Raw genomic sequence first — 115278 nt, 5'->3', positions numbered from 1 at the left:
TCACAATTAAGCACATTGTAAATATAAATCATTTTTGCCAAAACAGTTTCAGTCTGCTTTTGTACACTTATACCCTCAATGCAATTGTTTACAGAATGAAGGGGGATGTAGAGGAGATTCACCAGGATGTTGCCTGGGATGAAACATTTAAGTTATGAAGAGAGGTTGGATAGACTTGGATTGTTTTCGTTGGAGCAGAGAAGACTGAGGGGCGACCTGATCGAGGTGTACAAGATTATGAGGGGCATGGACAGGGTGGATAGGGAGCAGCTGTTCCCCTTAGTTGAAGGGTCAGTCATGAGGGGACATAAGTTCAAGATGAGAGGCAGGAGGTTTAGGGGGGATGTGAGGAAAAGCTTTTTTTCCCAGAGGGTGGTGACGGTCTGGAATGCGCTGCCTGGGAGGGTGGTGGAGGTGGGTTGCCTCACACCCTTTAAAAAGTACCTGGATAAGCACTTGGCACGTCATAACATTCAAGGCTATGGGCCAAGTGCTGGTAAATGGGTAGGTAGGTCAAGTGTTTCTCACGTGTCGGTGCAGACTCGATGGGCCGAAGGGCCTCTTCTGCACTGTGTGATTCTGTGGCAGTTATTACCAGTGGCACTGAAGACTGCATTCTGAAATCCTTCTCTCATTGAGCCATCAGGTGTGCCCATGCATGTCTGGCAGGGGAAAGCTGTTTCCTTCTCCAGACCTTCAGATAAGGTAGTGGATTGAGATGCTTCCTGCAGCATTTCTTGCCCATTAATGATTGTCCTTAAGGGAAGATAAAGGATCAAATTCAAAGATCAAATACAGTTTATCGGGTGTAGTTCAAGCACAAGTGCTGTGTTGAAGGCAGCCATCCACACGTGAGTGTTGCACAGTCAGTTAAGTGCATTTTCCACATTTCAAGGTGCCATGTATGCTCCAGGGAAGCATGCTTGTGGGGTTTCCCCAATATATCTGAAGCCTTTGTCTGCTAGGTGGTAGAGGCTGTGGACTCACCAAAATCCGAGGTGTTTGGCAGCAAAGCATGTTGCAGATGTCGCACATTCCTGAAACTGTACACTCAAGGTGTATTTGTGCACTACGTTGATGCCAAGGGTTACGATGTGTTACAGATGGGCAGATGTGTCGGATAATTTTCTCCCTTTTCTCACCTCTCAGCTGACCTTAACTATATGTATTTTTGAGGAGTGTTTTAACCCTTTTGAATGCTCTGACTTTAAGGAACAGACATAAACAGGTTTTCCTATAAGCTCAAATGAAAACAAAGGATAACTGTTTATTTTCACAACACCTGAAATATAAAACCCCAATCACCCACTTCCCAAACACATAGACACACACACACACACATATATATATGCAAGAAAAGATGGTTTCTAGAGATGTGACATGTACTTAGATTGCTAATGGAGTAACAAGAAACAGGTTACTTGTTTACAGTCATTTTGATGGTGGTTGAAAAAGTTCCAGGCCGAAAGATACTCTCCTGGTTCCTTGAAGTAATATGGAAGTTGGAAGTTTCTGGCTTTTCAATCAAAATTAGGGTCAAGCCCCTGTAGTGAAGAGATATAATCTTGCAAGTAATATCAATTAGTCCTTTTTCACTGCCTGAGATGACTTTTTGAGGCAGTGTTCTTTTATTTGGCTGGGTGATCACTCCCTCTGAGGTGCTGGTCCCAGAGTGCCTTGCTAGGCTCACTTGTAGGTTAATAAGGTATCAGCTTTCTCGCCAGCCTGTTTCAGCCATGTGATAACACTACTGACGCATTCCATTATTCACACAATGGTTTGAAGCCAATGTAATTGACACACAATTGGGAGATGATTGCTATCCCACCAACATTTCAGTTATGATCAGCTCACAGAATGACTTTATTTGAAATCCCATCTTCATGGGACCAGCAGGTTTAGCAGCCATTGTCTTTTTAAAGCTCTTTCATTGAAATGGTGAGGGGTAATCAATTAGCATCGAGGAAAGCCATTTGCATTTTACATAACTTCCCAGACTTATTGTTTCTGTCTGACCAGAAACCACAACAGAAGTCACCTGACTTTCTGGAGTCCATTTTGTCATAGAGCCATAGGGGTCTACAGCACAAAGAAAGGCCCTTCGGCCCATTGAGTCTGTGCCGGTCAAACAAGAACCTAACTATTCTAATCCCATTTTCCAGCACTAGGCCCATAGCCTTGTATGCCATGGCATCGCAAGTGCACATCCAAATACTACTTAAATGTTATAAGAGTTTCTGCCTCTGCCACCCTTTCAGGCAGTGAGTTCCAGATTCCCACCTGTGAGATTCTTCCTCACATCCCCTCCAAACCTCCTGCCCCTTACCTTAAATCTATGCCGCCTGGTAATTGATCCCTCCACTAAGGGGAAAAGTTTGTTACTGTCTACCCTATCTATGCCCCTCATAATTTTATACACCTCAGTCATGTCCCCCCTCAATCTCCTCTGCTCCAGGGAAAATAACCCCAGTCTATCCAATCTCTCCTCATAACTAAAGCTCTCCAGCCCAGCCAACATCCTGGTAAATCCCCTCTGCACTCTTTCTAGCGCAAGCACATCCTTCCTATAATGCAGACTCAGAACTGCACGCAATAATCTAGCTGTGGCCTGACCAACGTTTTATAGAGTTCCAGCATAACCTCCCTGCTCTTATATTCTATGCCTCGGCTAATGAAGGCAAGTATCCCATTTGCCTTCTTAACCACCTTAGCTACCTGTCCCGCTACCTTAAGGGACCGGTGGACATGCACACCAAGGTCCCTCTGATCCTTAGTTCTTCCCAGGGTCCTACCATTCAATGTATATTCCAGTGCCTTGTTTGTCCTGCCCAAGTGCATCACCTCACACTTATCCAGATTAAATTCCATTTGCCACTGATCAGCACATCTGACCAGCCCGTCTATATCCTCCTGTAATCTAAGGATATCCTCCTCACACCACCAATTTTTGTGTCATCCACAAACTTACTGATCAATCCTCCTACATTCAAGTCTAAATCGTTTATATATATCACAAACAGCAAGGGACCCAACACCGATCCCTGTGGAACCCCACTGGACACAGGCATCCAGTCACAAAAACACTCACCCTCCGCTTCCTGCCACTCAGCCAATTCTGGATCCAATTTGCCAAATTGCCTTGGATCCCATGGGCTCTTACCTTCGTTATCAGCCTCCCATGCAGGACCTTATCAAAAGCCTTGCTGAAGTCCAAGTAGACTACATCAAATGCATTGCCCTCATCTACACACCTGGTCACCTCTTTGAAAATTTCAATCAAATTGGTCAGACAAGACCTCCCCTTAACAAAACCATGCTGACTGTCCTTGATTAATCCCTGCCTCTCCAAGTGTAGATTAATTCTGTCCCTCAGAATTGCTTCCAATAGTTTCCCCACCACTGAGGTTAGACTGACTGGCCTGTAGTTCCCTGGTTTATCCCTTCCTCCCTTCTTGAATAATGGTGCCATGTTGGCTGTCCCCCAATCCTCTGGCACCTCTCCTGTGGCCAGGGAGGTATTGAAAATTATTGCCAGCACCCCTGCTATCTCCTCCCTTGCTTCACTCAACAGCCTGGGATACATTTCATCCGGGCCTGGAGGTTTATCTACTTTTAAGCCTACCGGGCCACTTAGAACCTCCTCCCTTTCTATGTTAGTTTCTTTAATTATATCACAGTCCTTCTGTCTGATTTCCAAGCCCACGTCGTCCCTCACACTTGTGAACACCGACACAAAGTATTCATTTAGAACCCTACCTACGTCTTCCGGCTCCACACACAAATTACCACTATGGCCCTTAATGGGCCCTACTCTTTCCCCAGTTATCCTTTTACTCTTAATGTACTTGTAAAATAACTTTTGATTTCCCTTTACTTTACCTGCCAATGTTTTTCATGCCCCATTTTTGCTCTCCTAATTTCCTTTTTAAGTTCCCCCCTACACATTCTATACTCCTCTAGAGCTTCTGCTGTTTTGAGTCCTCGGTATCTGCCAAAAGCCTCCCTTTTTCTCTTTATCCAATCCTGTATATTCTTTGACATCCAAGGTTCCCTGGATTTGTTGGTCCCATCCTTTGTCTTTACTGGAATATGTTGGCCCTATACTCTCCCTATTTCCTTCTTGAATGAGTCCCACTGCTCTGACGCATATTTACCTAAAAGTAGCTGTTCCCAGTACACTGTGGCCAAATCATATCTGATCTTATTAAAGTCGGCTTTCCCCCAATTTAGAACTCTGATTTCTGGCCCATCCTTGTCCTTTTCCATAACAACCTTGAATCTAACGGAGTTATGATCACTATCTTCAAAATGCTCCCCCACTGATACCTCTACCACTTGCCCGGCTTCATTCCCTAAAATTAAGTCCAGAACCGCCCCCTCTCTTGTAGGACCTTCTACGTACTGGCTTAAATAGCTCTCCTGGACGCATTTTAAGAATTCCACTCCCTCTAAACCTATCACACTATGACTAACCTAGTTAATGTTGGGGAAGTTGAAATCTCCCAATATTACTACCTTACTATTTTTACCCTTCTCTGAAATTTGCCTACATATCTGTAATTATGGGTGACTTTAATCTGCATATAGATTGGACAAATCAAATTAGTAACAGTACCGTAGAGGAGGAATTCCTGGAGTGCATACGGGATGGTTTTCTGGCCAATACGTTGATGAACTAACTAGAGAACGGGCCATCCTAGACTGGGTATTGTGTAATGAGTAAGTAATAATTGGCAATCAAGTTGGGTAAGGCCCCTTGGGGATGAGCGAAGATAATATGACAGAATTCTTCATCAAGAGTGATGTAGTTGGTTCTGAGACTAGGGTCCTGAATCTTAATAAAGGAAACTACGATGGTATGAGACGCGAGTTGGTTACGATGGATTGGGAAACGTTACTCAAAGGGATGACGGTGGATAGGCAATGGCAAACATTCAAAGAGCGAATGGGTGAACTGCAACAATTGTTTATTCCTGTCTGGCGCAAAAGTAAAATAGGAAAGGTGGCCAAACCATGGCTTACAAGGGAAATTAGAGATAGTATTAAATCCAAGGAAGAGGCATGCAAATTGGCCAGAAAAAACAACAGACCTGAGGATTGGGAGCACTTTAGAATTCAGCAAAGGAGGACCAAGGGATTAATTAAAAAGGGTAAAATCGAGTACGAGAGTAAGCTTGCGGGGAACATAAAAACTGACTGTAAAAGTTTCTATAGATATGTGAAGAGAAAAAGATTGGTGAAGGCAAAAGTAGGTCCCTGACAGTCTGAAACGGGAATTTATAATGGGGAACAAAGAAATGGCTGACCAACTAAATACATATTTTGGTTCTGTCTTCATAAAGGAGGACACAAATAACATTCCAGAAATGTTGGGGAACACAGGGTTTAGTGAGAGGGAGGAACTGAAAGAAATCAGTATTAGTAGGGAAATGGTGTTGGAGAAATTGATGGGATTGAAGGCCGATAAATCCCCAGGGCCTGGTAATCTACATCCCAGAGTACTTAAGGAAGTTGATGCATTGATGCTCATCTTCTGAGATTCTATAGGCTCTGGAACAGTTCTTACAGAATGGAGGGTAGCTAATGTAACCCCACTATTTAAAAAGGGAGGTAGAGAGAAAACGGAATTATAGACCAGTCAGCCTGACGTCGGTAGTGGGGTAAATTTTAGAATTCATTATAAAAGATTTAATAGCTGAGCACTTGGAAAACAGTGGCAGAATCGGACAGAGTCAGCATGGATTTACGAAAGGGAAATCATGCTTGACAAATCTACTGGAATTTTTCGAGAATGTAACTAGTAGAGTTGATGAGGGGGAGCCAGTGGATGTGGTTTATTTGGATTTTCAGAAGGCTTTCGACAAAGTCCCACGTAAGAGATTAGCATGTAAAATTAAAGTGCATGGGATTGGGGGTAGTGTATCGAGATGGATAGAAAACTGGTTGGCAGACAGGAAACAAAGAGTAGGAATAAACGGGTCTTTCTCCGAATGGCAGGCAGTGACTAGTGGGGTACCGCAGGGATCGGTGCTGGGACCCCAGCTATTCACAATATATATTAATGATTTAGATGACGGAACTAAATGTAATATCTCCAAATTTGTAGATGGCACAAAGCTGGGTGGGAGGGTGAGCTGTGAGGAGGGTGCAGAGATGCTTCAGTGTGATTTGGACAAGCTGAGTGAGTGGGCAAATGCATGGCAGATGCAGTATAATGTGGATAAATGAGAGGTTATCCACTTTGGTAGCAAAAACAGGAAGGCAGATTATTATCTGAATGGCTATAAATTGAGAAAGGGGAATGTGCAATGAGACCTGGGTGTCCTCGTACATCAGTCGCTGAAGGTAAGCATGCAGGTGCAGCAGGCGGTAAAGAAGGCAAATGGCATGTTGGCCTTCATAGCGAGAGGATTCGAGTACAGGAGCAGGAATGTCTTGCTGCAATTATACAGGGTCTTGGTGAGACCACACATGGAATATTGTGTGCAGTTTTGGTCTTCTTATCTGAGGGAGGATGTTCTTGCTATAGAGGGAGTGCAGCGAAGGTTTACCAGGCTGTTTCCTGGGATGGCGGGACTGACATATGAGGAGAGATTGAGTCGGTTAGGATTATATTCACTGGAGTTCAGAAGATTGAGGGGGGATCTCATAGAAACCTATAAAATTCTAACATAACTAGACAGGGTAGATGCAGGAAGGATGTTCCTGGTGGTAGGGGAGTTCAGAACCAGGGGTCACAGTCTGAGGATACGGGGTAGACCATTTAGGACTGAGATGAGGAGAAATTTCTTCACCCAGAGAGTGGTGAGCCTGTGGAATTCGCTACCACAGAAAGTAGTTGAGGCCAAAACATTGTATGTTTTCAAGAAGGAGTTAGATATAGCACTTGGGGCATAAGGGACCAAAGGATATGGGGAGAAAGCAGGAGCAGGCTATTGAGTTGGATGATCAGCCATGATCATAATGAATGGCGGAGCAGGCTAGAAGGGCCAAATGGCCTGCTCCTGCTCCTATTTTCTATGTTTCTTCTATTTCTCTCTGACTGTTTGGGGGCCTATAGTACACTCCCAGCAATGTGATTGCTCCTTTTTTGTTTTTCATTTCTACCCATAAGGCTTCATTTGAGGAACCTTCCAAGAGGTCATCCCTCCTTACTGCTGCAATTGATTCATTGATCAATATTGTGATACCCCCTCCTCTTTTACCCCCTTCCCTGTCTCGCCTGAAGACCCTATAATCCTGGAATATTGAGCTGCCAATCCTGCTCCTCCCTCAACCATGTCTCTGTGACAGGAATGACATCATACTTCCATGTGTTAATTTGTGCCCTCATCTCATGTGCCTTATTCGTCAGACTCCTTGCATTAAAATAAATACCATACAACCTTGCCAAACTCCCTTGTGCCTTAACTGGCCTATAATTTATATGCCTTCCATACTCATTTGCTCTCTCTTCTAATTTTGGCTGTGCATGTCCCCCTGCTGAACCTCCTCTCAGGATCCCATTCCCCTGCCAAGTTAGTTTAAACCCCTACCAACAGCACTAGCAAACCTCCCTGCAAGGATGTCGGTCCCATTCCGGTTCAGGTGCAACCCATCCGCCTTGTACAGGTCCCACTACCCCCAGAAACAGGTCCCAATGTCCCAGAAATCTAAAGCCCTCCCTCCTGCACCATCTCTCCAGCCACGCATTCATCTGGACTAACCTCCTATTTCTATACTCACTAGCACATGGCACCGGAAGTAATCCAGAGATTCCTACCTTTGAGGTCCTGTTTTTATTCCTAGCTCCCTAAATTCTGCTTGCAGGACCTCATCCCTCTTTCTACCTATGTTGTTGGTACCAATATGTACCGCGATCTCTGCCTGTTTGCCCCCCCCTTTAGAATGCCCTGCAGTCGTTCAGTGACATCCTTGACCCTGGCACCAGGTTTTCTCTTGGTTTTCTCTCTTGTTGGGGATGGACATTCCCCTGAGAATATGAGACTTCACGTTTAGGGTTTATTGTATGGAAGCTGCTCACTGGGGACTGGCTGACCTGATTTGCGACCTTTCAAGAGCCTAGGAGAAGGGACTCTGAATTAGCAAGCTTCTGTCTATGAACCTCTCCTGTAAAGAATGGGCCTGCTCCACAGCTGGTCTCCCATTACCACCTTCTTCCTCCTCGTATGTTATAAGCCTGGCTACTGTCCCATCTGGTTGTAGACCCCTCGGCTACACCATGTTATGTAGCAGGAAGCAGTTGGCGACTATTCTGGAGATCCTTGCAGGAGAATACTGTTCTATTGTATTGTGGGTTGGCATGTGGCTGTCGTGCCTTTTTGGCTCCGTTTGCAGTTGCCTAAAGGGAGTCATCTGCCACCTCCTTAAGGGATACCTCTTGTCCTGCAGAAGACAAACACAGACTTGTCTGTCTGAAAAAGCTGAGGCAGTTGTGAATTCCTCAGGATAAAAGTGTTGCGGCAGCTTCCAGGGTGCTGTGCACATACATGTCAGAACGCCTCGGCGTGGTCACACATATCTTGAGCATTCAAGGAGTGAGAGGATTTCCTGTTTATGAAGATGTCAGGTTGATGGCTCGGTGCCCATTTGGCGACACGGGTGTAGTCAATAGCCCTCTGCACTTCAGGGAACCCTGCTAATTCTGCAAACCCCTGGCCCTCTACATCTGAAGCTCTACATCTATCAAGAAATTAATGTGCTCCCCCATCCAAGCAAAGAAAGCATCTGTAACCGCCTTGATGTGCCTGTGTGCAATTGTGAGATGCCACAGAGATCTCCAGTTGACCCCTGGAAAGAGCCAGCAGCAGAAAAATCCAGAGCCACTGTATCCTTGAGTGCCACTGACAGGGATGCTGATCAGCAGGCCATGGTGCCAGATCTTGTTGTACATGTCGGTTACTAATTCCCAGGATAATCTGATCCTTCTTCTACATTGGTTCTCCATCACATCCAGATATGGCCTAGTTGGTAGACCCTTATCTTGGGTAACGCGTGGTTGTCCTCCTCCTGCCTGCTGCGCTGCCTCCAACTCCTGGCCTGGTGTCCCCTCCCTCCTGCCACACATTGCTCCTGTTCACCTGCCTCTATGGCACAACTATGCAAAGGTGCTATCCCTACTTTTCAGCTTGCCACCATACATACTCTTTCCCTTATCTGGCACACTCTCCTTCCTCTCACCTGGGTGTTTGAGTCATGAGGGGCAAAAACATCTATCCTGCCATGGTCAAAGGCCCCACCTTCCAACACCCTTGGATGTCAGCCACACACCTGCGTTTGAAGTTGTTGAACTTCTGTGGCACTTGAGCATTTTTAAAGCTCTCAAAAAAGACACCTGAGCTCTCCAAAGAAGTCTAGTAGGTTTAGACCCTTCCCTCAAATTCATAAATCCCGCAAATCATGTTTCACAAACCTTGGTGACAAAAGTTGCTTCTGAGTGAAGGCAACTGTATTTTGCTATGTGGTGCTGCCTTTGTGAAGCATGTATGTGCAAAAACACATTACCCCACCCCAGTGAAAATGATGGGTACCAGATATGGGGGAGGGGGAGGTGCAGCTTCTGAATTCAGGGCTCCATTTTGGCAAAGGCACAGAAAAACATTTGGGCCAGAGTTAGTGTTTCAAGGTGAATCACCTTCCATCAGAACTTTTGTTTCTCTTCTCCCAGAAACCAGAGTATTTCCAGCACTTTTTTAAAGCTAGGAATAGCTTCCTTGCTTTTGTATTCTGTACCTCTATTTATGAAGCCAAAGATCCTGCATGTAACAGCTTTATCAACTTCAAAGATTTCAGTACTTTAACCTCAGACCTTTGTGTTCTTGTACTCACTTTAAAATCATACCATTGACTTCTCCGCATCCTTCCATTCTAGTGTAGAAAATGTGACAGCCAATTTACATACAGCAATGCCTTTAGCAATGAGATAACCAGAAAATCTGCTTTAGCCACCGTGGCCAGGACAGCAGGAAGAACGAGACACGGTTGCCATTGTCTACTATATGAGCAGTTTTTCTTTGATCTATATTCTGCTTTGTCTGTAGAATTCAACATTATTTGGTTTTATATGCATTCTTGATGGATCTTGCAGATCCTAAACAGATCCTCTTCAAACATGACATTCATCAACTCTAATCATAGGTAGAGTTCATTTTAGATATTTTATCCTCATGAGAAATTTGAATATTCTGCGCTTAAAAGATGCTACTGAAGATTACCTTTCTGGAAACCACAAAATAGTATCAGGCTGGCTTTTTTTTTGGTACTATTTAACCAGATCTGCAGCATTCATCTTTCATTGTAGATTTGGAATTGCAGCCTTAAAATTGATGTACATTGCTTTTTAAATAACCATCCATCCTCACTCACCAGTCATTTGGATGTTTTATTTTATCTCAATGGGAAGACATATGATAAATTGTATAACGTAGTAAAACTATGAACAGGATATTTATGTTTACATGGGAAAATGTAATCACAAAACAACATTGTTAAATTCTACATGGCGTTCTTCATAAATCTAAACAAAACACCACAGCTGCTATTCCAGAGGAATATCTGTGCCCCTAGCCTAGCCATCTTTTCCAGTTCAGAGAGACATTGGAACAAATAAATACATTAATGAACCTATTTGCATTTGAGAAATTTAATGTAACGTTAACTTTATATTAGAATTTTAAACACAGCTTGAGGGAGGTTTGGATTTGGTGGTCTGGGTGTTGCCCGGGTGAGAAGTGCAACTGGGAAATAAGGATGAGGAGATTTGGACAAAGCAGGAATAGAGGGAGAGCAACAGGGCATTGGAAATTGGGGGAAAAGAGTTGCCCAAGGGAGACTGGGGAAAATGACTTGAGACGGTGATTGGTAATTGGTCAGGGGAATGGGGCTTGGGATTAAGAGCAAGGAGTCTGGATAATGAAGTTGGCACTGAGAGGCATAGCCACTAAAAAGATGTGCGATGCATGGGGACTTGATTGTGGGTAAATTGTATTAGATTGCTTCCACAAGGAGACAGGGACAGAATTCTCACTGCACTCAAGGAATTTACACACCCGTATTTTACATCACAAGCTCTGATCACCACTGTCTATGTTGGGCTCGCAGAGGAGGAGCAGTGCACAAGCTGCAGCCCCACATCCTCAGGGCAACAAACTCCACAAACAACTCTGGAGCTGCTGCCTCCAGTAGCTTGGTGTCCCAATTTGCAATAGCTTAACAATGGAATGAGGGATGCTGGTCGTGAGGGTTTATCTTTCTAAATTAATTTTAAATTAAAAAAATTGCATTTATACAGCTTTCATCACCCTTAGGATGACCCAAAACACTTTACATCAAATTTACTGCTTTCCGAAGTGTAATCATTGCTGTATTGTCAGAAATATGGCAGCTAATTTGCACAACACCCAACAAAATGATGAAATAGTTACCACAATCTGTTTTTTTTTAAATATAGTTTGATGATGACACTGAGAAGAAACTTCCAAAGTGCTGCACTGAAGTGTCAGCCTGGAATAATGTAAAATCTCTGCAGTGGGATTTTAACCCTCAACCTTCTGACCTCAGAAGCATTTGCTAATTCTTACCAAGTAATGCTGCATACCATGTGCTTGCCCAAGAAAAAACTGCATCATCGAAACCATATTGTGAAGGACAATTACTTGAAGAACTGCAAGGCAAGAATCCTGCAGAAATAGTGGGGTGGAAATCTAAGTGTACAACAGAACTCAGGACCTCATGTTAATAAAAGAGGAGCTGTGGTACTTGGCGCACTCCAGAGGTAGCACACCAAACACTGGGGTTCAAATTTGGGCCTAATGCAGCACAGGTTAAGTCCTAGAAGGTGGAAAGGGCAGGAAGGCCTTGTAGCCTGCAGCAGTGCTGAAGAGGTCAGGGTGGGGAAACTCTTTTGAGTTACCAACAGTCACAGATTGCAACTCTTTTTGAGTACAATCACAGTTCTTGGTTTCCGGGAGTGGGACATGAAGCCACAACCCTCTGATTCAAAGGCGAGGGTGCTAGTCAGGGTGGGGAAGATGCACTTTTCCTACTGCACTGTTAAGGACTGCCATTTAGGCTGCAATAAAACTGAAAAAGATAGTCAGAGCTAGTACAGAATATGCTTATAGTGCTTTACACATTTTTCAGAAAGTAGCTGACTGAATGCAGATTTCAAGCAGCCACTAGTAATGCCCAAAATAGTGAGGACCAATAGGGCAGTAGATATAGCATCAGCACAAATTAAATGCAAGACCTCAAGGCTAGAAATCGGTATACATTGTCACCAAGAAACTGGCAAAACAGATACCAATTTCTATGTGTCCAAGTAACGTCTGCTGAATGTGATCCACACCAAGTATCAGATGAAGCAGACTATATGAGTTTGACACCCTTGCCCCAAGAGCAGCAGCAGCTGCAGGGAACTCTTTTGCTACCTGAAAAGCAAATATCTGACTGCTACTCTATCTTCTGAAAGTAACAATTCTGAGCTATGCAACTGAATTACAGCACCTGAAACATTTGTGCATTTGAAGGAATGATCAAACTTGTACTTGAAAAAGGTGGTCCTACAATTAGGAAGCGTTAACTGAATTTAAGCCTTGAACAAGAGGGGTTATGTGCTAAAGTACTAAAATCCTTACTCACTTGTGGGGTCTGCTTAAATGAAGAGTTTCAAAAATAGCTTAAATAAAAGGGACCACCTTAGAATTAAATATCTACAGCACAGTTTCTTGCAGAGCATCTATGTTCAGACATTGGGGCTCCTAATCTGACATTTAGAAAGAGAAAAAATACAGCAAAGTGAGATCAGCTGCAGAGTTTAAGAGACTTAGAAAATATTGTGTGTCAGGACATGAATGGCTGTTTCCTTGTCCTACATTTGTAGAAGCAGCTACATACATACTCTTTTGCATTTCCCAGGGGAGTTTAAGCAATATATTTTAAGTAAAAAGGTCAAGTACAATTACATTTAATTTTTTAAAGCTCTATGTGAGGTCTGTTTTGGATGATATTAAATCACTGATTCAACTTTTCTCCAAGGACAATTAATTTTGGCCAATGTGACTTTCTGTAAGCATGGGGCATGCATTAGGAACCCTATAGATACCATATTGCCCTTAGGTTCTTTCTTTTTTTGCATTTAAATGATACTGAGTATTTGCTCCTTAATGTTAACGTTCTGAAAACTGTTTCTTCATAAGGTGTACTTCCTAATGCCACGAACCACTCGGTTGCTGTAACTAATGGAAGAAACGTTGAAGCACATGCGCAAGCTCTGGCAGTAGTTTTTTTTAAAAAAAAGGCATGCTCTATAATGGATACATAATTATAAATAAATAATTATACTCAGCTGAACCAGTCTTCCAATAAAATTATGTGCTGGATCTGAAGAATGAGGAATAGCAGATCTCCGGGAGCTTAGGGAATGCAATAAAAAATTGAGGCCTTAAACAATTATTGGTTAAGCAGTTTACCAAATGACATTGTTTTGATAATTAATTTAAATAAAATAAATGGCTAACACAAAGGGCAATCATTTGTGTGGTGACTGCCTAAATGTGAAAAACTGACAGCATGTGAAGCAGCTGACAAAAATTCATTTATACAACAGATCAGATTGTCTGCGTATTCATCCTTTCACTCAGAAAAAAATTACAGCTATTTTTATAGACCACGTGTGGTATACATTTCTTCAGCACTGGCACCTAAAATTAAATTCTCAATGAGAACTGAAAACTATTGTTCAGTCTTGCTGATCCCAAATGTCTAAAAAATTACCTAAAATGTCTAATTCTATAACCATTTACCATACTCTCAAATCCCAATGTTTAGATAATAGATTTTACATTTAAAATTGGCTTTTATGCCCTTACATTTTTTGGAATCGCCTCCATAAATTGCATCACACCATCAGTGCATGCAATATTAGGAAGTGTTTCTGGAAGTTATATAAAAACAGCTCATGGTTAACAGCATTCCCACCTTGAAGTCACCTCGTCAATATTCCCCTTTAGCAACTGGGGAAAGTATCTGTATATAACAGGCTGGGGAGTTATTATGTGGGTCATTTATTATTTTTGAACTTGGAGGAGCTTTTCATTTACATAAACATTTAGGTACCGTTAGATTTATAGGCATGTTACCACTAAAACACCTTAGGGCAGGTACATACCAGCAATTTTTGTTTTAACCAACTTGCAAAATACCTCTTATGAGGTGGAATAATTTGAAATCCTGCTCTTTATTTGATTCTACTGTCACTGATTGGTATTAGTACATTGGGTAAATTTAGATATCTGTTTTTCAAAAAGTAAACTCTAAAATCTTAAGTTTTCTTTACAAGATCAAGCAAGCTTCTACCAATGTTATAATGAAAGTTTTAGGTATACCACAATCGGCAGAGATCTTCCCAGAGCCAAATGAATCCTAGGAACCAAGAACAGATTGGTTCAACCATTAAAACTCTTTCACACGACAATGCCAAAAAACAGTTAAAATGCATCAATGTATTCCTCCTGTAACCAAAATGTACACCGGTTTTATAAAAATGTATTTTAAGTTTGAAATTATTATATTTAATCCAGTAAGACTTAAAAATTGAACAGATCCATGCTGAAGATCAAATTACGGAGCTCAACGTGTTCTGAATCTTATTAAAACAAAACGAACACATTAAATTAGTCAAGCTACAAGACAAAAGTGCATGACTTAAAGTATGCCTCGCAAGGGATTCACCGCTTAAGCAAAACACCATAATAAGCAGCTGATTGTATTTTCCTTATTCACATACTGAAATCTAGTATATTTCCAATACTGCTTCTGGATTTAAAAAATTTTTTAGCTATCTCCATGTAGAATATTTGCACGAGTGCCATGCAGAGAAACACCAATTTTGGTGTTCCTCAATTTAACTTCTCCCAAATAAGATGCCATCATCCACTTATTTCCTCAAAGATTTGCAAGGTTTCATATTAAATAAATAGAAACTAAAAACCAGTACAATGCTGTTGAATTTAGGAATATCTACTACAGGGCACTATATGTCAGATATAAATGCTATCAGTGTATTAACACAACAGTTTTAAGTACTGGCAGTTTATTGCCCATCATACAAAATGAACCAACATGGCAGTTGTGCCAATGATTAAAACTCTCAGAACATATGTACATAGTATACTTGCAAAAACATTATTTCAAACAAAAACAAATTCTGTATCAACTACATTGTACAGCATAAAGTTGGTCTTGGATTACAATGGTAAGTTGAACAGCCGGTTACCAAAGGCACTTCCTACAAACAGGAAATATCATCTGCAGGCTACAGGAATTTGAAGACGTGTTTATCCTAGCCATAGCATAATTCAATTTTTAAAAAAAGAAAAATGTTCAAAAGCAAAACAATTTATTCACTGTACAATTAGAGATTTACGTAATATTTCAGTCATCGTCAGTGGTATTGCCTTGCAACACTCCTTCTGCAATGCTTTTGTCATCTCTTTCTGTACTGAGACTTCTGTGGCTTGGTTTGCTCGAATGGTCCTTACCATCACTGTGACTTTGTTTGTGAGATCGCTCTTTGCTTCGACTGCGTTTGCGAGCTTTCTCTTTGCTATGGCTACGCTGCTTCTTTATCCGTTCACCATCATTCTCATCAGTCCTTTCTCTGCTAATACTTCTTTTGTTTGATTTTTCTTTATGTTCATTTCGGTGTTTAGATTTCTCTTTACTTTTGCTCCTACTACGTTTGCTGACACGACCCCTGCCAGGACTACTGCTTCTATGTCTTTTCTCTCTGCTCCTGCTTCGACTATGCCTTTTATCTTTTTTTGAATCCTTTTTATCATCTTTATGCCTCTTTTCATCTTTTTCTCTTCTTTCTTCCTTACGTTTTCTGTCTTCTGCCTTTGATTGGCTTCTTTTATCCCGGTCTCTAGGTCTCTCTGGTTCTTTCTCAATATTTCTTTCCCTATCTCGATCACTCACTCTTTCTTTGTCTTTCTCATAATCTTTTTCTCGCCTTCTACTTCTTTCATTTTCCTTCTCCCTCTCTTTATCTCTATCCTTTTTATCGCTCTTTTTATCTCTGCTTCGACTTCTGTGATGGTCTCTGCTTCTGCTTCGCCTGCGGTCCAGGCCTCTATCTGTGCTTCTAGATTTATGTCTATCCTTCTCACTTCGCTCTCTGTCTTTAATTTGCTCTCGTTCCCTTTTCTGTCGTTCTCTTTCTCTTTCTAATTCCTTGTCAAAACCAAAAGATCCATGGCCTTCTCTATGACGACTTCTGCTTCTAGATCGCCTAGGAGATTTGCGTGGAGTAAGGGATCTTCTTGGTGACCTGAAAGACAAGTCAATAAATTGCCATAAAATTCTAAATGCTTTAAAAATAGCATTTTAAATATATGTTGTGTCATTTAAATAATCCAAATGCATTACCTCGAATGTCTACGCTCTGAAAGGCGTTCTGGCTCTTCCATACTATCCTTCCCATCCTTTTTGGCAATTTTCCTTGGTCGAGTTTTGAGATACTGGTCCAAATTCTTTTGAACGGGAACTGGGATTCTTGGAAATAAGGTAGAGAACCATTCCAGTTTAGTAAGGAAAGAACGGATCATCTCTCCTATTGTCATGACACATCCCCCTCCAGCCTTTACATCTAGCTCCTGAAAAACACAATAAGAGCATACTATTGGTAAAACAGATTTTTCACCCTTCACATTTGTATCAGCATGTGAAATATTCACAAAACCCCAGCTTTTTGTTTAAAAACAATGTACTACCTTTGATGTAAACTACTCATTTTCACATGCAGTTCTACCTGCAAACCTTTCAAGCCTATCCCAAAATTAATGTTGATGCCTGTAATAAAATGGTTAAAAAATTAGACTGTTCCTATTGAAACTCTTTAATACCACTAACCACTTAGGCAAACTGTTTTGCATGTATCTGCAAAATAAACCATTTCTCCTAGGACTGACATAGAAAAACCCCCTCAATATTTGATCTAAAGCTGAATTTTAATCATCCTGCTTGGAAAAACCTCCCACAACCAATCTCTTCAAAACCAGAAAGGCTTTTTAAACAAATTACTTAGTGCACCAGCAACGCAAATTGATTAACATTTATGTAGCTACAAGGATTATAACTAAATTTGAAAACTGTCGACAAGCCGTTCAATTTTCTTCTTGTATGTTGTGATCCTCACTGTACTTAACATTAAAACAACTTTTTGAAGCAATAGCAAACCAACTGCCATGAAGCAGTGAGGTATTATCAATTAACATTCAATATAATATATTTTGAAACTGTATAGTCCACAATGACCGTTGTCTTTGGAAAAGGGTCATTACCGCATGATTGCCTCCTTGCCATGCCCTCTCACAGCTCAGGACATGTTAGTCAGCTATTGTCAGTTTCCACCTACAGTGCAAGCACACAGGAAAATCAGATTTTATTAGGCTAGAAAAACAAAAAAGACAGTCTAAACATAAAATAAGCGCTTGCACTCACACACATTAATCAATAGTGTTGCTCAGCTACATTTCCAAATTCACCTGCTGCCCAATGAAGATCTAAAGAAGAAAACAGGGCAATTAGCTTAAATGCTGGCAGTCTCAGAGCTTTATTAAACTCAGGCTCAAATCTAAAGTTTTGATGGAGACAAATATAATCACAGCCAGAAAGGCAGCTTCATGTGGTAACAGTGTACTTCAGAGTGCTACTTAAAGCGCATCCAGTACTACCAACTCACTGTGTATAGATGAAATGCAGAAAAAAAATCAAACTATAAATTTAAAAAATATATAGTATGAAAAATCATGTTCTTTTTAATGCATTACAAATATTTTTGCTGGCATGAATGGGTACAGTTTAAAAGGGTCTGTGGTAGGGATGGAAATATTAGTTAAATATAAAAGCTGAAGTCAATCAAAGTTATAAGGGTCAATTGAACTCAACATCCTTTATCACTACATTTATCTAGATCATGGAAATGCCATTTATATTCCAAAAATGGGCAGTACTCAGCACTTCATCACTACTAGAAGCTGGTCAACAGTCTCTATTATTTTTCTTCCTTTTCCCAAAAAAAATGATTTAACAACCGTATAAATTAACTGGATATATTATCAGCGTGGGTTTAATGTGCATTTATTTTAAAAAGTTTCCTCATGCAGCCGAAACTAAAATTATTACAAAAGCAACCAAATCAAGATTTTAAATTAATAACTTTAGGTAGCAGCAAAGAATAACTTTGAACATAAGTAGGAAAAGTTTTAGTTCAGATCTTAAGTAATCTATTTGCTATATGTTAAATATAGAAACTTGAGGCATGTAAATTCAAAGATCAAGTTTCTTTCAGATATTTCATGGAAAGACAGAGATTGCACCAGAACAAGATACCATGTTCCATTTATTGTTTCTGTTCATAATAGCGTCTTGCACTATTTTGTTTCTGTTACATAGCTTGCAGTTGTTAGGGATGGGAAATGAGTTGAATAAATCAAGATTTATTCATTGTTTCACATAGCCACCACTGACCTCTGATAATCACAGTCCAAAACTTTATATTATTAATATGCTTCTTCCAGGAGTTGAAACAAAATTGTAAACTTTTTCTTTAGAAAATGCAATTATGCTCAATATTAGATGCCAACATACCTCATGAAAACAGGATTGCCACTATTTCTTGGCATAATGGTAATCTGCACTCAATTTTTTGTAGCCTATCAAGTTAACAAATGAATTTGCATAAAATGTAGAGGCAGTATAAATCTTGGTGTGCAACATAAAATAGCACTTCCTTGTGCAGTGCAAATAATTTGAACTCACCAAGCTTAAGACTTACTCTGGCAAAAAGCTATCCAGTAAAACATTAAATGATGACGCATTCAGTCTCCAAACCAGACTCTGAATCTGCTTTACAATCAAAATTTTCTAAGTATCATAAGGTAAAATAAATATGACTGAATAGTTAAGTACAAATTGAAAGAAGTTAATAATCTGGTAGTTGTTGATGACAAAGGCAGCGTTTATAAAGATTTGAGTTACGCCCATTGCTCTTCACCATCTTTAGTAATAAACTGAATGAATGCATCATAGTATTACATAGGGTATATGGCACAGAAACAGACTATTTGGCCCACCCAGTCGATGCCAGTGTTTACACTCCTTCGATCCTCCTCCCATCTTTTCTCATCCAAATCAACCACTGTAACTATCTATTCCATTGTCCCTCATATGCACTCTATCAAAACCTTTCATAATTTTTAAAGACTTCTACTAGTCACGCCTCAGTCTTCTTTCTTCAAGAGAGAAGAGACCCAGTGTATTTCCTGATACGTACACCCGAACATTTTTGGTATCATTCTTTCTGGTAAATCTTCTCTGTACCCTTTCCATATATATCCTTTTATAATACGGCGACCAGAACTGCATGTAGTGCTCCTAGGTCTAACCAAGTTTCTTTACACGTTTAGAATAATATTCACTTCTTTTCAATTTTGATTGCGATGGCACAAGTTTGTGGGTGATACAACAATGCATATATGGGTCTTAAGGTGAAAATAATAGACAGCAGGAGGATCTTGATACAATGGGTAATGTGCCTGTTCCTGTCAATGTTAAAAGACATCTGACAAGTGCAGCAAGCATGTAGAAGGTCTGGGCCAGACTGCATCCAGGATAGTGTAAAAGCATCCAGGATAGTGTAAAAGCAAAATACTGCGGATGCTAGAAATCTGAAACAAAAACAAAAATAGCTGAAAAAACTCCACAGATGCTGTCAGACCTGCTGAGTTTTTCCAGCTATTTTTGTTTTTGTTCCAGGATAGTGTATCTAGTTTTGGTCCACTCACACAATAGGGACATTAAGACCTTGGGAAAACTTCAGGAAGATTCCTAGACTGATAACCAGTTTAATGGCAGTTGGTTTATGGCAGACCAAGGCAGCTGGTGCCTTTTACATTGAAATTTATGCTTTGCTAATGTCATTCAAATAAGGATGAACTATTTGAAGTAGATGAGGCTGGGTGGATTAGGGGGCATTAAATTTAAGTTACAAAAGCATACAATGATCTTAAAGAGGAGTCCTCACTCAGTTAAACAAAATACTTTTACTTGTGTTATGTTTTTCACAACCTCAGGACATCCCAATGTGCTTTACAGCTAATAGAGTACTTTTTGAAATGCAATCACTATTGTAAAGTAAGGAAGTGCAGGAGCCAAATTGCAGAGAGTGAAGCCCCACCAATTGCAATGAGATACATGAGCAGATAATGTGTTTTAGTGACACTGGCCAGGATAGAAGAGAACGCCCTGCTCTTCTTATGGTGTCACCTTAGAAAAACAGAGCTTCCATTTAATGCTTCATTCTAAAGGCAGGACATCCAATGGCAGCACTCTTTTAGTATAACATTGAAGTGTCAGCCTTGATTACGTGCTCAGATCTCTAGGGTAGGGCATGAACCCATAACCTTATGAATCAATGACAAGAATGCTACCGTTAAGAAAAGATTAGTCGCGCAGCAGTACTTTTCACTGTCAAACTGTGGTTAAGTTGCTGGCATCCGCAGACAGCCCATATGGTCTACTCCTGCTTCTTGTTCTTGTCTAAGTGCAGATTTGCTGTAGGCATGCTAAAGAGAGCTGGTTGAGCATCTAAGAGTGATAAACATTTCTACATACAAATTGCAGCTGCTTTACCAGTCACTGTGATGGCTTGGAACCAGCTTAATTTTTGAAGAGGAATTTCCCAGTTTCTCCCCAAATTGGTACATGGGTTTGTCTCTATGCAAGCAACTGTTGGGAGTGAAAAGAGCTAGAAGTGGCAATGTGCAAGTTACACTATGCCAGGGCAGGTTCAATGCCCTGCCCTTTTTTTGCATGTTATTAAGTATCTGTGTACCCAAAAAGGACCACATCTTGGATGGGACTGTATTTAGTGGTAACTGTACCCAGGTGGTTACGGTATAACATACACATCTGTAGTACAAAGAACTATATAACAGCACCTAAGATCTCCCTCTTATTCCTGTAAAAAAATTAAACTGGACAAGGGCACAACAGTGTCTAACATACATCAACAGAAGTTAGCAAATAAAGGGCGGGGAAAGGCTAAGGTTCATTGAACCTGCCCTGGCATGGTGTAACTTGCACAATGCCACCTCTAGCTCTTTTCACTCCCAGCAGTTGTTTGCACAGAGACAAACCCATATACCAATTGGAGAGAAACTGGTCAGTTACTTTGAATTCAAATTTGCAGGATTCCAGGATAGAAGATCAGTGGTTTGGGAGGTCCACTAATAACATGGTACTTGATTCTAAATGTGATTAGTCAATTCATCAAAAAATTCTTGAAGTCACAGCATCCAGAACAATATGAACAAAATACAATTAGGCTGTGCATAATTATCATGGCAACTAGAAAACAGATTTAAAATGTTGTTCATCACAGATAAATACAAATATTTACACCTAAAAATTAGTGAGATTCAATGCATAGAAGTAAGATTTGTCTTTCTAAAATTAATTTAAACACCAATTCTTACTCCACTATGCCCAAAAGACAATGAAAAGCACAATCTTTGCCAACATACCTCTTCATCGTCTAAAAAAGGTTCATACCAATCCCACAAATCAGCTGGGGGCTGTGTGTACCTTTAGAATAAAATAAATATTCAAGATGTTATGAATATACAGCACAAATAAATATCACTATTTGCATATTAAATCTTTTATATTGCAATTTCAATTTCTGCAGATCTGAGCTACACTGACCTCCTGACATAACTCTTCAATTTGTAGCCTCAGGTGGAACCATGTTATATCAGGTGCCAGGCAACACAACTGAACTAGCAAATTCATTGTGCATGCATGAGACTGTCAAATTCAGAATATCCATTTTTACCAGAGCAAGGCAGCGGGTGCCTATTTCCTTATGCAGATAATGGCAGGAGGGGGCATACATGGTTAGCTACATTTTTTCAATGTAAGTGCACCTTTAAGAACACTCTTCTCAAAATCACATTTCTTTTGACATATTAGTTTTCACACTGAATTAAAGCATATGCAAAGGTTCTGATCACCTTACATATCAAGTGCAAAGACTCTCCTGAAGTGTTCAAAGCTAAAAGTCAACTGAGTTAATCACGACATCAACAGCAATGGCTAGCCTAAGTGACAGTTCAGCTAAGAATCATTCAGAACCAATCTAGGAGACCCCTACTACCAAACTCAGTACTTTCAGATTGCAACATCTAGATCCCAGCTTCTGGTGAAACGTTACTTCACCAGTAAAGTCACAAGAAACTCCTTCACAACAGAAAATGATTCCTACATCACAAGCATTTTAAACGGAATCCTGTCTAGAGTGCCATTTAGCCAACTGTGTTTTTAAAGTACATTAGTAACTAGTACTGTATCACATTTAGCAGTATACGGACTGACATCTTAATACAAACATCTTTAAAATTCTGAAGTGAATTAATGTATTGTATCTATGCATAGTGAGTTGCTTGCAACTTGGGTAGAGTATCAGCATTTCTAGGCTGGGTTCTAATGGTTTGATTCTGTTCAGTGACCCCTTTCACCATTACCTGCCTCAGATGCCGCCAATTAATGGTAAATTATTTAAAATTAACTTCTTAATAGTTGACAAAAGTAATGTGAATGTAACCAGGCTTTACAATATCTGTATTTTAATGATTGCATATAAAAAAAGCTGACATACCGTATATACATGAAGCCTAAACCTCGGATGTACGGAGAGTCAGTATGTGTTATTAGGCCCATCACTTGTTTACGAGTTAACTTCAGGGTAAACAGCTTGTACAGTAGGCAAAAGGCAGTGGAAACAATGCCTCCCGTTCCAACACCCCGTACCTGAAATAAAAATTCGAAGAGAATTTTGTACAAGTGCTTACACAGGATTGTATTAGTCATTTTTTTCTAGAGAAAACATACATGGATCAGAAGCAAGGAGAGAGAGATTGACCTGATACCAAGACAGTATTTGAGTGGGCTAAGTGGCAATTAACAATTGTGCTCCACAAGTACCAAGCAATGACCACCTCCAATAAGATAGTCTTACCATTTTCATTTAACATTCAATGTCATTACTGCTGAATTCCCCCACCATCAACATTGTGCGGGTTATCACTCACCAGAAATTTAACTGGACCAGCACATAAATGCTGTGGCTACAAGAACAGAACAAAGGCTGGATACTCTACATTTATTGACTTATCTTCAGACTTCCCAAAGCCTCCTCACCACTTACAAGCACAAGTCAGGAGCGTAATAGAATATGTGCCACTTGCCTGATGAGTACAGATCCAGCAATATTCAAAAAGCTCAACAGCATCCAGGAAAAAGCAGTCCACTTGATTTGCACCCAAGCCACCGCCTTAAATACTAATTCAGTCCACCACTGACACACCATGGCAGTTGTGTGCCATCTACAAGAAGCGCTGCAGCAACTTAACAAGACTTCTTTGAAAGCACTTCCCAAACCCTATCACCTAGAAGGGCAAGGGCAGCAGGCGAATGGGAGTACGATCATCTCCAGGTCACCCATCATCCTGATTGAAAATATATCACCGCTCCTTCATTGTCGCTGGGTCAAAATCCTGGAACACCCCTTCCCCCCCGCTGTTCTACAGGAGTCCCTGCACTATACAGACAGTGATTCACAAAGGCAGTTCACCACTACATTCTCAATGGTGATTAGTGATGGGTAATAAATGCTGCTCTTGCCAGCAACGCCCACACCCCGTGAATGTATGAAATAAAATTCTCCTATTGTGCAAATGATCTGACGAAAGGTCATAGGCCTTAATGTTAACTGTTTCTCCCTCCAAAGATGCTGCCGTCCCTTAGTATTTTCAGCATTTTTTCTGTTTTATTCTAGGAAGTAATTCCTTCATGCAAGTTATCCTTTATTTATTTGATGCTCTTCAACTTACTTTATTTTTGCTACGAAGAACAGGATCTGACAAATCTGGGTATCTATTCTCTGCTAAAGGAATTGCTACTATGGGAGCTAGTATGAGCATTCCCACTGCCAATTTTGAGAGGCTTGGTTTTTCTCCCACTTTTCTATTCCTCCACACAGCAGTACAAGGGAAAAACCAAAGCCATGCCAAAAGGATCAGAAAATGTTCAAAGCTTCAGTCATTTTGGGAAAGGAAGTGGTTGGAAGAAGTCAATGAAATATTTTTACAGGTTCCAAACACATCGAAGTTGATTTTCTTGAATAGGACAATTGCGAGCTTTGGATGCAAATCAATGATTTCCTAGGTTACCTTTCTTGTGCATGCATTCTTTGCTTCACTTCACTCGTTTCGCCATTTATTTGCCCTAATGAATTCTCTACACTGAGTGGAATTGGAAGGAACTAGTCAAGTAAATAACTCTGCAAATTAACAGCAACTTGCCAGTTTATAACAAATACCTATGCTATGGACGAGAGAGGAGGATACTGCTAAAATTGTTGGTAACTTAAGCAGAGGACAACAAAATAAAGCAGATGCTTAAGTAATTGTGCCTCCTTACTTGCTAACTCCATCACCTAATATGCTGACAACACATTGTGCAGAGGTAAGTCGTTCCAAAGGGCAATTATGTGAAATCTGGGAGCACGATAAATGTCATAGATAGCAGTTTTAATACCTTGAAGAACAATAGATGAAAGGAACTTTACATGTAGGTAGGAGTAATATTACAGTTAGTCAGTCCAAGTCAAAGAAAAACAAATAAAATTTACGTCCATATACACAATAGCTTCATAAACCATACATTCATGAGAATCCATTATTTTTTTTAAAGAAGTTTGTTTTAAAAAAGAAAAATTTCACATCTGTAGACAACTAGAGGACACTGCTTTGAAGAAGGTAAGCTTTTCAGAGGGTATAAGAACCATTTAAATAAGATTGGACTGAGAAAGACAATTAGGAAACATCTAAACTAATTGAAAGAACTGTCCAATCTTATTAAACAAGAGGCCAGAGTACAATGGCAATGCCAAGATCTAATTTAGATCAAATTAAAGGAAAAAGGATAGTTTATACAAAGGAATCCATATAGTGCAGGGCGGGCTTGGGAGGGGTGAAACAGCAGACGTGTAATATTTTATCAGGGCGAACAGGCATAAACCCAATGCCAGCAGAACAAGTGCACCAATATATAGCGAGTGGCAGAGTCAAACTAAAATTGCATGCAAGAAAGGAACATGGCAGCTTTCTCATCATCAATAATACTGCGGATATAAATAAATTAGCTGAAATTCAGTTAAATAGCTGCAAAAAATTTGAAAAGGAGCAGTAATAACTTGGGCACATTTGGTCTCATGTTGATCCTTAATGGCTTTAAGGACAACAGGTTCAGCAAGATGAACTTGGGAATAAATTAGAAGTACTAAAGAGATGCAAGAAGAGAGAGACGCCAGTGTATTTGTGCACAATTCTTTGAAGGTAGTAGGACAGGTTAACAATGCAATTAATAAAGCATATGGTATCCTGGGCTTTTATAAATAGAGACATAAAGTACAAGAGCTAGATGGTTATGCTAAATATACATAAACACTAGTTTGGCCCTGGTGGAGTATTGTGCCCAGCTCTGGACAGCTCAGTTTGGGATACACATGAAGAATTTGGAGAATGTATAAAAGGGGTTTACTAGAATTGTTACTGTGATGAGGGATTAGCATTATGTGGACGGGAGAAGCTGGGGTTGTTCTCCTTAGAATAGTGAAGGCCGAGGGAAGATTTGATAGAGCTCTTTAAAATCATGAAGGGTTTAGATAAAAGTAGAGGAACAGTTTCCAGTAGCTGAAAGGTCAATAACCAGAGGGTGCAGATTTATGAATGGCAAAAGAACAAGCAACGAGTGATCAGGATTTGGAATGCATCATCTGTTAGGATAGTTTGATAAAGATTCAATAGTAGCCTTCAAAATGGAATTGCATAAATACTTGAAGGAGAAAGTATTGCAAGGACATGGGTTAAGAGTGGGGCAGTGGTACTAACTGGATTGTGTTTTGAAAAAGCCAGTGCAGGGTCAAGGGGCCAAATGGCCTCATTCTGTGCTGTGCTATTCTATGACTCTAAGGGATTTCAAGTACCCAACCTTTAAGCAGATTAAGGAAGGAAGGCAACCAAGGATAGAGAGAAGCAAGACAGAAATGTTTGTTGATACAATCAATGATTGGCTCCTCACTAATTCATTGCTGCACAACAGTGGCTTCACTTCAAAATTACTTTGTTAGCTGTAAAGAGATTTGGGGTGTCCTGCGGTCATAAGCACTATATAGATGTAAGTTTTTTAAACTCAGCAATACTCAGGAAATAATTTACTGGACTGGGTCCTTAGCAGTGACCCCAAGTGCAGCCATGTTTGGAATATGATATGTAGTTAAGGTACCAAATATGGCTGTTGATATAGTGTCTCCAGACAGGGTGATGTTCATGAGCCACAAATATCAGTGTAGAGAAGATATAATTGAGTTTTTATAATAATGAAATTAATAAAACCTATCTAGCTGAATAGGTTAGAGATGGATAAAATTGAACTAGGAGAGGCAATTGTAAAATATGTAAACAAAGAATTTGGTTAAATTCGGGAAAGCTTTTCTTTACATGTACTGTCATTGACCCTAGATTGCTGAAACTTGCTACAAGTTTGGAATTCTTCAATTCTAAGCATTCAGCTTTGGCTCAGTGGTAGCAGGCTCAACCTCCAAATCAGATGTTTGTAGTCAGAGACTTTCAGCACTTAACCTAGGATGACACTACAGGTAGTACTGCACTGTTGGAGATGCTGTCTTTGGAATAGAACATTAAAGCTGTAATATAAGGGTCTGGCATATACAGGGTTAATGTTAAACTGAGTACAGTACTGCCACACAGTGATGTAAGAAGTCACATGACCCTGACTCAGGGGTCAGCATGGTGTTAAGCAGAGACATTTATAGACCCAGTATGGAGACAGCTCCTAGTTTGTACCCTTTACTGTACATGTGTAAATAGTTCTAGTAGTCAATAAAGGCTTAGTCATCCTGTTGAAGACTAGAGGCTTCTTTAAGACATAGCATTCTGTAACCAATATCCTCTAGACATGGTGGAAACAATGGGATCAAAACTCAGACCTCACTAAAATGCTGAGACGAGCTGAAATGCTGGAAGCCTAAGCAAAGCCAACAAAGCTTTCTGACCTGAAAGAAGCTCCCAAAAGAATCAGAGGACACAGAAGAAACAAATCACCTGAAAATGCTCCAGGGAAAGGCCTGGAAGCTGAAGGCAGAATTTTTGCTGCAGAAGGCTCCAATGAATCTCCTTTGGATGTCCAGCTTCAGAGTGCAGAGCCAACAGAACCTGCAAGGGTGAGCTAAATATTTTTAAAATTCCAGGCTGCAACAAGTCCTGAAAACCCTTTAAATAATTCAGTGTCAGGCCGTTTGAAAGAAACCCGATCCCCAAGAACACATGGCCTCCGAGCACGTCAGGGGAAAAATAATTAAATACTTCAGGAACACCATGAGTGTCCAGCTTGGATAAAAGCAAGCAAAAGCTACAATTCGACCATCTCATTGCTTGAGAAAGTAAAACTGAACAAAATTCAGCAGGGAGCCAATCCAGGTAGCCATTTTTAAACAAGAAATTCCAAGAAGCGCATCATTGCCATTTTGTGGAGCCTGCCAAACTAACAAGTGAGGGAAATCCCTTTGTCTCTGAGTGAAGGGTGACGCCATCTTGAAATCCAGTAAAAGCTCCAGAGAAAGATTTACAAACTGAAGGCAGAGCAAGAAAGCGCTTGCCAACATAATTCTCCAATTAAAAAACCCCCTAAGTGGCCCAAACTTCTTGCTTTGCAGATTTCCTGCAGAGTTAAAAAGTTTGAAAAAAAAAGGAAGTGCAATGGGAGTCCACTGAAACCCGACAATCATAGGAAGCAGAGAGAAGAAAAAAATGGTTACTGCACAGCTATTCCTAAAAGGACATCTACATTTAAAGTTGTGACTGCAGAAAATATTAAATGACCATGGATCTACATTCTAACCTACCAGATCCGTTTGGACTCATCTCAGGGCCAAACTCAATGAAAAATTGGTGTCCTGAAGACGGGAATTTTTAAGTTATTAGACTGCATCAGGTCTAAGCACAAAATCTAAAGAAGTCCAGATTAATGCCCTTTTCACGCTCGCTTGGTGAACTTACTGATGAAGTAATCCTAATGCAGTGCTTGGATAAGTCCTCAACCAGCTACCATGAAATATTAAATGCCTTTGACAAATAATTTAATCTTCAAATGGAGGAGCGTGCAGAGCTGAAAATCAGGGATTAAAAACCCCCCCAGCAAAGCAACAAAAGGGGTAAATTCGATAGTCAATCAAACCATACAAGGGCGCCAGAGAGGCTGGGAACCTTCCAGAAATCCCAAAGGTGTACCATTTTGGAGATCCTGACATGTGTCCAGAACTGTACCAGCAGATAGCAGTGAATGACAAGGACCTTCACATGTTACGAGGATTTCTCAGGTCAGAATTTGTTCCTCTGGAAAGTTACAAAGTGAAACAAAAGGAATTTAATGCCACTCAGAGAACTGAAGAAACAGATGGCAGAAAAGACTCAGGAATGTTCTATATTCTGGGAGGAGGCCAAGAGGCGCAAGAATAAGACCGCAGCACTGAAGAAAATGGTTGCACATTTGGAAGGAACCTTGGAACAACATTACATTTCCTAAGAGATATACGAAGAAATGAAAGTCAAGAACATAGAATGGCAAGTGAAGGTAGAAGTTGTCACAAAAGAGCGTAAGGTGTTTCAAAAATAACTGGCAAAGAGTGCAATTATAGAATGCGAGCTTAAGGATAGCACAGAGGAATTATATACTCTGTGGAATTATACTCTGCCAAGGAAAAATTGTTCAGTGTAGAGAATCAACTTTCACACATGGAAGATGAGTTTAAGGAAAAATGAGAATTAATCAGAATACTGGAGTGTCACTCACAAAAGTAGAACACTTGAAAGAGGACTTGAAATGCTGAAATGATGAACTTGTACAGACAAATTCAACAAAGGTAGATCTTCAATTAAAACTTGAGGAACTTCAAGCATCAGATAACTCTAGCAAACCTCGCGAAAAATGCCTGGAACAGAAGAAGGATTTGCTGAAGAATCAGAACAGTTGCTTGAATGCAGAATTAATAACCAAAACTGATTAAACTGTTGAACTCCAATCCAACCCGAACAACATGATTGACGAGATGCGTAATATAGCAGAGCAAATCCAAACTTTGAAAGCAGGTAAGGAGAATTGGGAGAAACACATTGAGGATCTAGCGAATGAACTGAAAGAGTACAAACAGCAATCAGTGACCAAGAAAGAAACATTGTGAACTGAAGGCCCAGCTGAAGTTGTCAAACTGATACAAGAATTCCGCAGATAACTCAGACGAGATAACTCAACTTACCATAGCAGCTCCTGAGCCGAATGAAAAGATTCGTAAACTCGAAAAACAACTGGAAAAGAAGTAATCAAAAATTTGGCTAAAATTGTGAAACAGGTGGGAATGAAGGTTCCATTGTTGAAATATGAACATCCATACTCATCGAGACATCCCACACGCTGAAGGGAGAGAAAGAAGCGACAAGGAGACGAGCACAATGTCCGTCCACCCCGCAAGAAATGAGCTAGAGTCACAGCAACCACTGATCAACGCAATAGCCAAGCCGACCAAGCGCAGTTCAGCAAGAAGGAATGGAAGGAAAGAATGAAAGCATATCAGATGCCAGCTCAGCCTCCAAGCCAACAGGAAAAACCAGCAACGACAGAGCCTACCACTCCTCCGAGAGAACTGCGAATGAGATATGGAAGGGTTATAAGGGCTGCAGACTGCCTGAACTTTTAAATTCAAGGACTTGAAGGGAGAGATGGTGTAGTGCGAATGTAGTAATTGCGCTAACGTGGTAACAGTGCTAATGTACCAATAGTGATAATGCAGCAAGTGTAAATGTATGGGACTGATAACAATATAAAACATGAAATAAACTAGTATAACTCCAAATTATGTTTTAACAAATTTAACTGCAGTCCTTAAATGCACTGTTGCCTCCCAAATCTATGGTAATCTTTACTGGAACTCCACATCTGAATCCCTCTAATTAGGATTCCTCCCCGCCACAGTACCAAAGCAGCTCTTATCAAAGTTATAAATGGCAACTTACATGACTCTGACAATGGTAAACTATCCCTCCTTGTCCTTCTCTACCTGCCTGCAGCCTTTGACACAGCTGACCAGGCCACCCCCTCCCAATGCCTTCTAAATTAGCAGCCTGCTTGACTGACATGCATTACTGGATAAGCAGAAATTTCTTCCAACTAAATAATGGGAAGGCAAAATCATTGCCTTCATTCCCCTCCAGATTTTTTCATTCCCTGGCCACCAGCTCCATCCCTCTCCCTGGCAACTGCCCAAGACAAGCTTCCGGTCATACATTTGTGCCATCAAAGTCTATTTCCACCTCCCAACATTACCTGACGCCACCCCGCCTCAGCTCATCTGCTGTTGAAACCCTCATCCATGCTTTTGTTACCACTAGACTTGACTATCCCAATAAATCGGGCCAGCCTTCCTTGTTTAAACTTGTTATCCAAAACTCTGGTGCCCGTGTCCTAACTCACACCAAATCGCAATCAACCATCACCCCTGTGCTTAATAACCGACAGTGGCTGTGGAGAGAAACAGTTAACATTTCATCGGGTCACCTCAATCTGAAACGTTAATTCTGTTTCTCTCCACAGATGCTGCCTGACCTGCTGAGTATTCCCAGCATTTTTTGTTTTTACTTCAGATTTCCAGCAGCTACAATATTTTGCTTTTGTATTAGTAACCTACAGTGATTCCTGGCTAAGCAAAGTTTTGATTTTAAAACTCTCATCCTTGTTTACAAAACCTTTCATGGCCTCACTTCCTCCCTTTTTCTTTAATCTCTACAACCTCCAAGAAATCGGTGATCCTCCAAATCTAGCCTCTCGCACATCCCGGATTTTAAACTGCTCCATCATTGGATGCCTCTGGCTACCAAGGTTTTAAGCTCTGGAATCCCCTCCCTAAACCTCTCCACCCCTCTTTCCTACTTAAATATGCTTACTAAAACCTACCTCCGACCAAGCTTTTGGTCTTTTGCACTAATATTTCCTTAAGTGGTTCAAAGGTACATTTTGCTCAAATGTGAAGCGCATTGAAACTTTTTACATTAAAGGTGCCATTTAATTACAAATTGTTGTTGATGTTGCAGTAGGAATAAACTGTGAGCTTTCGTGGTAAGCTTTTCCTTATGGTAAATTTATTGGACATTGTCAAACATAATTATGCGTTCAACTACTCTTTTACATATGTACACACCACAAGCAAATTTCTAGTAGCACTGATGTTAATTAAAGCTGTGCCATCTTAGAAGGGTAGGGACATGCTATGTAAAATAGCACTTTATGTATATGTCCCTTTAAGGGTAGGCCGTATAATTGCCCTGCATTCCTAAAATGAAGTGGGTTCAACTAATGGTCAGTCACAAAAGGAGAACCCTAGGTGACTGACTGACAAGTCAATTAAGAAGGTACAGATATTTTAAAACTTCTGTTTGTGATCAGGAGGAGCTAACAAACACTATTTTTAAAATTGTTTTCCAGAAGAAAAAGAGTAGGTTGCAGATTACTAGAACTAGGGGACACAATTTAAAAATAAGGGGTCCCCCATTTAAGATGGAGATGAGAATTTTTTTTTCTCTAAGGTGGTCATGAATCTTTGGAACACTCTTCCCCGGACAGCAGCGGAGGCAGGAGCAATGAATATTTTTAAGACAGAGGTAAGTAGATTCTTGACTAACAAGCCAAAGGTTTTCGGGGGTAGACAGAATGTGAAGTCAGGGCCACAATCAGATCAGCCATGATCTTATTGAATGGCGGAGCAGGCTCAAGGGGCCAAATGGCCTACCCCTCCTCCTAATTCATATGTTTGTATGTAAAAGGAAGAGGTACAAATTTCAATATCATTTAAAAGTTAAACTTTCCTACATTCATATGTGGGTTGGAATTGTCCTATTATTTTGTTTTAACTTCTCCATGGTTGGCTGTAAATCTTGAAAGTGAAAATCAAGGGCAGGAGTCAAACACGCAGGAGGAATGATCAAATCAAGGGTGTTAAAATAAATCTGCTGCAGATAAGTGGCACAATAGTCAGAAGTGTGTTACACAAAATTGTTACTGAAATCTGTGACAATACAAGCTGAGCTTGACAACCTATCACCCCAGTAATTCAGTAAGGTTCATCAGATTTCTGTATTTTTTGACTCACTAGCAAGTTATTTACATTGCTGTACGTGAATCAAAAAAACCTTCACTTCAACAGCTTTCCCCTGGGCAACGAACACGGTCTGGCAAGGAAGGGCAGTAGAGGTAGTGTAACAAGGGATGGAGGGGAGAAACTTAAAACCAAAGCTCGAAGCAAGTGACATAATGTGACCATGCATAGGGAGAGACATACTGGGTGATAGAAAAGACATTCTGACATTCAGTCACAAGATCTCTGTTCTAGAAGTCAAAAATCAAACTGCAGCATCCTTGCGGCATGCATAAATTTCAAGAATTTTCATCTCATTCAGGTTGACAGGTTATGCTTAATATGAACCAGCTCAAAATGGTGAAACTTTGTAAAAGATCACTAGGAAGCATAAAAGACATTAGACGTATTTTAAAAACTGAGAGCTGGCAGCAACTAGATTAGGCCTGAAGTGCAATCACCTAGAAAGCATCACTAACATTGTACAATAAAAGGTGAGTTGGCACAAATCAATATACAATTAAGTCAGTGGACAGATAAGCATATAGACAAAGGAAAAATTCTGCAGGGATATTGGAAATCAGAAGTAAAAGCAGAGAATGCTAGAAATACTCAGCAATTCAGGCAGCATCTGTGTAGGGAGAGAAACAGAGGTAACACTTTAGATCAATGATGTTTTTTTAAAACTGTGAAATGCCCTGCCTCTGTACTTGCTTATTACATGTTACATCTCTAACATTTTCCAGTTCTAATGGAAGGTCATCAACCTGAAATGCTAACACTGTTTCTCTCCCCACAGATGTTGTCTGATGTGCTGAGTATTTCCAAACAGATAAACATTTATAGTTTTATGAGAGATTTAAAAAAAAATAAAGCACGTACTTCTACTTACCCCTCCGCACATGCCTGTCTGGCCTGCAGTCTTCCTGCTCCCCTTTTCCCATGGTTCAATATGAGTAACCTACAATTTAAAAAAGATACCATTAGAAAAAGATTTAGTAACTTCAGTATAGATTAAGATAACCCAACTTTGCAACCAACTCAATTAACTTTTTACGTTTGCTTGGATGCTCATTAGGCATCTGCAAGCAACTCTATTTCGTCTTTATTAGCTAGCAGCAGAATGAGACACAGCAGAATATAACTCAAGACAAATTACACTAAGTGCTGTAAAACTTGCCACGTTAAATTCAACATGTCAAATTCATTTAAAAATTCAGTTTAGGAGTACATTGGAGACATGCACAAAAACTTGTCCAAATATTCAAAGTCATAAATGTAATCACTGCATATTATGTTTTGATTCCTCTTTGCATGACCCTTCCATGTTTACTCAAATTAATTAGTCAAAGAACTAGGAGTATTTGAAGTTAACCCAAAAACCCCCAGAAAAACTCACCCCACCCCCAGCAAACTGCTGGAATGCTGTTTTTTCTAAAGTTTACACAATTTAGTCTATGGAGCAACTAAGATAAAATGTGGCTTATAATTTAAAGCATATACTGATAAAACTCGATACTGTTCGGATACCATGGGGTTATCACTTGCTCAGTAAAGTCTTTTTATAGCTGCAAAATTTAAACAGGTAATGGTTTCTTCCTCATTAGTGTTAAGATGTCAACTTAGCATTCCTTCACTACGTTTTTAACAGCTACATTTTAAAATGCTTAAAAAACGAACTCCCAGCAGCAGAAAGCAATATCTCTTTCTTTGACTTGGTGTCCACTTTTGATTAAGCCTCCATCTAATAGGTCTGCAATTATTTTTATAACTTAAGGCAAAATAAATGCAAGTCACCATTGCGTAAACGGCCAGTAGGCAGGGTAGAATGTTGAATCAGAGACACAAACAGAACAGCTATAACATTTGTTCTTGCTCTACTGGCATGAAAACCAAGCTGAGTAATTTTTCCCAGTTTAACCAGTTATTCCAGTATAACTAGTGGATTCTTGTGAACCAGGACAGTTTCTTAAAAATCAGTGGAGATTTCAAATACTGGTTTCTGATCAGCTGACCCAAGAAGTATGAGAATACAAAGCCAGCAGCATGTTTTGCCTGAAACTGGTAGTTCTGATTAGTTGTTATACTATCCATTGTCATGGCCTCCATTGCTTTCAATGGAGCTGCTTCCATGGCAAGGCTGACTATAAGAGGCTTGGAACACTTTCTTTCCTCAATTTTATTTCCAATTGAAATCCATTAAGATCAATCTGAAGTTCAAGTTATTTGATATTTTGCATCCAACAATAGACAAATTTGCTTCTATCCAGGAAGACATGCAATTGCATTAATAAGGCTGTGTTTCAAATGCTATGATGATCAAAATCAAGGTTAGATGGCCACTGAAATTATTTACATTAACATTACTACAAATAATTTAAGTTGCATTACACTATTAATTACAAATAGTAAAAATAACCAATAAATATATAAACAGCAAATAAGTTACATTTAAAGAGAAATGTATGTGTTCTAGAACTGTTTCTGAAATGCCACCTGCTTGGTCAGGATAAGAAAGGAAAATCATGTATAAGATGAATCTTATTTCTGCAGTGCTCAATCTACAAATAAAAAGGGGTAGTGATATTTTAAGCATATTCAAGAACAAATATCCAAGAGTAACCTAAAGGAGGGATTCAAGATGTAAGTCAACAAGCAGTAAAGTTGACAATTCATATCATCTGAACAACTCAATTATACTGCAAGTTTGTAATTAACTTTGAGAGATCTGCAACTTTTCAACAGAATCAGAACGGACACAGCATTGGAGACCATTTGCACCATAGTTTCTCTTTGGTGTGGCATAAATACATAGCAACAGAAGTAATCTAATCAGCCCCTTGAGACTGCTCTGCCAATCAACTAGATGATGATGACTGACCTGCACCTCAAATAATCTGCCCACGTATGCTCCATAACACCTGGCACTCCTAACCAACAAAAATCTATTAAAGTCTTGAAAATTCCAATTGTTCCTGCATCCACAGCCTTTTCGGGCAGAGAATTCCAAATTCCTACCACTGTTAAAAAGTAGTGCCTGATTTTGTTCCTTACCATTTAGAAAATACTCATTTTTCTTGGGTCCAAAGTGGATGACCTCACATTTTGCCACACTGAACTCCATTTGCCCTAGTTTTGCTCACTCATGATTTGTCTGAAGCGGTGTATAATGTTGCAAAGAATAGTAGTAAGCCTGAGTACTGGTAGTGTTTTAGCAACCAAAGGGTGATGGAAAAGTTGATGAAAAGGCAAAAAAGAGTAAACCAGCCAGGAAGAAAAAAACAGACCAAGTGTTTTCACAAATATATATAAAAAGATAGTATAACTAAAGTAAACGTTAGTCCCTTAGAGGCAGAGACAGGAGAAATTAACATGGGGAATGAGAAATGGCACAGACATTGAATAAATATTTTGTCTGTCTTCACAGTGCATGACACAAATTACATACCAGAAATGGAGGGTAACCAAGGGGTTAATAATAGTGAGGAGCTTAACATAACTAATATCAGTAGAGAAAAAGCATTGGAAAAACTTAAGAGACTAAAAACCTGACAAATCCTCTGGACCAAACGGCCTATATCATTGGGCTTTAAGAGGTAGCTACAGAGATAGTGGATGCATTGGTTATGATTTTTCTAAATTCTATAATGGCCTCAGCAGATTGGAAGTTAGCAAATGTAACTCCACTATTCAAGAAAGGAGGGAGAGAGAAAACAGGGAACTACAGATCAGTTAACTTGACATTAGTCATCTTATTAAGGAAGTCTTAAGAATGCACTTAGAAAATCAAAGTATGATCAAACAAAGTCAACATGGTTTTATGAAAGAGTAATAGTCTTTGAGAAATGTATTAATTTTTTGAGGACATAACTAACAGGATAGATAAGGGGAAACTAGTAGGTGTGGTATGCTTTGATTTCCAAAAGTTAACCGATAGGGTGTTGCACAAAAGGTTAACATGATAGAGGATTTGTTAATGGATAGGGAACAAAGAGCAGGGATAAACAAGTAACTTACTACTAGAGTGCTGCAAGGATTGGTGCTGGAGCCTTGCCTATTTACAATTTATATTAATGATTTGGATGAAGAGACAGAGAGCAATGAATTTAAGTTTGCTGATGATACTAAATTAGGTGGGAATGTAAGCCATGAGGAGGGCATAGGGGCCACAAAGAGATACAGACAGGTTAAGCGAGTATGTAAGAGAGTGGCAGATGGAGTATAATATGGGGAAGAATGAGTTATTCACTTGGTGATAAGAATAGAAAGAGTGCTTTTTAGAAGACGTAAAACTTTTAAATGTTGATGTTCAAGACTTGAGTGTGCTTGTACAAGGAACAAAGTTAACGTGCAAGTACAGTAAGCAATTAAGGCTGCAAATAGCATGTTGGCCTTGGTTACAAGGACATTGGAGTACAAGAATAAGGACGTCTTGCTACAATTGTATAGGACTTTGGTGTGACCACAACTTGAATATTGTGTGCAGTATTTAGTTTTTAGTCTTCGTATTCTAAGGACATATTTGGGTTGTAGGCAGTACAAGAAAGATTCACTAGATTGGCTCCTGGGATGAGAGGGTTGTTCTATGATGAGAGGTTGAGTAAGTTGGACCTATACTCTGAAGTTTAGAAGAATGAGAGGTGATCTCATTGAAACATTCTGAAAGGGCTTGACAGGGTAGTCACTGAGATGCTGTTTCCCCTGACTGATGAATCTAGGGCACAAGAGCACAAGGCTCAGGTTAAGGGCTCAATCATATAGAATTAAGATGAGGTGAAATATTTTCACCCAGAGAGTTATGAGTCTTTGGAATTGTCCACCCTAGAGGGCTGTGGATGCTTCATCGTTGAGTATATTCAAGACTGACACTCAGGGACTCAAGGATATGAGGAGTAGACAGGAAAGTGGAGTTGATGTAGAAGATCAGCCACAAACATCTTGAATGTTCAAGCAGGCTTGAGGGGTTGAATGCTCTACTATTGTTCTTATTTCTTACGTTAAGTGCTATTAGAATTTTAAACCAGAATGCAGGCTGCTCTTAACAGGTAGCCGATAAGCTTACCACGTTATCATATCCACCAATACCATTTACAGTAGTCTGTCTTTCTTCCATGGGATGTGGGTGTCACCAAGCCAGCATTTGCTGCCCATCCTCAATTGCTCTTGAACTGAATAGCTTGCTAGGCCATTTCCGAGGGCAATTAAGAGTCAACATTGCTGTGGTTCTGGAGTCACATGTAGACCAGGCAAGGCAAGGGTGATAGGTTTTCTTCCCTAAAGGACATTAGTGAATCAGATGAGATTTTACAATTGATGACAGTTTCATGGTCATTATTACTCAGACCAGCTTTTTATTACAGTGGTGGCACTGTGGTATTGTCACTGTACTGGTATTCCAGAGACCCAGGGTAATCCTCTGGGGACCCAGGTTCAAATCCCACCGTGACAGATGGTGAAATTTGAATTCAATAAAAAAAATCTGGAATTAAAAGTTTGATGATGACCATGAAACCATTGTCGATTGTCATAAATGCTGACCTAGCCAGTGACGCCCACATCCCATGAACAAATAAACAAAAATTTAAATTCCACCAGCTGCCATGGTGGGATTTGAACCCATGTCCTCAGAACATTCACCTGGGCCTCTGGATTACTAGCTCAGTGACATTATCATGATGCCACCATCTCCCCATTTCATCTCAATTATAAAGAGCAAACAAATAAGCAGGTATTTAAATAATCCCTTTGATGACCTAAGGACTTCACTGTGTGTGTGAAGCACTTTGTGAAGTACTCCTGAAGTACAGTCACCGTTACAAGAAATCTGGCAGCCAATTTATGGACAGCAAGGCACCACAACCAGTAATGAGATAAATGTTTTGGTGTTTAAATGTTGTCCAGGATGTCAGGAAAACTTTCTGCTCTTCTACAAATAGTGTTATATGATCTTCCGCATCCAGCTATGTGGTGGAACCGGATGCAATAGTAACTTTCAAAAGGGAGTTGGATAAATGCTTGAAAGAGAAGAAATATACAGGGCTCTAGGGGAAGGGCAGAGGAGTAGAACTAGTTGGGCAGCTCTTTCAAAGAGACATGATTCCATATGAAAAGCAAGTGTGGAAAAAAGTCAATTAAGTCTGATGCACCCACCTACACTTTTAACCAAGTCCTGAAATCAAATCCTACTGTTTCCAGTTACCCAGTAATTTACCCTACATAACTGGAACTGCCACTCTCTCACGAACATCTTGAGTTCGCAATTGAAGAGCCACAAGGAATCCATATTGAAGGCATGCTCTGGTATCCCAAGCTTCCCTCCAGTAGAAGTGGACACAAAGTAGTCCCTTACCTCAACAGCACTGTAGTACAAATCATACAATCATTGAGCAAAACAAGAATTTCAACCGGTTTAAGCACATTTTTGAAAATGCTCCAGATGCATGTGAAATTCAGATTTCCATGAATCACAAATTGAATTTCAGAAATCTGGAATGTTTAGTGGAAGGGAGATTTAGGCTCCATGCTGCCTGTGCTATGTTAAATCCACACTGCATGTTAGACAAAAAAAGCTCAATTATCACTTTTAATGCACAAAAATTCAGATTACTGAAAATATTTGGAAATATTGTATTAGAAAAAACATTGACTCAGACCAATTAAATATATTTTAAAAATGGAAATTTATGGGTAAATGAGCAGTCTTCTGATAAGACTAAAGCATTATTGGAGACATAAATTAATTTTAGTTGCAATAGCACAGGCATCAGTCTTTAATAAATAGCTCAATACAGTGCAAAATATCCTCAAACGTGAATCTACCACCTGAATTGTAACTAAATCACGTGGCCCACCTGCATTTAATGGAGCATTCTTATTCATTATGAACCTGCAGAGGAAGAAAAGATGTCCCTAGATACAACAGATCAACAAACAACTAAATCCTTCAGTATTACACGTAAATACTTATCTTATAATATATTATAATATGGTATCACTTCCAGTGTCAGCAACTCAATATAATTGGGCATCTGCTTACAGAATTCCCCATTTATATTCTGCAAAACAGATTCAGAATAAACACATGCAGTAGCATTTACAACTCTGCCATTCTGGCAGTGTAACATTCCTGATATCAGCACATGGTTGGTGCAGGACAGCGTTAAATATTTTTCCACTATATGGGAGGCCAGAATAAAATCGTAGCCCCAGAAAGCCCCTTGCCAGCCAGGTATTCCAGGTTGGTATTACCACTGTAAATAATGTCACCAAAACCAGGTCAGACATATCCGAGGATACTGAAGGAAGTAAGGGTGGAAATAGGGAAGACATTAGCCATTATCTTCCAATCCTTCATAGATACAGGGTGGTGTCGGAGGACTGGAGAATTGAAAATGTCACATATCCTTGTTCAAAAAAAGAGTGCAAGGATAAATCTAGTCAGCAATAGTCTAAGATAAAATTAACAGTCACTTGGGCAAATTTGGACTCAGGAAAGCCAGTATGAATTTGTTAAGGGCAAATTACACATAACTTCAACAGGATATCAACTGGTGGAATAAGTGGGCACTTAGCTGATGAAATTTAATTCAGAGAAGTGTGAAGTGATTCACCTTGGGAGGAAGAACAAGGAGAGGCAATATAAAATAAAGGGCTTAACTTTAAAGTGGTTGCAGGAGCCAAAGAGCCTGGAGGTACATGGGCACACACCTTTAAAGGTGACAGGGCAGGTTGTGAAAGTAGTTAAAAAGGCATATGGGACCCTGGGCTTCATAAGTAGAGGCATAAAGCACAAAAGAGATTATGGTGCACCTTTATAAAAACAAAACACTGGTTCGGCCTCAACTAGAGTAATGTGTCCAATTCTCAACACTAAAGATGGATGTGAAGACATTAGAGAGGATGCAGCAAAGATTTACAAGAATGGTTCTAGGGATGAGGGACCAGTTCTTAGGATAGGTTAGAGAAGCTGTGGTTGTTCTCCATACAGAAGGGAAGGTTAAGTGTAGATATGAAAGAGGTGTTCAAAATCATCAGAGGGTCTGGGCAAAGTAAACAGGAGAAACAGTTGCCATTAGCGGAAGGGTCGAGAACCAGCAGACACGGATTTAAGATGAATGGCAAAATAACCAAAGGCGACATGAGGAAAACCATTTTTTTTACATAGCAAATGGTTTGGGTCTGGTGTGCATGCCTGAGTGTGTGGTGGAGATAGATTTAATTTTGGCTTTGAAAAAGGTGTTGGATAATTATCTGAAGAGAAAAAAAAAGTTTACTATGATTCTATACATTGGCATGTAAACTAATTAAAATTACACCTCCCACCCGCAATGGCATTGTAGTATATCCATCAGTTAAGAAGAAAGGAAAGAGAATTTAATTAAAGCGCGTGCTCCTAACTCGCTCTAGCAGATTCATTATACATAGGAACTTATACTGAGAAAAGTTGACAGGAAGCGTCCAGGGCCATAATAGTATATTTATTTTTATTATGTTCATACCCTTAAGATTGACAGACTAAATAATAATTGTACCCAAAATATAAAGGAATTATTTTTTTGCAGATTCTGAATAATTTGTATATTTTCACCAGATTTCTCAAAAAAATATCATGATCTGGCAGGTAAATTTTCAACTCCCAAACGCTCTTCAGAATTTCAGCCGCCTTGGGAACAGGAAAGGCCTGGAAGAGAAACCCAGAACCACCCAGCTGACCTCGGTCACTCTAAAGAGGCTTTCCGAATAATTAGAAGCGTTCAAAACCAATACTTTTAAAATTATAGAACGTGTTGTCATTCCGGCCGCGAATGTGAAAAGCAACCACAAATAAAAAAAAAGATGTATTTTTTTCCGGATATTCTGCCCTTGCCCAAATGTCCCTACCTATCGCGACCGTATGGGAGAAACCAAACATGGCGCCGCCACTGGAGCCTAATGCTGCCAGCACAAACCAAACGGCTGTTACTTAAGGGGCCCGAGGCCTAAAAGAAACCCGAAGCGGCCTCTTACCTTGAAGTAGATCTCATCCACCACCTCGTGGTAGGTTTTCAGTTCATACAGTTGCACTTTGAAGTAGGGCGACGAGAGGATATTGGTGAGGATGAGCGGGTTGAGGTTCATGGTCTTTTCGTTACCCCACAGTGGCAGCACGTTGCCCTGTTTGATGGAGGAGGCCGGCTTGACACTTCCCCCCGCTTGCTGCTGTTGCTGGTGATTTCCAATGGCCGTTTTGTTAGCCATCTCGCTGCTGCTCACTCCCGCTCACAGGAGAATAGGTCTCCACATCAATGCGCGCTGGTCGGTGGAAAGAATGATCGTCCCTGTACAATCGTTGACAGTTTTTTAAACACACATAACCTACCAGCCGACTGGTCTAGTCACAGGATTTCAAATGTTTTTTTAATATGTAAAAAAAAACTATTTCCAAACACGCGCAAACACACTTACTGCTCACCAAATTAAAAAAAAACACAAAATGGCGCCCGCTGCCTCTTTCCGGTTAACGGAAGTGTGGCGTCAGTTGACAGACAGCTCCAGGGGCCAACTGAAAGTGCGGCAGGGAACGGCCGGCGGAGGACTAACCAATAGGAGAAGGGGAGAGGGGAGGTGCTCCGTCCGGGTTCAATACGTCATGTTGCTGAGGTGCCGGTTTGTGCTGAAAAGCTGCGGCGAATTAGGAGGAGGGGAAAGGAAAGGCCTTTCAAAAATGCCTCTTACTGACGGTCTGTGGTTTCTCCATGGTTACAGTTTTGGTTTTCGGCTAACGATTTTTTTTGCGCGTGTGTAGATTTTGTAACCGCGCTCCTCTCGTCCTTAAGCAAAAATGGTGTATGGACGTCGGAATATTTTTTAGTAATTCAGACGAAACACAAACAGGTTCGTCAGAATGTGATATAAGATTCTGTTCGTGTTCCCATTCGAAATACAAACATCTCCCCCCACCTCCCCTTCATTTGTATGTTTTTTTTTCCATCACTTTCTGGACTCATGCTAAATATTACAGATTTACCGTTAGTGTATCATGTCATTGCAGAGTCTGGCACATGAGGGGCAAGTGCTAGTTGAAGGGTTTGGTAGATGGCTTGTTTGGAAATGTCTGCGTTCCCTCTAATGCACCTCTGCACGTTTCTGATGAAGCCTCTTGATTTGTTCGGTGCCTTCCCGAAGAATGAGCCTTCTCCATTTTGCTCAGTCACAAGCCAGGGTCACTGGTGAGTTGGCGGGTATGTTTGACCTCTTCAGGGCTGCTTTAAGGACACCCCTAAAACGTGACTTGAGTTCCCAGTGGAGAAATTGTTCTGAGAGTCGTGCATTGGATTCATCAGCCATTTCAGAACCTTTCCAACCAGACTGGAAGCATGTCATCCTCGATCTTGAGGGACTGCCTAAGAAGAAAATACCTAGTCACTTTTAATGATTAAACTTTCTTCCATAAATAGCAAACTTGTTGATATAAATCTTGAGATTCAATTTTTTAAAAAGATATAATTTATAAACTAATTTTGTAGAATTGTCTTTAACCTGTTTTGGCTTTGTTACATGATTTTTCCATTAAATGATGTAGAATACATTTCTACTGCATTGTTTGGTATTTGTTTTCTGTTATGCAATATTATAAAGGCGACTAATTTATTGTCAGATTGTTTTAAATGCAAAACTAGTGCATCTCCTGTACCATCGTGTATGGTGTGTCAGTGGGTATCTTAAAGCTGTCTTTATGGGATATCAGTGCCACTGATTTACATCCAGAGACTTCAGCACACAGTCCAAGTTGACATTTCAGAGCTGACGCCAGTGCAGTCCTTCAGAGCCCTATATGTCCTTTTTAGGTGGGTATAAAAATCCCTTTGCACTATTCAATGAAGAGTGGAAATGTTCTGCCCAATAATTATTTCTCAACCAACATTACTAACGCAGATGATCTGATTATTGTTTACCATCACTCATGATGTTTGTGGGACCTCTCTATGTTTAAATTGATTATAACAGTGACTACACTTCAGAAGTACATCACTGGTTGTACATAAGAACATTACTGAGAGCAGGAGTAGGCAATTCAGCCCCTCGAGCCTGCCCCCCCATTCAATACAATAATGGCTGATCTCATTTCGGCCTCAACTCCAATTTCCCACCCTCTCCCCATAACCTTTCAACCCCTTACTAATTAAAAATCTGTCCGTCTATCTCCTTAAATTTATTTAGTCCCGGTATCCACTGCACCCTGAGGTAGTGAATTCCACAGATTCACGACCCTTTGAGAAAAGTAATTCCTCCTCATCTCTGATTTAAATCTACCACCCCTTAGCCTAAAACTATGGTCTCTCATTCTAGAATGCCCCAGAAGGGGAAACATCCGCTCCACGTCTACTTTGTTTATCCCCTTTAGCATCTTATATACCTCAATTAGATCTCCTCTCATCCTTCTAAACTCTAGCGAGTATAGGCCTAAACTGCTCAATCTCTCATAAGACAAGCCCTGCACCTCTGGAATCAATCTAGTGAACCGCCTCCAATGCAACTACATCCTTCCTCAAGTAAGAGGCCCAAAACTGTGCACAGTACTCCAGGTGAGGTCTCACCAACGCCTTGTACAGTTGCAACAACACTTCCCTATTTTTGTACTCCCTTTAGCAATAAATGCCAAAATTCCATTTGCCTTCTTTATTACCTGCTGTACCTGCATACTAGCTTTCAGCGATTCATACACGAGGACACCCAGACCCCTCTGCACTGAAGCATTCTAAAGTTTCTCTCTATTTAAATAAGAAGTTGCCTTTTTATTCTTCCAACCAAAATGGATAACCTCACACTTATCCACGTTAAACTTCATCTGCCAAATTTTGGCTCATTCACCTAACCTGTCCATATCCATTTGTAAATTTCTTATTTCTTCATTGCAACTTACTTTCCCACCTATTTTGGTGTCATCTGTAAATTTAGCTATAGTACCTTCTATCACTGAATCCAAGTCATTAATATAGATTGTAAATAGTTGGGGCCTAAGGACCCAACCCTGTGGCACCCCACTGGTTACAGCTTGCCATCTAGAAAAAGACCCATTTATCCCGACTCTCTGCTTTCTGTTGGTTAGCCAATCCTCTATCCAAGCTAATATATTACCCCTAACTTTGTGTGATCTTATCTTGTGTATTAATCTTTTGTGCGGCACCTTATCAAAGGCCTTCTGGAAGTCCAGATATACTATATCTACAGGATCCCCATTATCCACTTTGCTTGTCACATCTTCAAAAAAACTCTAGCAGATTAGTCAAACACAATTTACTCTTCATAAAACCATGCTGACTCTGATGGATTGCATTTTGACTTTCCAACTGCCCCATTATTATTTCCTTAATAATGGATTCCAACAATTTCCCAACGACAGACGTTAAACTAACTGGTCTATAGTTTCCTACTTTCTGCCCCCCCCCCTTTTGAATAAGGGCGTTACATTAGCATTTTTCCAATCCACTGGAACCTTTCCAGAACCCAGGGAATTTTGGAATATTATAGCCAGTGCATCCACTATCTCCACCGCCACTTCCTTTAAGACCTTGGGATGTAGGCCATCAGGTCCTGGGGACTTGTCACTCTTTAATCCCAAAATTTTGCTCAGTACTTTTTCTCCAATGATGGTGATTGTTCTAAGTTCCTCCTTCTCTATACCCTCTGCACTACCTGTCACTATTGGGGTGGTACTAGTGTCCTCCACCGTGAAAATTGAGGCAAAATATTGATTAAGCATTGCTGCCATTTCTGCGTTCCCCACTATTAACTCCCCAGTCTCATCCTCCAAGAGACTAACATTCACTTTAGCTACTCCCTTTCTGTATACTTGTAGAAGCTTTTGCTATCAGTTTTCGTATTTTGCGCTAGTTTTCTTACACAATTTACCTTTGCTCTTTTTATTATTTTTTTAGGAACTCTTTGTTCAAAAGTTTCCCAATCTTCCAGCCTGCCACTGACCTTTGCAATTTGGTATGCCTTAGTTTTTGCCTTTATGTTATCTTTAACTTCCTTGCTTAGCCATGGATGCTTTTCCCCCCTCTTACCATCTTTCTTCCTCTTTGGAATATATTTTGCTTGGGAGGAATTGAATATCTCCTTAAATATCTGTCAAATTTTGGCTCATTCACCTAACCTGTCCATATCCATTTGTAAATTTCTTATTTCTTCATTGCAATTTACTTTCCCACCTATTTTGATGTCATTTGCAAATTTAGCTATAGTACCTTCTATCACTGAATCCAAGTCATTAATATAGATTGTAAATAGCTCATCAACTGTCCTACTTTGTAGTCTTCCTGCCCAGTCCACTAGGGCCAAATTTGCCCTCATACCTATGTAGTTACCTTTGTTTAACTCCAGAACACTAGTGTGGGACTCAAGTTTCCTGCTCTCAAACTGAACTTGAAATTCTAGCATGCTATGATCACTCTTCCCCAGAGGATCCTTTACTATGAGATCATTAATTAATCCCATCTCATTACACAAAACCAGATCCAGAATAGCCTTCTCCCTGGTTGGTTCCACAACATATTGTTCCAAGAAACAATCTCTAATACGCTCTATGAAGTCTCCCTCGAGGCTACGCTTGCCAATTTGATTAGTCCAGTCTATATGCATATTAAAATCACCCATGATTATTGCTGTGCCTCTCTTACATGCTCCCAGTATTTCCTGGTTTATACTGTGCCCTACTACTGAACTAAAGCTTTTTGGGATGTCATGAAAATATAAATGCAAGCTTTTAAAAAATAATGGCTGCAATGTTTTCCTTCATTACAACAGTGACTACTTCAAAAGTACTTTATTGAGGGTGAAGCATTTGGGATGTTCTGAGCGCATGGAAGTACTGTGCAAGTTCTCTATTCTTAAATAGTATACTGTTCCTAGTAATTTAGAAGGACAGTGTTATGAAATTCATTGCTTTGTGAACCAGTGGCCTTAGTTTATTAATTTTGTATATACCAATGAATCACCTGTAGTCTTGCCCATGGTAAGTCAGGAAAAGTGAATGTCCTTAAATAGTTGGCTAGTGATACTGTAGTCACAGAAAAATACATTTGCAATTTCTGAAGATTATGAAGTGCCATTTATTTGTAAAAGTGTACAGGTGAGATGGTAGTTTTATACTGGGCAGAGCTGGGCTGGAGGTCCTGGCATTTGACACAGAGCTGTAATGGGTTGCATGCATCAAAACCTGGACAATGTTCATGCTTGGGCTGATGTGGCAAGTAACATTTGTGTCACACAAGTGCCAGGCAATGACCATCTTCAATAAGAGAGAATCTAACCATCCCTCCTTGATTCAACAACATTACCATTGATGAATCCCCCACCATCACCAACATCTTGTGACCAAAAACTTAACTGTACCAGCTATATAAGTACTGTACCTACAGGGGCTGGGAATTCTGCAGTGAGTAATTCACTTCCTGACTCCCCATAGTGTGTCCACCAACTACAAGGCACATGTCAGGAGTGTGACGGAATATTCTCCCCTCACCTGGATGAGTGTAGCTCCAACAATGCTCAAGAAACTTGACACCATCATGGACAAAGCAGCCTGCTTGATCAGCACCCCATCCAACACCTTAAACATTCACTTCCTGCACCACCAACGCACATTGTCAGCAGTGTGTACCTTCTAGCAGCAACTCAGCAAGTCTCATTCAACACCTAGAAAAACAAGGACTGCAGACGCATGGGAAGACCACCATTTGCAAGTAACCTTTCAAGCCACACACCATCCTGACTTGGAACTGTATCACATTTTGTTCATTGTCACTGGGTCAAAAACCTGGAACTAATTGCAGTGGAGGCGGTACAGTGACAATTCACTCAATTGGTTCCTGAGTTGACAGGGTTGTCCTGTGACTAGAGGCACAGTAAATTGGGTCTATATTCTCTGGAGTTTAGAAGAATGAGAGGTGTTCTTATTGAAACATACAAGATTCTGAAGGAACTTGACAGGATGGACCCTGAGAGGTTGTTATCCCTGGCTGGGGAATCTGGAACACGGTGGCACAGTCTCAGGATAAGGGGCCAATCATTTAGGACTGAGAGAAGGGGAAATTTCTTCACTCGAAGGATTGTGAATCTTTGGAATTCTTTACCCCAGGAGGTTGTGGATGCGACATCATTGAATATATTTAAGGCTGAGATAGATACATCTTTGGTCTCTTAGGGAATTGAGGGATATGGAAAGCGGGCAGTAAAGTGGAGTTGAATCTGAAAATCAGCCATAGTCATATTCATGGCAGAGTAAGGTCTAGTTCTGCTCCTATTTCTTATGTCACTCTGTGGATGTAAGTACATCACATGGACTGCAGCAGTTGAAAAAGTTGACCAACTTCAAGGGCAATTACACATGGTAACAAATGCTAGCCTTGCCAGTGACGCTCTTACACACTTTTTTATTCTTTCATGTGATATGTATTGAGGGGTTCTTTGCTCTAGCATTATTATGGAGAGGAACCTGAGGCTGATGAGAGAAAAGTTAGGTATCTGGCTGGCAGGTGAATCCTTGTTGGTCATTAATGAGAGAAGAGCTGATCTAAATATTTAAAACTATTAAAGGCATCAGCAACATATAGATACAATATTTAGTGATGTAATTGCGTAGAATTTAGGGCCCACTTAGAAACTGCGGAGTGAAGTTCGATGTTTGAAAGTTTCACTTTTTTCGGAGGGTGACTGACCTGGAGAACAGGATTCTAGAGATATTGTGGAAGTTATAATGCACTGCTATTTAAGCAACAGATCTGTGCAAATATTAAATTTGCTGTTTCTGATTGGTCTTACAAATGTATCTGCTTCTCTCTGTGTGTCAATCAGTAAGTGGAATTGTTCACACTTTTCATCAAAAATATTTAGTCGTCTTGCTATTAAACAAAAAATCACATTGGGATGAGAGAAAAGATTTATCTTGGATGTTTACATTTTCCAACAATCAACAAAATAAGTGATTTTAAAATAATTTAAAGGCATTGCTTTGAGGATTCAATTATTTTCTTAAATAACCCAATTCCAAAGTTGGATGTGTTTTCTTCTAATTTGTAAAAACAGAAGCAGCCATACCTCTCTTCCTCTCTCACTCACTCACGTGCATGAACTCCCATATACATCCCTGTTTTTTTTTTAAAAAGAAAAAATATGAACTCTACCTGAATAAAGCTTTTGAAATTTGTCCTCCAGCTTTTCAAATAATTCTGATAACTAAGTACATTTTGTTAGAGATTGACGAGGGGCCATTACGCTAACTTAAATGCTACTGATTGATCTTGGGAAATTGGGCATGCTTAAAATTCTTTGATGTCAAGCCAGCTAGAAGACCCACCACTCTGGTCAAAATATTAACTGCAAATGCAGGCTAATGGTAAAAGTTACAAAAACATCAATTGTAACATTTTCTGGAATTCTTCTATTCGTGTTGCTAACGTTCAAAATAAGGTTTTAAGAATGTTTAAAACATATTTCACAATATGGTTAAATGTATCCACTGAATTGTCTTTTCTGCCTTTTAATGTGTTCACTAAAGGCCAGTACTTGCACATGATATTGTTGCCTCACTGGCAGGTTCTACAATCTGAGAATGTGTAGAATTTACCAAAATGCTTCAGTAGCATTTAAACTATCCAAATAATTGAATGTTTCCTTGTCTGTAATGAAACCTATTCCATTGTTTTATGACCATTTGAAGAAAAGCTTGAAATGAATTTCAAAAGTGTAAATTCAGGTAATATTTATATACCTTTTTGCAACACAGGGAGGTTGTCAACACTAACAACTTGTGTTTATATAGTGCCTTTTAACATAATAAAATGACTTAAGGCAGTTCACAGGAGTGTTATAAGCAAAATTTAACATTGTGTCACTTAAGGAAATATTAGGACAGATCATCAAAAGCTTGGTCAAAGATGTAGGATTTAAGTAGCATCTCAAAGGAAGAAAGAAAGGGAGGGAGTTGGAGAGGGCTTAGGGCCGTGGCAGCTGAAATCACACCCACCAATGGTGGAGCGATTAAAATCACAGATCCTCAAGAGGTCAAAATTAGAGGAGTGCAGATATCTCAGGGAAGTGTTGTTGGAGGAGATTAGTGAAGATAATTACACTACCAATTATATACTCTAAACTTCAGAAAGCTCATGTAAACAAGGGTTTTGAGAAGAGATTTGGGATAAATAGGAAGATAGCATCTTGCATCTATGTTGTGATGTGATACTGCATGTGGGATGTGTGCATGAGACCCAGCGGACAATCCTTGGGACCTACCCTTTTCCTCCTCCTTGAGGTGGGCACACAGTGATACACAGTCAGGAATGGTCCAGGGAATGAATCCCAAAACGTCTTAGACCTTCGGGCCAAAAGTGGGTAAGGAAACTTGCTGATTACCTACCCTCTCTCTGAATCAGTACTCTTTCATGTTGAACGCCACTTGGATGAAGCACTAAGGGTAACAAGGGTACCCTGGGTGTGGGACTTCAGTATCCTTCACTGCATGGATTAGTAGTACAACCAATTTCCATACTGGATTTCAACAGATCATGAAAACTAACACAAGGGCATGACCTACTTGACATTGTACTCACTAATCCAGTGTTGCAGATGTATCTGTCCATGACATAATTAGTAGGAATGATGACTACAGGTCTTATAATAACCAAAAAGCATCTTTTCGCACTGAGGATGCCCTCTATGTTGTGTGGCACTACTGCAGTGTTAGTGGGATAGATTAAGAAAAGGTCTAGCAGCTCAAAAGTAGGCATCCATGAGGCATGATAGGTCATAAGTGACAGAATAGTATAGCACCACAATCTGTTACCTCGTGGGAGAGCTTGTCATTATCCCTCTTCTCCATTGTCATTAAGATAGCCAATGAGAAGGGCATGCCAGAAGCAGCACCGGACACGTCAAAAAAAAAATGAAATGATGTAGCTAGAACACAGGACAGTGTGTTCTAACTAACGCTAACGATTTTATTTTAAATAAAACAGGACTTTTTAAAAAAGATTAGATCAATTATCTGAAGGGAGTGGAAGCAGTATGCCAACATCCAACAGATCAGGTCAATGTTCTGTAGTCCTGCCACATTCAATCATGAGTGATGGTAAACAATTGAGCAATTAGTTGGAGGAAGTGAACATGTCAATTCTCAATAGTGGTAGAGCTCAGCCATGAGTGCAAAAAAAGGATGAATTACTCAAGTCAGCTGGGCCAAGTGGATGAAATCACAGCCTCCTGCTGAGATCAGGAAGACAATTTGATTTACTTCATGTGACATCAAGAAACATCTGAGTGCACTAGACACAGCAATGTCTATGGGCCTCCTCAATATTACAGCTGCATTGCTGAAGAACCAGCTAAGCTATGCCATCACAACTACAACACAGGACTCAAATGTATAAAGATATGTCTCCAGACCACATAAAACAAGACAAATCCAACCTGGCTAACTACTGTTCCATCATCAGCCTGCTGCTAACCATCAGCACAGTGGTGGAAAGAGTTATCAACACTGCTATCAAGTATCACTTACTCACTAAAAATCTTTCTCAATGAGGCTGAGCAAAAATCAGACAAAGAAGGTTTTTTAACTGGGACCAATAGGGACACAGAGCAAACTTTAGAAGAAATTTTAGCTACCTTCAAGGTAAGGTACCATGAATGGCTTTGATTAGACATTGCTCACCATGCCCAAGAAGTTCTTTCCATGCAAATTGCCAGATATAGAACTGCATGTGTATCTATATGCAGTCTTAAGATGAATGTTTTGACAATAAATGTCCTTCTCCTTTTGGAGAAGTTAAACTGTTATGTAATAAAGGATCACATGGCACTATTTGAAGAAAAGCTGGAGAGTTTTCCTAGTATCCTCATCAAATACTTATCTCTCAACTAAAACCATCATGACATTATTTAGCAATTTCATTATTTCTTTATTTTTTTCTTCCATCTTTCTCATTCCCTAACTTCTAGTTTGCTTCCGCATTTCCTTTATGTTCTTCTGATTTTCTTGGGCTCTCTGCTCTCTCCCCCCCCATCTTGCCCTGATTAACTTCTGACCAGATTCATATTATACACTGATATAGATCCACTCATCAAATTAAGAAAAATTATTACTAACCTTGAGTGGGTACATCATAGGACAACAACAATATTGAGTCTTAAAAGTTACTTTAAGAGTTTAAAGAAAAGTCTAACATTTCTACAGTCTTGCCTGACCACCGGGCATCCCAAAGCTCTTTCCAGTCAATGAAGTACTTTGTGAAGTGTAGTTACTGTTATAATGTAGGAAACGAGGCAGCCAACTTGTGCACTGAAAACTCCCACAGCTAGCAATGTGATAATGACCAGAAAATCATGTTTTTGTGATGTTGTTTGAGGGATAAATACTTGCCAGAACATTGGGAATCACTCATCTACTCTTCTTCAAAATAGTGCCATGGGATCTTTTACATCCACCTGAGAGAGAAGGTGGGGCCTTGGTTTAATGTCTCATCTGCAAGACATCTGACAGTGCAGCACTTTTCCAGTATTGCACTGGAGTGTCAGTCTTGATTTTTGCGGAAATGAACTTAAACCCACAACCTTGTGTCTCAGAAGCAAGAATGCTACCAACTAAGCAATGGCTGACATGGGACATTACTTCGAGCTGACCCTCTGGAAGTTTTCAAATTAATGGAAGCAACTGATCTTAATTCAGACTAGGTATCCTCCCTCAAATGCATGCTTTTGTATAGTGATACTGCCAATCAACGATTATCCCAAAAGGATGATTCTAGATCATAAGGAGAATTATTTTTAAATTATTGAAGTAAAACTGCTTAAGACAACATTGTAATGGCACCTGTAGATTGAGAGGTGGTTAGATCAATGAGCATTCGATACTGAAGCTGGAATTATAAGTGTAATGTGGTGATCATGGGCATTAGAAATCCCATAAATTAAAGTATGTTGGTTGCATCTGCCTTATCTTGTACAGCTTAGTTCTTTAATAGTATTTAGCCTCCTAACTTCAAGGAAAAAAATCTATATATATGAAGCTTGCATTGTCAAAAACTCATTGAAAACTCAAGTATCTGCAATAACTGTTATTCCTGTAACTAATGGTGGGATAAGTATTTTTAATATTGAAAGTGTGAAAAAACAGCTGCTGTTTTATGCTGCACAATCTGACCATGGGTTCTTGAAAATCACTAAAATTCTTTCTGGAAATTGGTTTTCATCTGCCATTTTTCTCCTTAGTAACTGAAGTTTCTATTGGCCAAAGGGTTTCCAAAAAATAAATTCATAAAATAGCAGTACACAGTGGCTTGTTTAACACTTAGCAACTGAATGTTACTTTTAATTTGTACCCTGTTTTTATGGTCCTATAACCAAGTTATCTTATTTATGTGTCTTTACTGTATCTAAGTACTGGGCTGACAAGTTTCATAAATTTATTGTCAGGAAGATATAATAATTTTCATAATGGTATAGGAATTTATTATAAAGTAGAGTAATAGTGGGATCTGTGTCTATGTGTGTGTGTGTTTTAATTGAATTACAGATAGCTGGTCTGGGTGCTTTTATGTATCAGATAGAAAAGTAGGTTTGAAATGTTAAATAGGTAAACATAGGAGAACTTTTAGAATGTGAGGTGTAAAGGGAACATTTGCATTTTTAAATAAACTAGACTAGGTTGGATTCAAAAGAGGGGGGTGAAGTGTTTCAACTAGCCAAGAGAAGTTAAAAAAAAGTGTTTATTTTTCCCAAAGCTTACTGATTAAAATTGGTACCACGAAAGCTTTTTATTATTAGAAAAGTAGAGTTGAAAAGACAAATTGGGACATTGGGATTTATATTGAAAAGGGAGAAATCTGTATAAAGGAGATGAGGTTGTATGTAGGAAAGAAAGCATTTTAAGATCTAACACAAATTTGAAAAGCCTCCAGCATCTAAGCCTCAAGCTGCTGTCTACAAGGAATTGAAGCTGAGAAAATTCTTTGAATTCAACTGTCCAGGGTGTGTGCTTTGCCTGGGTCTGTTTAAATCTGTGTGTTTTACTGTTGCCTTAATGGAGGTGTAACTAGGAGTTAGATTAACTAGGGGAGCTATGAGTTATCATAGTAGTAATTTGTAAATCTATGTATGTGCTTAGAATCATTTTTTTTTTAAATGAATGAAGGTTTAATTTAGTTTTATAAAAACCCTCTAAGACTCGGTGGTCTTATTACTACTAAATTCAACGCACAAATCTCAAATTAATATACAAATTGCAAAACAGTTGTGGCAGCTGTTTCAAGTTTCCCTTTGGGATTTGAGCAGCTCAACATTTACCATTAGCTGTGCCATAACATTATCCATGATAGTCCCTGGATTTCTTTCCTAGCCAACATATTCTTTTGGTTCCTTGATTCCGTACTACCTGTTTTACATGTATCTACATTTAATTGCACCATTTGCCTGAAAACTTAAAATTATTCTCATTTCAATGTTGCTTGCTATTGTTATTACTTGTTATTTTCTCTGCTATACATTTTGATTTGCTCTTGCGAGTTTGATTAAGATATTTTGTCCCAAGTCGATAAAAATAACAAGGATCACGTTACAAATTTCTGGTATTCATAAATTGATTTTCATATTAAGCGTCACTGGCCATTGCTGTAAATGGATCATGTGTCACCTACAAGGAAGAGTATCGTTTTACTGCCTAATATCTAGTTATATGCTGGCATGACAAGGGCATTGTAACAAAAAGATCCATTGTATGCACTGTATGTGAAAACTTTGCATGTGCATTTCTCTTTTCTCCCTGAAGGTACAAGCATTCAAGTGAGATGAGGCCAATTATAAACTGGTTAATTTTACAAGAATACAACATTCATACGAATTAGGAACAGGAGTAGGCCACTTGGCCCCTCGAGTCTGCTCCACCATTCAATAAGATCATGGCGGTTCTGATTGTATCCTCAACCCCAATTCTTGCCTATCCCCGATAACCTTACACCCCCTTGTTAATTAAGAATCTATCTAGCTCTGCCTTAAAAATATTCAAAGGCTCTACTTCCACTGCCTTTTGAGGAAGAGAATTCCAAAGATTCACGACCCTTTGAGAGAAAGAAATTCTCCTCACCTCTGTCGTGAATGAGCGAACTCTTATTTTTAAACAGTGAGCCCCCTGGTTCTAGATTCTCCCACAAGAGGAAACTTCCTCTCCACATCCACCTTGTCCACTTCAGGATCTTAAAGGTTTCAATCAAGTTGCCTCTTACTCTTCTAAATTCCAGTGGACACAAGCCTAACCTGTCCAACCTTTCCTCGTTAGACAACCGGCCCATTCCTGGTGTTAGTCTAGTAAACCTCTGAACTGCTTCCAACGCATTTACATCTTTCCTTAATTAAGGAGACCAGTACTGTATGCAATACTCCAGATGTGGTTTCACCAGTGCCCTGTACAACTGGTGAATTCCCTACTTTTGTAATAAATTCTTCTTACAATAAACAATAGCATTCTACTAATTTCCTAATAACTTGCAGTATCTTTATGCAGCCTTTTGTTATTCATGCTCTAGGACAGCCAGATCCCTCAATCTCAGAGCTCTGTAATCTCTCACCATTTTAGATAATCTTTTTTATTCTTCCTGCCAAAATGTACAACTTCGCATTTGCCCACATTATACCCCATTTGCCAGATCTTTACTCGCTCACTTAACCTACCTATGTCCCTTTTTTAGCCTCCTTATCCCCTCCTTATCTCCTCTATGTCATCAGCAAATTTAGCAACCATTCCTTCAGTCCCTTCATCCAAGTCATTTATATAAATTGTAAAATGCTGAGGCCCCAGCACTGATCCCTGTAGCATACCACTCGTCACATCCTGCCAACCAGAAAAAGACCCATTTATGCCAACTCTCTGCTTCCTGTTAGCTAGCCAATCTTCTATCCATGCCAACATGTTACCTCCTACACCATAAGAACATAAGAAATAGGAGCAGGAGTAGGTCATTCGGTCCTTCAAGCCTGCCCTGCCATTCAATAAGATCATGGATGATCTGCCCCAGGCCTCAACTCCTCTTTCATGCCAGCTCCTCATAGCCTTCAACTTCCCAATATTTCAAAAATCTATCTACCTCCTCTTTAAATACTTTGTGATCTAACCTCTACAACTCTCTGGGGTAGAGAATTCCAGACATTCATTACCCTGTGAGAGAAGAAATTCCTTCACATCTCAGTAATTCTGTAAATATGTCCCTAGTTCGAGATTCCCTCATTAGTGGAAACATCTTCTCAACATCTACCCTGTCAAGCCCCCTCAGAACCTTGTATGTTTCAATAAGATCACCCCTCATTCTTCTAAACTCTAATGAATAAAGGCCTAACCCATTTAGCCGTTCTTGATAAGCCAACCCTTTCATCCCAGGAATTAGCCGAGTGAATCTCTCTTGAACTGCCTCCAATGCCAGTATATCCTTTCTTAAATATGGGGACTAAAACAGTACTCCAGGTGCGGCCTCACCAACAGTTGTAACAAGACTTCCCTATTTTTAAACTCCAAACCCCTAGCAACACTGGCCAAAATTCCATTTGCCTTCTTAATTATTTGCTGCACCTGCATGCGAACTTTTTGTGTTTCATGCACAAGAACATCCAGATCCCTCTGGGCTGCACTTTTTTGGAGTCTCTCTCCATTTAAATAATAGTCTGCCTTTTGATTCTTCCTACCAAAGTGCATGACCTCACACTTTCTACATTAAACTCCATCTGCGATGTTTTTGCCCACTCAACTTATTTATATCCTTTTGCAGATTCCTTATGACCTCATCACAACATGCCCTCTCACCTATTTTTGCATCATCAGCAAATTTGGATATATTACATTCTGTCCCCTCCAAGTCATTAATATAGATAGTAAATAATTGAGGCCCTATGATTGATCCTTGTGGCACTCCACTTGTTACATCTTTCGAACCTGAAAAAGACCCATTAATCTTGACTCTCTTTTGTGTGTTAACCAATCCTCAATCCATGCTAATACATTACCCCCAATACCCCTGTGAGCTCCTTGTGCAATAACCTTTTATGTGGCACCTTATCAAATGCCTTCTGGAAATCTAAATGCCCTACATCTACCGGTTCCTCTTTATTAATTCTGCTTGTTATATCCTCAAAGAACTCTATTGAATTTGTCCAACATGATTTCCCTTTCACAAAACCATGTTGACTCTGTTTGATTGCGTTAAGCTTTTCTAAACGTCCTGCTAGTTCTTCCTTAATAATGGACTCTAGCATTTTCCCAACGACAGATGTTAGGCTGACTGACCTAAAGTTTCCTGCTTTTTGTCTCCCTCCCTTCTTGAACAGGGGTGTCACATTAGTGGTTTTCCAATGTGCTGGGACCCTCCCGGAATCCAGTGAGTTCTGGAATATTTCGACCAATGCTTCCACTAACTCTGCAGCCACTTCCTTGAAAACCCTTGGATGCAGGCCATCAGGCCCTGGCGACTTGTCTGCCTTTAGTCCCATTAGTTTGTCAAATATTTTGTGCCTCGTGATAGAGACTGTCGCAAGATCTTTCCTCCCATTAGTTCCTTGCTTATCAGATATCTTTGGGATGTTTATATGTCCTCCACCATGAAGACCGATGCAAAATATTGGTCTAAATTATCTGCCTTTTCCCTGTTCCCCGTTATCAATTCTCCAATCACATCCTCCAAGGGTCCCAGGCTCACTTTAGCCACTCTCATTTTATATACCTGTAGAAGCTCTTGCTGTTTATTTTTATATTTCTTGCCAATTTACTTTCATAATCAATTTTCTCCTCCTTTATTAGCTTTTTAGTCATCCACTGATGGCTCCTAAAGAATTCCCAGTCCTCTGGCCTATCACTAGTTTTCGCTGCTTTGCATGCCTTAGTTTTTTTGGATACTCTCCTTGACCACCTTTGTTAACCACGGGCGGTTCATCCTTTTCATCAAGTCCTTTTTGACCGGGATAAATTTTTGTTGAGCATGATGAAATATCTGCTTAAATATCTGCCATTGCTCATCCACTGACCTTCCCCTTAATCTATTTTCCCAGCCCACTTTAGACAGCTCTTTTTTCATACCCATGTAATTGCCCTTATTTAAGTTGAGGACACTGATTTGAGACCTGAGTTGCTCGCCCTCAAACTGAATTTGAAATTCTACCATGTTGTGATCACTACCCCCAGAGGATCCTTAACTATGATATATCTTTTAATCCCACCTCATTACACATTACTAGATCTAAAATAGCTTGTTCCCGGGTAGGTTCTGTAATGTATTGCTCTAAGAAACAATCCCTGATGGACACTACAAATTTGTCTTCCATGTTACCCGTCAATCTGATTTGTCCAGTGAATATGCAGATTAAAATCACCCATGACAATTGTAGCGCCCTTCTTACATGCCTCCATTATTTCCCAATTTATACTTTGTACAGTGAGGCAACCCTTCGGGGGCCTATAGATGACTCCCATCTGTGACTTCTTCCCCTTGCCAATCCTTATTTCCACCCAAGCTGATTCCACATCACGATCTATCTATATCACTACTCACCACTGCACTGATACCTTCCTTTATTAACAAAGTTACCCCACCTCCTTTTCCTTTTTGCTTATTTTTCTGGAACGTCGAATACCCTTGAATATTGATTTCCCAGTCTTGGTCACCCTGCAACCACGTCTCTGTAATAGCTATCGAGTCATATTCATTTATTTATTTGTGCCGTCAACTCATCTATCTTGTTACAAATTCTGCGTGCATTCAGATAAAGAGCCTTAAGCTTTGACTTTTTACCATTATTGCTCATTCTAGTTCTGATTTCTGCTGCACTCTTCTGCTTATATTGTCTGCTCCTTCCTTTCATTATCGTTCGCCTCTTCATTACCCTGTACCTCTGCTCTCTTGTTTCGTTTTGATTTTTTAAGCTTCCCTTCAATTGAACTGCAGTAAAATGGAAGTCAGAGGGTCAGCCAATGCTCCCGTCCTAAGGTTAATAAGTCAATTCAATAAATACTCTCTCATAAGTGAAGCTAGTGCTAGACCAGTATCAAGGATTAGGTTTGTGTAAGGAGTGTTTAAGGAAAAAACCCTCCCCCCACTGATTGGTTTCAAGCCCTATCTACAACCCTAATTATACGATTCACCAGGACACTGGTCACAGCTTGGTTCAAATGAAGCCCATCCCAATGGAACAGCTCTCTCCTTTCCGAGTACTGGTGTCAGTGCCCCATGAATCGGAACCCATTTCTCCCATACCAATCTTTGAGCCTCGCATTTACCTCTCTAATCTTATTTACCCTACACCAATTTGCAAGTGTCTAAGGTAGTAATCCAGAGATTATTGCCTTTTGTGGTTCTGCTTTTTAATTTAGCCCCGAGCTCCTCGTCATCCCTCAACAGAACCTCTTTCCTAGTCCTGCCTATGTCGTTGGTACCTGTGTGGACCATGGCAACTGGATCCTACCCCTCCCACTCGAAGTTCCTCTCCAGCCAAGAAGAGATGTCCTTAACCTTGGCACCAGGTAGGCAACACAGCCTTCAAGACTCTCTGTCTTTGCTGCAGAGAACAGTGGTTATTCCCTGTTAGTACTACATTTCTCTCTTCTCTCCCCACCGACTTGAGTGGCGATCTGTACAATGGTGCTGTGGTCAGTTCGCTCATCCTCCCCGCAGTCTCTGCCCTCATCCACACCAGCAGCAAGAATTGCATATGCATTGGACAAGGGCACTGGCTGAGGATCCTCCAAAGTTAAATTTTGGATCCCAATACCTGCCTCTCTCGCAGTTACACCCTCCTGTCCCTGACCACAGTCCAAATTTGATGCAATTAATCTAAGGGTTGTGACTGTCTCCAGAAACACAGTGTCCAGATAACTCTCCCCCTCCCTGATGTGTTGCAGTGTCCACAGCTTGGACTCCAGCTCATCAACTCTGAGCCAAAGTTCCTCGAACAGCCAACACTTGCTGAGATGTGGTCACTGTGGATCGCACCTGTTTCCACCAGTTCCCACATACTACAGCTGCAACATGTTGCCTGCCTGGCCATCTCTATTCTATTCTAGCTAATTAATTAATTTGGATGTTAAATATTTTAAAAGTGAATTTCTTAACTGTACTTTTCAGCTGTAATAACGTCTCCTGATTTAAACCACTTGGCCAATCAAAAGAGACACGGAAGAGATACCCACCAATCACCTACCTGTTTTCCTTTGACATGACACCGGCTCAGACAGGTAGAAACAGGCCCTCCTCTCGCACTCTCCTCTAGGTACTGCTGACTGCCTGGCTCGGGGTCCTCATCTCACACTCTCTTCTAGGTGCTGCTGACTGCCCTTCCCAGTGCCCTCCTCTTGCACTGCTGGGCTCCGGGTCCTTCTCTCGCACTCTCTTCTAGCTGCTGCTGCTGACTTCCTGTCCCAGGGTACTTCTCTCACACGCTCCTTTAGGTGCTGTGGACTTCCTGTCCCAGGGTACTCCTCTCGCACTCTCCTTATTTTCCACTATAACCTTTCATGTGGCACATTATCAAATGCCTTCTGGAAATCTAAGTACAATACATCCGCCAGCTCCCCTTTATCCACAGCACATGCGACTCCTTCAAAGAACTCTTGTGAATGAATAAAAAAGAAAAAAATTCAAATAAATTGGTTAAACATGATTTCCCTTTCACAAAACCATGTTGACTCTGCCTGATTGCCTTGAATTTTTCTAGTGCCCCGCTATAACATCTTTAATAATAGCTTCTAACACTTTCCCTATGACAGATATTAGGCTAACTGGCCTGTAGTTTTCTGCTTTCTGTCTCCCTTTTGAATAAAGGAGTTACATTTGCTACTTTCCAGTCTAACGGGACCTTCCCTAAATCTAGGGAACTTTGGAAAATTAAAACAAATGCATCAACTCTCTCACTAGCCACTTCTTTCAAGACCTTAGGGTGAAGTCCATCCGGACCTGGGGATTTGTCAGCTCGCAGCCCCAACAATTTGCTCAATACCACTCCCCTGGTGATTGTAATTTTCCCGAATTCCTCCCTCCCTTCCGTTTCCTGGTTTACAGTTATTTCTGGAATGTTACTTGTGCCCTCTATACTGAAGACCAAAGCAAAATACCTGTTTAATTCATCCCCCATCTCCCTACTTTCCATTATCAATTCCCCAGATGCACTTTTTATAGGACCAACGCTCACTTTGTTAACTTTTTTTTTATTTAAGTATCTATAGAAACTCTTACTATCTGTTTTTGTTACTAGCTAGCTTTCTCTTGTACTCTAATTTTCCCCTCCTTATTAATCTTTTTGTAATTCTTTGCTGTTCTTTATATTCTTTTTAGTCTCCTGACCTGCCACCTGTCTTTGCACAATTGTGTGCTTCTTCTTTAAGTTTGATGCTGCTTTAACTTTTTTAGTTAGCTATGGATGGAATTTTTCTTTCTCATTGGAATGTATATATTCTGTGTATTCTGAAATATCCCTTTTAAATGTTACCAGTGAACCTCTATTGACCTATCCTTAACCTCAGTTGCCAGTTCACTTTAGCTAGTTCTGCTTTCATGCCCTCATAATTGCCCTTACTTAACTTTGAAATACTAGTCTTGGATGCACTCATTTCCCCCTCAAAATGAATGTAAAATTCAATCATATTATGCTACTTAGGGGTGCCTTCACTATAAGGTTATCAATTAATCCTATCTCATTGCTCAATATCAGGCCTAGTATAGCCTGCTCTCTGGTTGGCTGCAGAACATGCTTTTCTAAGAAACTATCCCGGAAACATTCTATGAACTCTTCATCTACGCTATCTATGCCCATCTGATTTTTCCAATCTATATGTTGATTAAAATCCCCCATGATTATTGCTGTATCTTTTTGACAAGCTCCCATTATCTCTTTTTTAATACCCTGTCCTACCATGTAGTTACAATTAGGAGGCCTATACACCACTCCCACAAGTGACTTCTCGCCTTTATCATTTCTCATCTCAACCCAAACTGCTTCTACATCCTGGTTTCCTGAACTTAGGTCATCCCTGTGCTAATGCCATCATTAATTAACAGAGCCACCCCTCCACCTTTTCCTAACTTCCTGTCCTTCCTAAATGTCATGTACCCTTCAATATTCAAGTGCCAATCTATGTCATCCTGTAGCCATGTCTCTGTAATGGCTACCAGATTGTAATTATTTATTTCTATTTGCGCTATCAGTTCATCTGTTTTGTTTTGAATGCTACGTGCGTTTGGATACAGAGTCTTAAGTTTCAGCCTTTTATTATTTTTGTAGCGTCTAGCCTTATCTGCTGATTTACTCTTGGATTTATACTCTCTGTCCCTTACTGCCACAGCCTGTTCATCATTTCCCTTATTAGTACCTTTCTCTCTTGCCTTGTCTCTACTCTTTGTAGATCTCCACTCTGTTTGATCTCCACTCTTTCGTTTATCACATCTTCCCAAATTTGATCTCTTGCCCCCACTATTCAGTTTAAAACTTTCTCTACTTGAGTGAATTTTCAATCTGTATCCTACCATTCCTTACACAAACCTAACCCTTGATATTGCTCTAGCACTAGCTTCACTTACTGAATTGACTTATTAACCTTAGGACGGGAGCATTGGCTGACCCTCTGACTTCCATTTTACTGCAGATTGTGCTGTTGTTGATAGTTAATACTTGTGGGCCACGTTTAACCTCATAACAACTTGATAAAAATGAACTTAAAATCCTTCCCGGACCAACAAGGCAAAAATCTCAAAACACAACTTGTCCTGAGGGCTGACTATAAGATACCACTCACAACCAGGGTGACCAACCCTGTGGAGGGATAAGTAAGGGACACTTCGACAATGGTAGTGGTTTCAGGAACTTGGAAACGGGTTGGGGGGGTTGTGGTTAAGAGAACAACATGCACAGAGCGACGGGGCTAAGAAGGTCCCCTTGCAACATTCCACATATAAGTTACTTTAGTCTGCCTTCTCAATCCCATTGACACTGTGTACTCTGCTCGCTGAAGCTCCGCGCTCTTCCCCAGACAATCCACGCTGCTCACCAACACACAAACACCTATGCCCAACTCGCCTCCCCGATAGACACTCAGGACCGCCTCTTCCCAACCTCGCTTAATCCCCATTCACTCAGAAGCCCCTTTCCCAAGCCTTGCTCCCGCTCACTCAGAACCCCCTGTTCCCAAACACCCTCCCCATCACTCAATCAGCAGACGCCCCCCCGCCCCTTTCCCGGATCCTTTAACATATGGCTGATTACTATGAAATACAGTGTTTTACCAACACTGTTGACATAGATGTACAACATTATTAAAATCCTAAAAAATGAAATATAAACTTTTTAATTGGAAAGAAAGCAGGTTTACAAAATAATTTAATAAGACTATTTTGTTTTTATGTATCTTGACGTTATAAATCAAACACACAGTATTCACAGCAGCTACAAGGCAACTGTAAAGGTGTCAAGTTGAAGTGTTGTGTGCCAGTTGAGTTCTTCCTTGTAGCTTATCCTGTGATATACAATTATAACTTTTGCAGGTTAGCCCAAATAAATTGGACTCAGGATGATTGTCAGATACTTCGCACCACATCTTTGACCATAAGTACACAGCTCACCTTTTGAGCAGCTCTCATAAGTGCCACAATTATGTATGTGTTCAGAGTTTCAATGATGCAATCTGAACTGTATCATAAATTGCTGTAAACGTGGGCATGTGGGACCTAAATAATGCTTTCCATTGATTCATTTCAGGACTGAAAGCCTTGTATTTCATGGCAGTAATTTTAGTCACAAGCTGGACTTCGCACATTTTTAATGAATAGATTTAAAATGTTTTTTCCACAAAATCCATAAGCTTAATGAATTACGTTTTTGTCTGCAGTTTCTGAAAGATATCTGATCCAGTATACAAGGATTACTGTGAATTCAGTTGGATGATGTTAGAGAAAATATATATACATTATAGGTGGTGATATTTTAAAAATTCTTCCACTGTATTTTTTTAATTCTTGATTCGTGCTGGGGTACAGTTTCAAAGGTACCAGGTGTCCTCCAGTATCTCAATCATTCACTCTGTCCAGCAGAAGTCATTAGTAGTTATCAGGAGCAAGATTTATGTTTACTTCTTGCCTAGTATTGGACACAGATCAGAAGTGTCATTCTTACCATTGTGGTCAAATTAGCTAATTGAGCAGAGATGGAGGATCAAAGTTCAGACCTTCATAGCATGTACTGTTCAGTTTTACACTAGATAGTGTACATCAAATGCTCAAAAAAACGTTGTGAACAAAAGGCAGTAATAGGGGGGAAAAAATTGCCAGACTCCAGTGGGAGAAATATAAGCTTTTTCCTTTTTATCCTCCCCTCATCTGAAGGTAGTGACTGATTGCAGGGTACAGTGTTTGCGGTCCCAATTACTTTGATTAAGCTATTCTTTGAGTATTTCAGTAGGTTATGTAACATTGGTGACAGCTATAATTACAGAGTATGTTGCATTACTAATACCAACAGGAGTTACAAAATTAGAGGGAAAAAGTCCAAACCAGCATGATTCATACATGATCTTTCAGAAGTATAGATTTGGAGGTGAACCATGACAAAATAGTAGTATAATAAAAGCAAAAAACTGCGGATGCTGGAAATCCAAAACAAAAACAAAAATACCTGGAAAAACTCAGCAGGTCTGGCAGCATCTGCGGATAGGAGCACAGTTAACGTTTCGAGTCCGAATGACCCTTCAACAGAACTAAGTAAAAATAGAAGAGTGGTGAAATATAAGCTAGTTTAAGGGGGGGGTGTGACAAGTAGAGCTAGACAGAGGGCCAGTGATAGGTAGAGATAACCAAAAGATAGTAGTACTCTTACTTCTGAGATAGAAAGTTGTGAGGTTCAAGTTCCACTCCAAAGATTTGATCACAAAATCTTTGCTGATTCTCCAATGCAGTGCTAAAGGGGTGCTTGCACCAATAGTCGCATAGACCTTCGAATGATAATTTAAAGCAAGGCCCTGTGAGCTGTTTTAGGTGAATGCAATTGGGATCCCATGACAATATTAAGGAGAGCAGGGTAGTTCTCCCTGGAGTTCTGGTCAATATTTATTGCTAAAACAGGTTAATAAAAGCAAAATACTGCAGTTGCTGGAAATCTGAAATTCAGAGCTCATACTAACTGAAACATTTTATTTCTCTCCAAAGATGCTGCCAGACCTACTGAGTTTTTCCAGCATTTTCTGTTTTATTTTAGATTTCCAGCACCCGCAGTATTTTGCTTTTTTTTTCCCCGCTATTTTGGGGGAGCTTGCTGTGAGCAAATTGGCAGTTGGTGTTTCCGCCAGTAGTGACTGCGCTTCACAAAAAAAAAGGGACCCTTCGGCGGCCGTAAAGCGCAAGAGGACGTCGTGAAAGGCTTTAAGCCATGAGTTTATTTTTAGCCGCTATGTAAATTCAAATTGTTCAGGCGGGGGAAGAGCTCTTTATGAAAACGTGCATCGGAAGGAGGTGATTTGCTAACTCCCCCCGGGCGGGGCGGGGCGGGGCGGGGGGGCTGCAGTTTGAGCTGTGGCGAGGGAGGGACATGTTCTCGCGAGAAGCGATGAGTTCTCGCTGCAGGGGGAGCGGCGGCCATTGCACGGAGAGGATTCCTCAGGTGAGAAGAAGAGGAGGAGGGAGAGAGAGAGCGAGAGAGTGAAACATTTCCACAGCCGCCGACACCGACATTCTCATCAAAACAGCCACACACAAAAAAAAACTTTAAACTCAGAAACGGCGGAATAAACTGCAGCCTCCATCATCGGCCATGGTGGTAGAGGTGAGCAGGCGCACTGGCTACTGCTCCCGATGCTGGAATTAATAACTGCTTATATTTCATGTAAAGGTGCGAGTCCACTCGCCTGCTCAGAGAGAGTGAGAGAGAGAGGGGGGCTCGAAATCGAATCTTTAAAGGTAAAAGCCTCACTGAGTTTACTGGTCACTCTTCCTTGCCCGTGCTGTAAATATAATCTTTCACCTCTATCAGCTGGAACTTAAACCATCAATCTGAGATCAGCCGTCACTCAGTTGGTTGACTCTTGCCTCTGAGTCATCATGATCCGGGTTCAGGTCCCGCTCCAGGACTTTAGTAATAAATCAATTCTGTCTGACACTCCAGTGCAGTACTGAGGAAGTGTTGCACTGGCGGGTGCTGTCTTTCGAATGAGATTTTGAACCAAGACCCCCCCCAACTGTAAGTTTGACCCTTTGCTCATGACGGAAACAGGTGTATGTATGATCGACTGTGAATGTCTCATCACGGTGTTCTGTTGACCGAGGATGTTGATGTTAATGTTTCCCCCCCCCAAAATATACTGTGTTCATAAAATTTGTAACAGTACATTACAAAACATTTCATTTGGGAAGAGACGGTGGCATATGGTAATGTCACTGGACTATAGTGATGCAGAGGCCCAGACTCAGGGATTGGATTCAAATTGAATTGAATTCAATTAATAAATCTGTAATTGAAAACTAGTCTCAGTAAAGGCAACCATGAAACTATCATCGATTGTTATAAAAACCCACCTGGCTCACTAATGCTCTTTTAGGGAAGGAAATCTGGCCTACATGTGACTCCAGACCCACAACAACGTGGTTGACTCTTAACTGCCCTCTGAAATGGCCTAGCAAGCCACTCAGTTCAAGGGCAATTAGAGATGGGCATCAAATGCTGGCTTTCCTCATCTTTCCTTCATACACCATGTTCCTCCCTGAGTTGCCTCAATACAATTTCAATACTCTTGTTTTTGCAAAGTACATGCTATGTCAGGTGTACAGCCCGAGGAGTTCTACAAATTTTCCAGCCCCTCGGTGTACTATAGCTGAAAGGCCTTTCCCCACTGCCCCTCTGCAGCGACAGCCCCAAGCTTTAGTGTGTCCCTCAGCACATAGTCCTGGACGTTGGAATGTGCCAGTCTGCAACACTCGGTCGAGGAGAACTCTTTGCACTGGAAGACCAAGTTTCTAACAGACCAAAGAGCGTCTTTCACTGAGTTGATGGTCCTCCAGCCACAGTTGATGTTTATCCCTGTATGTGTCCCTGTGAATAACCCGTAGAGCACAGAGTTCTGCGTCACACAGCTGCTTGAGATGAACCCTGATAAAAACCACTGCATCTCTCTCCCAACCCTCTTTGCAAAGGAACATTCCAGAAGGAGGCGAACAATGGTCTCTTCCCCGCCACAACCACCTCGAGGGCAATGTGCGGAGGGGCTGAGACTCTGGATGTGTAGGAAGGATGTGATGGGGAGGGTCTTTCTCACCATCAGCCAAGCTACATCTTGATGCTTGTTTGCAAGTTCTGGCAATGAGGCATTCTGCCAAACGACTTTGACAGTCTGCTCAGGGAACCATCCAACAGGACCCACCATCTCCTTTTCCCACAGGGCCTCTCGGATGTTACATGCAGACCATTGTTTGATGGATTTGTGGTTAAAGGTGTTTTTCTGCATAAACTTTTCAAAGAGAGATAGGTGGGTATGGCACGATCCAAGCGCTTGGAGCATTCCACAGCAACTGGGCCGGACCCATCCTTCTCAACACCAGGGACAGGTAGGACCCCGGCATGTAGTGACACTTGGGTGTTTGCGTACCGAGAGTCTATGCACAGCTTGATGCAGCTACACCCAAAGGTGACCATCAGGATGAGGGCGATATTGAATATGTTTTCTTTCCTCCAACCAAGGATGGTTAATCTCATGTCCTCATCTTCCAAAGGTGTGTGCCAAAAGTTCTTGGATGTCCTGATTTATGCTTTCCTTCCTTTATCTTATTTGGTTATTGCCCACATGACTGGTCCTTTGTCCCTTGGCTCTGTGTTGCAACATAATTGGTTAAATTACTTCATTACCTGGAAAAACTCAGCAGGTCTGGCAGCATTGGCGGAGAAGAAAAGAGTTGACGTTTCGAGTCCTCATGACCCTTCAACAGAAGTTCAGTTCTGTTGAAGGGTCATGAGGACTCGAAACGTCAACTCTTTTCTTCTCCGCCGATGCTGCCAGATCTGCTGAGTTTTTCCAGGTAATTCTGTTTTTGTTTTGGATTTCCAGCATCCACAGTTTTTTGTTTTTATTTTTATAAACTACTTCATTGTCCATCCAGAATCACTAAGCAGGTCTGAACATTCCTCATACGTTTTAACAGGTATTTCTGGTACAACAGGTATTTCCAGTTGATGCCCCAGGCAGCTTATGATTTCATACCTGATTATAACAGCTTGCAGATCAACTTGCTACATCTTTTAATTTTTAGCTAAACTTAACTGCCATGCCTTGCAGTTACACCTTACATTCTAACAAACACATTTTGAACAATCATTAACCCAGCAAAAGAATTAAGATACAAGGAAAGCACAAGAATATTACAGCATGATTTCATACCGCAAATAAACTTATATAACACATTTCTTGGCCTAATCTACAATCTGCCTGCTCAGTAGACGTAAAAAATCTCAGGGCACTGTTTCGATGAAGAGCAAGAGAGAGTTCTGGCCAACATTTATCTGTCAATCACCATCACAAAAACAGATTATTCGGCCATTATCACATTGCTGTTTGTGGGAGCTTGCAAAATTGGCTGCCACGTTTCCTACATTACAACAACTGCACTTCAAAAGTACTTAATTTGCTGTAAAGTGCCTCGAGATGTCTGGTAGTTGCGCAAGTGCTATATAAATGCAAATCTTTCTTTTTTAAGATCTTAAACAAATTGCTTGGTCAAGAACAGAAATCTCAAATATTTTGTGATACATTGAATACCAGTGTCACAATTCTATGATCTGCCAGAAGCTCAGAGGATAATAATTAAAAGACTGCATCACAGAGGGAAACCAGCCATTAAAATGTAGATCTACAGTCAGGTTGTAAATTGCTTGCAAAACAAAGAGTAGATAGGAGGTTTAAAAAGAAATGTGTGTGGGGTTTGGGAGTTTCAAGGTTTTATTTAGGGAATTCATGATAGTTTTGCTTCTTTGGTGGAGCCAAGGACTTTATATTAAGTATTGGATCAACCATGGCATCTTACTTCATTTGAATATTTACCTATATAATTTGTTTGGTTTGTTTCTACATATTAAATACTTGGAAACCGGGTTATGGTTATGTGGTTGCAACATTTATAACAATTTTCCTCTGTCAAATCTTGACATCAGTCTTGTGTTAAACGCTGATGCAAAGGCAGATGACATTCTTGGGCAGCAAAACTATTAACCCACTAAATTTCTTTAAGTTGCTTCTTGTTGCATTATACTTGTGTCCACTTATTAATCCAGGATAAATTAGAAGCATTTAAGGGGATGCAAAGCTCTCTCCATTATAATTGGTTAGAAAGCCTTTCTTTGCAATTTTAAAATTGCAGGGGATTTGGTTGAGGTCGTAGCATTTGTGAAACTATGATGGTACCTAAATATTTAACAAAGGTATTGAAATTGTGTTCATATTGTACTGAAAGAGTATCAGAATGAGGGTACGTTTGCAAAAGTGTGTGTCAAATACTGCAGCAATGTGAAACAATTTTTAATTCAAATTTTAATCTGTTTAATATTGTAAATATGAATTGAAAGCAAACCAAACCATATCCATAAATGGTTTAACAAACACACAATGTTGTGTTACGAGTTTTTTGGCTGCCTACCTGCGAGAATCTAATGTGTCTCTTTGTAAAACTTGCAAAAATGTGACTTTTGATGCACTTTTGCTTGTTTTATCAGACTTTGTAGCATTTCCATCTGCACATAGCCTTTGTGGCTTTGTTTGTTCCACCTCCTTTCTTCAAAAATTCTGAGGTGGTTTATCATGTTGACTTACTTGTAAACTGGGTGAGGACAAGGAGAAGGAAGCCTCCTGCTGATTATCACCTATTGCTCTTCATCAGCTGATGAATACTCCTCCATGATGAACATCACTTGGAAGAAGCACTAAGAGTAGTAAAGGCACAGAATATACTCTGGGTGAGAAACTTCAATGTCCATCAGCAAGATTGCTTGGTAGTATCATAGCTGACTGAGTCCTGAAGGATGCAGCTGCATTACTAAGCCTGCGGCAGGTGGTGAAAGAAACAACATGAGGGAGAAACCTTGTCCTCCCTGATCTACCTGTCATAGTTGCATCTGTTTGTGTTAGTGTTGGTGTATGGTTCTGGTAGGGATGAAGTCCTTCTTTCACACTGAGGACAGACTGCATCATGTTGTGTCCCAATACCACAGTGTTAAATGGGATAGAACAGATCTAGCAGCTCAAAACTGAGTATCCATGAAGTGCTGTAAGTGATCAGAAGCAACAGAATTGTATTCCACTAGAATCTGTAACCTCATTACTCAGCACATGGCTCATTCTAGCATTCTGCTGAGTCAGGGGACCAACCCTGGTTGAGGAGCATTGAAGAGAAACTTGGAACAGCACCATGCATACCTAAAAATGAAATGCCAACCTAGTGAAGCTATAATACAGGACTACCATGAATGTTAAACAGAGGAGGCAAACCTCTTCAGCCAGAAGTACTGAGTGGATAGCCCATCTCAGCCTTCTACCGAGGACCGCACAATCACAGAAGCCAGTCTTGAACCAGTTTAACTCACAGCACATTACATCAAGAAACGACTGAGTGCACTGGCTACAGCATAAGCTATGGGCCCCAACAACATCCCAGCTGTAGTACTGAAAACTTGTGCTCCAGAACTAGGTGTGCCTCTTGGTCAAATTGTTCCAGTACAGCTGCAACACTGCCGCCTATAACAAAGTGGAAAATTGTCCAGGTATATCCTGTCCACAACAATCCAACTGCACATATGCAGATTCTGAAGGTTTTTGTCCAGTTTATTCAATAATTGTGAGCGCTGTTAACCTGACTTATTCTCAACATAAAATCTAAGCCAGTGTGAAGGACCTGAGTTCGAGTTGTAATGTTGATTGGTATTTAGAGTTAATTAATCAGTAGATTAATTAAAGCAGTTCTCTGATATTAGAGAGTTTTGCATCACTACAATGCAAATTGCACTGTCCTTTATCTTACCCTTTTGTTAAAATGCTACAGTTCTGTAAGTAATGTACTAAAGTATCCTGTGGGACATCACAAATGCATATTTGAAATCAAGCCATATGAGATATTAGGGTAGAGCAAAGAGATAGGTTTTGAGGAGTGCCTTAAAGGAGGAAAGCGCAGTAAAGACAAACACAGGTTTAAGATAGGCATTTCAGATCTTAGGGCCTCAGCAGTGGAGGGATAGCTGCTAATATTTCAATATTCAACTTGGTCGGTTATCCTTAAAAATCTCTTAAAGCTTTGAACTAATGAACAGAAAATTCATAATGACATGTTGTTTAGATTGGCGTTTAGTTTAGCTTCTGTACAATTCTATGCTGTTAGCTGATCTCTGACCTGTAGAAACACTACAATTCACCACCTCATCTCTTGGTTTTAAAAATTGTCTGGGGTTCCTTTTATCGTTTGACCTTGGCTGAATGTTTTCATGTATGGTCGTTGGGTAAGGCTGGCTATGGTGGCCTCTGCAGTTGAATAGCCTGATACTCATTGTCATGGCTCAGGAAAGAATAAATAATAGCTACTTCAACGTGTACCCATGGAACTGAACTTCAAAAGAGAAGAGGGCAGGAATTGGCAAAAAAACAGTGCAATATTATTTATAATATTTGCACTTATGTATCACTTCTCAACTTGAAACATCTCCAAGCACTTAAAAATTAATTGTTTAACTATGTAATTTACTGTACCACCCAATCTCCAAAGGTAACCAAGCAAATCTCCAGAGCATTATTCAATCTTGTCATGCTGTACCAGAAACATATTCAATCCTGTTACTCCTTTAATATTCAAACCCATTCCCAACCAAATATTTATCTATATTCTCTTTGAAGGAGTTAAGCAATACCACATCAAATGCTTTTACATCGAATCTATAGCACAAGAACAGGCCTTTTGACCGAACTGGTCTGTGCTGATATTTAAGCCTCTTTCCACCCATCTTAATCTAATCTTAAACAGCATATTTCTTCTATTCCTTTATTCCTCATTTGCTTACCTAACTGTCCCTTTAACACAATATTTTTATAGAAACCTATCCTAAATATTCATTACTGTTTGTAGGAGGAAAAATGTAAGGAGACAATCATGAATGACTGGCCTCTGCTGTCATCTCTGGGTAGACCTTGTGCCTGCTGTCCCTGCTTGCAGACAAAAGAATAATTAAAGTCATGGAAACCCAATTTCCTCAACTCCAAAATATAAAAAAGTCAAGTGAAATATAAATTAGATATGAACTTCAAATTAATTTCTCAACAAGTTGGAAAAAAATCTAAACTGTTTGAATCCCATTTTCCACATCTAATAATCTGGCCATTGAAGACAAGGCAGTGCTGTACAACTGTACTAAAAGTCTTGGCAATCATAAGTCTCAAATCGGACTTATATTTAGAGATATATATATATGTACGTATATAAAAAGAAATAGATTAACAGTTTGACAATTACATAATGAAAGAAATATAACAAATGCTCAGAATGGTGGGATTTGGCCTTTAATACCGATGGAAAAATATTTTCAATCATAATGTATTTCCATGGGTACAGGAACACTGAATTATCTCATTTCTGATATGACTAAAAGTATACTTCTTTAAAAAATGAGTTGATATATTCATATGCCAAACCACACCATCTAGGTGCCCCTGCCACTGGAGTTTAGGGTTTAGCGATAGGATGTAATGAAGTACAATTGATTAAACCCCTTCCTTAACGTCACTAAGACTAGTACAAGGAAACTCCTCCTCCCTCCTCCTCCTCCCATCCAGGTTGTGACTTCTAACACTGGCATCTGAGAACTTTAGAAAGGTTTCTCTTTATGTCTTCACAATAAGGCCTGAGGCTAAAAATGCTCTTTTGATATGAATTAGCGTTTGCCTTTAACTTGTTTCTAGGAAGGTGAAAGTGGAAGCATGTCACTCAATTTGAAATACATTTCACTGGGAGTTCTAGTTTTTCAGACAACCAGCCTTGTGCTGACAATGCGTTACTCACGTACTTTCAAGGAAGAAGGACCCCGTTACCTAGCATCAACTGCTGTTGTCATTGCTGAGATGATGAAGATTGCAGCATGCCTTTTGTTAGTCTATAAGGATTCTAGTAAGTGCATTATTTAGTATTTAATGTATTCTTTCTGGTTTAAAATTGCAGTAATCTTTTTATTAGCTTTTATGCATAAGATGAAACAATAGAATTTATTTTATGAATGCTAGATTTCCCCTCGTTTAGAAATATCCATCTTTTTGAAATTGTCTAGTCAACTATCCCGATATACTCGTACTTGGAGGTAAGACCAAAATGAATGGAAACACTGAGTTCTGTATGAATCACAAATGCTGAACTGCAGGAAGTTTTAACTGGACTATTTGTGTACATTTCAAAGTCCTGCTTGTTTGTGCAGGGGCTGCCCTTTTCCCTCAGAGACCCTCCCCACACTCAAGCTCGTGACACCACGAATCACCTAGTGATTCAATGACTCTGCCAATAAAGCAAAGTATCCTTTATGCCTTTTTGACCACCTTATTTACATATCCTGCTTCCTTCAGGTATCTTTGAGAATGTACTCCATCCCTCAGTTTCTCTGCACTTCCCAGAACCCTACCGTTTTTTTGTCTATTCCCTTGCCTTGTTTGCCCTCCCCAAACACATTGCCCCAAACTTCTCCGGATTGAACTCCGTTTGCCGTTTTTCTGCCCACGTGACCAGTCCATTAATACCTTCCCACAGCTTTCTTCCCCACTATCAAGGGAAATTAAATTAAGTGGATAATTCTTTCAAACAGCAGCCACAGGTGCAGTAGGCTAAATGGCCTCCTTTGTTTTGTAAAATATTATGATATATGACCGAGACCCTGTAGGGTAAACATTTCTGCTTGTCTCAGTCGATCTACAAATACTAAACCTGTATGTGTGCTAGTCTCAGTTGGAAAAAAACATATGAAACACTATTGCAACTTGCCTTTGTATGGATTTCTAAAACATTGGTACAGTAGACTTACACTATTAATACATGGGGCAGGATTTTGCCCTTTGTGGGGTTGCTCGGCGGGTGGGGGTGGCCAGGAAGCTAACCACCGCCCACTATCAGCTCCGCACCACGATTTCACGCAGGTGGGCCAATTCAGGCCCGCCCTGCGTGGATCGCGAGTGGCAGTGCTGAGCGCTGCCTGTGCGGGCGGGGGGAGGAGGGCGAGCCAGGCCTCGCATGCAGCTTGCACATGTGCGAGAAAGAGCGCTTCAATCTCCCTGAGGCATGGAGCTGCCTCAGGGAGATGGGACATGTTTTTAATTCCAAAATAAAGTTTTAATGTTTATTTGCTTTAAGAAATCTCATCCCACTCGTGGATGAGGATTCCTAAAAAATTTAAAGGCCGCTTGACCTTTTTGCCTGCCCACCAACTGTAAGGTTGGACAGGCAGCGTAGATTTGAATTTAATTAGATTGTTAATGGCCTTACTAGGCCTTCTAATTATCGGCGGGTGCGCGCAGCCGACTCTGGCGCGCTCCCGCCGAACGAAATATCGCACGAATGCGCGATGACATCCAGACACACACCCGACATCATCGGGTGTCAATTTACGCTCGGGCGTGTCTGGCATGCACTCGCATGCCGAGAGTAATAATCTGGCCATAATTGTTATTTCAATTTAATTAATGATTTTCTTTTTGTTTTCCCTTATTTAATACTGTTTCTAGAATTTTTATGCATTTAAATGTTTTGTACATTTCTACAATCAGTAAATTGATATTTTAAAACCGGATCTGTTTGATTAAAAAGTCATAATTTTTTTAATTCTTTCATGAGATGTGGGCGTCGCTGGCTAAGCCAGCATTTATTGCCCATCCCTAATTACCTTTTGAGGAAGTGGTGAAGAGCTGCTGTCTAGAACCACTGCAGGCCATCTGGTGTAGGTATGTCAACAGTGCTGTTGGGAAGGGAGTTCCAGGATTTTGACCCAGCGACAGCAATATAGTTTCCTAGTCAGGATGGTGTGTGTCCCGAAGGGGAACTTGCATATGGTGGTGTTCCCATGCATCTGCTGCCCTTGTCCTTCAAGGTGATAGAGGTCATGGGCTTGTAAGGTTTGAATTCTTTCGGTAAATAAAGATGTCTTTGTATGAGCACATTGAAAGGCTAATTCTACTTATGCTATTTTCATCTTTTTTCTTAGGTTACAGTTTTAAAGCACTAAACAGAGTGCTACAAGATGAAATTATTAACAAACCAATGGACACACTAAAACTTGCCATTCCTTCTGGAATTTACACACTTCAAAATAACCTCCTTTATGTAGCGTTGTCCAATTTAGATGCAGCAACTTATCAGGTAAAATATTAACCTCTTTTGGTATTTCTTGGACCTCCATTTTAAATATTCTTCCTCCATTTTGTTTTTTCTGTGTTTTTCATATCTGGAAAGAGTGAATTTTAGAAGATCCTGCATTATTAATCTATTGGAAATATTTGAAGATGTCTTGATGGGTAAAAGCATTAATTTGTCTGAATTTTCAGAAGCCATTTGGTAAAATTCCATATATAATGTGTCTTTAGAAGGTTAAAATCTATGGCAAATCAGCTACTTGGTTGAAAGCTGGGTTGGTAATTGAAAACAAATGAAAAACCTCTGGCTGGGGGCAACAACAGTGGAATTCTAGAGGTGCGCTGTTTATGCAATTCATGAATGATGGGGGGCAAGTATTCAACAGCATCGGCTTGCATTAATATACCACCTTTAACATAGTAAAATATCCCATGGTGCTTCACAGGAGCATTAACAAACAAAATTTAACACCAAGCCACAGAAGATGATATTGGTCCAAGTGAAGAGTTAGGGTTAAGGAGGACCTCCAAAGAGGAGAGAGCAATAGAAAAGCAAAGGGGTTTTTGGAGAAAATTCCAGAGGTTAGCCCCTGGCAGCTAAAGATACAGCAACCAATGATGGAGCAATTAAAATTGGGGTTGCACAAGAGACGAGAATTGGAGGAGCGCAGAGATCTTAGAGAATTGGAGGATTGGAGGAGGTTGATTCTGGTATTTGCAGCTCCAAATTGTGGAAAGCTGCAGGATAAGAAGGGATACAATCCAGGTCTTTATCAAATTGGAAGACATAGGCAATGAGAGTGAACAGCTTGAATACTAATCTCAAATTAGATCAAAGAATAGTAGGGATTGTTTTCCCAAAGAGTACTGGATATCTGGAGCAGACTATCAGCAAAAAAGTTTAGTGCTATTTCAATTAACTTTTTTTTAAAAAGGCTGGATTGAGGATTTTAAGCATGATTAATAGGTAGAATTAATTGACTACCTCATGCAATATACTATAGGGGCAATCATCATAGTTGACTGCAAGGAAGTGAAGTGTCACTGTTGATATGGGTTTGCAGATGGCTTATGAGCCCTACCTTAGCCTTCCACACTCTCCTACAGAGAGGACATTAGTTGTCAGCCAGTAGAAATTGTGGCAGATTGTTGGCTCGCGCAGCTATCTTCTCTTTCTGTCTCTCTCGCCATTCTCTCTCAGTAGCTGCTCTTCTTGATTGGAAGGTATTGACACCGTTTTTCATGATGGATCATCATTTTCATTGCATTGGGTGTCTGCTTCCCATGGGTTGATGTTAATAGAGCAGATCCTTATTGAGGCTTTGAGATTGCCTTTGAAATGTTTCCTTTGGCTTCATGTGAACAGGCTCCCTGGCGTAGGTCTGAATAGTGCACCAGTTTGGGCAATCTTGAGTTGGGCATTCTGACAACATGTCACATCCATCTTAGCTGATGTGACATGGCCTCTATACTTGGCATATCTGTCTTGGAGGACGCTTAACCTCTTGTGGATAGAGGCAATAGTGTGTTCAAGGAACTATGGAAATATGATTTGTGGAAAGCAACTGACCAGATTTGAGATACAAGTGTTGGTATTGCTTCTATATATTGTTAAAAGTAAATAAATGATTTGTTGCTATAATATTGTTTCTCTTCTTATGCAGGTTACTTACCAGCTAAAGGTTCTTACCACAGCTTTCTTTTCTGTGACTATGCTTGGTAAAAACTTAGGCATTTATCAGTGGCTCTCACTCTTAACGTTAATGGCTGGAGTGGCACTTGTTCAGGTATGTGTAATGAGCATTACTCATCCCTCTTTTAATAAAATTAACATTTTTTGTGATATAAGTTTATAATTGAACCTAACATTTGAATTCAGAATCTTAAATATTTGGCAGCACAAAACAAAAATTCAAGCCTCAATGGCTTTGTGTGGCATTACCATTTAATGTTTTGTATTTTATTTTACACATTTAATTACATAAAAAGACATAGCACAATATGCAATTACAGACTTAGTCCCAACAGCATGATTTTTGAGTGTATGCTGACTGTAATTGGAGAGCATACACAAGCTTTCTCCCACTTGTGTCTCTTAGATTAATTACATTTTTAGCTGGGAGAATGGGCTAGGCTGCTTGCTGCTTTTCATTGTCTGTTGGAAAGAATACAAGTGTCCTTATGGAGGCATTGTAGCTAATTTTTCCTTATCTTGAGTGACTTGACAATGGAAACTGGGTAGAGCCTTAAACCTTTATGAGTTTGCTGTGGTAATGTGCATTCATTACAGTATGATTTTATTCAAGAGGCAATTAGATATGTTTCTGGAGAGAGAAGGGATTGAGTGATGCAGTACAAATGTGGGCAGATGGGGTAGAACTGATCTTCTGGAAAAGGGTTGAGCTTTTTTAGCTTTTGCTTCAAACTTATTTTTTTCCTCTGTCAGTTTCTTTAAAAAGCCCTGTCTTAGGATGCAATGGAAGCAGAATTCTATCAAACCTCAAACAAAAAAGTCTGACCTTTCAGAAGACCCAAAACACTAACTCTGTTTTTCTCTCCACAGATACAGCCAGGCTGCTGAGTATTTCCAGCATTTCTGTTTTAATTTCAGATTTTCAGTATCCACATTATTTTGCTTTTGTATTCGTGTCTATAATTACCTTCTGGTTTTTAATGAAGTACTTTGGTCAGAGATAATTCTAGGAAAAGGTCATGAGGCCAGATGTAAGGTTCAACTGGCGTGAACCCACAACTTTCTTTGAACTCCTGATCTAATTATTAATCCTATGGAGAACAATGGCTATTTTGTTTGTATATTCCAGGGAGATGATTTTAATTACCGACATATGTCAAATAATGTAAAACTCATTTATATATTCACAGTTTCTAATGGCTAAGCAATTGAAATTAGCTTTGTTCAAAAATTGTTTGTTGTATAATGCATTAGAAAGTCATAGGTAAAGCAGACGACATATGACAAGTTGTTGATTAAAATGGAATGATGATGGGGGAGGGAAGGAGGCAATATATGCTGGAACATTTCCTACAATTTTGTTTTCATTTTTAATGGTGTCTAAGTTGACAGTTTGACTTGGTGATGCACACGAATATTGTCTTACCTGCATTCACATCAGGAAGTCTCCAAAATTCTTGGTGGCTATCACACTTTTTTTAAATAGTTTGTTTTTTTTAAGATAGTTAAACTATTGTGGATTGGTTTAGAATTATAGAATCTTACAGCATAGAAAGGAAACATTCAGCCTATTGTGTCTTTGCCGACTCTTTGAAAGAGCTGTCCAAACTAGTTCCACACACTAGCTTTTTCCCCATAACCCTGAAAACGAATTCTCTTCAAATACAATCCAATTGCCTTCTGTAAGTTCCTGTGGAAGCTGATTCCACCACCCTTTCAGGTACTGCATTTCAGATGATGATAAACCCGTGTGAGAGAAAAAACCCTAATTTCATCATCAGTTCTTTTGCACATGATTTTAAACCTGACACCTGGTTACTGTACTACCTACCAGAGAAAATGATTTCCCCTACTTGCTCTATTAAAACTCCTCATAATTTTCAATACCTGTATTAGGTCTTTCCTTAGTCTTTGCACTTTGGAAAACTATCCCAGCTTCTCCAATCTCTCCACATAACTGAAGCCTGTCATCTTGGTAAGCCTCCTCTGTACTCTCCAAGGCCTCTCGACATCCTTCTTGGTTTCATGTCTTTAATAGTTTACAATGCTGCTACTGAGGCTTAGCTAGCAGTGATTTGTAAAAGTTTAGCATGACTTCCTTGTTTGTTTTTTATTTAATGGCCTGGTCACAAAGCCATTGCCTTTTCAACTTGCCCTGCCACTTTCAAGGATTTATGAATATGCACCACTAGGTCCCTCTGCTCTTGCATCCCTGTCAAAATTTAGATTGTACTGCCTCTCCATGTTGTTTCTCCCAAAGTTTATCATTTCACATTTATCTACATTAAATTGAATCCCTAAGTTTGTTACATCCCTCCTCACTATTTGCTATGTTGCCAAGTTTTGTATTATCTGCAAACTTTGAAATTGTATGCCCCATACCAGAGTTCGGGTGATTTATACATAACATTAAAAACAGTGGCCTGAATACTCTTTGGGAATCCGACCACATACTCTTATCCAGTCAAAAAAAAAAACTGTTCACTAATCTCTGCCTATTATCTCTTAAACAATTATTCACAATTATGCTACCATCTCTTTAATATCATGTGCTTCTATTTTCTGAATACATCTCTTATTTGATAATTTCTCAAATGCTTTCCAAAGTCTGTATGTACAACATCTACTGGTCTAGCTTCTTCTGTTATTTAATTTTGTTTTTAGAAGTACCTCTACAGTTAATCTCTTGCAATGTTCTTTTGCTACTTTGCCATTTTTCTTTAATACATTTGACAATAAAGCAATAGTCTGACAGAGTAATATTTTTCAGCTTTCAGAGCAGTGGAATATGGTGGGCACCCCACATGGATCTCCAATGCTTAACACTGTGTGGTAAAGGCTGGTTGTTAGTCTTGCAGCGTGCTGTCCCAGATGCACAAAACATAAATTTGTATGCTTTAGATCATAAGAGGCATAGTCCTGCTTTTGATATAGAAATTTGTTGTGAACATTAAAAACAGAGTTGGGAGAAAGATTGGATTATAACAGCTCATTTCCTATTAAAATACATGTTTGCGGTCAGTGGGCACCCTAATACGAACCGTGGAAACAATTAATTTGTGATATCTTCCAGGATATGTTATTCAAAATGAATGTACAACAGTCAACATTTTAATAAAAATCTTCAAATAAGGAACAGTTGAATATGCTCATAAAATTAAATGCATTATAAATGCTTTAGCATTTATATTTCTTTAGAGAATGAATATCATTCCAGAAACTGAAATGTTTTAAAATAGATAAATCTAGACAACATTTTAATATGTTTAAGTATTTTTTTTAAAAGATTGTCCTGGCAATTCATTTTAAATATCTACTGAAGTACTGTTTCAAAAAAGCCCTTTACAATACAATACCTGCAATGATCCCAAGAGTGATTCCAATTCAAAGTATAAATTTAACGTCTCAAGAAGTTAGTTAGAAGCCTGTGTTTTCTGAAATCTAATTGCAAAGATGTAGAGTAAATGCAACAGCCTTACAACCCTCTAGATCTCTACATTTCTCCAATTCTGGCCTCTTGCACATCCGGATGTAATTTCTCCACCATTGGTGCCTGTGCCTTCAGCTGCCAAAATGCCAATCTGTGGAATTTCCAGCTTAAACCTCTCCACTTCTACCTCTCTCTCCTCCTTAACTACACAATTGGCTGAATTTTGCCGTCAGCAAGCAGGGGGCGGGGCCCGCTCACCGACCCCCCAACGTCATCCCGCCCCATCTAAATTTTCAGGAAGGCGGGCCCGCAGCAAAATCAGCTGTGGGCCCGCCGACCCATCAATGGCCAATTGAGGCCATTGACAGGATCATTGAAACAATTAAAGGACCTGCGCGTCCAACCTTAAGGTTGGCGGGCAGGCCAGGAGCCCCAGCGGGAAGTAGAAAAAACATGAAACCTCATCCACCGGCGGGATGAGGTTTCATGTAGAGATTTTAAAAGTTTAATAAAGTTTTAGTGAAATTTATGAATATGTCCCATCTCATTGTCACATGAGGGGGACATGTTAAGGATTTTTTTTCTATTTTTAACGTTTTTAAAACTGTCAGCGATCTCCCTAGGGCAGCACTTAGCCTCAGGGAGATGTGCGCTCTTTCGTGTGCATGTGTGAAAGAGCGCACTCTCGCTTTTGGAGAATCCCCCCCCCCCACCCGCACAGGAAGCGCATAGCGCTTCCCGGCGGACGTCATGCTGGGCAGGCCTTAATTGGCCCGCCCACGTAAAATGGCAGCGGGGACCGGCTCCCCCGCCCGCCAGAGATTGGGTCGGGCCCGCCCGCCTGGCAGGCAAAAAATTCTGCCCAATGATTTTTTTATCTCCGATAACAACATTAATTTTTAAGTGGACCAATACCTAAAGGAAGAACTTGCATTTACATAAAGCCTTTCAAATCACTTCACTGCTAATGAAGTACTTTTGAAGTGTAGTCACTATTTTGCAGGCGAATGTGTGACAGCCATTTTGAACACATCAAGATCCTACAAACAGCAATGAACTAAATGATCAATCAATTTGTTTTTGATAGTGTTTGGTTAAGGGATAAATTGGCCAGGACACCATGAGAACACCCTCTTCTTCAAGATATTTTACACTCCTCCAGCAGTCAACCTCTGTTTAACATTTCATCCAAAAGATGGCATCCCCAGCAATGCAGTATTGTATTGGGGTGTTAGCCTAGATTGTGCACTCAGGTCGTACAGTAGGGCTTAAACCCGCAACCTTCTGACTGGGGTGAGAGTGCAATCACAAAGCCTTGGTTTGCTGTAATATCAAACAATTATTCTCAAATATATGTATTCGCAGAAATCTTGGGTTGTTTCCATATGCTAACGTAAAATTGTCTAATCTGTTTCAGTGGCCAACAGACACCACAGAAGAATTAAAACAGGAGCTGTCTGCAGGCTCCCAGTTTGTAGGTTTGATAGCAGTGTTCAGTGCTTGTTTATCCAGTGGATTTGCAGGAGTTTACTTTGAGAAAATCCTAAAAGGGACAAAACAGTCAGTTTGGATTAGAAATATTCAATTAGGTGAGTAAAATGTGACAAAATCTGGATATTTCTATTTTGATCTATAATTGCAATCCTAAAATTTAACTTAAATGTATAATAGCAGTATTATTTGGCACATTCTGTATATAAAAATAAACATCAATGTGTAAGGATTGTGTTATTTGTAATTGACTTAAAATGTATCACTGATATATTTTATCAGGGGCCAATCCAAATGCTCCTAGCCAAATGTTGCCAAGCTCCTTGTTCCCTCTTAACAAGAGAGACAAGGTCCTTTTGAGGCCATTTTCTATGCCGTTTTTCTATGACCTGCATCTGTGGAACAACTCCCTGACATGCCAGCACTGGTCAGGACAGCAGCTATGAATCTGGCATGATGGAACAGACCCAGGGCAAAGGTGCCTTATTTCCCAAACCCTCACTCCTAACTGGTCTTTATACTGTTTGTGTGTTGCTTAGATGGCCTGTCCCATCTGACTCTGGATATACCGCTGACCCAGTACACGTTGACTGCCATTTTTCTGCTGCAAAAGGGTTCAAGAGATACAAATTGAGAATCAGTAAAAAGCTATGCTTTGAAAAAGTAACTACAATTTAGCATTCAGGATCATAAAATCTCATATCTTGAAACTTCCTGTTAGAGTTCAGATACAAACAACACAACTTGTATTTATATAGCATCCCCTTCATGGTCCCTTCACAAGCTCCACACATGAGATTCATGTGCTATCTTTGCAGCAGCTAGTGTGACAAATTCATCTCTATACTAATATGCCCGAGGCCTTGTGATCACTTATGCCAGTGATCACTGAGTGGCTCTATGGGAGCCTCATGTTTAGATTTATGTGAATGAGCAGAGAGGTAGGTGAGTTAGTACCAAATATAAACAGGTGAGTAGTTTGAGGACATTTATCACGTGAAACAAATGGAAAGACAATATGACTTGCAAGAGTAGTAGGATTTTTGAGACTTTATTAATAAAGCATGATGTACTACTAATGTAATTTCAGATGATAATGCTGCTGTCATAATTCTGGATTCCTGAATTAATTAGAGTGGCATAAATTAAGCCAGTTTTTTAACTGATATCCATATTTAAGAGAAAGGTAGCAAATAAAGTGGCACTTGGAGGTTTGAGCTGATGATGAAAGGGCAGAATACATCTAGAACAAGACATTGGAATGGCAATCAGCCATAAGATGCACACAATGAGTTGTGTGACAGAAAAATATATTGATAGCTCAGTTTTGTTTTTGGCAATGATAGGAATATAGAAATGAGATCTGATTGATGAGAGTTGGAGCTGATAAAGGGAAATTAATTTAAGCAGTTGTTACAGGTGTGAAGAAATGAAGAAACAGCCTTTAACCTTGTGTTGAAGATTGGAGGAACCAGTACTCTGTGATAGTGAGTGAATGTATTAGGTAATATGATATGAAACCAAACAAATAGAAGCAGATCTCTTAGAAAAATAGCAAATATAAGACCACATCGGATGGCTAATGTGACTTGTAAGAAGCACCTATCCAAGTGCATAAGATCTGCCTTTGAAGGTGGTAGGATGAGTTGAAAAGGTTGTTTAAAATAAAGCTTTATAAGTAGAGGTAGAGTATAAAAGCGCAGCATTTAAGCTAAACCTTTACAAAACACTGGTTGGGTGCCAGCTGGAGAGTTTTGTCTAATTTGGGCACCGTATTTTAGGAAGGATGTCAAGGGCTTAGAATTGGAGAAGATATTTACCAGAATGGTACCAAGGACGAGGGGCATAAGTTAGGTGGAAAGAGGTTGTTCTCCTTGGAGAAGAGAAGGTTAAGATGAGATTTGGTAGATGTATTCAAAATCTTGAAGGGTTTTGTTTGAGTAAATAAGGAAAAATTATTTCAAGTGGCAGAAGGATTGGTAGCGAGAATACAGGATCATTGACAAAGAAACAAGAAGTGACATGGGGGAAAAAAATCAAGCAGTGAGTTCTGATAATCTGAAATGCAGTATATGAAAGGGCAGTGAAAGCAGATTCAATAACAACCTCAAAAGGAAATTGGATAAATGCTTGAAGTGGGGGGAAGATTATGGGGTTATAATGAAAGAGGAATGGCATGGATCTAATTGTATAGCTCCTCCAAAGAGTTAAGACAGGCATGCCCTCATTCTTTGCTGTTATATTTTATGATTCTATAATAATATCTAAACTATGGCTAATCCTGTTAGTTTAGGAAAGATAGAATAGACAGGTCAGAGATAAGGTAGCTCCAAATTTCAGAGAGATTAAAGAAGTTGAGGTCTAAAGTTACATAATCAACTCTGGCTGTACATCATAGGTCAAAGCTTGTACTAGGGTTATGCTACAGACTGCTGGATTGGAATATAGGGATAGACTAAGGCTTCAGTGCTTGTCTATGTACCAGAAATGAAAAGTTCTAAACTCAGGAGTCAGGCACTTTGAAGTTTGTTAAAGGTTAAAGGAACTTATTTTCAGACAACACCCAGAAACACACACTGATGCTTAGCTGTAGAAGATTGTATGTTATAATCATTGAACTCAAATTTATGAACCTCTTGCTTCTAACTTTGCATTTCAATATGCCCTTTTTAAATTTTTCTAACTGCATTACTTCAGATACATTCCATGAATTTTATGCACTTTACCCCTGCTTGTACCAGTCTTTTTTAAACCCTATAGGCTCTCCAAACATGTATCATCCATGCACCAAGGACCAAACAGGAGCTGAACTGATTAGGTTAGGGAAATCATAGAATGGACCTATTAAGGCTATATTACAGATATGTTAGCCCTTATGCATGCATGACTTGTGAGAAAGTTCAGGTCTGTTTGTGAAGACTGCCACTGTCACCCAAGTTCCAGGGGCTGGTTAGCCTTAGGAGCTTAATAGTAATAAAAAAAATTCTATGCTTGCTTAATAAGAATAAGAAGTCTGTTTGCTCTATGAAGAGGACAATAAATACTGGCTTAGCCAGCGATGCCCACGTCTCATAAACGAATAAAAAAAAGATGGGAAGGATATGTGAAAATTAGAATGTTGTTCTTGTGGGTGACATTAAACAACAAAGTGACAAAAATGGGAATATTCACTGGTTCAGATCCAAGTTGAAAAACGCAGTACACAATTGTACTAATGTACAGCAAAACTGTACTGATGCAAGGCACGTTCTGAGCATGCAGATAATTACCGATTTAGGATTAGCAAGCAGAGAATAAATGTGACCTAAATGCATAAGCTGAACAATCAGAAGATAAATGAAGAAAAGGAATTTCTACAAATCTTGTAGGCATGGGAGGCATCAAGAGGTTAGTAGGCACATCCAGAAGCATGTTAATAGGGCAGTCAGAGGAACATAGAGGAACTTAAGAATCAACAGAAAAACAGTTTGTATTTGAGCCTGTCTCGTACTGTCAAAATGCATCAAGATTCTCATTCCATTCCACCTACCAGAAACTACATAATTTCACGAGAGGTAAACAAATCAATCAACTTGGGAATAAAATCGGAGACATTCTACTCAAACACTGAAGCCAATTAAAAAAGTTCCAGCAGATGATGGCGACCTGGAGATAATTGACCTAAAACCCACCTAATTTTACTGAGCTAATGTCAGTCACGGTTGGGAATTCGTCCAGTTCCCTTACAAATATTTGCAGTAAATCTACACGAACCAGCAGGTGGCCCCAAAAGTTGTGAACCTCCTGATATCTAACCTTATTCAATGCTTGATTAACTTAACCTTTCCAGCCTATTAATTCAAATAACTAATTCAGTTTTAGCTGCTGATAGGAAACATAAAAGTGGGAATTTCTCTTAATACTATGGTAATGGAGCTAAAACTGAGAATTATATGAGTTAACATACAAGATTGCTTCCTCTAAATGTTTTCATACAGGCATGTCACTATGGCCTCCATAATTGATGATAATTCAAGTAGATTAACAGCTTCAAAATAAAGGAATGCAGTACTTATTCATGTCCAATCACTGCAGAGCAGCAAACAACAAACTAAATAATATCATGACCAAAACAGTAGTGTACAAATCACAGGAAGTTATGCTAAAACTGTAGCGTTCTTCTCAAATCACTGTGTTCGGTATTGATAATTGAAAAATTTAGGTTTTTCAACCATTAAGGTAAACAATTGAGTGATGACCATATAGATATGTCAGAAAATAATGGCACAATTAATTTTCCCATATGGCTTTATTCTATAGACTCCCTCCAAGGTATTAAAGCCATCAACCCCCACCACCCCACCCCAGCTTACAGAACATGTCATTCTGATTACAGTATCCTTCCATTTTATTTTTTGAACATTTGAATCAGAATCTTCAAATAAACTCAGAAGGTGACATTAAATATCCCATTCCAATTTTCGCTCTATGCCCTACTTTTGCTTGGTGCCCAAAGTTTTCAGCAGCTGTTTCTGCAGCAACGGTTTGGCTTCATTTAACAGCAGTGATAGATCGAAATTTTATTAATATTTGAACTGTGATCTGCTATGTTAAATTGCAATGGAATTAATTTTCAGTAGCTGAATTATTCCATTATGATTATTTCTTGCAGCTTATTTTCATTCAGACAGGCAAAATGTACTGTTGTCTAGTCTTGATCAGGTAGGTTCGGAAGACTGCCACAAAAACAAATTCTTCACTGGAAAGATGAAAGACTTGCATTTATAAAGCGTCTTTCATAACCTCAGGACATTCCAAAGTGTTTTACAGCCAATGAAGTAGTTTTTGAAGTGTAGTTACTGTTGTAATGGAGAAATTACAGCAGCAATTGGCAGATAGCAAGCCCCATGAAGAGCCATGTGAGAATGACCAGATAATCTGTCTTTGTGATGTTGATTGAGGAATAGATATTGACCGGGACACCCCAGATAACTTCCCTACTGTTCTTTGAAATAGTGCTGTGGAATCTATTATGTCCAGCTGAGAGGGCAGTTGTAGCCTCCATTTAATGTCTCATCCAAAGGACAGCACCTCCAACAATGCAGCACTCCCTCAGTATTGCACTGGAGTATCAGCCTTGATTTTTTTGCTTAAGCCCTGGAACTTGAACCCTCACCCTTCTGACTTGGGGGAGAGTGCTATCAACTGAACCACGGTTGGTATCTTAATAGGAATAAGAAAGATTAGTATACAGTTAAATTAATTAATCAATTATAATTGCACTTCTTTGCAGGATAATGAGGAAGATGTTTCCATGTGGATATGTCTAAAGTTGTTGGGAACAATGTAGTTATAATGTCTGTGTCTGAGAAAGGGAAACATTAAAGGAATATAAATAATTATGGCAGCTCTAGTACTGAAACTCCCACTTCAATAAAAATAGTGGTTGTATGGCATTCACAACAAAATGAAAGTAGCCAAAATGCAAAATTACATTTTTCATATTTGAATTAAATTCAAAATTTTCAACATAAAATATGATACTTATTTATGACATTTTATGACATTTTGGATAGGTCTGATGCAAATTAATTTGACCCACACAAAAAATACAAGAAACGTGCATTTGTTTCTCTTCTCTCTCAACCTGATGCACATTTGGAATATAAAATATGACCGTTTTGACATGTTTATTTTCAAGATGGATGTGTCATGGGAGTGAGCCATGAGCCGTCTAAAATAGAACAATAAAGTAAAAATTTTCCCCATAGTTTCAAGCTTTTGCTTCAATTAAAGTAGATCCACCCATTCTGCTCTCAGATCATCTTGCCAGGTTCTGCAATTTCAGGTAATAGAATAAGAAAAGGTGTTGATAGTGATGCTATTATAGTATTTAAATCTCAAAGCTTGTAAGCATTTTTATGTACTTGCATGTTCATGTTTAGACCAAAGTCTTCATTTGGTTTTGCTTTTATAAATCTTCAGGAAGTGATAGATGAAAGTATTCTGTACTTTACTTCCCCTTGTGCAGGTCCCCAATTTATGAGGCACTGCCAAGAATGTTTTAAAGGCTTTACAAAGTCAGCTGTCTTATATATGTTAGTTTGACCTTTTGAATATGGTTCTTAATTAATGGAACTATTCAGCTGTATCTGTGTTTCATTCATTTACAAGACATAAGGATGACCGTGATTGTCACTGAATTAATACAAATTATTTTGGAAAATCAAGATAGGTTAATGTATGCTTACGTATTTATGTAATTCAATCCAAATATTAGATGCCTCAAATAACTGAAAAGAATGTCATAATATGTTGAAAAACTTTTCTTGTCTCCTGTAGGCTTGTTTGGAAGCATTTTTGGAATGATGGGTGTATATGTATATGATGGGCAGCGAATAAAAGAACATGGATTCTTCCAGGGGTACAACAAATTCACTTGGATTGTTGTCATCCTGCAGGTCTGAATTTAATCTTAATGCAGGTGTAAATATTGAAACCTAAAGGGAGATTTTTCTTTACTGCAGCACAACATTGTAAAGGCTTTGTTGCAAAATTGGGCATGAGCTGCTCACAGTTTTTCCTCCATTAAAATGAATGGACAGAAACCACGAGAACATTTGCACAGTAAGAGTTTAGTCCCAGTACAGAAGAGGAATATCAGGAATCACTGGAGTCAGGGAGGGTCCCAGAGGACTGGAAAATCGCTAATGTAACCCCCCCTGTTTAAGAAGGGAGTGAGGCAAAAGACAGGAAATTACAGGCCAATTAGCCTGACCTCGGTCGTTGGTAAGATTTTAGAGTCCATTATTAAGGATGAGATTTCAGAATACTTGGAAGTGCATGGTAAAATCGGGCAAAGTCAGCATGGTTTCATCGAGGGGAGGTCATGCCTGACAAATCTGTTAGAATTCTTTGAGGAGGTAACGAGTAGGTTAGACAAAGGAGAGCCAATGGATGTAATCTACTTGGACTTCCAGAAGGCCTTTGACAAGGTGCCGTACAGGAGGCTGCTCAGTAAGATAAGAGCCCATGGTGTTAGAGGCAAGGTACTAGCATGGAAAGAAGATTGGCTGTCTGGCAGGAGGCAGAGAGTGGGGATAAGGGGGTCCTTCTCAGGATGGCGGCCGGTGTCTAGTGGAGTTCAGCAGGGGTCAGTGTTTGGACCACAACTTTTCACTTTATACCTTGATGATCTAGATGAAGGAACTGAGGGCATCCTGGCTAAGTTTGCAGATGATACAAAGATAGGTGGAGGGACAGATAGTATTGAGGAGGCGGGGAGGCTGCAGAAGGATTTGGACAGGTTAGGAGAATGGGCAAAGAAGTGGCAGATGGAATACAACGTGGGCAAGTGTGAGGTCATGCACTTTGGTAGGAAGAATAGAAGCATAGACTATTTTCTAAATGGGGAGAGAATTCAGAAATCTGGAGTGCAAAGGGACTTGGGAGTCCTAGTCCAGGATTCTCTTAAGGTTAACTTGCAGGTTGAGTCGGTAGTTAGGAAGGCAAATGCAATGTTGGCATTTATTTCGAGAGGACTAGAATATAAAAGCAGGGATGTGCTGCTGAGGCTTTATAAAGCTCTGGTCAGACCGCATTTAGAATATTGTGAGCAATTTTGGGCCCCATATCTCAGGAAGGATGTGCTGGCCCTGGAGAGGGTCCGGAGGAGGTTCACGAGAACGATCCCAGGACTGAAAGGCTTAACATATGAGGAACGTTTGAGGACTCTGGGTCTATACTCAATGGAGTTTAGAAGGATGAGGGGGGATCTGATTGAAACTTACAGAATACTGAAAGGCCTGGATAGAGTGGACGTGGGGAAGATGTTTCCATTAGTAGGAGAGACTAGGACCCAAGGGCACAGCCTCAGAGTAAAGGGAAGACCTTTTAGAACAAAGATGAGGAGAAACTTCTTTAGCCAGAGAGTGGTGAATCTATGGAATTCATTGCCGCAGAAGGCTGTGGAGGCCAGGTCATTGAGTGTATTTAAGACCAAGATAGATAGGTTCTTGATTGGTAAGGGGATCAAAGGTTACGGGGAGAAAGCGGGAGAATAGGGTTGAGAAACTTATCAGCCATGATTGAATGACGGAGCAGACTCGATGGGCCGAATGGCCTAATTTCTGCTCCTATGTCTTATGGTCTTAAGGTCTTATTAGATATGAAGGAAGAAAAGCATCCAGAGACGAGCACCAAATTAAGGTTTCTTCCAAATGCTGCTTTGGATTTGTTTTAGGATGGTGAAATAACTTTGTATTAGCTTGCAGCTATCCTTTTAAGTAGATTTTCATTCTGTTTCAATCAGACAGAAATGGAAGTCACATAAATGGTTTTGCTTCCATCTAGTGTCCTACCATTGGAATAGAATAATCTCTTAAAGGAACTAAAAGAAAAAAAAGGAACTAGTTATGAATTGTGGACTGGGACCTGTGGGAACTGAAAAATGAGCTGTGAAATAGTACACCACTATTTTGTTTAGAAACTAGGTAATGGGATGAATCATGAATAGTTGAGGGAAAATAGCACAGAGGAGTGGTTAAAAACTTAAGGAAAAATTTTGCCTGAACTTAATCAATTTCTTCTCTTTTCTGTTCCCTGTCTTAATTTAGTTATCCTCTTCCTATATTTAAGATAACATTTTTGTTCAAAAAATTAAAAAGTGTTGAGATTGACAGTTGATTGTCATCCCTTCATGCTGTCTGCTGTGAAGTATTATCTCATTAAATTCTCTTTAATGTTATGTGATTTAATCACATTGCCATTATCTGTCAAGCTCATACATGACTTCTTGTGATAGTGAAAGAGACAGCAAAGAATAAGATTCTTCCATTCAATTTTAGAATTATAGAATTTTGTAGCATGGAAGAAAGCTTTTTGGTCCATCTGTCTTATAGCAGCTCTCCGTAGAAGCCATCCATTTATACTTTTCATGAAATATTAACCCACTTTAAAGTTGTTAATGGATTCTGTTTCTGGTTATCCCCACAACCCTTTTGTTTTTAAAAAAATAATGTGCTCATTTCTTCCCTTACTCTTTTTGTCTTGATCTTAAATGTATGCCCTTTAGTTAAGAGATTACTGACCAGTAGAAATAATTTATCCCTTACTTAATTTATCCCTTACTTAAATAATCAAAACTCCTTGTGTGTTGGGTGAGGTGGGGTGGAGGTGTGTGTTCAGGTGCTATGTGGCCCATTAAGGGTCCAAAATGGTGGGCAGGAAGAAAGTGCATTTTGAGCAGGAAATGCACTGCCTGCCTGATTGGGGTAAAGACAAGTGAGGTGTCCATTATCCATGCCTGAGGTGCCAGGGAACATTTATCCTGAACATCCTCTAAATTTAAAACAAAATAAGTTAAGTTCTCACCACAATCGCCGTTGCTCCTGGTCCTGAGATCCCCAATGTCCAATCTCCAGGCCCTCCCTACCCAAACATCACCAACGATTCCAAGGCCCCAATCTATTTACTTGATGCAGCCTGCTCCTGCGACACTATCTTATTATGATGAAGAACTCTCTTCCAAACACTGGTGTACCTATGCAGCGGTTAAAGAAAATGGGTCACAACCATCTTCTCGAGAGCAATTAGGATTGGCCTTGCCAGTGACACTCACATCTAGGAACAAATAAAAAATGTCCAAGGCCTAATATCCACGGCTCCTTGGTCCTTGCCATGGATGTGCAGGAGTAGCACTGCACCATGAGTGCCCAAAAGTGTGGTCAAGAGACTGAACTGCTCGCCAATGCTCAGTTTGGGTTCTACCAGGACCACTTGGCTCCAGATCTCATGGACACGAGAGTTGAATTCCATAGGTGAGGTGAGAATGACTGCTCTTGATCTCAAAGGAGCATTCATCCGAATGGGGCACCAAGGAGCCCTAGTAAAGCTGAAGTCAACGGGGATCAAGGGGAATGCTTTCCAGTGGCTAGAGTCATACCTAGTACTAAGGAAGATGATAGTGATTGTTGGAAGCGAATCACATCAGCCCCAGGACATTGCTGCAGAAGGTCCTCAGGAAATGTCCTTTGCTATTTTCAACTGCTTTAACAATGACCTTCCCTCCCTCATAAAGTCAAATTTTTTTTTAAAAATAGATTGGTGGGGAACATTGCGTAAGTTAATTAACTTAAATTATAAATGGAGAACAAGGCCTTGAGTATAATCTTCTTGAGATGTGGACATTGTTGGCAAAGGCAGCATTTATTACCTATCCCCCATTGCCTTAAAAAGGAGCAATACAAGTGAATGACATGTTAGGTTAATTCAGAAAGCAGTCACAAGTCAACCACATTGTTTAGGACTGGAGTCACATGTAGGCTGGACCATTTGGTATTAATTTCATCCCGCATTAAAAGACAAGGCAAGTCCATGGGAATTACTGCACAAGCGCTGTCTGAAAAATAATAGTAAATATAGTTGTTATCTGGACTTCAGATGTGAATGTTGTAAAGAATCTTAATCTTATAAGTCTGTACTCAATGTCTATTGAGCACAAATCCATGATAGTCACTTTTACAAACTCTCAAATAACTATATGATTTGATTAAAAATCAAAATGTCTAAATATACTTAATGAAATTCCTTAATCTACTTTCACACTGGTTTATTAAGGATGGAATATCTTCCATGGTACATATCTCAGCACAGCTGAACAGTTCTTTTATCCCATAAATTATGCTTAGCCAAATAAACTAACTTTCATTTATGTATGAATTGAATTACCAAATATGCTGCCTCAAAGAGTCCTCCTGTTTTTGTTTTTTTTTCTCCTGAGCTATTATATGATATTAGTTACATGGAGAAACAACCCAGATGGCTCCATTTCAGTGGCAGCAACATTTTGAACTCCAATCCAATCTTGGAAAATGCCACAGTGGCTCAGTTTATAGCAGTACCCATGTTCTCCATATCTTGAATCATTGATGCGTTCTGGAAAGATACTGTAAATTTTAAAATTAGAAGAAAAATAATTTGACATAATTCTGAAGTCCCTGTGTTACTTTTGGCGGTGATGTCAGACTGTATTGAGCTATAATAACCTCGTGTTATAAAGTTTGTTGTTAAAAATGATTACTATAACACTAATTATGTAACTATTTCTTCATATTACCCTTATTTTTTACTGCTTTTCTTTGACCAGGCTCTCGGCGGTCTAGTAATAGCAGCAGTCATCAAATATGCAGATAACATCTTGAAAGGATTCGCCACGTCATTATCTATTATTCTTTCAACATTGATCTCTTACTTTTGGTTACAAGACTTTGTGCCCACCAGGTACTGTGCAAGGGAGAATTTATTTTCTTGAGTCCTTATGCTGTTTTTGTCTTGTTACTTTGTTCTAATTTTGTTTTAAACAAAATAATGCGTCAAACACCGACAAGATGATAAACAAAAACAAAAATACCTGTAAAAACTCAGCAGGTCTGACAGCATCTGCGGAGAGGAACGCAGTTAACGTTTCGAGTCCATATGACTCTTCAACAGAACTAAGGAAAAGTAGAAAAGAGGTGAAATATAAGCTGGTTTAAGGGGGGGTGGGACAAGTAGAGCTGGATAGAGGGCCAGTGATAGGTGGAGATAACCAAAAGATATCACAGACAAAAGGACAAAGAGGTGTTGAAGCTGGTGATATTATCTAAGGAATGTGATAATAAAGGTACAGATCTCCCTAGTGGGGGTGGGGTGGGGGGAAAGGATCGAAATAGGCTAAAAAGCAGAGATAAAACAATGGATGGAAATACATTTAAAAATAATGGAAATAGGTGGGAAAAGAAAAATCTATATAAATATTTGGGGAAAAGGGGGATCGGAAAGAAGGTGGGGATGGAGGGGAGAGTTCATGATCTAAAATTGTTGAACTCAATATTCAGTCCGGAAGGCTGTAAAGTGCCTAGTTGGAAGATGAGGTGCTGTTCCTCCAGTTTGCGTTGAGCTTCACTGGAACAATGCAGCAGGCCAAGGATGGACATGTGGGCTTCAACGCAAACTGGAGGAACAGCACCTCATCTTCCGACTAGGCACTTTACAGCCTTCCGGACTGAATATTGAGTTCAACAATTTTAGATCATGAACTCTCCCCTCCATCCCCACCCCCTTTCCAATCCCTCTTTTTTCCAAATATTTATATAGATTTTTCTTTTCCCACCTATTTCCATTATTTTTAAATGTATTTCCATCCATTGTTTTATCTCTGCCTTTTAGCCTATTTCGATCCCTTCCCTTCACCCCTCCCCACCCACTCTAGGGCTATCTGTACCTTTATTATCACATTCCTTAGATAATGTCACCAGCTTCAATACCTCTTTGTCCTTTTGTCTATGACACCTTTTGGTTATCTCCACCTATCACTGGCCCTCTATCCAGCTCTACCTGTCGTCTCTTCCCCTCCACCCCCCCCCCCTTAACCCAGCTTATATTTCACCTCTTTTCTATTTTTCCTTAGTTCTGTTGAAGAGTCATACGGACTCAAAACGTTAACTGTGTTCCTCTCCGCAGATGCTGTCAGACCTGCTGAGTTTTTCCAGGTGTTTTTGTTTTGGATTTCCAGCATCCGCAGTTTTTTGCTTTTACCTACAAGATGATGTTCTGCATTAAATGTTTGAAACTCTTTATTTTGTGGAGTTTTTTAAAAGACAATTCAGTGTTGAAAACTATTTGTGCTAGGCTCCTTCATCATTGGGGATATTTGTGGAGCTGCCTCCTCCAGTGAATGTGGCAGGAAGGCAGAGCTTAGATCTGATCAGTTGGTTGCGGAATTGCTTAGCTCTGCCTATCACTTGCTGATTATGCTGCTCGGCATGCAAGTAGCTTCATCAGGTTGACACCTCATTGTTAGGTATGCTTGATGCTGTTCTTGACATGCTCTCCTGCAATCTTCATTGAACCAGGGTTGATCCCTGATATATTTGAATGTCTAATTTTAAAATAAATGCTGCACTTGCCTAAACTATGTTGACTTTGACCAAAGAAAATGCCCATTGGAACCCTTTTGTTCATCACATTTGTTCATATTATTAAGTGGATTGCAGTGTCTTTTGTTCAGGGAGAAAATGGGATGCTATGGGGAAATGATTTAGATCAGAGATTTACTGAAACAGAACTGGACTAATTAAATTTATGATGAAACACATTTATTTCTGAAATAGAAAGTACGGTTGCACACTTTGACAAAGCTATGAGCAAAATCTGCACGTTTTAAAATAATAAAATGCCATACAACCACACTTAAGTGTTTTCAACTTTTGGATAGTTGGCAGATGTATAAAAATAATCAATATAGGAGCAAGGAACAAATAAAAAGAAATGTACATGTTACATAAAACAGTTTACAGTGCACTGACCAAAAATAAATCTTAAGAGTTGTAGTGGATATGTTTACAAACTATAGAACTAAATACTCAACTGCAGTAAAGAAAAATGAAATAAGGCTAGAGTTCCCACTTTGGACACATTATGCTCTTAGATTAGGCTTCAAGTTTCTGCTAAAAGTCATCTGCATGATCACAAACATAAAATCTTTCATGAACCGGCATAATCAGGCAATGTATTAGGAATGGGGTTGCTATTTTTCTCTTTCCATTAATAAGTGTTCCTTGATGGATTGAAGGATGGTAACCTTGTGCAGTTTTATTAATACAGCTCACTGTAGGTTCCTCAGCAAAAAATAAGCCTTTGTACAGTACTCCACCTGTGTATGATCCCATTTTAAAATCACTGAAAATATATATTTTAAACTACATTGAACCTTTTAATAGCTTAATTGGTGTACACTAGTTAACTTCTTAAATTTTTCTTTGATATGAAAAGGCTTTTAAAACATGTCTGTGCGCCTAAGAAAATGAGCACCGTTTGTAGAGCTTTCCCAAATGAATGTGGAATCTTAATTTTACCAGCATAAAAGGTCGCAGAAAACACGGACATTAGTGGTTTTGGGTGTAACTCACATTTTAAAAGTCCCCAATCTTTTGAACTGGTTCAATTGATTCTGCCTAAATTATGCTGATATAACTTGCAAATTTTGCTCAACCTCAAGGTACTGAATTAAATTTTCACTGAGATGGAGCACAAATCATAAAGGTGTGTTACTGTGTGTTCTGGTCATTTAGTGGGTAGACAGAAGTTTAATATGGATAAGTGTGAAGTAATAGGATTTGGGAGAAAAATAAAGCATGGAGTATACTTAATGTAAAGACATTGACACTTAAAGACATTGAAGAGTGTTGATGAACAGAGACACAGTGGGACTGAAATGTATAATTTCATGAAAGTACAAGTATAAGCACTCAAACCAAAAAAAAATGAACAGAATTTTGGATTTTATCAATAGATGCAGAATATAAGAGCAAGAAGTACTAATTTATACAAAATAATTGCTAAACCATAGTTGGAATACTGTGTGCAAATTTAGGCCACCCATTATGAAAAGGACATTAAAGCAAAGGAAAGCAGTCTGCATAAGTTCACCAGGATGCTGACAGAGATGGGAATCTATAGTATGAGGAGAGACTTGAGATACTGGAACAATATCCCCTGGAGCAGAGAATGATAAAAGGGGATTTAATAGATAATTTTTTAAATTATGAAATGTTTTTATAGAGTAAACTGGGAAAGACTATTCCCTCTAGGGAGTCAATAAGCAAGGGTCACCATTCTAGATTCTCACTTGACAGTGAGGAAAGGTTAGGATACATTTCTTCGAATAAAGAGCTGTTGAAGCATGGAATGCTTCACCAAAGGGAGTGGTTGGTGTAGAGACCATTGCCTCTTTTAAGGAAAAATTGAATAAACATTTGAAGCAGTGAAATACAATACTATTGAGAATAGGATAGTGAGATTAGCTTTGGCTTGCCCTCGCAAAGAGCTGGCACAGATATAATGGGCCAAATGGCCTCCTGTGCTATAAACTGGTATATTTCATTAGACTTGGAAAAGCCCAATCTTGTGTCACATAATCGCTATTTTTTAATTGAACTTCACCATTTTGTTGTTTCAGGCTTGGTGGTGTTCTACGCAATGAGCTTTAACCCTACATTTTAGTTGCTCAAGTTAAAACTTGATCTCAAGAAGCAGTTAACAAATTTTCTGAATGGAAAAGGGATTAATAAATATAGTGGACAATTGGTTAGGTAGGATTTAAATCAACAAAAATGTATGAGTGTCTCATGTTCCTAATACATATTTATTAAATAAGGTGAACCAAAGAAAATACATCAATATACTAGTTACCCAGATATAAGCTGCTTCAACCCCAGGGTCCCATAATTAAATTCTACACTGTTGTTAGCAAATAAAATGTCAGATTAATTTTCTTACATTAAAGCTGCATATAAGATACATTGCATGTTAATTCGAAGCTTTTGTAGGAGGAAATCTTCATCTCTAAATCTCTGTTTCTCTGTTTTAGTGTCTTTTTCTTCGGCGCCATCCTGGTGATAATTGCAACATTTCTATATGGATATGAACCCAAGAACACCTCAGATCCAAGCAAAGCATGATGCAGTATCAGTCAGCGGAACACTCCATTCATGTACAGGTGTAAATCTTATTGAGGAGTCTAAATGCTGGTATCTGGAGGCACTTAACCAATTGGAGAAAACCGTCCAAAATATGTTGTTTAACTTCGAAAATTGATGTTAAGGAAATTGCTGGAATTATAACATTAAGTGGACGAAAGTGAGAAATTTTATGTAATTTCCATAGGATCTTGGTGAATGTATTGACTAATGGTACTCTCAACTTTTGAACTATCAATGGCCAAATACAAAGCATCACAACATGTAAGGCAGATAAGTAGCCAAAAGAATCATGCCTGAGCTCAGTGACAGAAATAGACCTATGCAATGTGCGATCAGGGTTCATAAATTGACAGGATTTACTAGTAAATATGGATTTTGACAAACAAAATATTTTTAAATCAAATTGAAGACAAGTTTACAAGATCAAGCATGCTCATCTTAAAGTCTGTACAAGTGTTCTATATCTGCTTTTCACCTAAAACTACAATAATTTAGTCCAAAACTTGTTTAAACAAGCTACAGCTTCTTTATTAAAAATTAGATGAAAAAAATCCCATGTTTTGCTGAAAGCCAACCTTTCCTTTGCCATCTATCAAAAAAGCAAAGTGGCCATTTTATTTCTATGTTACTGAACACACAGTACTGTATTATGAGATTTAATGGACCAAACCATGGAATCTGATCCCCAAAGTGGTTAAAAATTCCAGAATTGCATGTGATAAAAACAGAATTGACTTATTTAATCACCATAAGCCAGTGACCATGGATACAAGTAGTATTGCATCGTGTGGGGGGGGGAAAAATTAACTTATTTTTGTCCAGGTGATTTGCAATGGAAAAGTCACTGAAGAATGGTTAGTCTGACTGACTGTAACTCAAATGTTGTTACCCTATTTCTGGCAATGGACAGACTCTTCTTGAAAATTTTGATCTTAAAATCCTTTTCAAGAAAAAAATTCCTAAATCAATACCTTAAATTTTCTGTGGTCCCCAGCTGTGAAATGACCGGTACTACCTGATTAATATGTTGATAGAAACCATGAACAGACAACAGCACTGACATATTCAACAAAATGCGATCACAGTTAATGAATATTTTATTGTATTTTCCACACTGCATTGTTTTTCTTCTTCTGTTCATATTCACTTTTGTCTTTAGTTTTATGTGTAAAATCTGATCATACAATTTGAAGATTATATTTGACTATATGAATGTTGTATTTTAATAGAGGTATTATAAGAATTGTAATAGGAAACTCATTCAAATTTCTTGTCTGGTGTAATTTTGATAGATGTTATAGCACAGGTACAGTCATTTGGCCCATCAAATTTCTGCCAACTTTTTCCCACTCTGTCAATCCCTTGAATATTCCAGAAGCTATCAAGTTACATTTTCTAGCAATTTTTTTAAATTAATTCATGGGATGGTGTTGCCTCAAATTTGTTTTGTCACAAGCATTCCATATTCGATCCACCTCTATATGAGGAAAAAATAAAAATATTTTGACTATTTTTATGATTATTTTAAATGTGTGCCCCCTTGACCTTACTGGCCAATGGGGAAAAAAAACTATCACTTATCATAGCCTTTTTTAATCCTAAAGACCTCTAGCTTAACCTCCACTCTACAACAGGAAAAAGCCTCAACTTACTTTGGGGTTCTTTATGCTAACTTTTTATCTCTGGTAGAATTTTAGTTCATTTAATGTTTCACTTTTTTTATTGCTTTTATATTCTTCCTGTAATGTAGTTCTGTAAGGCTGTGCACAATACTCCAACTCTGGGCTTAGGGTCTTGTAATTTCTTGGGTGGGATTTTATGGCCCCACCAAAGTCAATGAAGTTCAAAATGGCTCATTGCATTTTACGGCCCCGTTCCCACTGTCCCTTGAGTATTTTCACACCATAAACTTCTTGTTTCTGTACTCCATTTAAAATCTTATCATTTAATTTGCATTTCCTTTCTCATTCTTGTGTTTTTACATTTTTATGCATTCAACAACTTAATCCTCATATCTGACCATCTTGATAGCCATTTGTGTCCTCTGCAGTATTTCATACTACTCGGAGCAGTATCATCAGTAAATTTTCATATTGTTCCCTCAATTACAGATGATATACAATGTAAATGAGATCGACCCCAAAACAGGTAATGGGGAACACTGCTTACAAAGTCTTTCCAATTTCAGAAATTTGCCTTCTGCTCTCCAATCAGCTCTATCCATAAAGCCACATTCTTCTTAATTTCATGTGCCATTAATTTTACCATAAGTCTCTGATGTGGAACCTTATCACCTTTTTGAACATCTATATAAACTGCATTTTCTTTATCTGTCATCTCCCTTATGTTTTTAGTAATGATTAGAAATGGATCTATAGATAGTGCAGCCTCATTTTTTTATTCATTCATGGGATGTGGGCATTGCTGGCTAGGTCAGTATTTATTGCCCATCGCTAATAGCCCTTGAGAAGGTAGTGGTGAGCTGCCTTCCTGAACTGCTGCAGTCCATATGGTGCATGTACACCCACAATGCTGTTAGGGAGGGAGTTCCAGGATTTTGACCCAGCGACAGTTAAGGAACACTTGTGCAATTTGCTGGTATATGCTATGGAGTTGTTAAGATATTGACCTAAGTGGAAAATACCAAGGATAATTAGGAAGCTGGGGAAACTGGAAGATTTCTTGTGACCCCTTGCCACGTGTTTAATCTCTGGCAACAAAGATGTAGAGGTCAATTTTGTATTTTCTTTGGTTGATATCAAAAGATATTTGACCTCTATTTCACACTTCAACACAACAGGAGGCCTCAGACTGGGATCTCAACGTGTAGGCACAAACCCCTGTTCTATCTCAGTTCAGTGAGTTGGTGTCCCCAGTACTCTTCAAAGAATAAAACAGTTTATTGGAAAATATGGCCCAGATGTGTTAGGAATATTCTACTTCGTTCCAAAAATGTAACTGACACCAGGATAGTTCATTTGGTAAAATTCACTCCCTGCTTTGATACTAGGCATGTGACTATTTTGTGATAAGTTAGTTGATTTCAGTAAAGACAGTAATGAGAGCATTATACTTGACCATTTTGTTGAAGAGCATTAACTGTGGACTGCTTATATATGGATACAGGTTAAACGCAGAATTGGAATTAACAGTCAAACAGCCCACAATTGGAAAAATGGCCATTCTGAATCTAAACTACTGATTCATATCATATCCTAGTAAGAACGATGCATGCAGGACAGAAGAGAAAATTATGTCTAGAGGGGAACATGTGAGATTGTAATTGGATACCATTTTGTTACAAGGATGCAAACAAGATTTTCCATTGGACAGTGCAGAAATTTCCAATTTCTTTTAGTGTGCTTCCCTTTTTTAAAAGTGGTTCGCTTTTGTCTCCTCAGTCTTACCCCTTCACTGCCCACCCTCCTACGCAACGTATTCTAAAATATTTGAGTTGAGACCTGCTGTATAGAAATATTAATGCATTTTCTTTTTGTTTGCCAGATTAGCTCAAAAATGCCAGAATAGTTGTTATTTAAAGATAATCAAAATAATAATCCCATTTGAAAGATTTAAGGATACATTTTATCTTGGTGAGATGCTGCTTCTTTTAAAATAGATGAATTCGTGCACACAAGTTCATCCAGTAGCATAGTTAGTCATGTCCTCCTTTAATGCATTGTTAAGAAATTAGCATTTCATTTTTTATGCAAAGTAGGAGTATTTTAAATAGTAGACTATGTATCCATATAGAATTTCCTATAGGATGTTTTATTAGTTAATAATCAAATGCGCCACAAGTTTGTGTTACTTAAAAAGATGTGTGTCACTTACACCCAACATTATAAGTTCACTATTTTAAGCAAGAGGCAAAAAACTAAGCGGACATAGTGCCCTTCCTGGACAATGTGAGGAGAACTGTAGATTAATCATTACATTAAATTTAGTAAGTTGTTAAGAGGGATGAAGAAATAGCCTTCCTGCAGTGAAATGGTAAAGGGTGCTGATAGAAGTACAGGAGTTGGACAATGCTTCAGACTCCAGGACATGTAACTTTCATTTTACAGCTTTGGCCTGAACAAATTGCCATTGTTTTGCTAAAAAATTATAGAGTGTTGTATATCATCATTCAATGTGATCACATTTAAAATTGCATTATTTTCAAAGTGACTTCTATGGCTCCAATGCATATGGAAATTATTGCCCCACGTGTTTTAGGTATGCCTGGCCTGTGCCTAAGTTTTTAACAATCTATGTAATACAAAGGATAATGAACCCTTTGAAATTTATGACTAACTCCAGAACACAAATTGTAGTGTATAATTTTTGGGTATCATTTTTTTGAACATTCATAAACATTTTCATTGATTCATCTGAGCATAAACTACAGTCCTCTTGCATGCAGATCTAAAAGCGAAAAGGGACCATATGAGTTGTTTATATAGTATATATTTAGGCCTTTTCTAGTCCCCTCCTGCAACAGATTTCCCTTTCTGATGTTTTAACGATGCAAATGATAACTTTTTCTAAAAATTGGTCCACAAGAATGTAGTTAATTTTGGGGGGGAAAATAATTTCTTAACTCTTATTATTCTAGGAACAGAGGTGTGTGAATTTGTTTCATACTGTAAAATTGTTAATGAAGGGTACGGTTTATGAGCTGGAAGGTATCCTGGGTTTCAATATTTATTGCTCCTTGCGTTTAAGCTTACAGATTTTAATATGCATTCAGGGGTTTTAATTAAATTGTTATTTTTCCAAGTTGTCATAAGTAAATATTTTTGCTATGCCTAAGTTTAGAATCATGTTACGGTTATAAATTCTTACATACTTATAAGTTTACAGTTCTGTTCTAAAATAAAATCTTTTTTAACACTTCTGTACAGAATGATTTTATAATTTGAGTTTTGTTAGAGAGGAAGTAAATGAAAAGAAGTTTGTTTTTAAATTTCTCAGCAGGTTTCCTCCCTTTTGCTCCTCTCCTGAAGGCATTATTCTTTGTTACTTTGCTACCAGATACTTATTGGTATCTTAGGAAAGTGGCTATTATTTATGTGACAATAAATATTGACTGGCTATTTAACCACGAGTGGTGACGTTGCCGCAGGGCTTCTGGCCTCAGTTGCCCTTCATTCTGCCTTCACCTAATGTCTACAAACACGTACTTGTAGCATGAATAGCAGTTAGAAATAGGAACTTCCCTCATTTGTGGCAGGGTGACCAGTCACAGTCCGACATCCACTGGAGTGGCTAAGATAATCTGAATCAGCACTGATAATTAATTTTGTGTGCATTCACTGAGCCATCAGGGGAGCCCTAAGATGAGAGACTTTTTATTGATAGATTTTGCAGCTGCTTTCAAGTTCCCAATTCATAGTTGATAATGGCAGTCATGTTATATAAATGTATCACCTTTGTTTGAAAAATCCAGGACAAGGTAGTGGATGTAATTATTAGGGAGTTTTGAACTTCACGAAGATGATGTCAATGTGAACAGTAAAGGGAAAATGGGATTTAAATTGTCAAAATCATTACGTGTTGGCTGGGAAGCTGATTCATAACAAATAGTTAAATTTACAATTATAAAAATATAATGGTGGGAAGATATAATTAGCTAAGTTTGTAAGCAAGAACTGAACTATGCTTCCTTCAGTTTTCAGTGAAACATTTCAGCTTCACAGTTTTGACTGGTAATAGTATTGTATGAAATCCTTCCTTTGGAATTGGAGTAGATAATATGTTTGAAAGAAGATAGTTCTAATGATTTTTAGTTTTTGTCCCACATTAATGGCAATTCTAACAAGTATTTGAATATATCAATTTGTTAGAGGTTGCTACTTTACCAGTGCAATATCCCAACTAAAACAGGAGTTGGAGGAATAGGTATCAACTTACAATCTTTGGAGGGGATTCTTGCTGGGGTAATGAAATCAAAAAATTTAAAACGTCCTCCTTTCTATTCTGTTAATATGAATGTTGTGCATAACATGTTTATTCAACAATGGCAAAGATTGGGTTTTGTGTATTTAATTGTGATATGTTAATTAAATGTTTGCTGTAAACATGCTGGTTTTTGGGATTCATATTTTATAAATAAAATCTTTGGATATTTTATTTTGGGTTCTATCTGGTTTTATGGTAAGTTAACATTTGGATTATCACAATCATAATGTGGGGAGGCAGCGAGTTATGCTTTTTAAAAAACAAACACATGGAAAGTTCAATATTTTGTTTGCGATAACCTTGTCACCCAATGTCCTACCACCACCACCAAGCCTTCTTTCCCAGCCAGAGCTTAGCCATGTTATGTGGCCTGTTTTAATACACCCGTTCAATATATCTTGCACTCATCGATGACGGAGAGCAGATGCTAAAAGCAATATCCACTGCCTGCTTCCTGCTGAGAAGGAAATAATGTATTTCCTATCTTTAAATAAATGGGGGATGTATATTCCACATTTATTTTATCATTGAGCTAGAGTTTGATTGTTTTGAGAAATGGATTAGCATTTTTGTGAATATGTGATGCTCAGCAAAATTTCTCATGATCTGACTAATGAACTTTGAGAAGCATGGTGATGTCACCAGAATTCCAACCAGATTGATTAAAATTGATATCAGTTAATGCCACTTCAAGAATTTATAAAGCAAACTGCAACTACAATGTTGCAAGTGATATAACTTGTATTGCTTTTTCTAGAGTTCCCAGGAAAAGCCAGAACCTATTCCGTAGCAGCAGTTTCAAAATGTAACCTGAGTTTTTCCTCATCTCTTCATTTTGTGCTTCATAACACTAATTCTAGTTGTGTCCTTTAAAAACATTGTGAGCCATGATAAGATTAGTTTTGTACAGTAGTATGGAGAGATTATGTGCAGATATTACACTGTAAACATGAATGTTGTGTTCTGTTATCAATGTTTTATATCCTGTCATTTTGTTAATGAGTATGTTATGCCACATTGTTTGCATTAATATAAAGTTGGTTCGATTTCAATAGCACAAGCTGTGTATGTAATTCAGGTGCAAGGTTATCCAAGTTGTATTTGAGCAAGTGGTGTATGATCACCTTGACTTAATTTTCACACTGACTACATTATAATTCAAGGAACTCCATTAGAACATCTTAGTTTTCATTCACCATGGCCCCTTAGCTTTACACTGAACCAATGAGCAAAGTGAAGTTCCGTTTTCCCTGACCAGCAAATGATGTCAAATTGTGTTTAACTATGCTCCATAGAAGGGCCTTAGGATGTTTTACTATGTTAAATGTTGCTATACAAATGCAATTTGTTTTTATCGATTGAGAGTTAGTAGTACAATTTAAGGCATTTAGCCCTGAATTATTTTGTTTTATCGTGATGTTAAACTGCTATATGTAGTAGAACAACCATGGATGCATTTGACCGGATGGCAGTGACTCTGGACCTTAAAGCTGCATTCTGTTTCTGTTTACATGTGATCATTTTTAACTCCACACACAGCGACTCCTCTTGACCTGACAGTATTTTACATCCATTTTACACAAGCTTGGGTAATCCTGTTCATCTATTATTGGATTATGCCCTTGACTATTGAAATAAAATAAGTCATTTGTGTTACTATCATATGTTATAAACTGAAATATTGAGAATATTGAGTATATATTATTTGCCTCCTACACTTGCATATAATATTTACCTTTTTGACTATTTTGAATTTATTCAACATAGTATCCTAACACAGCTTTGAACCTGAGGCGATTTCCCAGCATCCTGCATTGTCACTTTTAATTTTCAGGGATGATGTAGAGAATTCTAATGTGAGCCATGGATATTTCATACTCAAAGCAGTAGAACATTCTTGATAAGATTCCTAATCAACTTATCAAGAAAAAAACAATACCTTTGCCTGTGAATAGTTTATTCACTTGTGAGCTCCAATTTTAGGATAGGTTTTTGGGCAAAATGGGACACATTAATCTTTTGTAAACTTAATTGTAAATGTTAAAACACAATTATCAGCAGGCTTGGAGCCTTTCCCAATACTCTTGGCTCATGTACCTCAGATCTGTCAAACTGAGATTGCCTTCTAGACGTAATTTCTACTTTGTCCTTCTGTAATTTGTAGTTGCACAGTGTAACAAAAATGCATATGTTCAAATTATTTGTAGTTGGAGTTTGTATATACTTGGAAACCAGTAGTAATTTAAGTTTCTTGCTGTGCAAGGGCCTTTTGGAATATTGATACTGATATATATTCTGGGTTGTGATCACAAAATAAAACTGACAAATAATCTCAGTATACTGGTTCTTGAATACTTTGACAAGAGAGGACTGTGCCTTTACCATAAGGAAATAAGTGAACAACGATATCTGACTTAACGTTTTATTTCTGAACTAGTCTCAGCAATAGTCCTTTAATGCCTTTAGCGTACTAATATCATTTATAACACAACTGCTGATCCGGTTGAAATCAGTTAAATCCGCACAACTCCAAATTGATTTTAAAAAATGCAGATAAAGAAAAGGAGGAGACGAAGAATGGAATCTTGGGACATACCAGAAATAATCAAGTGCAAAAAAAACTATTGTAGGGGTTATGCTGGCTGCATTGTGAGAGATAAAAGTTGAAAACATAGAGATGGACTGCTGGGGATATTGAGGTGACCACCATCTTGAGAGCCACAGCAAGAACAAGGAGATAATCTATTCGGTTTGCAGTCACAAAAGATGGTGTAAGCAGCTATAACATTATATTTTACACTGTGCACATTGTATTTCCTCTTATTTCCTACTGTTGAATTTCAATGTAGTTTAACTGCAACAAAGCCAGGCTTTATTTAAAAAATTATGTATTTACTGGCGGAAAATCATTGACTAAAGTTTTAAAAGGACCAAAACAGGTTAAGATGGCTGTCGCAAGTCAGGTCACTTGTAATTTCCGCACAGACTCAGAATTACGTCAAGTCTCCAAAACATTCTTAAATAAATGACCCTGAATAAGATGCTCTCCCTTGAATGGGCATGCTGAGACAAAAACCATTTGTGAAATTCATACTTCCTATTGTCTGTGGACTTGCCAAAACTCAGTATTCATGGACTCCCAGACACTCGATCTACAAGCTCGATACTTGACAGAGCTGCAGAGAAACCAATTCATCATAAGTGGATGTGAACATCCATCATGCATTCCCCATTGTGTAGCAGTGGCTTCTGACGTTGAATAATTTGTGCGGGCAATGGAAATATTGATCATGTGACTGTATGACCAAAACTGCCTTCAGCTGACAAATCTTATTTATGAGCCAGGCAGAAAGAATGGGCTGAATTTTACATGCCCTTGGTGGGCGTGTTTCCCATGTGGGTCATGTAAAATGGGGTGGGTACCCTTCCCGCCATCTTCCTGCTCACCTACATAACATGGGTGTCGGGCGGGTGCCATATTAAAATGACCATTTAAGAGTCATAATCATAGAGGTCTACAACATGGAAAATGGCCCTTCAGCCCATCGAGTCTTCACCAGTCAAACAAGTACCTAACTATTCTAATCCCAGTTTCCAGCACGAGACCCAAAGCCTTGTATGTCTTGGCATCGCAAATGCACATCCAAATACTTCTTAAAGGTTATGAGGGTTTCTGCCTCTACCACCCTTTCAGGCAGTGAGTTCCAGATTCCCACCACCCCCGGGTAAAAAAATTCTTCCTCATCCCCCCTAAACCTCCTGCCCCTTACTTTAAATCTATGCCCCCTGGCTATTGATCCCTCCACTAAGGGGAAAAGTTCCTTCCTGTCTATCCTATCTATGCCCCTCATAACTTTATACACCTCAATCATATCCCCCCTCAATCTCCTCTGTTCCAGGGAAAATAACCCCAGTCTATCCAATCTATCCTCATTACTAAAACTCTCCAGCCCAGGCAACATCCAGGTAAATCTCCTCTGCACTCTCTATTGCAATCACATCCTTCCTATAATGTAGATTCCAGAACTGCATGCAATACTCTAGCTGTGGCCTAATCAACATTTTATACAGTTCCAGCATAACCTCCCTGCTCTTACATTCTATGCCTCAGCTGATAAAGGCAAGTGTCCCATATGCCTTCTTACCTGTCCCGCTACCTTAAGGGACCGGTGGACATGCACACCAAAGTCCCTCTGATCCTTAGTACTTCCTGGGGTCCTACCATTCATCGTGTATTCCCATGCCTTGTTTGTCCTGCCCAAGTGCATCACCTCACACTTATCCAGATTAAATTCCATTTGCCTCTGACCAGCCCATCTGACCAGCCCATCTATATCCTCCTGTAATCTAAGGCTATCCTCCTCACAATTTACCACCCCACCAATTTTCATGTCATCTGCAAACTTACTGATGATCACTCCTACATTAAAATCTAAATTGTTTATATATACCACAAACAGCAAGGGACCCAACACCGATCCCTGTGGAACCCCATTGGACACAGGCATCCAGTCACAAAAACACCCTTTGACCATCACCCTCTGCTTCCTGCCACTCAGCCAATTCTGGATCCAATTTGCCAAATTGCCTTGGATCCCATGGGCTCTTACCTTCGTTATCAGTCTCCCATACGGGACCTTTTCAAAAGCCTTGCTGAAGTCCAAGTAGACTACTTCAAATGCATTGCCCTCATCTACACATCTGGTCATCTCTTTGACAAATTCAATCAAATTGGTTAGACCTACCCTTAACAAAACCATGCTGACTGTCCTTGAGTAATCCCTGCCTCTCCAAGTATAGATTAATTCTGTCCCTCAGAATTGCTTCCAATAATTTTCCCACCACTGAGGTTAGACTGACTGGCCTGTAGTTCCTTGGTATATCCCTTCCTCCCTTCTTGAATAACGGTACCGCATTGGCTGTCCTCCAATTCTCTGGCACCTCTCCTGTGGCCAGAGAGGTATTGAAAATAATTGCCAGTGCCCCTGCTACCTCCTCCCTTGCCTCACTCAACAGCCTGGGATACATTTCATCCGAGTCTAGAGATTTATCTACTTTTAAGCCTGCCAGACCACTTAGAACTTCCTCCCTTTCTATGCTAATTCCTTTAATTATATCACAGTCCCTCTGCCTGATTTCCATGCCCACGTCGTCCCCCTTGTGAACACTGACACACGGTATTCATTTAGAACCCTACCTATGTCTTCTAGCTGCACACACAAATTACCATTATGGTCCTTAATGGGCCCTACTCTTTCCCTAGTTATCCTTTTACTCTTAATGCATGAGTAAAATAACTGGATTTTCCTTTATTTTACCTGCCAATGTTTTTTCATACCTTTTTGCTCTCCTAATTTCCTTTTTATGTTCCCCCCTACACATTCTATACTCCTCTAGGGCTTCTGCTGTTTTGAGTCCTCGGTATCTGCCATAAGCCTCCCTTTTTCTCTTTATCCAATGCTGTATATCCCTCGACATCCAGGGTTCCCTGGATTTGTTGGTCCCATCCTTTATCTTTACTGGAATATGTTGGCCCTGTACTCTCCCTATTTCCTTCTTGAATGAGTCCCATTGCTCTGACGCAGATTTATCTAAAAGTAGCTGCTCCCAGTCCACTCTGGCCAAATCATATCTGATCTTATTAAAATTGGCCTTCCCCCAATTTAGAACTCTGATTTCGGGTCCATCCTTGTGCTTTTCCATAACAACCTTAAATCTAACGGAGTTATGATCATTATCTGCAAAATGTCCCCCACTGATACCTCTACCACTTGCCCGGCTTCGTTCCTTAAAATTAAGTCCAGGACCGCCCCCTCTCTTGTAGGGCCCCCTACCCACTGGCTTGAAAAGCTCTCCTGGATGCATTTTAAGAATTCCGCTCCCTCTAAACCTATCACACTATGACTAACCCAGTTAATGTTCAGGAAGTTGAAATCCCCCACTATTACTACCCTTTTATTTTTACACTTCTCTGAAAATTGCTTACATATCTGCTCTTCTATTTCTCTCTGACTGTTTGGGGGCCTATAGTACACTCCCAGCAATGTGATTGCTCCTTTTTTGTTTTTCAGTTCTACCCATATGGCTTCATTTGAGGAGCCTTCCGAGATGTCATCCCTCCTTACAGCTGTAATTGATTCCTTCATCAATATTGTGATACCCCCTCCTCTTTTACCTCCTTCCATGTCTCGCCTGAAGACCCAATATCCTGGAGTATTGAGCTGCCAATCCTGCCTTTCTCTCAACCATGTGTCTATGACAGCAATGTCATCATACTTCCATGTGTTAATTTGTGCCCTCAACTCATGTGCCTTATTTGTCAGACTCCTTGCATTAAAATAAATACCATCCAACCTTGCCAAACTCCCTTGTACCTTAACTGGCCTATAATTTCTATGCTTTCCAGACTCACTTGCTCTCTCTCCTAATTTTGGCTGTACATTTCCCCCCACTGAACCTCCTCTCAGGATCCCATCCCCCTGCCAAGTTAGTTTAAACCCTCCCCAACAGCACTAGCAAACCTCCCCGCAAGGATGTTGGTCCCATTCCGGTTCAGGTGCAACCCGTCTGCCTTGTACAGGTCCCATCGGCCCCAGAAACGGTCCCAATGTCCCAGAAATCTAAAGTTCTCCCTCCTGCAGCATCTCTCCAGCCACGCATTCATCTGGACTAACCTCCTATTTCTATACTCACTAGCACGTGGCACCGGAAGTGATCCAAAGATCACTACCTTTGAGGTTCTGTTTTTTAATCTGTTTGCTAGCTCCCTTAATTCTGCTTGCAGGACCTCAACCCTCTTTCTACCTATGTCATTGGTACCAATATGTACCACAATATCTGTCTGTTTGCCCTCCCCCTTTAGGCTGCCCTGCAGCCGTTCAGTGACATCCTTGACCCTGGCACCAGGGAGGCAACATATCATCCTGGATTCACGTCTACGGCCGCAGAAACACCTGTCTGTTCCCCTTACTATCGAGTCTCCTACCACTATTGCTCTTCCCCTCTTTTTCCTCCCCCACCCCGTGCAGCTGAGCCACTCACAGTGCCATGAGCGTGGCTGCACTGCCCAGAGGAACTGTCATTCTCACCATTTTCCAACACAGAGAAACGGTTCTCGAGTGAGATGCACCCTGGGGATTTCCTGACTACCTGCCTGACACCTTTCTTCTGACTGATGGTCACCCATTCCCTCTCTGTCTGCACTTCCGTAAGCTGTGGGGTGACCACATCTAAAAACGTGCTATCCACGAAACTCTCAGCCTCGCAGATGCACCTCAGTGCCTCCAGCTGCTGCTCAAGCTCCGAAACTCGGAGCTCAAGTAGCTGCAACTGGTGGCGCTTCCTGCACACGTGGTCGGTCAGAGCGCAAGGAGCGTCTAGGACTTCCCACATGCTGCAGGCAGTACATAACACAGGACTGAGCTGCCCTGCCATGCCTCTAGTTGAAAAAAAAACCCTTACTTTAAGTTAAATACGGTAAAAATAGTTACATTATTTATGTACTTTAAATAAAAACTAGAACCCCTACCTTTCCTTAGCTTAATCTATTTTAAACTGCAGAAAAACTGGAGGAAAAAACTGAAGAAAAACACTTACCCACTACTCACCAATCAGTTCTCACCTTTGTGCTGACATCACTTTTTGAAGCTTCCCCGCAATTGTGCTGGTTCTGATCTCTCCACTGCTCTCCCTTGTGATGTCACTCTTGCTCTCTCTTGTGATGTCACTCTCGCGCTGTCTTGTGATGTCACTCTCGTGCTGTCTTGTGATGTCACTCTTGTTATTTTCAACCAGAACTGACTGCAGGACACTCTTCAAGCCCATTGACCCTAACAATATGCTGCCCATGCATAATATGTTTGGCATGTGCAGCAGGATGGCAGTGGGAAGCCTGATTTTTAACCTCAAATGGTTAAAGGGCTGAATGGAAGGGAGGGGGTGGTCACCCTTTCAGGGCTGCCCTTTGCCAATTGTGGGGCAGCCTCCCCCCTTAGACTGGAACCCCCCCCCACCCTTTCTTCCTACCTGCTTCCTCTCTTAAGCTCACCCTCTACCCTGCACTGTCCCTAAACCCTAACGCTCCCGAACACTCCTGGCCCAAGACCTCGGACTTACCTGCTCCAGGGATCCTCGGCCTCAGTTTACTCTCTTCAGCTGCAGTCCCAGCAGGTGTCACCGATGCTCTCCTGGCTCTGTTGGGACTGATGGAGCTGTTGGCCAACTGGATTGGCCGGTAGCTCCAGAGGGCAGCACTTCTACCCCAATGAAAGGCAAAAGACCCATTTGGCCTCATCAATGAACTCTGCAGCGCTTTATTGTTGCGGGGCTGCTCAGGGTGGAGAAGATCTGCTTCACGCCATTGCGGTTTCTGGGGGGTGGGTGGGTGCGGACATGCCATTCTCCCCCCCCCATTATTATTCAACCCAAGCAGTCTGGAAACCCAACAGCACAGAAGAGCCAGGGGACAGAATTCCTGAGCGGACATTCTCTCTCTCTCTCCCTCTCTACAAGGCCGAACCCTGGTCTGCTCTTTGACTACCCACATGCTGTAGGCAGCGGTTTTTTTAAAAGAACTAAATGCAGTGGCTGCTGTCTCCAGAAGAACAGCTAAATCATCGGTCTACATCTTTAAACTGTCTCAACGCTAAAACCAGAAGGACCACTGAACTCAGCCTGGATCCGCCCAAGTCACAAACCTATGAGAACCGCATAAATTTAATCTTTATTGGGCTTTAAAAATATCACTTTATTGTCCCACACTGCAATCTGTTTTTGTATGTGTGGACCTGAGTGTGTGCGTGCATGCAAGTTGGGGTGTTTTTATTATTATACTTAGGCCAGGTTAAGTACAATAAATACAATCCTCTTTTTAAAACAAATACTGGAGGAAACCTGTCTGTGTATGTCTTTTATAGTCACAGCACTAAAACAGTTAAACACTCACTGAGTTAGTAAGCATATCCTTTTTAAAAACCTGTTGCAGTCAAATGAGGAGTGGGAAAAGACAGGAGTCATTCTACCCCTCATAACATTACCATCCCATAACATTAATAGTCTCTTCCACCTACTCCAACATTTTATCTTTTTATAAGTTGAAAATTTTCCTCTCATCATTCGCCTCACCACTTTCACTGTTCACATTGGAAGTGACAGGATTTCTAAAAAATTAGTTAATTGTCAGAAAAATGTTCTTAAGGTCAGTCTGCAGCCAGACAGAAGTCAAAATTCTGAAAATTTGATCTGAACGTGTTCATGATGTAACCAGCTTGGGGTATCTAAAAATTTTACCCTGCATCCCAACATTACCTAGACAAATAAATTTGCCTTTGGTTGTTAAATTACTTTTAACATAATTCTATTTTCATTTTACTGCAGGAGCTTTTTTGAGGGTTTGTATATAAAAAATTGTTCCTTCATTTGATATATAATTGCATCCAACGGGGGTCAGCTTTGGCTCAAGCACTCTCACCTCTGATATAGATGAAACTCCACTCCGCCACCCCCCACAATGATCTAGGAAGATGCTCAAGTGCAGTACCAAGGGACTGCCTGGTAACGTTTAAGATGAGCAGTTTCACCAAGGCCTTAACTGTCCTCCGATGCAAGTAAAGTATCACATGATTCTATTTGAAGATGAATAGAAGAATTCTGAGTGTTCAACATTTATCCTCAATCAGCACCATAGAATCCTAGAATGGATACAGCACAGAAGGAGGTCATTCACCCGTTGTCTCAGTGCTGGCCCTCTGAAGGAACAATTCACCTAATGCCACTCCCCCGCCTTTTGCCCATATTCCTGCAAATTGTTCCTTTCCAGATAATGATCCAATTCCCTTTTGAACTACTCAATTGAACCTGCCTCCACTACAATTCAGGCAGTTCATTCCAGATCCTAACCATTCATTGCGTGCAAAGGTTTTTCCACATGTCACCATAGCTTTTTGTTGCCAATTACCTTAAATATGTGCCGCCTGGCTCTTGATCCTTCCCCCAAAGGGAACAGTTTCTCCCTACCTACTCCAGCCAAAGCCTTCATGATTTTGAATATCTATCTATCTCCAAGGAGAACAGTCCCAACTCCAATCTTTCTATGTAACCGAAGTTCCTCAGCCCTGGAACCATTCTTGTGAATTCTTTCTGCATCCTCTCTAATGCCTTCACATCCTCCTTAAAGTGTGTTATCCAACTGAACTGGATAAGCCAGTTGAGGCTGAACCAGTGTTTTACACAGGTTCAACATAACTTCCTTGCTTTTGTACTCTATGCCCCTATTGGTAAATTCCAGGGTGATGTATGCTTTATTAATCACTCTCTCAACCTTTCCTGCCACCTTCAGTGATTTATGTACATATACACCCAGGCTGCTCTGCTCCTGCACCTCCTTTCCAATTGTAGCCTTTATTTTATATTGTCTCTCCATGTTATTCCTATCAAAATAAATCACTTTACACTTGACTGCATGAAATTTCATCTGCCACTTGTCCATTCATTCCACCATCCTGTCTACATCCTTTTGGGGCAGGATTTTGCCGTTGGCGAGCAGGGGCGGGGCCTGCTCTCCGACACGTAAAATGATGCGGGATGACGTTGGGTGGAACCCCCGATGTCATCCCGCCCCATTTAAATTTTCAGGAAGGCGGGGGCACAGCAAAATCAGCTGCGGGCCCGCCGACCGGTCAATGGCCAATTGAGGCCATTGACAGGATCATTTAACCAATTAAAGGACCTGCCCATCCAACCTTAAGGTTGGCGGGCAGGCCAGGAGCCCTGGCAGCAAATAGAGAAAACATGAAACCTCATCAAGCAGCAGAATGAGGTTTCATGCAGGGATTTAAAAATTTTAATAAAGTTATTCTCTAAATTATGAACATGTCCCAACTCATGTCCCAAATTATTGTTTCTAAAAGCTTCCCCACCACCAAGATTAAACTGACTGGCCTATAGTTGCTGGACTTATCTTTATACCCTTTTTTGAACAAGGGTGTAACATTTGCCATTCTCCAGTCCTCTGACACCTAACAGATTGTCACATGAGGGGGACATGTAACGGATTTTTTTTCTTCCATTTTTAATATTTTTCAAAGTCCAGGTGATCTCCCTGAGGCTGCACTTAGCCTCAGGGAGATGTGCACTCTTTTGTGCGCAAGAACGAAAGAGTGCACTCTCGCTTTTAGGGAATCCCCACCCCGCCTGCACAGGGAGCGCATAGCGCTTCCCGCCAGATGTCACGTTGGGCAGGCCTTAATTGGCTCGCCCACGTAAAATGGCAGTGCGGCCCACTTTGCTGGTGGGGATCAGCTCTGCACCCACTGGAGATTATGTCGGGCCTGCCTGCCTGATAGGCAGAAAGTTCTGCCCTTGAAGTTCTACACTATTGTTCTCATGGTTCTCAATACTTGCAAGTTCCGTATCATCTGAAAGTTTTGAAATTGTGCCCTATATACCAAAGTCTAGGTTGTTAATAATATCAGGAAGAGCAGGGGTCCTAACATCAATTCCTGGGGAGCTTTATTATAAATCTTCCCCCAGTCCAAAAAACAACCGTTCACCCCTACTCTTTGTTTCCTATCACTCAGCCAATTTTGTATAGATTTTGCTACTGTTCTTTTTATTCTATGAGCTCTAACTTGGCTCACAAATCTGTTGTGTGGCACTTTATCAAATGTCTTTCAGAAGTCCATGTACACCACATCAACAGTATTACCCTCATCAACCCTCTCTGTTACCTCATCAAAAAAATTCTAGCAAGTTAGTCCAACACAATTTGCTCTTAACAAATACATACTTGCCTTCCTTAATTAAGCCACATTTGCCCAAGTGACTATTAATTTTGTCCCAAATTATTGTTTCTAAAAGCTTCCCCGCCACCAAGATTAAACTGACAGGCCTATAGTTGCTGGGTCTATCTTTATACCCTTTTTTGAACAAGGGTGTAACATTTGCCATTCTCCAGTCCTCTGACACCTAACAGATTAACTGGTTGTGTATCTTATTGATCTTAATGGGACCTTTGAATGACCACTTCAAGTATTTGATTGGCTGTTAATTGCTTTGGAACATCATATGGTCATGAAATCTGCTACATAACCCCAAAGTTATTTTTAACCCCAAAGCATCACACTTCTAAGTCACTTTCTAATATATGTTCATAAAACTAATAAAATCATGAAAGAAAAATAATTAAACTGACATATAGTCATTCCTTGCTGATTTTTCTGATTATCATAACCCAAGTAGTTTCCAAGTTACACAGCTGGTGAGTTAAAAACAGCAGTCAGTTTACAGAAGCTTTCAACTGCAATGACAATTAGGCTGCAATTGATCTGAGGATATGCCTAATTTATAAAGAGTAGCTGATGGATAGTAAAAATAGAGGCTTTATGGTTTGAAATATGGTTTGAACCTCCCTGTTGGTCTCTATTATAAGTTTTAGGTTTGACATAATTACTCTCTTGGGTGTAGTAGTGCTAGTAATTCCTGTAAGCATCATGAATGTTTTGTAATTCAGGA

The 115278-nt window shown here is 39.7% G+C and overlaps 2 protein-coding genes across 4 annotated transcripts; one reads left to right on the top strand and one right to left on the bottom strand.

The window, feature by feature from the left end:
- Positions 1-15074: 15074 nt before the first annotated feature.
- prpf38b (pre-mRNA processing factor 38B) lies at positions 15075-41835 on the bottom strand. The gene is made up of 6 exons (XM_078561691.1): positions 41333-41835; positions 33219-33287; positions 22721-22872; positions 21588-21648; positions 16429-16655; positions 15075-16330 (listed from the first exon to the last, which is right to left on the bottom strand). The coding sequence occupies exons 1-6, from the start codon at positions 41561-41563 to the stop codon at positions 15433-15435; spliced, it is 1638 nt and encodes a 545-aa protein (XP_078417817.1). The 5' UTR covers positions 41564-41835; the 3' UTR covers positions 15075-15432.
- Positions 41836-41932: 97 nt separating this feature from the next.
- Positions 41933-102939, top strand: LOC144692628 (UDP-N-acetylglucosamine transporter-like). 3 transcript variants are annotated; one of them, XM_078561688.1, is made up of 8 exons: positions 41933-42045; positions 72288-72492; positions 74564-74718; positions 76376-76498; positions 81252-81423; positions 87647-87765; positions 92451-92584; positions 96714-102939. In XM_078561688.1, the coding sequence occupies exons 2-8, from the start codon at positions 72306-72308 to the stop codon at positions 96802-96804; spliced, it is 981 nt and encodes a 326-aa protein (XP_078417814.1). In that variant the 5' UTR covers positions 41933-42045; positions 72288-72305; the 3' UTR covers positions 96805-102939. The 3 variants fall into 3 exon arrangements, with proteins under 3 accessions (XP_078417814.1, XP_078417812.1, XP_078417813.1); XM_078561686.1 differs by lacking the exon at positions 41933-42045 and adding an exon at positions 64926-65268; XM_078561687.1 differs by lacking the exon at positions 41933-42045 and adding an exon at positions 65068-65134.
- Positions 102940-115278: the final 12339 nt, after the last annotated feature.

This window comes from Cetorhinus maximus, chromosome 17 (genome assembly GCF_964194155.1).
Source record: "Cetorhinus maximus chromosome 17, sCetMax3.hap1.1, whole genome shotgun sequence".
Taxonomy (NCBI): Eukaryota; Metazoa; Chordata; class Chondrichthyes; order Lamniformes; family Cetorhinidae; genus Cetorhinus; species Cetorhinus maximus.
This window is presented reverse-complemented; position numbering and strand designations above follow the sequence as displayed.

What these genes read in the sequence shown, in the direction of transcription:
- prpf38b (XM_078561691.1), bottom strand. Translation starts at nt 41,563, where the DNA reads ATGGCTAACAAAACGGCCATTGGAAATCACCAGCAACAGCAGCAAGCG. An exon ending in AGACAGGCATGTGCGGAGGG is followed by an intron (nt 22,873 to 33,218) that starts GTAAGTAGAAGT and finishes TTTTTATTTCAG; the next exon opens with GTACGGGGTGTTGGAACGGG. An exon ending in TTAGGCTTCATGTATATACG is followed by an intron (nt 21,649 to 22,720) that starts GTATGTCAGCTT and finishes TTTATTCTAAAG; the next exon opens with GTACACACAGCCCCCAGCTG.
- LOC144692628 (XM_078561686.1), top strand. Translation starts at nt 65,164, where the DNA reads ATGCTGGAATTAATAACTGCTTATATTTCATGTAAAGGTGCGAGTCCA. An exon ending in GTTAGTCTATAAGGATTCTA is followed by an intron (nt 72,493 to 74,563) that starts GTAAGTGCATTA and finishes CTTTTTTCTTAG; the next exon opens with GTTACAGTTTTAAAGCACTA. An exon ending in GATTAGAAATATTCAATTAG is followed by an intron (nt 81,424 to 87,646) that starts GTGAGTAAAATG and finishes TGTCTCCTGTAG; the next exon opens with GCTTGTTTGGAAGCATTTTT.